The sequence below is a fragment of the Platichthys flesus genome, chromosome 23 (assembly GCF_949316205.1).
Source record: "Platichthys flesus chromosome 23, fPlaFle2.1, whole genome shotgun sequence".
Classification (NCBI taxonomy): Eukaryota; Metazoa; Chordata; class Actinopteri; order Pleuronectiformes; family Pleuronectidae; genus Platichthys; species Platichthys flesus.
Window position 1 is genome coordinate 1,939,393 of NC_084967.1, and position 112,830 is coordinate 2,052,222.

A 112,830-nucleotide genomic window follows, 5' to 3' on the forward strand; every position below is an offset into this window, starting at 1 on the left:
AAAGGACCCAGAGTTACTACTAATGTTAACACCCAGATTCTAATCACAGGGGAGCCAAGAGGAGCTTGACTCTCCTGAAAAGGACACAAGCTCAATGGATAGATGCATGACTGCACAGATGGATATGTCTGCACTTGCGTCCATGTGTCTGACCCTGCTCCCGTCCAGTGTGGAGTGGTGAAGTATCTGCCTCGTTCCTCACTGTTAGAACCAGGACAGTGACAAGGTTGAGCTTCAACTCTCCCTGAGGTCTCCCAGAGTTACTACTAATGTTACCACCCAGATTCTAATTACAGGGGAGCTAAGAGGAGCTTGACTCTCCTGAAAAGGACACATGCTCATCTGAAAGCCTTCCCTGAGACGTTCAGGGGGAGCTTGAAAAAACATTTCACTTTTCTGTCACAGATTATATTTTATTTTAGGTACATTAATCTTCCTGACCATCTGTCTCCACCTATTAACACAATTCTGTCTGTTCCCTCTGTGCTCATCCATGCGTGGCAGCGCTGCCCTCAAATCACTAGTCAGCTGACTTTCTCTTCACTGAGTTGGGGCGGGATATTTTAATGGACTGTTAAACAAAGCAGTGTTTTTACTCAGTAGTGTGGATATGTTTATGGATTCACTCAACAAACACAGTCAACAAAGAGTGATGACAACTATTTGCAAGTTTCTTCCTCTAGCAATGTGTTCTAACTTCCAGTCCCCCAGAGTCTGTGCTGCAGTAACAAAAGCTTGGACATAGTCACACCTGATGCAAGAGGTCCATCAAATTGACCCTCAGACCACTTTTCTTTCTTTCTTTCTTTCTTTCTTTTTTTGTGCCTGTCTGTCTAGTTTGAGGGGGTGCACTGGATGGGCTGTCAAAGTTCAACATGAAGCTGGATGAGTTACATCACCAACTACTTTTTATACTAGTTCAAACCAGGGGTTCAAATCAAATTATGTTACACAGTTGAGTTTTGTGGTTCAGAAGGACAGTTTGTGGAGGGGCATAGTTGCTGCTGTGGATCGGCTTGCACTGGACAAAGTGTGATTGTTGAAGTGTTACTTTTTTATCTAAATATCTGTGCAGTAATTTAATGTGGAACCCTATGATGTGCCACACAACCTACACCACGAAATCATTGCACATGCAGGGAAGTTTGCATCTCTGTCTGCGACGATCTACTGCCGTCACACAGCAGGACTGACAGACAGAAGGACTGACAGACAGGTGAATGCGGAATTAGTATGTTCATGAAACTCCCACCACAATGTAGATCAAACATGACCAGGACCTGATGACCCTGCTCTGTCTGTAGTCCAGCGCACTCTTACAGTAGCTCCGTCCAGGGGCGGACTGGCCATCGGGAATACCGGGGACATCCCCGGTGGGCCGATGGCCGAAAATATAAATCCAACGGCCCATCACTATGATGTACCGGCCCACGCCCATCATCGCATCAGCCCTACAATGGTTGAAACAGCGGCACAAGCGTAATTTTCTCCAAGAGCTATACCTATCTATTCGCACTGACTGCTTTTATACTGCTACTCGCAATCGGTCTTCACACTCATGGTGACTATTTTTCGATTTTTTTTTAAGTGTCTTTTAATATGTGTTTTACAGACTTCGGAAGTCCAAAGTAAGAAAAGATCTCCACCTTATTAATAAACACCTCTAAATTGGTTCTTACACAGCCGAAGTGTAGAGAATTTGGATTTGCATACATACACGCAACGCGGCACCCAGTTATACGCATGCGCACCGCCGTGTATTGAGTGGGCTGGTCTGACAGAAACTCCCGGGCCACTTTTTTCCCCCAGTCCGCCCCTGGCTCCGTCCCTAGTCACAGAGACGTCCCCTGCCGCCTGTGGAATGGATCCTCCCACTGCAAATTCTTCAAAGTGAGCCAGGCCAGGCCCCCTCGCTCATGTGACCAGGAACAACAGACGCTATTTCAGCGTGACCTCCAAACACTGCACAAGGCTGAAAGGACAATGGATAGATGCATGACTGCACATATGAATAAGTCTGGACTTGCGTCCATGTGTCTGTGCCTGCTCCTGTTCTGTGTGGAGCGGTGAAATCGCTGCCTCCTTCCTCACTGTTAGAACCAGGACAGTGACATGGTTGAGCTTCAACTCTCCCTGAGGTCTCTGCAGAAAAGAAACATACATTTCACTCAAAATCTCATATTTTATCCTGATTATATCATGTCAACTTTAAACTAGAGTCCAGTTGATAATCTAACATCTGCTTGGCTCATTTGACAAGGCTAGATCCCCAGACTGATCTAGGGACTCTGATCCTGAAAAGCTTCAACATTCCCAGGTTCACTGCATGTCATTCGGATTTGATCATATAATATAACCACTTGCAAATTATTTCACAATTTTTTTTACCATTTTCACAAGTTATGTGTGGGTCCAACAGCATATTTTTCAGTTTATTGTTGTCATTTAATTCTGTTTTTCTAAGATGATAAAGCACATGTTAAGCTCAGTGTCATTAATAACCTTTATAGATCAACTGATGTACGAGCTGGTCATCATGCCTATGACCATCACAACATAGGAAGGACTTGACCAGACTCAGTGTGCCACTGTGTGGATCTGAATCTGGATCTGGATCAGTCTTCTTAACTCATTGACAGGCTGTTCATGTTTATGGTTTCACTGATTTCCAAAGGAATAATTAATGGATATTGACGACAAAAATCAGGGGTATCTATTGGACTGAAATCAAAGAATGTGTGAAATTTGAAGCAGTTTGGCTGAATTAAGGGGACTGTGGTCAGTTGAATACCATTCTAGTTAAACATCTAGTTTAATACATTTAAATACTTGCCTTGGTTTACAACTGAGTACCAAACACACTAACTTTATATCAAATATCTTCTATATTCACTTTCAAAAGTACATAATTATATAACAATAGTAGCAAGATGGGTAATGATCAGCTGCTGTGACTAATTGTACTACAACTCAAATTGTTACAGCCAGATATCATAAGAGACTGTGTGAAAATCGTTGGTCTGGAGATATCAGCTCTGTGTAAAAGAGCCATTAACTGGAACTGACCTGTTGTGACAATTAGCAAGTTGCTCTTTGGAAGCAACTACAGAAGGAAATACTCTCCAAAACATCTGCGACTGCAACTCACACACATGATGGAAAAGTCAGATATAATACAGACTATCACACTACAACATTATTTGATCTACTTCATGTTTATTTCATGCCTTTTTAGTATTCCTTGGTTCAAAATGATAGAATTTTACACCTAGTGTTTATGTCCTCAGGGATCCATCCTGGAATGGATTCAGATGGCAAATATGTCGGAGAATGGAAATCTGTTTACCTCCAGCAAACATGTGGTTATTAGGGCCCGAGCACCTCTGGTGAGAGGCCCTATTGAAATTGAAAGGATTATTCTGAGAATTTTTAAACATGCTCAAAAAGTTGTAAAAGTTTGCAGTATATTAGAAAGTGGTGTAAATGTACGTATTCTGGAGTATTTGGAAATGGGCGTGGCAAAATGGCTCAACAGGGCCACCTTCGGAAAAGCCCCTCATTTAGCATTCACTGATCCTCACGAAAATGAGGATAGTTGTGTATCATGACAAGATGCACAAAAAAGCCTTAATGACCATTATGAAAAAATTAACAGGAAGCCCGCCATTTTGGTCATATTCCATATTTTTACTTTGATGTACTTCTCGTAGAGTTTTCACCATATCAACTTAAAATTTAGACAAGTGTCATCACAACAAAATGGAGATCAAAAGTTATTGAAAGATAAACTTTTCGTCACACCGTCTGACCATGGCATGGCGTCAAAGTTTGATGAAACGCCATAAAAACACGAGCTTCTCTATCTCAGACATATTTGGTCCAATCGACTCCAAACTACACATGTACGACAATAGTCGCGACCTGAAGACATCTACAAGATATTGTGACTTAAAATCACAGCGCCTCCTGGTGGCAGCAGGAAATGTCTTGTTTTTGGTACATTTTACACTTGGATGTATTTCTCCTCATCCACTTTGTGAAACCCTGTCAAACTGTGTCTAATGGGTCTCAAGACATTGATAATGTAGGCTTACGATTACTGTGACTTTTCATCATGCGAATTATTAATAGCGTGTCATCAAAGTTCAACTCGCCATGACACACAAAATTGCTGTAACTTCTGTGTTCATGGGTCAAGCTCCCTCAAACTACATGTGTGTATCAACAACCCACCCCTGAAGATATACAGATAGTTTTGAGGAATGGGCCTGTCAAAATAACTGACTAGCGCCCCCTAAAGAGCAGCCCCGGCATTATGATTGGTCTACATCTACAACAATCGATAGTGATAGTGTCTTTTCATGACAGAGAAATAAGTCTCTTGGACAGATATACTAAACCACACAGGAAGCCCGCCATTTTGGATTTGGTAGCCATTTTGGCCATATTCCACAATTTTACTTTGATGTACTTGTTGTAGAGCTTTCATCAGATCAACGTGAAATTTAGTTGAGGGTCATCACAACAAGATGGAGATGAAAAGTTATTAAAAGATTGATTTCCTGTCTCACGGTGTGACCTTGACGTGACGTCAAAGTTTGATTACACCCCATTAAAACATGAGCTTCTGTATCTTGGACATATTTGGTCCAATCCAGTCCAAACCAGACATGTAAGACAAGAGTCGCGACCTGATGACATCTACAAAGAAACCATGATTTAAAACGATAGCAGCATCTGCTGGCTACAGAAAGAGAAGCGCCTATCCTTGCTGCAGAGCTTAAAACGCACGCAAGGCAGAGATGTGCGCTTGGTCATCGATCGTTCTTTCTTCCCCGACCGCAAAAGACTTGAAATCGTCTGTGCTCGGGCCTGTTAGTGCTACAACGTAGCCCTAGTTTCAGCTTGTATTAGCCCAAGAGAAACTGTCTTCTAGTAATAATAAGCAGGTGGTAGATATGAGTACCTAAATTGCATTGAAAGGCCTTGAAATCTCTTACAATCAGGACTTTTATATACAATTTCCCTCTTTTTGTAATATATCAAATATGCTACTTGCTATAGCCACAAAACCCTTCATCGAGACGTTAATTTTTTTTTCAATTCTGTTTTTTTAAATATCAATTATTTGTATTATCTACCTACCTAAAAAATATGTTTCTGTAATTGTAGCTGATAAAATGTAAAAAAAAACACCTGTAGAATTTTTTACAGTCTCTCATTACAGAGGTTCCCAAATGTTTCTCCCTTGACCTTAAAATTAACAGTCCCAGAGACTTGTGCTCCCTTTATTAACACAGCTGGTTGAAGCACGTGGGGGTGAAGAACATCTGAAAGCTGATGACACTGTGCATAATGTGGGCAGCCGTGGCTCAGGGGGGAGAGAGGGTTGTCCACGGACCAGAGGGTCGGGGGTTTGGCAGCACCGCCGGTCTGCATTCCAAAATGTCTGAGCTCCAAATTGTTCCTAATGACTGTGCCAATGGTGAACGATAGAACATCACTGCATAGTGATGTTCACTGTATGAGTGAATGGGTGATTTCACAAGATAAGACTTGAGAAGTAATATATACATTTTTTTTTAAATCTTTTGTAAGAATTAAGACCAAAATATGTTTTTTCCACTAATCCACACTCACTAACACACACTCACAACCCCTTGTTTGGGAACATCTGTCTTGTGGTTGTCATTATATGATGCTGAATTTGAATTAAAAGCTAACTTTCACATGTTAAATTAATGTATCTTCCTGCTGTGATGAGGACCTGAAGATGGAGGCTGCTGCATGTTGTCGGCAGTGAAGCTTCAACATTAAACCACATCTACTCCAATGACACAGAGACAAGACCGAAGTCCTCTGCAAAAACATTCGCACCTTTATGATCAATTGAACAGGGACGACCTTTTTTCCGGAATAACAGTATAATCACAATTTTTAATATTATTACTTTTGCCTTCGTTATAACAATGCAATCAGATAAAAATTATTTTTTTTTTATCTGGAAAGAGAACACACTTTCCAAGGAGGAGAAACAATTTACTTTCTGAATAAATAGATAAATTAATAAATAAATATAATTCCCCTGAGTACTCCACTCTCCCCTAACAATTTAAATCAGTGGGAGTGAGGTTATTAGTACTAATAATACAATATTAATTCAGAGGCAGGACACTAGATAAGATCTCAATCGTCTGTCCCATCAGTGATCATTCTTCTTCGAGAGGGCTTAACATGAATATTTAAAACACATAAAAACCACATGATACTGACACATGTGTGTTAAAGCACATATAAAAGACACATACATGGGCTGTGTTAAAAAACAACTTAATGAATTTAAAACCATTTACAGGTAGTGCACATATTCCAAATTCTCTTTGTGAAATCATCAAATCTAATAATTGTGAAATAATACCCTGCTAAATCCGAGCATAGTGTTTTAGAAGTGAGTCATTCCACCTTAAAAATGAACAAAAATCCTGTTGAGAAACTATTAAAGCTGGAGGTTCAGGGGGTCACTGATGTGTGATGTGCCTCTCTACCGGGCCTGGACTTGGTGTGATGGAAACACGGTTTGTTGGATGGGATAATAAAGGCGGAAGTCTAACTATCCCTGATGGAGCCCACAATGTTCCCATCAGCAGTCAGATGTCCTCCAGGTGGAGCATTAAAACCGGCCGCAGCTGCTGTTCAAGTTGTGTGGAAGTCAGCAGCCACTGCAAATCCTACGGGCTGCCAGGACTGCACACCAACACAATGGAGCAAATCACCGGAGCCCCATATTTACAGGTTATCATTAAATGTGGAGATGTGCACATGGAGCTCTGGGAAAACTCTTTATCCCTCATAGTGCTGATGTTTTATTCAACGAGGCCGCAGTGACACTGTGATCTCACAGACAGGGAACACGTAAATGGACTCCATTTCCCATGACCTCTTGCAACCCTACCATGTAAGCAGGCGTTGCGTTGTTAGAGACGCATCCCTTTTCCGACAGAGGAAGCACTATTGTTGTCAATGTAAACTATTTCATGAGAAAACAAATGGATTGTATTGACAGAAGCGGTACATAGCAAACACAAACACGCACACACTTCCCTAGAGCTTGTGATATAATACAACATACTCAGAACATACTCCGGCTTTACACATTCAAATCAAAAATACAGAATTCAGCCAAATCTACATAAACCTGAGGTTTTACTATTTTTGAGAACATCACTACGTGCCTCATTCTCTCTCTTTTCGATAATTGATACACACACATTTTTAGAAGATTTCTATGACAAATTAGAAAGTACAGCAAAAATATTCTCAATGTATTGACGGATTTTGAGTATGGTAATATATATAAAACTAACATTGTGAAATTAGGTCAAATACAACAGGACATGCTACTGGCATCAGTATCCAGGTAAGTTCAGCATATTGAGTAAAATACCACTGGTTCATTTTGCTGATAACACTTTGATCAACTTGTAGTTTTATGTAAACAGACATTTGAATGCCAAATCTTTACTTCTCAGAAAACCCTTACTCTTTGCATCCCAGCTAAACGTTGACGGGGTTAGGGCTCCCTCTAGTGGTTAAAAATCCTCACTGGAAACGTCTTTAATCATTGACTGAAACGTTTTCATGTTTTTACTCTCATCTGCAACATTTTATTGTAATGTATTTTCCTATTATTTGCCTCAAATCTTTTTTTATTTGCAAAGCACCCTGTAGCTATTTGGAAAAGTGCTTTTTATAGATTATTATTAAGGTTCTTAATTCAACTATTGCCTCGTGTTCCCAAAGTCGGTAGCCACTTGGATTCTTAAAATGATTAAGAAGGGAGAGCACTCGCATGCCAAACCAACATAACCTCGGCCTCGGGAGACACGCTGGCCCTGGGGTGCAGCGCGAGACCCTAAGCACCTGTGGGGGGGTTTTGGGTGCCATGCAGTCGAATCTGGCTGAGGGGAGAGCGGGGTAATGTGGGACATTTTTTACATTTGCTCCCCTCTAGGCGAGCTAAAATGATATATCAGTAAAATGTACACATTTCCCATTAATTCAGGATGTTTTCTAGCAATCGAAATGATCAGAATGTCTTCAGGACAAAAGGCAGTGAAAATATGATTATTTTTAAAAAAGTGGTCTTGTGTCTCACTTACCAGAGCTTCGAGGCAAAGTGATCCACTTACTTTTTCCACTTTAAAACTACCATAACAACACATGTTGTAATAGTTAAAATCCTGAAAGCTAGATTGACAACAACACATTCCAAAACTAATATCGGACTAGTAACAAAATCATGGGGATTAGTCAATTAAGCAGATTTATGATTATTATGATTCATGTGATCTCTTGCACACACTAGCTTACCTGCACATTGTAGTACACATATGGTAATTTAATGTATTTACATTTAAAAAATCCCCTTACGTTACTCTTACTTTTATACTTTAAGTAGTTTTGAAACCAGTACTTTTATACTTTTACTTAAGTAAAAAGCTTGAGTTGATACTTCAACTTCTACAGAAATATTTTTAAACCCTAGTATCTATACTTCTACTTGAGTAATGAATTGGAATACTTTTGACACCTCTGTCAAACAGTATGTGCCCTGAAAATACCAATTTAGCTGAATCAGTTCTAAACTGGACCATATCAGGTCAAAAGTGACATGTTCCCCCACACGCATATCAAATCAGTTCCTGAGCTTTATAAAGCCTTTTGTGCCTATTTTCATTTTATTTTGTTTCATTCTATTTATTTTATACATGCTATTCACTTGCCTGTCTCCTGTCATCCTGCTTATTGTGTATGTATGTTTGTGTATACATGGATGTATATGTGTATGGTTATATATATATATATATATGTGTGTAAAGATATATATTGCAGTGCTCACTGTTAGTTTGGGGTGTGACTTTTTTGTTTTGTTGTCTGTTTTGTTTTTCTAATGTATGTACTCATAAAACGGTAATAATCCAATAAAGAAGAGTAAAAAAAAAAAAAAGGCAATGCAGAGCAGGTTGTAACCCAATATCACATAATTATGTAACATCAGAGACGTGCACAGATAGACCCCTAGTGGTGCTCAAGCATGGGACCTTTTGCCCTGGACGAGAAAAGTTCGGACGCTTCAGCACAGCGCAAAGCCTTAAATAACAGCTGGCTCCCATCCACTCCCATGTTAAAACTTTGTGCCGGTCACACCGGAGGCTGAAGCACCGCGAGGCAGCCTTGGCGCCTCGCGGTGCTTCAGCCTCCGGTGTGACCGGCACAAAGCCGTGCAGCGATCTACTGGATCAACGGGTGATATTATTAGCGCTGCCCGGCGGTTCAGCGTCGCTTCAGTGTCCGTTGTGAACAGCAAATTGCGGGGCGATAGGGATTAGCGCGGTGCTTTGGCGTCGCCTCCACGTTCTGTGTTCCTCTTTCAAAATGAATGCGCTGTTGATGTCTTCTAAAACAGACTCAATGGCAGCATCTACACATCTCAGCTCGCCAGCGGCAGGCATGTTTGTTGAAAACGAATTCAACCCAAGGGCACTTTGATGACGTGGTTGATTACGTTAACGTTGATCATCTGTCAATCATCGTATAAAGCCCGCCCTGACAATCTTATTGGCCCGGTCGGGCATAATTTTTCCTCAACGGAGCGACTCCAGACCGAACTGCCCGACCAAAAATGTTGTGGGCGGGGCTAAGTTCGTCTGGCATCCAGGCTACTATTATGTTGGATCAGGCCATCAACTAGTAAAACAAATGGGGAGAATCAGTAAGTTTTTATTTATTATTATTTTTAATTTTGTAAAAAATGTTGGCGATGGGGGTTTGAGCACCTGCCCCCAAAATATCTGTGCACGTGCCTGTGTCCCATAGTCTAAGTTCTTGGGCATCAGGAAGTTAGATCAAAAGGAGAGTAAAGGTCATGATCAAAGGAAAGAAAGAAATATTTAAATGGAGTTCGCTTTTGTTTCACAGACAATAAACCAAATAAAGAAGAACAATTATAATGTGTGAGTTTGGAATTGAGACAATCAGAAATTCTACTACAAGTGACACAATAATGGAGATACCTTCTGACAAACTATACTCCAAGCAGTCTTCTGCCAAATATGCCATTTGGAAAAGGAATAAGATAAAATCCAAACACGATGAATTAAATGATTGGAGGAAAGAGAGAGATAGCGACAAAGCAAAGGTTATAGACACGCTTGAGGGAGAAATTGAGGATCTCCAGAAGAAGCTGGAAGATGGAAGACGAAGGGAGGCAGACCTGGAGAAGAGCCTGAAGGAAAGCCAAAAAAGTGAGCGGGACAAAGCTGAATTAAGAGAAGCTTTATACCAAAAGAGCTTGCAACATGCAGTGACCAGACAAATGTTAGCTGACACCCATATTCAATACGGAGCGGCACTAGCTGAGGTTGAAAGAAGGAGGGATTCAGTGGTGGCACACATGCAAAGAACGATGGATGCATGCAGTACGATGGCGATTCAAACACAGAATGCATTCACAGAAATGAAAAAACAGGCAAAACGACTGGAGCATGTGGTGTTAAACCTCAAAAAGGAGCTCGTTCAGTTTGAGGAGGAGAAGCAGAGGGTCGTTGAGAACTTCAAAGACGAACTGTCCCAAAAGGACAAAGTTATTAAGAACGAAAAACAGGGGAGGAAGACTGATAAAGAGGATGCTGTCTTCGATAAAATGGAGCAGGATAAAATAATAACCGAGCAGGGTGAGCGGATCACAGACTTGGAGAACGACAAAGTGTCATTGAACCTTCTACTGATTTCTATCTCCAAGAAATGTTCGGTTCTCTCCAACAAAGTTGAGGAGATAGAGGTTGTAAAAGAGGGAATGAGAGCAGTGGGGTCTGAAATGGCTGCTGTACAGGAAACCAACTTTCTTCTTAAGTCGGGAGTGAATGCAATGAGGAGAAAGATCAAGCGACTGGAGATGGAAAGACAGACAGAAAAAGAAAAATTTAAGGAAATGCAAGAACATCTGACTGAGACCAAGCAACAAAACGTCACACTGACAGAAAATAAGAGACTTTTAATAAGTAAATTGAAGATGAGCGAGAAGGAGTTGAACAAGAAGCAGGAGGAGACCAGAATCCTAGGGACACGTATGATGCGTCTCAACGCGGATATAGAGTCTTGTGCCTGTGTTATCCATGACACCAAGAAATTAAAAACCGGGGTACTGAAAATGAAAGAACAATGCCCAAGTTATGATGAAGTGAGGGTGGGTGAGGAAACCAAAGAAGACTACCAGCATCGCATCTACTTTCTTAATAAAAAGTTGCATCTCAGTGAAACGCGCCATGAGAGTTCCATAAAGGAGGTGAAACATTTACAACATCAGCTGACGGAAGCACAGGAGCACGTGCACATGGTGAGGGTTCAATTCATCGGATTACTCAAGGAGAAAAAGTTGGAGGTAGAAAATTTGAACAAAGAACTAAAGAACAAAGCAAAACGTCCTCCAGTGACCAGAGATCCCCCAACCTGCCCAGTCGGGCCCAAATGAAGCAGACGAGTGCATAGGCTGCCAATCGTCCAGTGAAGCAGAGGCCGTCCCCCTGCTCGGAGGAGAAGCGGACAACCAAGAGTCTGCAGTCGTCCACAGATACTCCGCAGTTATGCATCAGGTCCATGATCCCTTAGGAGGATCAAGCCACCAAATGGTGGTTGATGTAGACCAGGGGTTCTCAAACTTTTGCATGCTGGGCCCCCCCAAAGCTGGTTAGGGGTAGTTGGGGTCATTTGCCAACACCTCGGCACACAAAACACACTGAGGACGTTGCTCAGTCGTGCCAGTGACGGTGAAACCAAACTGCAAATGGCTCTCGTCATATTTGCGAAGCTTTGGCTTCTTCGCAACCGGCTCATCAGTTGCCTGACTGTAACGATCAGAAACTTGTCCATAGTTTTGTTTGTTTGCTGATACAATGTGTGTGATGTTAATAAAGTTCTAATTGCAATGTCGTGGTCTTGTGAGTGTGTTTGTATGTGTGTCTGTGAGCGACTTGCACTGGAATAATGAATATGGCTGTGCTAGCCAATGGATGCTAACAAAACGAACAGTAAGATGCATTCATTTATCCCAAACAAATGCACAGACATGCAAAGGCACACTCATGCAGGAAGGGAAATTTAATCTCTGCTTTTGACCCATCTGGTGCAGGACACAAAGAGCAGTGAGCGACCATGTACAGCGCTTGGGGAGCAGATGTTGGGGGAGTAAGGTGCCTTGCTCAGGGGCACTAGACAGGGTAGGGAGACTCTTGGACTTTTGGACAGATCAATCCAGGTTCGTCTTTCGTTGTCTCTGTGGAGTCGAACCATAGACGAACCAGAGACCTTCTCAGCCCATAGTCCAAGTTTCTGCCACTAGACCACAATGTAAACAGGGACAGCACAGAATAGTATTCAAGTGCTGGTGTTTTATTTGTTGCAAACGCTCTGGATGATTGAAGATGTAAAGGTAGGTGTTAAGGAGAAAAGGGCTAGCTGCAGTTGGAAGAAGTTAGCTAGCTAGAAGGCTAGCGCTTGGGGCTATGAGTTTTCTAAACTTTAAGAAGACTGTTTATAAAGCAATGAATATCTGAATTATAGAGGAAACAAGAGCAATCGCCCAAACTCTGCAGGGTGTTGTCTCAGTGAGGGTGAGCGCTGACCATGCCTGCAGTTACTTTTCGACTCAAAGCGTACGTGCAACTCGCGTTCAAATGATAACACTCCTCTTTTGATTCGTGGATCAGGAACGAAACATTGTTTGATTTGATGTGTCAGTCCAGCCCCTAGCATTTCGCCCTTGAGGAAGCTTTCACAAACTAGTGACGGGTCGTCTGTCTTATTATTTTATTTTTTTGTCTGTGAAATTACGCACATTGCACACTTTTAGAACCACTGATGTAGACAGTTGTCTCCTGGGTAATCTCCACCTGCAGCCACTCCCCCTCTCTTTCTCTTTCTACCCTCTCTCTCTCTGCCCTAACATTTAGGTGTATGTTTATTTGTTGGTCTTTAGTTGTCTGGTTGTTTTTTTCTCTGTTTAGATTAGTTTGCTGAGTGAGTGCGTGAGTGTGTGAGTGAGTGGGCTAACAGGCAGCATGGCAGACTGAAGTGGCTCAGGTAGCCTCTGAAGCTCCGGAGAGTCCAGGGAGGAGGCCCCCCTGTAAATTAAGTCTCTGGCCATGATATCTATCCCACCGGGATAGAGGTTCTATCCAGGTGCATCCTGCAACATTTTAAGAGCCTGGATCTGGATTTTAGCCTGTTTTTAATGAGCAATGACAAGATAGTCTCACCATCTTTTCCTGGTTTTTAAACTCTGGAACCTTTTAAAAAAAGAGCAAAGTCTACAAGGGGACTCCCTGCAGTGGCTGCTGCAGGAGCCTGTCCTGTACAGGACCATTTTAGATCCCCCCCGCTGGGCAGAAGGCACCCTGTCCAGACTGCTGCAGGCTGCCGGTGTCTCTACGCTAGGCCAGGTGGTGGAGCTAGCCGGTCCTGAATTAGAAGAACCCACAGGGCTGGCCAACAAACTTGGCATCAGATCAGAACGAACAATGAAGAGGGTGCTTGACCACTGGAGAATAAGACTCGCAGATCAGGAGATCTCGCTTTAAAACTCTTTTAAAGATGGGTCCATTTCCTTTAATGTTGAGGACCCTTTTCCTGCCACTTTCCTGGCACTGGATTTAAAGGACTGTTCTTCACCTCTCGTGCAGCCGGCTCGCCCGGTCTCCCTGGAGGGAACTACCAGGAAGACTCTATACCGACTTCTGGTAAAAACAAACTCTTTACAAACCTTCACTGGGTAAGAGACACGGACACCTCCATTGGAGGTTGCTCCACGGAATCATGGCAGTGAACGCTTTTTTATCAATAATCAAGAACACAGTGGAAGACAAATGCCCATTTTTTGGTGTAAAGGAAACTCTCTTTTACTGTTTTTATGAGTATCACCGTCTCTCTGATTTGCTTCTGTTTTTACAAGTTGTTTTTACCAGTTTTAAAGAGGTTTTTAACAAGCAGGGTTTTATTTATGGTTTTAAATACATTCGCCAACAAAAGCACAAAAGCCAGCTTTTAAACTTTGTTTTAGGGCAGGCTAAGATGGCCGTGTATATAACCAGGAAGAGGAAGGTAGAGCAGAACGTCCACAATGAGTAGGTCCCTGTCTGTGTTAACATGATTAAATCCAGAATATTGGTTTGATTTTAGTTTTTATAAAGCAGCAGGTGACCTGGACTCTTTTAATGATCTGTGGTGTTTTGAAGATGTTTTATGTTCTGTGACAAATCGAGAACTTGTTTATGCTGATTAGAAGACCCCACAGGGCTGGCCAACAAACTTGACATCAGATCAGAACAAACAATGAAGAGGGTGCTTGACTGGTTTTTGTTGCAGGAGGTTAGACAAAGATTTATGCCTCTCTGATGCCAGAGAGGCATCAGAGAGGCATAAATCTTTGCTCCGCTGCTAAACACAACTGTTTCTCTGTAGCACTACGGCTAAAATCACCGGTCTGTAGTTAAACACTCGCACATATCAACCCTTCCTCTATCGTGCTTAGTGATTCTGTGTTCTGTCTGAGCTCACCCTCGTAGCTCTATAGCAGCGATGTCTTCTCTCTCTCCCTGTTGCTCCACTGCTCTCTCTTGCTCCGAGTGTCTAATGTTTACCTACTCCTCTGCCTCCCTTAACAGTAGTGGTACATGTAATAAATGTAGTGTGTTGATAGCGATGGAGGCTCGTCTTAGCGACTTAGAAGCTCGGCTCAGCAGCTTAGAAACTCCGTTAGCTGTAGTTAGCCGGCTCCCGCTAGCCGCGGAGCCACGTTGTTTAGCACGTAGCTTAGCCTTAACGAGCAGTCCCCAGACTAGTCCCGTGCAGCCGGGAGCCCAGGGCAGATGGGTGACGTTCCAGAGGGGGCATAGTGCTAGACTTAAAAAGCCCACGATTAAAGAGCCACCAGCTCACATTTCAAATAGATTCGCTCCTCTCAGCGAGGCACCCGCTGATAAACAAACTCTGATTATTGGCGACTCGGTTCTGAGAAACGTCAGGTTAGCAACACCAGCGACTATAGTTAATTGTATCCCAGGGGCCAGAGCCGGCAACATCGAATCTAAACTTAAGTTAATGGCTAAAACTAAAATAATTAAATACAATAAAATCGTAATTCACATCGGCAGCAACGACTCCCGGCTTCGTATGTCGGAGGTCACTAAATTGAATGTTGAGTCGTTGTGTGCTTTTGCTAAAACGGTGTCGGACACAGTAGTTTTCTCTGGCCCGCTCCCAACAGGTGATGACATGTTTAGCCGCATGTTGTCTTTTAACAGCTGGCTGTCGAGGTGGTGTCCTGTAAACTGCGTGGGCTTTATAGATAATTGGCTAACTTTTTTGAGAAAACCTGGTCTCGTTAGAGAGACGGCGTTCATCCCACCTGGGATGGAGCAGCTCTCTTATCTAGGAATATTACTAAGTCTATAACATGACAACCCATAGTTGGAACCAGGAACCAGAGCTGCAGTGCTAAACACTTCTCTGCGCTCCCTCTGGATCAGTAACAAAACCCCATAGAGATTGTGTCTGTTCACCGTCCGATTAAATTATTGAAATTAAACAATAACAGAGCGAGAACTCCATACAAAAATTTAATACAAATTAAAACAAACTCTGAAACAATACAGGAAACCCAGACTTTTAAATGTGGTCTTTTAAACATTAGATCACTGGCAAAAAAGGCTCTTTTAGTTAATGAAATAGTCTCCGATTACAACATAGATTTTCACAGGTTCCTAGAGAAATTGGGCGAGTAAGTGGAGTTGCTGCTATTTTTAACTGCAGTCTATCAATTATCTTTATGACCTTTTTCAATATCTTTATGACCTTTTTTAATGATAAAATTCAAACTATTAGAAATAAAATCAACCATCTCCTGCCCTCAATTGGCACTAATACCCTCCCAACAACAGAGATCTCAGAAACGGCTGAGAATCCTACCCATTACTTAGACAGCTTCTCTCTGATCACCCGTGATCAGTTTACCAAATTAATCTCAGGTTCTAAACCAACAACCTGTATCTTAGATCCCATTCCTACCAACTTACTTAAAGACATTCTGCCCCTAATTGATAGTTCGTTACTTAACATTATCAATCTGTCATTATCATCAGGTTATGTACCACAGTCTTTTAAAATAGCTGTCATCAAACCCCTACTCAAAAAACCCACCCTAGACCCAGAGGTTTTAGCCAATTACAGACCAATATCTAACCTCTCCTTCATTTCTAAAATCTTAGAAAAAGTGGTAGCCAATCAGCTGTGTGAGTTTCTCCAGGAAAATAATATATATGAAGACTTTCAATCGGGGTTTAGAGCCAATCACAGTACAGAGACAGCCTTGGCAAAAGTCACTAATGACCTTTTAATAGCCTCAGATCAGGGACTTGTGTCTGTCCTCGTTCTGTTAGATCTCAGTGCAGCATTCGACACAATTGACCATCAAATTTTATTACAAAGACTAAAACAGTTAATTAACATTAATGGAACCGGCCTTAACTGGTTTAAATCGTATTTTTCTGATCGCTCCCAATTTGTGCAAATTAATGATGAGTCATCTGTGCGCACCAAAGTTAATCATGGTGTTCCACAGGGCTCTGTGCTCGGCCCAATTTTATTCTCATTATATATGCTTCCACTAGGAAACATTATCAGGACACACTCGGTAAATTTCCACTGCTATGCGGATGACACCCAGTTATATTTGTCAATAAAACCTGAACAAAGTAATCAATTAACTAAACTTCGAACATGTCTCAAGGACATAAAAACCTGGATGACCCGCAATTTTCTCTTATTAAACTCAGACAAAACAGAGGTTATAATACTTGGCCCCAAACACCTTAGAGATGCATTATCTAATGATATAGCTGCGCTAGACGACATTGCCCTTGCTTCCAATGAAACAGTCAGGAACTTGGGAGTGATCTTCGATCCTGATTTATCCTTTAATAGTCACTTAAAACAAATTTCTAGGACCGCTTTTTTCCACTTGCGTAATATTTCAAAAATTAGACATGTCCTTTCACAAAAAGATGCAGAAAAACTAGTCCACGCCTTTGTTACATCGAGACTGGACTATTGTAATTCATTATTATCAGGCTCCAGCAGGAAGTCGTTAAAGACTCTACAGCTTGTCCAAAATGCTGCAGCACGTGTCCTGACGAGAACAAAGAGAAGAGAGCACATTTCTCCAATATTAGCATCGCTACACTGGCTTCCAGTTAAATCTAGAATAGAATTTAAAATTCTCCTCCTCACCTTCAAGGCCCTTAATAATATAGCGCCTTTATACCTTAAAGAGCTGTTAATACCTTATAAACCCACTAGAGCACTCCGCTCCCAGAATTCAAGCCTACTTGTCGTCCCTAAATTCTCTAAAAGTAGAGTAGGAGCCAGAGCTTTTAGCCATCAAGCCCCTCGGCTGTGGAATAATCTACCACTTTCAGTTCGGGAGGCAGTCACCATCTGTTCGTTTAAAAGTAGGCTCAAAACCTTTCTTTTTGATAAAGCTTATAGTTAGAGCTAATTAGTGCGCCAGAACGTTACTTGTTCTATTTTATGACACATGACACACGGAGCTTCTCTTTCCAGCTTCTCCTTCCTCTTCTCCATCCCTATCCCCCTTCCCCGGAATCCCTTTGCTTTATCACCCGCAGATCCAGGGCCTCTGTGGCCGCACCATGGATTACGGTTTGTGGATCGCGCACCGGGGGTCGCGGTGTTGGATCCAGTGTGGCGGATTCTGAGTCATGTGGGCTGATCGTGGTGCTGGTGGCGGACCCTGTGTCGCGTTGGCATTGGGCACGGGCGGTGGACCAGGACCGCAGTGGTGGCTTGTGATGGGTCCTCCTGGTGGGCGGCGGTGGACGGTGACTGAGGACTGAAGTGGCGTCTGGTCTGGATGGTGGATCGTGGTCTAGATGGTTGCTGAGCATGGACTGTGCTTCATCAATGCTGCTAGAGACTTTGATTATTGATGATGTTCTCCTGCACGTGGCATCTATTGCACTTCTGTCCGTCCTGGGAGAGGGATCCCTCACATGTGGCTCTCTCTGAGGTTTCTACATATTTTTACCCTGTTAAAAGGGTTTTTTGTAGTTTTTCCTTACTCTTGCTGAGGGTTAAGGACAGAGGATGTCACACCCTGTTAAAGCCCTATGAGATGAATTGTAATTTGTGAATATGGGCTATACAAATAAAATTTGATTGATTGATTGATGATCAATTAATCCTAAACCTAAACTCAGCTACAAATCATTTGAATGTCTGGTTCTTAGTCTTCCACGCCAATCCAGGAACCACCAACAGCCAATCATATTTGCCGTAGTTTACCGTGCTCCCAGGGCTTATACTGAATTTTTAAAGGAATTCCCTGAGTTTTTATCAAACTTAGTCCTAAAGACCGATAAAATTATCATTGTTGGTGACTTTAATATTCATGTTGATAATAATAAAGATTGCCTTTAATAAAGATTGAAATTTAACAGTACTTCCGCGCAATCCAGTTCTATCAGACCATAATTTAATAACCTTTGATTTTTCAATAACTGAATATATGCCACTAATAAAAAATTAATTTTCTAGATGTCTACCTGATAGTGCTGTAGCTAAATTTAAGGAAATAATCCCAATTACATTTAAACCCGTATTAGCAGTAGATATAAACAACAAATTCTTTAAAACCCTGAGCTCCATTGAGATCGACCACCTCGTCGATAGCTCTGCAGACTCATTACGATTAACATTAGACTCAATAGCGCCTCTAAAAAAGAAAAATGTCAAACATAGTAAATTAGCTCCGTGGTATAATTCCCAGACAAATGAGTTAAAACAATTATCAAGAAAACTAGAAAGGAAGTGGCGCTCCAGCAACAATGTTGAAAATCTAATAGACTGGAAGAATAGTGTTAAAGAACATAAAAAGGCTCTCCACAAAGCAAGAGCCGCCTACTATTCAAAACTAATAGAAGAGAATAAAAACAACCCCAGGTTTCTCTTCAGCACTGTAGCCAGGCTGACAGAGTCACACCTCCACCGAACCCAGTATTCCTCGATCCCTAAATAGCAATATCTTTATGACCTTTTTTAATGATAAAATTCAAACTATTAGAAATAAAATCAACCATCTCCTACCCTCAATTTGCACTAATACCCTCCCAACAACAGAGATCTCAGAAACGGCTTAGAATCCTACCCATTACTTAGACAGCTTCTCTCTGATCACCTGTGATCAGTTTACCAAATTAATCTCAGGTTCTAAACCAACAACCTGTATCTTAGATCCCTTTCCTACAAAATTACTTTAAGAAATTCTGCCCCTAATTGATAGTTCGTTACTTAACATTATCAATCTGTCGTCATCATCAGGTTATGTACCACAGTCTTTTAAAATAGCTGTCATCAAACCCCTACTCAAAAAACCCACCCTAGACCCAGAGGTTTTAGCCAATTAGAGGCCAATATCTAATCTCCCCTTCGTTTCTAAAATCTTAGAAAAGGTTGTTGCCAATCAGCTGTGTGAGTTTCTCCAGGAAAATAATATATATGAAGACTTTCAATCGGGGTTTAGAGGCAATCACAGTACAGAGACAGCCTTGGCAAAAGTCACTAATGACCTTTTAATAGCCTCAGATCAGGGACTTGTGTCTGTCCTCGTTCTGTTAGATCTCAGTGCAGCATTCGACACAATTGACCATCAAATTTTATTACAAAGACTCAAACAGTTTATTAACATTAATGGAACCGCCCTTAACTGGTTTAAATCGTATTTTTCTGATGGCTCCCAATTTGTGCAAATTAATGATGAGTCATCTGTGCGCACCAAAGTTAACCATGGTGTTCCACAGGGCTCTGTGCTCGGCCCAATTTTAATCTCATTATATATACTTCCACTAGGAAACATTATCAGGACACACTCAGTAAATTTCCACTGCTATGCAGATGACACCCAGTTATATTTGTCAATAAAACCTGAACAAAGTAATCAATTAACTAAACTTCGAACATGACTCAAGGACATAAAAACCTGGATGACCCGCAATTTTCTCTTATTAAACTCAGACAAAACAGAGGTTATAATACTTGGCCCCAAACACCTTAGAGATACATTATCTAATGATATAGCTCCGCTAGACGACATTGCCCTTGCTTCCAATGAAACAGTCAGGAACTTGGGAGTGATCTTCGATCCTGATTTATCCTTTAATAGTCACTTAAAACAAATTTCTAGGACCGCTTTTTTCCACTTGCGTAATATTTCAAAAATTAGACATGTCCTTTCACAAAAAGATGCAGAAAAACTAGTCCACGCCTTTTAACATCGGAGACTGGACTATTGTAATTCATTATTATCAGGCTCCAGCAGGAAGTCGTTAAAGACTCTACAGCTTGTCCAAAATGCCGCAGCACGTGTCCTGACAAGAACAAAAGAAGAGAGCACATTTCTCCAATATTAGCATCGCTACACTGGCTTCCAGTTAAATCTAGAATAGAATTTAAAATTCTCCTCCTAACCTTCAAGGCCCTTAATAAAATAGCGCCTTTTTACCTTAAAGAGCTGTTAGTACCTTATAAACCTGCTAGAGCACTCCGCTCCCAGAATTCAAGCCTACTTGTCGTCCCTAAATTCTCTAAAAGTAGAGTAGGAACCAGAGCTTTTAGCCATCAAGCCACTCGGCTGTGGAATAATCTACCACTTTCAGTTCGGGAGGCAGTCACCATGGACTGTGCTTGCAGCGGGACTGCTTGGCATGTCATGTTGGGGTTGTCCTTCGGGATGTCTACCCTCATCAAATGCTGCTAGAGACTTTGTTTATTGATGATGTTTTCCTACACGTGGCATCTATTGCACTTCTGTCCGTCCTGGGAGAGGGATCCCTCACATGTGTCTCTCTCTGAGGTTTCTATGTATTTTTACCAAGTTAAAAGGGTTTTTAGGACAGAGGATTTCAAAACATGTTAAACACCTATGAGACGAATTTTGATTTGTGAATATGGGCTATACGGATAAAATGATGAAATTGATTTGATGTGACTTTAAACGAATTTCGTATATCGATAAACTTTGATGTTTTTAACTCACATATCACATTACATGTTATTAATTTGAGTTGTCTACATCCATGTATTGTTTTTGTAATAAATCATTTTATAACTACTTCATGACTTCTACAAATTGTCTTTTTTTTAACTGAACTATGAATGGTGATTTTAAGCGAATTTTAAATAGATAAACTGTGATTGTTTTAACTTACATTTCAAATTACATATTATTAATTTCCTTAGTGTTGTCTACATCCATGTATTCTTTTTGTGATCCATCATGTTGTTATTACTACTTCGTAACATCCACAAATTGTCTTTTTTTCAATAGTTTTTGTGATTCGTTCTTTCTTGTTCTGATTTAAGTCTTGATTATCAGTCTGACGAACAAAGTGTGTCAGATGTGATGAAAGTGAAGACTGATACAGACTCCTGACTGAGTGTGAAGCCATTTCTGTGAATAATCATGATCACTGCTGTCGATACCTTCATCACTGAGTGTTGGTGGAGTCCTCATCTTCATCATCTTAGCTTTAACAAATGTGCACAAACACTAGACTCAGAATATAGCTGATTTCTTCGTAGAATATAAATCCAGCCTGAGCCTCATGGTCCAGAACATCGTGTTTTAATGGCGTGTAGTCAAACTTTGATACCACGCCACGGTCAAACCGTGTGACGAAAAATCAATCTTTAAGTAACTTTTTATCTTCATCTTGTTGTGATGACACTGATCTTAATTTGAAGTTGATCTGATGAAAGCCCTGGTACAAGTATATCAGAGTAAACATTTGGAATATGGCCAAAATGGCCACTAAATGCAGAATAGCAGGCTTCCTGTTGTGTTTTTCCTATTGCACCTACAGACTTTTTTGATTGTCTAGTCATGATACACCTGTGTATCGATATTTGTGAAGATCGGTCAATGTGACCTTGTTCTGGGGGTCTCTGGGCACCATTGAGCCATTTTGTGTTGCTTATTGAAAATTTCTCTAGAATACGTACATTTTCACCACTTTCTAACTTTCTGCAAATTTTGGTAAGAATTTTTACATGTTAAAGCCCTCAAAAAGCCAATTCATTTTCCTGAATAATAATAATAATCATTACAATTTCAATAGGGCCTCCCACTGTCAGTGCTCGGGCCCTAATAATAATTCTTTCAGAAATTCAACTACCAGTGATGCCATAATGGAGAAACCTTCTGACAAACTACACTCCAAGCAGTCTTCTGACAAATATGCCATTTGGAAGAGGGATAAGATAAAATCCAAACACAATGAATTAAATGATTGGAGGAAAGAGAGAGATAACGTCAAAGCAAAGGTTATAGACACGCTTGAGGGAGAAATTGAGGATCTCCAGAAGAAGCTGGAAGATGGCAGACGAAGGGAGGAGGACCTGGAGAAGAGCCTGAAGGAAAGCCAAAAAAGTGAGCAGGACAAAGATGAATTAAGAGAAGCTTTATACCAAAAGAGCTTAACACATGCAGTGACCAGACAAATGTTAGCTGACACCCATATTCAATACGGAGCGGCACTAGCTGAGGTTGACAGAGGGAGGGATTCAGTGGTCGCACACATGCAAAGAACGATGGATGCATGCAGGACGATGGCGATTCAAACACAGAATGCATTCACGGACATGAAAAAACAGGCAAAACCACTGGAGCATGTGGTGTTAAACCTCAAAAAGGAGCTTGTTCAGTTGGAGGAGGGGAAGCAGAGGGTCGTTGAGAACTTCAAAGACGAACTGTCCCAAAAAGGACAAAGTTATTGAGAACGAGAAACAGGGGAGGAAGACTGATAAAAAGGATGCTGTCTTCGATAAAATGGAGCAGGATAAAATAATAACCGAGCAGGGTGAGCGGATCACAGATTTGGAGAAGGACAAAGTGTCATTGAACCTTCTACTGATCTCTACCTCCAAGAAATGTTCGGTTCTCTCCAACAAAGTTGAGGAGATAGATGTTGTAAAAGAGGGAATGAGAGCAGTGGGGTCTGAAATGGCCGCTCTACAGGAAACCAACTTTCTTCTTAAGTCGGGAGTGAATGAAATGAGGAGAAAGATCAAGCGACTGGAAACGGAAAGACAGACAGAAAAAGAGAAATTTAAGGAAATGCAAGAAAATCTGACTGAGACCAAGCAACAAAACGTCACACTGACTAAAAATAAGAGACTTTTAATCAGTAAATAAAAGATGAGCGAGAAGGATTTGAACAAGAAGCAGGAGGAGACCAGAATCCTAGGGACACGTATGCTGCGTCTCAACACGGATGTAGAGTCTTGTGCCCAAGTTATCAGTGACCCCAAGAAAGTAAAAATTGGGGTACTGAAAATGAAACAACAATGCCCAAGTTATGATGAAGTGAGGGTGGGTGAGGAAACCAAAGAAGACTACCAGCATCGCATCTACTTTCTGAATAAAAAGTTGCATCTCAGTGAAACGCGCCATGAGAGTTCCATAAAGGAGGTGAGGCGTTTACAACATCAGCTGACGGAAGCACCGGAGCACGTGCACATGGTGAGGGTTCAATTCGTCGGATTACTCAAGGAGAAAAAGTTGGAGGTAGAAAATTTGAACAAAGAACTAAAGAACAAAGCAAAACGTCCTCCGGTGACAAAGAGATACCCCAACCTGCCAAGTCGGGCCCAAATGCAGCAGACGAGTGCATAGGCTGCCAATCGTCCAGAGAAGCAGAGGCCATCACCCTGCTCGGAGGACAAGCGGACAAGCAAGAGTCTGCAGTCGTCCACAGACGCTCCGCAGTTATCCATCAGGTCCATGATAGCTTGAGGATCAAGCGATGTAGACCAGGGGTTCTCAAAACTTTTGCATGCTGGGCCCCCCCCCAAAGCTGGTTAGGGGTAGTTGGGGTCATTTGCCAACACCTCGGCACACAAAACACACTGAGGACGTTGCTCAGTCGTGCCAGTGACGGTGAAACCAAACTGCAAATGGCTCTCGTCATATTTGCGAAGCTTTGGCTTCTTCACAACCGGCTCATCAGTTGCCTGACTGTTACGAATCAGAAACTTGTCCATAGTTGTGTTTGTTTGCTGATACAATGTGTGTGATGTTAATAAAGTTCTAATTGCAACCTCGTGGTCTTGTGAGTGTGTTTGTATGGGTGGCTGTGAGCGACTTGCACTGGAATAATGAATAAGGCTGTTCTAGGCAATGGTTCCTAACAAAACGAACAGTACACAATGTAGACAGGGACAGCACAGAATAGTATTCAAGTGCTGGTGTTTTTATTTGTTGCAAACACTCTGGATGATTGAAGATGTAAAGGTAGGTGTTACGGAGAAAAGGGCTAGCTGCAGTTGGAAGAAGTTAGCTAGCTAGAAGGCTAGCGCTTGGGGCTATGAGATTTATAAAAAAGACTGGGGAAAATTACTCCTTAGATTAGGCTACGAATATGCCTTCTTCAAGTTTAGAAGGTATTACTAAGGAAGGAGTGAGTCTTTAAAAAGACTGTTTATAAAGCAATGAATATCTGAATTATAGAGGAAACAAGAGCAATCGCACAAAGTCTGCAGGGTGTCGTCTAAGTGAGGGTGAGTGCTGACCATGCCTGCAGTTACTTTTATACTTGAAGCGTACGTGCAACTCGCGTTCAAATGATACCACTCCTCTTTTGATTTGTGGATCAGGAACGAAACAGTATTTGATTTGTTGTGTCAGTCCAGCCCCTAGCTTTTCGCCCTTGAGGGAGCTTTCACAAACCAGTGACAGGTCGTCTGTTTCTTTTTCTTTTTTCTTTGTCTGTGACATTGCGCACATTGCAAACTTTTAGAACCACTGATGTAGACAGTTGTCTCCTGGGTAATCTACAACTGCAGCCTCTCTATCTCTCTCTCTCTCTCTCTCTCTCTCTCTCTCTCTCTCTGTCTCTCTCTCTCTCTCTCTCGGCGTAGTGAGCTTGGAGCTGAGAGCTGTGTGTGAAAGTGAAAGTATTGTGGGTTTAAGACTCACTTTACTGAGCTCTATCATTTAAGTGTATGTTTATTTGTTGCTCTTTAGTTGTCTGTTTTTTTTTCTGTTTAGATTAGTTTGGTGACACCTTTTTTTTTTACATACAAAATCAATGCAAAAGCAGAAATAGATGTGAAATCTGCAGCCCTGGTTTTCGGTCAATCAGATGATATGATAGACGGGAAAAACATGACATGATGGATAAGATGTTTGCGTCGTTTTCTACCATCATTTCTGTTGAAATATGATGTCGCCAAAGTCAATAAGCACTGAGAATGAAACTCACTTGAATCTCGTTCTTGCACCGACCTGAGCTAGCAGGTGATCTGACCGGCCACAAGTCGTAGCAAACTGCAATTATTCAGGTACAGGTCCTGGAGGAAACTGTGAAGTTTCCAGAGCCTTGTGTGCCCCCACATGATCTAGTGGACCAAGAGGCAAATTGTGTGAGTGGAGCAGTGCAATTATTCGCTACATGCATTATGTAAACGCAACATAACCACTGCATGTATTTTTCCAGTGTAAGAATCATGGCAAACACGCAGGCGTGGAAGGTGCAGTAGATCTTGAGAACATGCAAGGCTGTCTTGGTTCGTCTCGGAAAATGTCCCAACCTTTCTCTCGGGCCTTGGCTAATGGGAGAGGCATTTTATTAACACTTTAACAAAAATAATTAACAAAGCAAATTACTTAACTGCGTAAATTGGTGCTACCAAGGCGTGAAGCACGGCCAGTATTGGAATCAGTTGAGTGAGATGTGCATAAGGGATGATATGTGAAAAAACAAGCCTGACGGCCTTTTTGAACCTGACAGAAAGCTTACAGCCTCCTGTTTTCCAACACGGTTCCAGCCTTTTTCATAACACACACGAGCAGTGAAAAAAAAGATAGTCACTGATCATACCTGATAGACAGGTCAACAATTGTCTGTGTTCTCCTCGCACAACCTTAAAATTGTACCCCGATGTGACAAACAAATAAGCCCTTCTTCTGGTTTTGAGAAGAAATGCAAAAAATAGTTTTGTTCTACAATGAGCAGTAAAAAAAGAAAAGCCATTCTTCAAAGTAGGCCTAGTCAAACAGCAGAGGTGTCAAGTAACGAAGTACAAATACTTTGTTACCTTACTTAAGTAGACATTTAGGCAAAGTGATCCACTTACTTTTACCACTTTAAAACTACCATAACAACACATGTTGTCATAGTTAAAATCCTGACAGCTAGATTGACAACCACACATTCCAAAACTAATATCGGACTAGTACCAGAATCATGGGGATTGGTCAATTAAGCAGATTTATGATTATTATGATTCATGTGATCTCTTGCACACCCTAGCTTATCTGCACATTGTAGTACACATATGGTACTTTAATGTATTTACATTAAAAAAATCCCCTTACGTTACTTTTACACTTAAGTAGTTTTGAAACCAGTACTTTTACTTTTACTTAAGTAAAAAGCTTGAGTTGATAGTTCAACTTCTACAGAAATATTTTTAAACCCTAGTATCTATACTTCTAGAGTAATGAATGGGAATACTTTTGACACCTCTGCGTGATAGTGACAAAATGTAAACTAACGATGAGAATTCCAAGGCATACAGTATACCTTAAATGACAAACCCAAGAATGCATGCTTATATTTTGAGCGTATTTCATATTTCTTAAACTCGCGTAAACAAAACTTGAAAATATTAATAACAAATTTCACTGACTTTTACAAACCTTTGGGGATTACATTTTTTCCATGACTTTTCCAGGCCCGGAAAAACACATTCCATTACTTTTCCAGGTTTTTCATGACCTTAGGAACCCTGAACTAAGTTCTGACCTTTTGAATTCAGTCTCAGAGGCCCAGTCACGCTTTATTTTGAGTTATGCATAGCGTTGGTGGACTTCAAAAGCTTTATTCTTGTCTTTGCATAACTGTAGTTTTTTAGTTTTCAATGAGGAAAGAGTAAAAAATAAATCTTGAAAGACATGTGTTTTTACAGAAGTAGGGTTGCAAAAGAACAGTGTAATTATTTAAATGTTGTAAAAACCACATAAATACATGGGAAAACAAATTCACCTTTTACTATCATGTACGAAGATAACTCTCAAACTGGCTCATTGAAAACTGTAAAAAGGCAAACAGAGATTTTTGACGCCATTTTATTTTATTAGAATAACCATATTTTCTAATGACAGAAACTGATTAAACCAGACAAGGGTTTCTACAGAGGAATATTTCCATGTTGGTAAGCGACAGCCCTCCACAATCTGCTTGTTTAAAATATACATGAGTAGCAGCTCTGTGCTCTGAGCAGAGCTGCACGAGCCGAGGACATAAATATAGAAAACTGCCATGTGCGCTTTGGAGTTCAGATGAGTCGTCGTCTGGAGGCTGAGGCTCAGTGGAGGAATGGAAGGAGGTGCTGTGTTTTTACTCTGTGAGGCCGAGCTTCTTCTTCAGGGACTCGGGCATCTCGGGGGGAGGGGGACGGGGCAGGCGGAAGTAGACCTTGACTGAGTCGTAGATGAACCACTGCAGTGCAGTCAGAGTACCGATCATGATGATACGGGCAACCAGACCCTTCCACACACCTAAACACAACAAACACACACGATTAGCTTCAGACTACTGGATGAGTTACACTAATCTGGGCCACTTTCATTTACATCAGCTCCTAATTATTCATTTAGAAATAATGTCATTCACATATGCAGAATGGGAAAAAACAAAACAATTCGTTGTGTGTATGTATGGAAACATTTACAGGAGAATAAAAACAGGAGCTCTGCAATGTTTAACATTCTTTTCAAGGTTGTACCAGCCCAGTTGGGACAATATGGATACAATGATCACAAATCCATCTCAACCACTACTCCAATTATTTAATTAAATTAACTGAATCCAGTCAATTGGCATAAGATTGATAGAGCAACTGATTTAATATTATTTCAATTAATCTAAACTAGATAACACTCAGATCACATAGCTCTGGAAAGGCCAAATCCTTCTTAATGTCTTATTTACTAAAAGTATTAATAAAATAAATCTCATTCCAATTTTGGAGAAAATGTTTTCGGCTTTTAGTAAGACTTGCCTTGATAGTCACTACACTGATCCATATACATACAGGTCAACAAAAGATGAGAATTAAAACACCTCAAAGTATATCCAGTGTTACTGTTGTAGTGGATCATTGTTGTTGATGTCTTTAAAACATTATTCAGAAAAGTTCCACAAAGCAAAGTCCTGTCAGCTGTGTCCGTCCACCAGACTTGCAGCACTGGAGGCTCCCTGTCTGTAGAGGACAGGGCTGCCAGTGATGCGGTTGGGCTGGGGGACAGGTAGACTGTTCTCACACGCCAATGACTCAAGCACCTCCAACTGTACAGCCAGAAAGCTGCTGAGGAGCACTGCTCAGAGAACAGAGCCCTCCAGAGGTGGATCTAAGGAACGTGTTGATCAAACCTTGCCTACTGCACTGTCCTGCTGAATTGTTACTTAGGAATGTAGATACACACCTTTGGGTCCAAGCTTCTTGAGGACCCCCATTGCAGTGCTGCCCGACTCCTTGTTCAGCACAGACACCACTGAGTCAGCAGGATGGGACACGATGGCACAGAACACACCGGCTGCACACGGAAGAGAGAACCATGTCAACGTTGGTCTCTACAACAATACTTTCTTATATTAAAATTGAAATATTGATGGCAACATTAAGCTTTGTTAGTAAGAAGCATTATTTGATTGATTTCAAGGTTTCAAAATGTGAGACTGCGTGCCTCTCCTCAGAAGAAGGGTGGGAAAGGCACATCCTTAAAATCTTTGTTCACTTAACTCAATTTCTGGATGCCTACGTAAACATGATTGTGATTAATCAGACTAAACAAATTAATACAGTGATCAGTATTTCCCACAGATTAATTACATTTTTGGCACAACAGGGGTGCACCTAGTACAGATTCTACGTAACTGGTATTTAGGCGAAAGAGTTAAAGATAAATTCTCGATATTAATGCCAGAACTGCAGCTGAAGCTATGATGTCTGTGTGGACGGTAAAAACTTTACTGGCTGTACCACACGCATGCAGTAGCACAATAATCCAGCAAATAGTGTGTTGAATAGCGCTGCACACAAAGTTACAGATCTTATTTTATAATGACGTATAAAATAATATTTTTCCTGATGAGTGCAGGACAAATTTAAATTTGGTTGGCTGCCACAGTCTAATTAATTAAAAGGCTGTAATACTCTTTGACAACACTTGATTGTGTTAAACACTGTTTGTCTTCTAGGTATAGTTGTTTATAATTCAGAAAAGTTAAATTCTACACAGACTACAGGAGGCAGACAGCTCGGGTGTTCTGTTACTTACCAATGTATCCAGCCACGAATGTGACGACCAGCTGTTCGGACTTGCTGCACTCACTGCGGGGCTTAGGAACAGCATACTTGTAGAGCAACTCCACAGTGCGCTCGAAGCAGGAAAACTTCATCATGGTGTAGGGAATCTGTCTCATCCACAGAGGCACCACACCCTTATAGAAACTGGAGTTACAGCAGAAATGTTACTTTAGAGTTGTTTCCAGTGACAGATTTCTGACCCAATAGTGACTTTAATTTAGTGGATGCAACTCTTGCTAGGCTATCTGCAACACTTTGTCCGTCCACCAGACTTGCAGCACTGGAGGCTCCCTGTCTGTAGAGGACAGGGTTGCCAGTGATGCAGTTGGGCTGGGGGACAGGTAGACTGTTCTCACACGCCAATGACTCAAGCACCTCCAACTGTACAGCCAGAAAGCTGCTGAGGAGCAATGCTCAGAGAACAGTGCCCTCCAGAGGTGGATCTAAGGAACGTGTTGTCATCAGAAATCTGTTTCTGTTCATTATTCAATCACAAATGCAGCCATTATAAAATACCTCTGATTGACAATGGAACTGAATCCTAAGGAAGTGTCGGAAGGCAGCACACTTACGCCCAGATCCCCTCCTCTCGGAACATCTTGGGAACGGCCTCTCTGAGGGTGTTAGCGAAGCCAGGCTGGGTCTGGATACGAACTTTTACAGCCTCCATGGGAGCCAGAGCGATGTCAGCAAAGAACTCTGCGCTGGCTGAGGCAGCCAGGTACAATGATGTCCTCCAAAGGTAGGTGTTCTCCTATTGGGTCACGCGACACAAATGGTCAGAACACATATAATGATGTTAACAGACAATAACTGTGGTAAAATAGATTTCTAGACAATGATAAGTCAGAGATGATCAACATGATAAACATCATCTATTTACCATCTTGATTTAAAACTGTTGTTTGCCGTTCTTGATTCAAAAATGTTGTCCCATCTATGTCATTTCCAGAATTATGTGACGAATCAATTTAAGATATATTTAAAATCAAGTAACACCGAATCTACCTAATTAGGCGGATTGAACCTTGTCCAAGACTTTTTTTGTCTCCAAAAACAAAATAAAGCTTTCGAGGACGGACATTAAAAAGGCAATTTGAATTTATGCCTTTATTTTTTTATGTTGCCTTTCAGAAAACCCAATGGTACTTCAATGTACTAATAAGGATATATTTCAAAAGGTTTTAGGCAATATAACTACTAAAAACATCTGATACTCTTAAAAAAAAAAAGTATTTATTTCGCAATGGTGCAGTAATTGTATTTTGAAGCGTTTCAACTAGTAACAATGTTTCTGCCTGCTCAGTAGGGACGGGAATCAGAAGGGACATCCCGATACTTAGGTGGAGATTTGATATTACAATTTCTTTTGGTTATTCCTTTTTTTATACTGGACCATGAAACAGTTGCATTATACCTTCAAATACAACAGTCAAATTCACGTGGAACTTTCCAAGTTTTAATTACTAAATATGAACATTAACTTTAACTGCACACAAACTGACAGATTAAGAAATGTATGCCACTTCAGAATGAATAAAAGTCACGGATTGATAAGATTGTGGATGCAACTCTTGCTAGGCTAGTTGTAAAACTTTGTCCGTCCACCAGACTTGCAGCACTGGAGGCTCCCTGTCTGTAGAGGACAGGGTTGCCAGTGATGCGGTTGGGCTGGGGGACAGGTAGACTGTTCTCACACGCCAATGACTCAAGCACCTCCAACTGTACAGCCAGAAAGCTGCTGAGGAGCACTGCTCAGAGAACAGTGCCCTCCAGAGGTGGATCTAAGGAACGTGTTTTCATCAGAAATAAATGTTCTATTAATCATTCAGTCACTAATGCAGCCATTGTAAAATACCTCTGACAATGGAACTTAGTCCTAAGGTAACTGAATCGACCCCCCATCCCTAATGTTCAGTGCCCATCTGTTCTGTGGCATGTTAACAAACACATGGGCTGATGAGTAAACAGTTGAACTTGTTCATGAGTCCCAACAGGTTTAATATCTTCAGACTTGCTCCAGGCTGCATGATGCCATCTTATACAGGCTTGTAACCAACCATCCTATCAAAAAACATTGAGACAACTTCATTCCATTTATGAAGATGTGTGGACTCACCTCTCCAATTTGCTCACTGTAGAAGATCTTAAACATTTCGTAAAAGCCAAACTTGCACAGGCCCTGCATGGAGTAGCCAATGAAGGTGGGGGCCCAGCCCTTTGCCAAGCCTCTGACACCATCTTCCTTCACTGTGATTGCGAAGCCTCGGCCAATGCTCTTGTATTTATCTGGGTCCACCTGAAGAGAAATACTGCAGTAAGCATTTGATATTTAAATCAAGGGCAGTTGTAGCGTGTGGTTTGGGCAACATTTATAAGTCCGTGGAAAGACTGTACTTATGTTTTTTGTTTTTTAGAAATTATGTAACACTCACTTGCCACAAAGATATTGTACTGGACGTGCCTTGTACATAAGTACATTTGTATCAACAGTCAATTAAAAAAATCAATATTGCGTTAATAATGTTGTTCAGTTAATAACTGCTGTAATCGGGTTTAATCCAAAACATTGTTTTATGTTGTGTAATATGTAGCGGGTATACACTTTTACAATGTGTGATGCTTATAATTTCTGAATCATCAAATTAATTCACAGCATACGAGAGGGGTTTGAGAAACTTGTACATATCGTCATCTCTGGGTAACTGAGATGTGTGACGAGCTGCTGACTGTTGCTACTGTGAGGTTCAGCTATCATACAAACCTGCAGACGGCACTTGACAAGATCGAGGGGCACAACTGCTGTGTGTGTTATACCGCAGCTCAGGATACCCCCAAACCCACACAGGGCATAGTACTTTGAGGAGCCAAATTCGCAGCTGTTTTCCTCTGTGGTAGAAGGGAGGGGGACACGCAACATGCAGGGTCACATGCGACACAAAACACAAATCATGACCAAACCAGAGCCACATAATGGAGAAGTTGTCACTGAGGATTTTTTGGATTCAGTGTCAGGACTCTTCCATTATAGATGGCTCTGCCACTAACATGCAACCATTTGTTATGATCACAACCCAAATTTTGAACAAAACTAAATCATTGCACACATGTGATTTCAGTATGAACTTTCAAGGACCACAGGGATGTTTCACATATTAGGCTATTCTCTACACCAAGTAAATTATTCCTCATCCGTTTCCAAGGAATACCACACGTTTCGATTTCTTAACCATTTTACATTAAGCAGCTGCTCCCATTTACTTGAGTAAAATAAGCAAGTTAACTTTCAACCTGCAACAGATAACACTTTATAATCAAGAGCTGCATAAATGATAAAAATCACTTATTAGTTTTCAAATGTTCATGATTTTAAATCATTGACTAAAAATGTAAAAGATCAATGTGGTCCTACATATCTATGATTTAAATTGATTCAGGAATCAACATAAGGATGACATATATGATTAATAGGCATAAGTATATCTATTTTTTGCATTAAAGCCACAAATTATTTAATCATCACAATAAAGTGATTCTAAGTCTTTAGAATCAGTATCTACTAAACATTCTTACCTGACATTACTTTGTGCATCAGTCAGTGTATTAATGAACAATAAGTCTGACATCAGGCAGTCCTGCCATACAGACCACCCATATGGCGTCAAATAGCTAAGTAAACATTTGGGACGTGCTCTCACTCAGGTCTGACTCTCTTGACCTTCACGAGTCCTCTACTATGAGTGAGGGCAGGCGAAGGGTGGGGGGTTGAGAAGGCGGGCAGTAACCATTGAACACACAGGAACACTGGTGCAAAATCATGCAACCATGTTATGATCACTCCAAAACATCAAACAATCATGGGAATCAATACACCATGACCAAAATGATTTCACAACGGGGCTAGTTTATTTTCTTTTCATGCAAATCGGTGCATTCAAAAAAAAGACAAACGGTTATGGATAGGCGGGGTGTGACATTTAAAAAATGGCTTTGAACCATGGAGACAGACCTGCAATCTGCATTTGACCAGATCAAGGGGAACGACTGCTGTGTGTGTGGTTCCACAGCTCAGAATCCCACCAAAGCCACACAGGACCAAATACTTCTGAGAGCCGAACTCACAACTGTCGCCCTCTGAAGAGACACAGGTAGGATTTGAAACAGTATGTGAAATTTGTTTTATATTCACTGGATGTATAACTGGCTTAGAGTTAAAAGAATTATACCGGATGTTCGAATGCCTTCAAGCCAACTACATGTCAAACCAAAAGTTGTAATAGGGAGACACCTTATGTTCCCATTCTTGGCCTTATGCAACAGTTAGTGGTTTAACCCACCTTAGAGCAACTGTTTGCAGTCAGTTTACAAAGCTCTATAACACCTCACTAGTATAACCAAACTTGATTCACTGCAGAGTAACTAAAGCAAACCACTACTGTTGAGAATTCCACACTTATAACCAATTGGAAGGAAGTGCATTTGGAAATAGGTAGATGTGCTTTCATCCACAAACTATGGATTATTGGCACTTGACTTAAATAAAATAAAAGCATGTTGACATCTCCCAAACAAGTGGTTGATCATAGACTGTCCAGCAGCATGGGGGTGAAGAAGTATTGTTGGGCAACTTATCAACTGTTACCTTTTCAACTTTTAAATCAGAATTGCACATTTTGGATACTAGGCACCATAGTAAATGTGAGTATTGATTTAAAACATGTCAGAAGTATTTCAAGCTAGGACAGTTTGTTCTTGGTCACCACTGGGCAGCTAATAAGCCGTTGGGTAGTATGCAGTTATACAACGTAATTACTGATTCAATAAAATAGTATTTATTCCGCTTAAAAACATGAGCTGTCAAACAAATAACCGACTTTTACCGCAGCGCAAGGGCACCACATCGCTTTGTCCTTCCTTGTCCTCCACAGGACTGTGCGTAGTGAAGGCCTAGAAGATGAACGTCTCTAAAGTCAAATTGCTCTTTTTTAATAGCGATTAAAAAGCCCTAGTGACTCGATGCAATGCATACATGTCAATTACCAAAATAAGAATGTCTTGATAGTAAATTACACAATGTGGGTGGGTCTCAGGCGGCCGAGGCTCGACAGCTACGCTAATGTGGCTAACTTTGGCACTGTAGCCTGCCTGTGAACATGTATGCCGGGGTTACCGTCTGCGGTGGCGGCCGCTGCCAGTCTGCGGGTCGTCTGTCCATGGAGGCTCTCGCGGGGCTCCTCCACTTTCTGGAGATTGAACAGGGGGGCGCTGAACGGGTTGCCCCGGGCAAGCTGCGTCAAAGCGGTCGGGTACATGGTGGTGGTAGTCCTACCTGCTGGCGGAGCTGAGGTGCAGTGAGCAACTAGTTAGCCGTGAGATAGCTTTGGCAGCCTGGCCACCCCCACCAACTCACACACACACACACAAACACCTGAACTTGGGATGCGATGTCACGTGCCTATGCTAGTCCAGTGTCCGAATGACCGTGAACAGGAATTGCTAACTTATTGAGTGAATGCTAGGCTACTTTGACAATAATGCAACACAATAACAAGTCACCTCAATTCCTCAAGTCATGTGTAAGCGCAAAGTTAATGCATTAAAGTGATTCCCTACACATTCATGTAGCATTTGTCTTGTTATTCTCCTATGCCAATCCTAAAATGCTATGCTAGGTTGCATGCTAAGCTAGCTTGGCTGCCTCAAGGTGGAACGTCTTTTCTGCACAGAATAACGTAACGTCGCGGGAAACTAAACTGGTCCATGGAACTCACGGCCGCAAAAAAACATAATCTTCATGAACGAATCGTCGTGTAATATCCCATGCATGCTATTTTCATTGATTAATGGAACTCACTCTGCTCGTGTCTTAAGATGGCGCCTCCGCTTCGCTGTGACCGGCCGCTCAGAGACCGGATGACCTACCGGTAAATAGGTTTGTCCTTTCGTGACGTCAACGGGAAGTGTGGGCGAGTCTGTGCATTCCTCCCCTCCGTGGATAGCCGCCGAGGGGCTGTCAGTCAACGCCTCCCGTCCAATCACATACCGAGTTGGGGAGAGCGTGGCCTAGGGGATAGAGTGGGTGCTCTGCAACAAGAAGGTTGCTGGTTCGAATCCCACTCTTTCCCATCTGCATGCCTAAGTGTCCTTGGCAAGATACTGAACCCCTAAATGGCCCCTCATAAATGTTGAGTGTTCTAAAAATGTATGTCGCTTTGGACAAAATGACATGTAATGTAATGTGATACATTAAGGCGGGGCTTGTTGGGTACTTGGGAGGGCATTCGGAGAAAGTCAAACTGCATCGAAATCCAGTTTGACTTTCTCCCTCAAATAAATGAATGAATGTGTGAGTGTCAGCAGTCAATAGGGACGTGTGTGTGCGCGTGAAAAAGAATGACAAACAGTGAGTGGAGCATTAGGTGGACTAAGCCGTGTCTATTACTATCTCGACTTATGCGGCTGAGAGCGAAGCCCCCCCTTAAGAGATGATCACACACGTCACTATATTCCTGATATTCCTGAAAACGGACATACGCCACACACATTGCACAAAGATGGCCCATGCATTCAGATCAATTATTCCACTGTCGATCAGACCAGCCATCTTATTTTTATAATATCTCTTTCAACCAGGCCTTCGTAATGCTTTATTTTATCTATCTCCTTGCATTCAGTTGTTCAAACCCTGCATTTATTTTCAGTTTCATAAAAGTTCTACATTTTTTGTTATTACTTAGGGGTTTAAGTTAGAATCTATTGCACTGTTAAAAAACTGCTCAAATTGCACATATAAACTGTTAACATTGCAGCTTTGTGTCAGTGCAATAATGAGGTGGAGAGTGAGCTCAAGTCACCGTCTGTATTTGGCAGTGATCCGTACATGTAAGGCAGTGGGGTAGAAACTATTTGTGTAGAACATTTCATGTTTATGGTGGGGTGGGTCTTTAACCAAGTTGGCTGCTCTGCTGAGGCAACAGGAGGTGAAAAGAGTTATCTCGCAAAAGTGATCTCGTAATGTCACAGGAAGTGTAAAAAGTTATTTATTTTTAAATGGATTCCTCCCTGACCCATACTACATCGTTACGACCCTTAAGTTTAAACTTGATATTCCCTTTTGCTAAAGCCTATAATTAGGGCTGGGTCAGGTGAGTCCTCAACCATCCCTTAGTTATGCTGCTATAGGTCTACACTGCTGGGGGATCTCCCATTTCCAACTGAGCCCTCTCCCTTTCTCTGTGCCCTAACATTCAGTTTTTTTGTTTTTTACTAAATCTTACTGTCTTTTTCCTCCAATAGTTTCTCTTTGTAGGTATCTCTGAGTCCAGAGCTGCAGTATAACAACTATTTTTATCAACAATACTTCAATTATTATATGAATTGCTGCTGCCATCATTAATAACATCTTAACCCTCTTGTTTTCATTATAACTAGTCAGAGGTGAAACCTGATGGTGCACGTATTCCTGGTCTCTCCCTCATCTCTCTCTTTTCCACTGATTTTTCCTTCACCCCAACCGGTCGAGACAGACGGCCGCCCACATCTAGTCTGGTTCTGTTATAGCTTTCTTCATGTTAAGGAGAGAGTTTTTTCTCTCCACAGTCGCAAAAGTGCTGCTAATTCTGAGTTTTGTTTTTGTGTAGTCTTACTTGGTAACCTTAACAAGACCTTGATCTTTACACGGATATTCACCATCTAGTCCTATATTTTAAAAACTACCAACAAACGGGGGTGAAAACACATCTTTGGTGGAGATAGTAACCTATGAGCATGGCTCCATATAACTACAGACATGTGACAAATGTCCTTTACAATATATTAACAGACAAAGTGTCACTACTTCCCCAATTGAAGGTCGTACAAAGAGTCCATTGCAAGAACCGCTTGCTTACGAATAACAAGCTCTTTCAGGCACACAAACCACTAAATAGTTTATTGAATAGATGTTTAATATTTGTGACAGTGAATACATAATTAAGTAGAATACACTGGGACATTCAATTTTATTATAAGAGAACATTAACAAAATATTGGCGTAATGTTTGAGAAGATTTAGAAGTATTTGGGTTACAATAACAAGCCTCCCTCTCTCATTATCAAAGATGTCAAGTACAAAACATTACAAGTTCAGATTCCATCTTCAAGGCTTTTGATGACTAAAGGAGAAAAAAGCCCAGGCAAGGAGTGAAAAAAGTATCTCACACATTCAGTACTTACTCTCACACACACACGCGCACTGCAAATCTGAAATAAAACAAGGCAATAAAAAGTGAGTCCATGTATCTTTGTGATGCCTACTATGTTTGTGTCTCTCAAAGTTGACTGGCGGCTGGCTTTGTTGTAACCTCAAGGACAGTGAGGTCGAGGGGTCACGGGGTTGGACCAAAAATAACAACTGCAGATGCTTTACTGTCTTTTCACATGTCATGGAGATCCTTGGAAACTTCTCTGAAACTGTAGTCCCTTCTCATGAAGGAAAACAAAGAAAGAAACTACGACACAGGGATGATGTCCGAGGTAATTTCACTGCACCTGGGAACAAAATGGCTAAAATGCAGATTCACGCTTTAAAAAAAAAAAAGAAAGAGGAAAAAACACCGGAGCAGACGGGCCTCTCTTTCCCATCGGACAATGTGCTCTCTATTCTATGCCACCACTGGCCACTTCTTTGTCAGAGGCTAAAAAAGGGGCGATCCTGTTGGTCTCCATGGCCTGGTAAACCAAGAACAGGAAGGCAGCCACGACGGCCAGCAGGAACAGCTTAATCCACAGGGACATGCCAGAGCGCACTGCTTTGGTCTGACCGGCAGGGGGAGCTGCAGACAGAAGCCTGGCAGAAGAGGGGGAGGTGGTGGAGGGGGGCAGGCTGGTGACTCTGTTGACAGTGCGGCTCTCTGTGTAGGAGGATGAGCTTGTGGTCTTGGTGATTTTAGGTGAGTAGAGGCCATTTTCGTCATTCCACAGGTCACTGGGCTTCACTGGGCGACCGGCAGCTCCACGGATGGGTCGCCTACAGGTGGCGCTGCAAGAATCAAATAGAGAGGATTGAGATTTTAGAATAATCGTACAAGAACAAGAAATGCAAGAACATTTTAACCCTAAATGACTCCATCATTTGTTCTTAAGCTGGGTTTGTACGAACATCCATACGTGATGAATGCCACCTGTACATATGTCAGGATGCACGGGGATAGTAAATGAGCATGTTCAGCGTCCAAAATATAACAAGGCTAAAATTCCTGGCCCATATGTCAGAAAAGTCATTGATATGGATGGAATAAAATACATGCAATGATAGTTTGTTCTGGCATGTGTTCTGCTGGATTAGGCAATGGATGCATTGCATTATGATACAATATGCAGCAGGTTAAAATAATTTGACAAGCCATCTCTGGCGTGTAGGACGTCCACCTGATCATTACATTAAATGCACTCTGCCATGGTACGAGTGCATTTATCATGCTAGCTGTATCCTGTCTTCATGGGATAGACTAGAGGTGTCATGAGGCAGAGAGTTTACGCACAACATCAGTCATCTGGAGAATATGGTGAATTTCAGGTAAAAGATCACAAAATATATTACATTGCCACAATTGAATCGTGCTGGCCATCGTTTTATAACACAAAGCAGATGTGCCCCTCCAGTGCCATTGCAACATTTAGCAGGTACAATACTATAATTAATTTATTATCAAGTCGAACTGTAGTGATGTATTATTTTCTTTTATATATTTGTAATTGCTTCAAACAAATGAAAACATGATTTGAAAAAATGTTTGTATAACAGATCCATTTATTGTGACTCCTACAACTGGTCTGGAACACCCGTAAATTCTGTTCATACCTGTAAGAAAACTGTACCGTGTAAGAAAGAAGCTCCAACTGTCTGAAATGCACTTGTTCACACAGACTTACCACAACCAAACAGAGTTGTAAACTTGATGGACTGGTAAGTAAATTTACAGTTTTGGTTCAGTTGTACTGCACCATCAGCGGCAGCGCTATATGTAAACCTCTTTGTTTCACTTGTTTAGATAAATGCTATACAAATAAGGTTATTGTTATATACTTTCTAGCCCCAGAGATAAGGAGCAGGTCCTGCTGAGCATGACTGACCTCATGATATCATGTGATAAGCATTGATTGGGTAAAAATAGGTGTGCAGTATTGTATGGGATAGTTACAACCCGAGTTATTTTTAAAGATATTCAAACTGAGCCAAATTTTGGCACTCTTTACTATTATGTGGACTTCAGCTCATGTTTCTTCAATTCAATTGTAACAATTTTACGGGGTGTAATGGAAAAATAAATAACAACTAGCAGCTGACAGCAGTGTTAATTTCGTAGACGTTAACAACCTTTTTTCCATGACGAAGACGAGATGAAGACGTAGCGAAAACGAATTTTGGAAAAATAAAAACTATGACTAAATCTATTTTAACTTTCATCGATCATCGTCAACTCGTATCAGGCCGTCATGAAGTATCAGGAGCGGGCGAGTGTGTGTGTGTGTGTGTGTGCGTGCGTGCGCGCCCCAGATAGCGCACCGGTCCTGAGGCTCTGCCCCCCGCCCCGCTCACTCGCTCAGCGACACAGTGAGATCAGACCTTGCTCATATTTTATTTTCAAATTTAAAACTAAATGTATATTTTAAGCTATTAGTGTGCAGCTACATGTTTTTATTTATTTCAAAATAGGGTACTTCATATTTCATACATTTACCAAAAATATTGGGAGGACTCAAATAGCCCTACAAAGTTCTGTGTTTAATTTATTTCAAAGTAGGCCTAAATTTGCCTGTGTATTTTCTTCTCATAAGTGTTCGGTATTTTCCTGTGTTGTATCAGGTACGAATAGCAATAAAATGTCAAGAGTTTTCTTTGTCGTTCTATAATTTGGTTAATGCAACAAACTATAGTTTAGTATAGTATAACTTTATATTAAACTTTATTAGCTTTGTTATCAAACATGTTTTGCGGCTACAGACAAATTTTATTTGGGGGAAGAGGGGGCAAAATTACTCTTTTGAAAGTAAAGGTTGCCGTCGTCCCCTGTTACAGACTTATGCTGGTAGGGATATTTAATGGACAACTTAAGTACTGCAATCTAGACTATTATGCAGTTGTAGACACAACACAGGGTCCCTGCTGGGCCTGAGAATGGAATATAAGACTAAAATGTTATTTGTTTTCGTCATCTAAAACTAGACTAAAACTAAGAAGGATAAAAATGACTAAATATGACTAAAACTTATATGCATTTTCGTCAAACGACTAAGACTAAATCAAAAATAGCTGCCAAAATTAACACTGGCTGACAGTTAGCCTGGTAGCTCGGCCTATTAGACGGCTGGCCTCTGCAAGTGAACATGTTAGCTGTTAGTTCACAGCAACGGCATGAATACTTCCTGCCAGAGACTAGCTATTTGCTTCAGAGTAAAAGGAACAGTGTTGATTCAGTTAAGTAGAACAGTATGTAAATGTTATATTACAGCAGTTTACTTAACTTTACTACATAAGAACTTTATTGATGTGGCTGATGACTGACTGACGTAAAAAATAAATAAGAATCAGTTACTTACTTGATTCCTGTTGGACTGTTGAAGTCACTGGGGAACAGCTCCTTCAGAACAACCTTTTCCTCCACTTTAGGGTTTTGGTCGCTGGCTGTGATTTTCTCCACCTACACAAAAAAAATATGAGCGTTAATTAAAGTGCAAGAGGCAATGATTCATGACGGCATCTCTCTTCTGGTTGTAAACAACTCATTATGGATTCATATGAAAAAGGAAAATAACCCCGTAACTTCACTACAGTCGCCCGCAGGTGCATGTCTGGACCAGCAACCCCTTGTCTGATGATACACCATTCTCACCATGTGCTCCCTTCACATGAAAGGGCCAGGCCAACCACCATGTTTACTACTGAACCACGTGAAACAGAGCAGGGTCACTCTCATGCAACAATCTACCTGTCTCACTAACACATCGTCTGACAGTGTGGATTTGTAGTTGTGTGTCCTCACAGGGCTGCATGTGGACGGGAAGCTGGAGATTTTCTGCTGCCTCCTTTTATGCAGCTGGATGTCTGGAGGGCCATACTCCTTCTGATCACAAACAACGTGAGGGACTGTGTGTCAAAGATGTCCAACCAAACCAACCATGTGTTCAGCTGTTACACAACTGTCCCCGCAAAAGTCCCCCAACAGCTGCACTCAGTCAACCGAACAATTGGCCAATTCATCAGAGGAACTATACATTATGAGCTATAGAATGGGGGAGGTTTTGCGCCTTGTGTTTCAACAGAGACAACGTAGCATTCAGAGGGATAGAAAAACAGAGAAAAGCAGTCAACAAACGTATGAGTAGAGCTATACCCCTGCTGCAGACACACCGCTGACTTTAAATCCAGTCTGGTCCGACACAGTCCAGGGGGACTCCTGACTCTTAATGGGGGAGATGTTACACATGGGGCTAAAGTTCCCTTTGTTGACAGAGGTGAAGTGAACCAGAGGAAACGACGGGTTGGCAGCTGGTCGTCGACTGCGTTCTTCAGGCCGACTCTTCGACTTCAACACAACAGATGAGATAATTAGATATACATGTTCGGAACTACTAAGAATTAAAGACAAAAGGTAGAATACACTACACATATAAATGTTACTGTATGTAACCTAGACACGGGATACCAATGTCCTAATGCTGGTTCAGTAATTGGCCCTGGGTCCTGATGGACCAACGAAGCTCAAGAATAACCAGGATTCCGACTTAAATCTCATACCCTGTTGACATTACCAACTATTTTCAATTGTTCGTCTCACATGATACTTAAATCTTAATTACTACACTGACCTGAAATTACCATCTCTCCTGAAGGTGCTGACTCCTGTAAATTATGAGGAGGCCGAAACACATTTCAAAACTTTTAGTGGAAAAACTGTCAAGTACAGCCATTTGTTGACTGCTTATCCATATTTTAATTAGCTTTTTTGAGGCTACATCATGAACTGTATATAAAAGATGGACATGACAACTCCTAAAATGTAGGCCTGATTATCTTTTTTGTCTCCTGTCGCTACCTGTAGTATAAGTCATAAACCACACCTTCATGTTAACTGGTTGGTACATGGATTAAACTAAGAAGTAAAAATACATGTTACATGCATTGTTCTCAAAGTTTATTTCTATCAATTTAGGGTAGTTCTTCACACACAGATGCATGTCCAAGTGTTCATTTCTCTGGTAAGTTTGGTTGAAAATCTTTATCTGATGATATAAAAATTGGTTAAAACATCATGACTGGCTAACAAGAGTATTGTTGGCAACCTAAATACCACTCAATGATCAATGCTGAGCAGACTCTGGCTCCAAATGATGTCAAAAGCGCTTTAAATGGCAGCACCTCTACCCAGGATATTTTTGCCCAACAGGGAGAAGTGGAAATACGTAATCTCTTTATATACAGTCTATGGAACACAACTGAAATCCCATCAGAAATGAGCAAGTGTGACCTGGATGGTGGCGATGGTTCCCTGGAGCTCTGCAGTCCTGAACTGGGTTTTGGGTAACCACTACTTTAATGAGTTTGGGGTGTTGTCCGCAATATGGGACAGAGTGATACACAGTCAGCCACAACGGGTAAATGAAATCAACACAAACATTTCAATAAATGGCACCGTGACTATGAAGAAAATGAAATGTGACCCATTTGTCAGCATCAGCCCCGGTGATAAACAGATTTGACCTACACCGGCCCACCACTAAATGCAGTTTGAGACAAGACGACAAGTGTGAGTGTATCCCTGAAGGGGGAAGCCCTCATCTTCTGAGCAGATGAGTAGATACAGACCAGTGAGATCATGCAGATATCAGTGATAGTACAAACAGCCTGTCACAGCCCAGAGCTACCTTTACACGAATGGACGAGGCCGAGGGAGTTTCAGCCTGGGCAGGACTCTCAGGGTTGTCGTGAACTTTCCTGTTATACTCTAAATAGACAGGTTCTCTCAGAACAGGCCTGATATCCTCAGGCACTATCTGCTGGGACACAAGAGACCAGGAGTAAAAGCTGACAAGTCAGACAGAAGAGGTGCAAAGATGAATAACCAAAGATGAGCTTGAGAAATCCAAGTGGGACTGTCATCTTGTCGTTGAGGGGGATATTTGATTAAAAAAACAAGAGAAAATAATATTTTAGTCAGATTGAAAACGATTCATAGTCGGGCCAAAACATGCGATTTGTCTCAGTAGGACGGTAATTAAAGCTGATATCATTCAAGGAGATAGTAAGCAGATAGCAAGTGTCAAAACTGTTACATTGGCTTCACACAATATTCAGAAACAATGACTGTGTACATTTGTTTGTGTTTTACGATTGTGTTTTAAATGATAAATGTATATATTTAAATTATTTTTGGTTGGAGGGTCAACGTCTTTCCAACAACATAGAATTATATGTTGCACCATTGCTGCCGAAAGGACGAGATCGCGGGTACAAGCGGCCGAGATGAGTTTTCTCAGAAGGGTGGCTGGCGTCTCCCTTAGGGATAGGGTGAGAAGCTCAGCCATCCGTGAGGAACTCGGATTAGAGCCGCTGCTCCTTTACTTAGAAAGGAGTCAGCTGAGGTGGTTCGGGCATCTGGTAAGGATGCCTACTGGGCGCCTTCCTTGGGAGGTGTTTCAGGCACGTCCAGTGGGGAGGAGACCTCGGGGAAGACCCAGGACTAGGTGGAGAGATTATATCTCAACACTGGCCTGGGAACGCCTTGGGATCCCCCCGTCAGAGTTGGTCAATGTGGCCCGGGAAAGGGAAGTCTGGGGCCCCCTGCTTGAGCTGCTCCCCCCGCGACCCGACCCCGGATAAGCGGACGAAAATGAGATGATGAGATGAGACCATTGCTGCCGGGTTCATTCCTGGCGTCAACACATCAGGAGTTTTTGAGCCCCGAAACTGAGACACTTGGAAATACTGGAAAATAAATTCCCTTACTTGTTACAATTGCTGTTCTTTGTTTAAAGTTCTTTCTGCAAATAAGCAACCAACTGCTGAGACCACAATTATACTGATGTGATATGAATTTTTAAGTGTGCTCCTTGGGACAGATTATTTTTGTTATGGATTCAAATTCCTTGTCTGGGAAGATAGTTTTGCTTTAACTGGAAGATATATTAATCTGAACGTAGCCTTAGGGACAACTCTGCATGTCCATTAGTGGCCCAACCAGAGCCACAACATTAAAACACACACAGCTCCTCCTCCACAGCCCATGTCAGATTATTGGCAGCAGCCGACCAGTTGTCATGTGCTCTCGTTACTTGAGGCCTCAGCTCAACAGGTGAACATTCACCATGTGAACAGCAGGTGGAGCTGCTCACTGTCACAATCTGACACTGTTGGATAACACCCATCACATGCTGAAGATCAAGCCTTCACACTGCTAGAGGCCATTTGCACTATTTGATAATAATTAAAAACAAATGTCAAAGGCGGAATGGTAAAACAAGGGAAATAAGTAAAGGGCAAATTTCTCAAGCATCCAATATCCAGATTTTGGTGATTACAATAACACCTGTATGGAAAGACAGACAACAAATATCAGAGGAAAAGCAAAAGAACAGCTGGGGTTAAAGAACCGCCAGCAGAGCTGGAGGGATGCGGAGAAAAGTCAGCGGGAAGTCCACACACTGCTGACTGTATGCTTCAAACTCCAAAGCATTCAGCATGTGCATGTCAGCAGCTAATCCACATCATGTGCTTCGAGTTTGACATGCACCGAGCAGCAAGGATACACTGCATCTACAGGCTAACACTGAGCTGGGTGTGACTCCACTCCAATAAAAAGAAAAAACAGCTTCCTTTGGTCGGTTTGGGAGGAAACTGGATAATCAAACCCAGCTTCTGTCTATACCATCTGCTTCTCTCTGGTCACACAAATCTGGGGTTGGGGACAGTGTAAAAACTGCCTGAGAAGGTGAAACGTTTAGTTTCTTTCCAAAATTAGACTCTTGCTTGGAAATATCATGCTAAAATTCACAAATGTGGATAATTTAGTGTTTTATCACACAGAACCCATCAGACTACTCTTAAAACCTGACTGCCCACATTGCAAGCATAGTCAGGTGTGTTTGCTATCAAAGATGCTATTGACTATGAGAGAGCGAGAGAGAGAGAGAGAGTGAATGAGAGAGCTGCAAACCATAAACAGCTGTTTTTATGCACCTCCCCCTGCTTTCAAAGACTGTGGACATCACCCGATTGTAACTGCTAACAGTCAACATTTAAGATGAACAAGAAACTATTAGAAGGTGTGAGATTCCAGGCATCTCAGAATTGATAGATTTTAGCGAACCCATTATTAAAGCAGGAATGCTCCTTAGTCACTCATTCAGATCTGTAAGCTATGTCAGCAGCTCAGGAACTACACCAACAGCAGAAAAAAGAAATCTTAAATACAGATATTAGCAATGATCAAAACAAATTCTTATCACTAAAAATATCAGCAGAAATTAGTTCTCCCAAGCCACTGTTACGTTCCCACATAGAGGGTGACTGAACTGATGAGCGGACTTTTCACTGTGACTAAAGGACAATAAAATATGAAGAATGAGGTTGACTCACTGCCAAGTCGTTTCTTACCGTTTGATGCTGGCTGCTACGGGTGCGGGTAGTGATGGGCAACTTCCCTCGGCTCCTCACTGGTCTCTCGACCACTGGTGGAGCTGGTTCAGGCTCTGCCACTGGTTCTGGTTCTGGTTGTGGCTCAGGTTCTGGTTCAGCGGTCCCCTCTGAAAAAACACATTGTCGTCATACACCATCATTAAACGGATCACATAGGTGACATGTACATGTTTTAGTGATGGAGTGTAAATTATGACCGCAGACACTCTACAGTTACTGTATTGTCAGCCCATTTTTATGCAAATATCATTTTATGGACCTCCATATTTACAAGCTGCTAGACACGGCTTGACTTTGGATAAATAAGCTTGTGATGTAAACAGTTTTAAAATCACTCTACAGGGTTTTTCCTGGCCGGAAATTAGGCAGGAGTGGTACTGAGATAAGTAAAATCGTTCATAGTTTCACGCTTTGATTCATTAATTCAACTGATCCTGACTTCGCTCGCGTTCCCTCTTGCCTGCTGACAAACTAGAGGCAGCCGCATCATAATTCTCTATGTAGGAAAAACCCTGCTCTATCCCTTAAAGTTTGGAAAATAAGAAGCTCTTTCATGCATAAAACCTTCACTATCAAAAAGTGTATTATCCTCACACCCACAGCAGTATATCTTCATAATTTAGACAATTGGTATTTTCAGCGTCTACAAGTTGGTCTTCATGGTGGACTGAGATCTAACAAAACCATTGAAACCCAGGACAACCTTTCAGATACAGTTAATGGTTGTCAGTGTACAGTAAATGCAGGTGTCGTTGCCAGATGACATAAGCTAATCCCCTATACAATCAGAATAATACAGATTTCCCACAACAGGAATGTTAAAGAGTGATTGTTAAGTGGAAACACTATGAACAGTCTGTTTTCTTGAAATACCATCCCTAGTTCTTACCATCCTCCTTGTCACTGTAGAGGTCGGCTTCAGAGTGGCCATTGTGGTTAACTTGTATCTCGGCGAGGACCAGCTCAGGCAGTGGTGGCTGTGCGGGGCCATTGTCCAGGAGCTTCTGCAGTTTCTTCTCGTACAGTTTACGGGTGGATGCTGGGGGAGAACAGTCCATAAAAGTAAATTGCACACTGTACTCTTGTGTTTAATGCGATGACAGATCTGTAAAGACTCTGATAAAGACTCAGGAACAGCAATGTTGGTGAGGCAATCCTCATCCTTATGAATGTTTCTGATTAAGCTTAGATGGTCAGGGTTGTAATTCAGGCCAATTCATTGGCATCTCTCAAATTCTTAAAGAAATGTTGAGGTTCACATCTATGTTTAATCAACAAGTCCACCTAACATTGGGATTCTGTCTGTTATAGATTTTAATTGACAAGTCAGCTACATTCTACATTCGTGTCTATTAGAAGGTTCCCATTTTACTCACAATTGTTGTAAATGCAAAGATGAGGAGCAAAGCAATTCAAAATTCATTTCTGGGCGACAGTTCGGATTAAATTTATGAACACACCCACAATAATCAGCGAACTAATAGTTACTTTAAATTATTATCATTTTGTTAAATCTGTGTGTTTGTCCAGAATGCTTAGAGCCGATTGTGTGTTTTCTGTGGTTCCAGTAACTGTCTGACCAGTAAGGGTCAGACAAAGCTCTCTTGTGTAGCATTAATTAAAATTATAATTAAATGTATTGATTTCTTCAGTACACAGAATAGAAGTGACATCATAGCTCTTCTATGCTGCAGAATGTATCCTCAGGTTTCAGTAATGAACATTACTTATTTGCATTGTTCATGATGAATTATATTTATAGATGATACTGTCTGTGTTACTGTTAAAGTGATGTTGCACACTAACGCGGTCAGTTGTTGACTACCGCAGGATTGAGCTCATTACCGCCATCACCGCATATTTTTATTGTTACCAAGTTAAAGTTGTGTGTGTGTCTGTTTGTGTGAGACACTGTGTGAGACAAGCCGGGCCCACGGTGGCCATTTTGTGTGTGCATAGTGGGTAGTCAAGTTTGTGTGTGTGTCGATGGTGCTAAAGTGACTCCAAAGGAACTCACTATAGTTTTTGATGCTAGGTTATCTAGCTCATGGCTAGATATCTAGCTCATAGCTAGATAACCTTGATAACTTAGCAGTGGCAAGCTAATAGGTATGTCGTGTGTGTGTATGTTCGTAGGGGTGAGGGGAAGGGCTTCCGTCTTGACTCCGTCTCCCAGCACTGAATTCAAGGCATTTTTTGAATTTCCAGTGAAGCTCATTTCAGACATGGCCTACAGAGTTCAGCCAGTGTCTGTCTTTCAGGAGGTTTTCTGCACAGACATTTTCACAACAGCTACAAATCCTCCTCAATATGTGAGAGGTGGATCAACCTGGTGCAGCAGGCAGAGGCAGGAACTGACGCATTAACTCTGCTGCGTTGATCACGTGATTTTGTTTACAGCACCCCGAAATCGGCTCTTATCACCATTCGGCCGCTGTGAATACAGTGGGGGATCCCGTGCTGTGTTCACACATCGACATCCCCTTGATTTCGACAGACTGTATAAAAGGAGGTCACGCAGTCTGTAGAAACTGTAGAGTGTCACACATGCACTGCCTCTGGAGAATATACAGGGTAACTGCGGACTCCAGCGCATGACTGAAAGCAGCCCGATAAACACGTCAATCGAAACGTAGTTTACATTTTAAACTAACGGAGCAACACATTCTAGGGGATTCGCCTCAGGTCAAACGTGGGATGGTGTTAGCCTACATGTCAAAGCCACTTGTGAATATCATCACCTGTGTGGAGTGTGTAGCACCAGCACACCACATCTCCCTCTGTGTGTGTGTGTGTGTGTGTGTGTGTGTGTGTGTGTGTGTGTGTTTTTGCAGGGGCAGAGGTCATCTCAGCATTCACTCACATGTGCCCCTGCTGCCATTTCTGCTAACGTGCGCACTCACCCACAATTGGCCCCACAACCACTCCCTGCTCGATCAGCGAGTCTCTCAGGCCGTCGTCGGTCAGCACGGTCACGTCCAGCTCATCTGGCTGCACCTTGTCAGTCTTCCTGGTGGCTTTCTGTGGGAGGACAACAGAGCAGCCCAGTCAGATATAGATGATGAACAAAACTCATCACAGTCAGGTCGGACACTGCCATAGATTTCTTTTTGCCTTTGGGCGATGTAAAAAGCAAATAGTGACAGTAAAATATCAGCCGATGGGCATCTGTGTTTCTGGGTGTGGGTTGTTTATTCAGTGACTGCTAAGACACCACTATATCAACATACGGTACCATGACTCAATTTGTGCACTTCCTTATAATACTAGCAGGGCTAAAAATGCAGGCTTGGAGTTTTTCGAGTGGAGGGAGAGGCCAAAAATAAGGAAAGAGTAAAGACTCAAACTCAATTGCTTTTCAGTTCACATATTTCTTTGTCACAGCATATCCATCTTGTGTCTTAAGCACATTCATTTCATTCTCTCCCTCAAAAGGACAACCGTGTTTGTCAAACTACCATAAGCTGCAATTTACACATGACACTGCTCTCAAATGACCATAACCCGTTTTAAACATGCAAGATTGGTGCAGAGCGGCAGAAAATAACACAGCTGTTTCATGTTGTGCAGGTTGTACTGACAGATTTGTGGATGCACATTTGAAATGCACACAAACCCATGCGACTGGGTAAAGCAGTTTTTAAACTGAATAGAGCTAGAGAGAAAGTAGCGCTTTGGAAGCAGAGATTCCAGGGGTTTCATAGTAAACAACTGGCGGCCCCTCACACACCAGCCCACAGGAAATTACACTGTTTGAAGCCAGCTAACTTTAAATCAAGCCCTGTGTCTCCTTCCTCACAGCTGAACAAGGCTCTGTCTCAGAGTGACTCAGGTTTCCTTGCAAGAACTGCTTTCCTTGAGCATGCTAAGAGTATAGAAGTTACACATGCTGCAATGTTTTCAATCACATCATTTTCAAATAACAATTGAGGAACTGAGCAGAAATAAAGTGTGTTCAGTGTACAGAGCCTCTAGCTGATCACTTGATATAAACGAGAGCAAAAGTGGACACGGACAGCAGGGCAGTAAGTGGACACACATGATTCTGTACATCACTGGGTTTAAGTTAGGGCAGGACATTAGCACTGATCTCCTGGTTTAATTCGGTCCCAGAGGATCAGGCAACACATAAGTTGAGCCTCTCAAAATTTGTCCTGGGAACGTCAATGTATCCTTCAACAAGTGCACAACAAGTTCTTCCCGAGTAACAATGTGCAGTTGAATCAACTGTTGACACATTACCTATAGTTACAAAAACTTTTTCCCCTGCTGAATTCAAAAACTTCAAATGCATATAATTTATGCCTAAATGTGAAATAAAGTTACACAGGAATGATTATGTGCATTTAAAAATAATTATGCTTCAGCAACGCAGGGACAGTCAATGGCTCAATTCAGACGTTCGCTGTAGTCAGTGTGAACACAGACGGGACAGAGGCTGAAATGTGAGGAATGCGTGGTGCTGCCATGGTTCACGGCGTGTAACAAACGTGAGGGACGCACATACAGAGAGGTTATCTCGCTCTGTCTGGCTCTCAGTGGGCCTTGAGCAGGGATTGGATGTGAGCCAGAGCGTTTCATAATCATAGCAGCCTGGGCTGCACAGACCGGGAAAGGAGGAGGGGAAAAAGGAGGGAAAAACAGTCTGTACTCCCTCCACTGCAGACCACACCCTGGCCTTTAAAGGAATAACTGAGCTGTGAGCTCACACACTCTTTCGAGTAAACTCACTACCAACACAGTCATTCTTTCCTTTACAATTCCTCACTGCAGCGTGGCTGGTAGTAGTAGTTTGAGGGAAAGACATGCCAGGACCTGTGGCTGCGTGATGCAACTAACTGTCTGGATGAGTAACACACTACAATATGTGTGTGGTTAGTCATAATGTACTCTGCTTAGATTAACCACAAGTGTTTACAGTACAGGTGTCACACATTCTTCATTCTTTACAGCCATTTATTTTAAATCTCATCAGCACCATATCGAAAAGAGAAAAACCTCAGGCATGAAAGACACAAAGTATTTGAACCTTGAACCATGAAAAAAAAATATATGAAAAAGGCTAACGATTTCAAAAATGTCAGGAATGACCTGCAACTCCTGCCAGCAGCCTATAATCACTCTGGCATGTGAGCATCGTGTTTCACAAGATAAACAACCAAAACCGTACAATACTACAGTAGCACAGATAACAAAGGACAAAATAATGACACACGGTGCGTCTTTCCACAGCCCCTGACTTTTTGCCACACACACACGCACGGAGCATAAAAAAAAGTCTTCCTCAATGAAGAAACCAAATCCAACAAGATAGACGCCACAGCTGCACTGAAGCTACTTACTGGGTTGTGTCTTTCAAATGTTCACTTCACTAGGTAAACTCCACACTAAAACACACTCCTTTTGTTTGTAATCCATCAAATGTTTTCTTAAACTGAGGACAGGCTAATCCAATTGACTTCAGGCAACAAATTTGTTTATCATTTTTTCTATCTCTGCAAAGGAAGACTCAGGCTACGGCTGTATTTGGTACTTTGCAAAACACGTCACTTCTATTGTTACACCTGGCAGCCACAAAACTTAAACTGATATTTTGAATACACTGCTTATATCATTTTTGTTTGAATTCCCGGGTTTGTGTTGTCTGAACAGAAGCCACACAAGGTTCAGGAATTGATAGACACACACTTAGGCTCCCTTTCCACTGGTCAAAAACCCAGGGAAGGGATGCGATTGGCATTCAATCCCATGGTTGAAGGACTCTGCGCAGGTTTTTAAATTCCCCGTCTCCAATCAGAAGTTAAGAAAATTCTGAACCTTTTCTGGCCCACTGAACTTCTGAGGGTTGCTGTAAAATTAGCCATGAAGATTTGTGTACTCAGTTATTTTTTTAAATCTTAGAAAAACAGAAATGGTTTTTATTCATGTCATCCAAGATACAACACTGGCAAGACAGCGAGGTAAGATAGCGTCTCATTTTCTGGTGTGTTTGCAACTTTGAACACGACTCAGTAGGGGGAAGAAGACAGAATGGCCAACTGCTCGAAGTGAGTGAATTTTTTTATAATAAAATGATTTATACCTGTTAATTTGAACAGACTGCAGATTAGACAATCTGATTCCTGTTTGCATTGACACGCACATTACCAGTGATCATGATCGGTCATTTTTTTTTTTTTTTTGGAGCAGGTCGTCAAAAGTCGAAACACATGAACAGTGTGTTGTAGAATATCTGCTGATCATTGGTCAACTTTTCAGTGAAGAAAGTGTTGAGGAATCCTCTGATACTTATGCTGAAATATTTATTGAAACTTGGCCACAACTGTGCATGATGTCATCTCATATTCTGATGTAATTTCCTGTGGTAACACTTTTAACCCCTATTGAGGATTTAGACTATTGGTTTGCCACTTCCTAAACCAGTATATTTTCTACTTCTGACAGTATTGCGTACGCAGTCTCATATCTATGGTGTCAAGGGAGTGAAGACTTTGACCTTGGCCATGCTCTCGCAGTTCCCCAAACACAAAAGATAAGCTGCACTACGTCTCATTGAGCGGCGACAGCGTCTCTGAATATACCATAACACAGTGCACATCTCATCAGAAAGAGTAAAGCCTCTGGATGCAAGTACAGTTAGAGTAGAGAGAGCTTTTTTCTTTGTAGTGTGACTTTGTGTTGCAGGTAGTTGGACACATCAATTGGTTCCATAATACTGTACAACAACACTTTAATAAAAACGTTTACATCCTTTTGTCTACTCATGTAGGAAGCCTTGAAATGTCTAAAGAAGCTTTGTTAACTTGCAGCATATCAAGTCATTTTGTTATCATAGAGTAGGAAAATACACAGGCTTACTCTCTTATTGCACTTGTCACAGCTTTAGTTTTGCTTCAAAGGATGTGACATTTGACGGCTGGTTAGACCTTGGAGCTGACATGAAGGACAACATTAGGTACAATCACACAGCCACCCACTTTCCCTGAGCTCCACAACAGGTGTTTCCTTCCCATTATTTTACCTTTACCTCAGTTCTTCTATGCTTTTTTCTGCTCATGAACAGATCAAACTTTCTCACCCGGAGGCCAGTTGTTCCCTGCCCCTGGTTCAGTCTGCCATCTTAACTGTTCATGGGACCAGATGCATCAGGATCTGGTTAACTTCTGCTAAACTATTTCCCTGAGGAAACCTTGCGCACAGCATACAGATGGTCAGTGAGGTGGTGGGTTGTTACTTGTTGCTACAACACTTTGTGGCTTTGGAAACACGTTATATCTGCTGTGAACCCAGGCTGACTAAAGTAGCTGTCCTCTAATAAGGATGTTAATGGTGGAGGTAGTGTTCCTTTGAAAAGACATTTGATGTAGATCTAAATAAGTAGCCTCATTTTGGGCCTTAGTGGAGGTATGTACCCCTAAGAACCATTCTAGTTCACTTTAGGTTATAGCCAGTAAAACATATGTATAAATTAGCATCTTGCATCTAATATTTTAAGGCTGGTTGAGTGTGACAGTGAGGAAAGCTTTCTTTAAAAGAATAGTCAACACAGTAGACGCTAAGAGTTTTACTTCACAAGTCATAGCAAAGTAATTTATGACATCTTCAACGACAACGGTCAAATATTAGCTAGTTCTATATTAGGGCTGAACGATTAATTGCATTTGCGATAAAATCGAGATTTGATAAAACGCGATTTTCTAAACAGAGCGTGCGGGATTAAAGCGTGCGAAAAATCGCAATTACATTATTTTCCCAAATCGTTCAGCCCTATTCTAGATCAAATATGGCCGTTTTCTGTCAGTACGCTTAAAAGGCAGACTGAAAGAGAAGAAGGGCCGGTCTTTAACAACCATGGCCAAACTTTTTGCAACTAAATAAGTAAGTCAATACAATGCGTTATATCACAGTTGGCGATGGTTTTCTTTGAACTGAACTTTGATTTATCATATCAATGAAAAAAGCTTATCAACTTTACATTTTTTTAACCAAAATCTTCAATATTGGAAAATGTCGTTCGAATTGACCTCATTTCGTTTGGGAAGTGCACGCGCCCCTGAGGAGGCTATCGGGGGACATTTAGGCTAAACACATGGTGTTAATTAGGCTGGTTTGCGTTGAATATGACTGGCGGGCTTGAAGACGCTATGATGACACCACACGAGCAGTATGGAGCGATGTTGCGTTTTTTTTTTCTTCTGTTTTATAACGTCTGAAGAAGGGGTGGTGATTGCCTTCAATTGTATTGCTCTTTAAGCAAACCCTCTTACGGAATCTCTGTCATATCATATGCTTCACAGTTGAAAGATTCAACGGTGCGTTGATGAAACCACATACACACAGGCGCGCACACACACACACCTGCCTAATCAACTGGTGAGACTTGTTTGCCAAGTGATAAACAATAAACATCACACTATCCCTTATTAAATTATCAACATCATAGAACTCATGAAAGATTGATTGTCTCTCACCATCCACACCTCAACACAGACAAATAGCTGCTCCTGCTTAAAGTAAACAGTGAGGCTACCTTAACCTGACCAGTGGGTACTGTGCAAGAAATCAACAACTGAGCAAAGACTGTGACAAAAGGACAAAGCACACAAATGGTGCACATAGCTTCTTCAAACCAAGCAGCAGTAAATGAATGAGACAAACACACACATGTCAACCCCCACATGTAATTTCTCATTCACCACCTTTGTTTTGCTCACGCCCTTCACTCAGTCAACGTGCACAAACAAGAACAGACTTGTACTGCTGCACACCTGTTTGAGTCGACATCTCATTCAACAATGAGGAACAGGTGAAGATGCATAGTTCACATTATCGAAAAAGTGCGTGGGTTAAACCTGCATTAAATCCAGCCTATGGTGACAGCTTAATGACAAATAAATGATACCACACTGAAGAAAACGTATCAATAGTAAATGCTCTGTCTTTATATAGTTTCTCAAGTTTGATCTACTCATCCAAACGCTCTGCAGATCAAGCCACATTCACATACTGCCACCAGATACATTAGGGAAAATTTGGGGTTTAGTATCTTGCACAGGGACCCTCAAGCATGTTGACTGGAGGAGCTTGGGATTGAACCACCATCCCATAAAGGATGACCTCCTGAGCCACTGCTGCCCCCAATAAAAGATGCAATCTAATGAAAGCAAATTACGCATTGAATTAACACGTAAATCAACAAAAATAACTGAATCACATAAATAAGATTGAAATATTTGGAACAGTAACCATCATTTTAAACACTGACCCAAGGTTTCTCTGTGATGACCATTTCAAAATGTGTTTAATCAAGTTAAACAAAGAAACTTAAAGGATCTTAACTGCAAACTAAATTTGCTCTCTGTTGTATGACTATTTAAATCCTTTGGTCTAGTATGATATAATGAAACAGATTAGCTCATTAAGATTATGTGGAACCAACTGTGGTTGCAGTTCAGAAAGTCAGCTGCGGTAAGAAGTCGCGGTTCAGGGGGAAATCCTTGCTCCTGTTTTTGAGGGCTCTGAAGAATGCAGGCAGTCATTGGCTGGAGTGGGATTACGGTCTTTAAAACAACCGAGGAATGCTGGGAAAGTGACACCCCGCGCCCAACACTGAAACTTCAAACTATCTCAAAGCACTCCTCTGAAACAGAAAAGTCATTCATTCAATCAATAACAACAGGCTCCAATCAGATTATTAACATTATCTGAGCGTGGGCGGAATTTCAGTTCATGTAACGACAGGTAAAGCTGAGTTTCTATTGGTCCACTCAAAACACAGACTGATTAAATTATCACACCAAAGAGTGAAGGAGTACCAGGTGAGGGACACCCCACCCGGTTTACCCTGCAGGCTCAAAGATAAACCTGTTCCGATTAGTGCATACATATGGCTGCTGTTGAACTGTTGTTACCAACAACAATGGTAGCGATGCCACAGCATGTTAGAGCTGTAGTAAAGTTTGAGGCTATTTTTGGGGGGGGGGGGCTCCAACTTGTGAATCTGGTCGGTGGCTCTAATCAGATTCTGCCACAGTTTCACTCATGAGTCTTTAATTCAGAGCAATGAATGTAGAAAATCAAGTGGCCATCAGGGGGCCAGAACAAGCCCCAAGTTATTAGCAAGCTATGCACTGGACAAAACGATCAGTGACCAGCTCTGTCCAGAGCTTGGGTACAGGAAGCAGCAGAAACTTTTTAGGGTGTGGACCTGAGAAGAAAAAAAACGTGGAGGGCGATGGGAGTGTGTGGTAACTGCAGGCGGCACCGTTCACACCGAGGGGGATAGTTGATGTATTGATTTGTGGAGTTTAATTTGCAGGTTAATAAAACATTGTAGCTTTAAGCGTATGCAAACGTCTGACACAATCACCGATTATTATTTTTGAAAGTTTAATTTCCCGTTACCAACGAGTAATCGATTAAAATGAAAGTAATCACTTGTTAAAGAGATGCAGCCGGAAGTAACTGAGTTTGTATTCGTAGTAAAACACACAACGCTTGTGCTCTGCATACAACTATTTCAACGTGTTTGAGTCCCTAGACACAAACTTTCACCACGATGCCTCCTCGTGCTGTGCGAGTTTCTGCACAGAAAAACACGGACTTAACGCTAATGAGAAACTCACTCTGCCGGACGAGCGACTTCTGCTGTAGACCACGGGCGGCGGCAGCTCCTCGTCGCTGGAGAAAGCGTCCCAAGTCGTGTCCACGACATGTTTCTCGTTCTGGGCGGTGAGATTCCTCAGGTACAGCTGCACGTACACGTCCTTGGTGGGGTTGCCGCTCGGCAGCTCCACGCTGTTGGCCATCAGCTCGCTCTTCAGCTTGTCCTTGGTGAGCACAGACGGGTCCTCCAGGTACACCGGCATGTCAGCGCGCAGATGGAGGGACGGAGGTCTGGCGGCGTGGGGACGTTAGCTAGCTAACACCGGGGAGCGAGAGTGGAGGTTAAGGCTCAACGACTAACTAGCGCCTCTTGCTGGACTCGGCTCGTAAAGAAACTAATCTCTGCAGAGACTGTTTCAAAGAACAAACTAAATGAGGAACAACAACTAAAAGCAGTGTGGGCGTCTCTTCCTCCTGCGGCGGAGCAGACCGGGGGCAGAAATGAAAGCGAAGCTCGGTGGCTCTGTTTGTGTTGAAGAAAGACGAATGTGGACACTCATGGGGATGACTTGGCCGGAAGTGGCTCCCTGTAGAAACCGGCTCCTATTGGCCAGCCGTTGATAGAAAATGGTTACTCATTGGTGGAACAGATATGCTAGCTACTATCGAATACGAACTGCAGGTCACGTGTTTATGACATCACATTCAGCCAAAATTGGTGTGCACGATGTCCCCACCATATTTGTTTATATTATTATAGATTCTTTGTAATTGTATATACTATATAGTATCTGTTTACATTTCCTATTTGATTATATATACTGTATATTATGTTTACATTTTAATATATTATAGATCGTTTACATTATATAGAGTATATATTATGTTTACATTTACTATGTAGTTTATATTATCATTCATTGTATCAAATATCTATAAATTTGTATATTATCAGTTTCCATTTCCTATATGTTGGGTTGTCGGTTTTATATTATCATCCATATTATACTTGTGTATATTATCTATTGTATTTTCTGTGTACATTTCCTATATCATCCATATTATACAGTATCTCTATATTTTCCATTTTATATAAAATGTTTTCAGGTTTAAATTATCCATATTCTGTTTACTTCCATATTATCTCTGTATATTACCTATTATATATTATCACTATCAGTTTGTATTTGCTTATGTGAAATCCTGACATTGTAGATATATTAAAATTTACTAGTTACATTAGTCTATGTGCTTTGTTAATTTCCACCATTTGTACTGGCTTGTGCGTATATATTAAAGATTTTCATAAAACAACACCAAGTCCACTTTGCTCAAGCATTACTTACAAATAAAACAGTAATGCACTGGTTTATTTCATTATTGGACACAAATGAAGACAGAACCCAAAACGTGGAAAAAAAATTCAATGACATTTTATCCCTTTCCACTTTGTCACTAAACATTCTCTTTATTTGGACACTAAATATTATATTCTCAATCAGTACAACAGCAGCAAATACTCAAAGCAAGGTTTTCAAAAAAATGAAAGCACCTTTTAGCACACTCAGTGCATCTATCGCCAGTCTTTTGTAAGTATGAACCGAAATCAAAGGCCTTGGTCAAGCTCATCAATTACTTTAATTTGGAACCAAATCGATCTTAAATCATGTGGTTTGGGGGGAATTAAGGGTTTGAGGGTAAAGAGAAGTAAAAAATATGTTTAGATGGACAAAACTGGGCTGACCAGAGAGAAGGCAGGCAGCGATGAACGAGAGACATTCACAGATCTACTGCTTTACTCTCGAACCCATACTATCCATATGACTGCATAAAATCAGTGCTTGTGTGTTTGTGTGCGAGAGATGGCTGGTCTGACAGACAGGGCAGTCATGATATCCACATCAGTTCCTGATGGATGGAGATGTTCTAGACTCTGCTCCTCGCTGGGGCCTGATAGAACACGCTGGAACACCTCTCGGTTCGTCTCCTTTCCTTTTCTCTTCTCATCCCGTTTCCAAACGTTACTGCTTGTTCCTCAAGCTTTGATCTCAGGGACTTGTGGACACAGCAGCTCAGAGTTCTCTGCCCCAAGTTCCTCTGAGGGGAACACAACAGAATGAATTAGGAAAAAATTCATTGGATCACAAACGTCTTCATGGAAGTTCATTGTATATTCATTACTTATTGACATTTTAAAAACAGCAACAGGTTATGTGTTGGACTCTCGCAGAAACACACTTATCTCCTGATTGGACACACGAATTTGAGTTTATCCATCATGAGGACGTAGATTCTGAGGCTCAGGAGAAGCTTTAAGTCAGAGAAGAAAACTTAATCTTACAGCAGAACTCCGCTGTTTAATCAACAATGACTGGAGCTACATAATTGACTTTGGTCTCATCAGATCAGATGATGATTAATTTAACATGCTTCAGTGGTGGCTTGTTGTATTAAGTTTGTCGGCTTTTATTAGGGTTACCATACTTTGAATGAATTTGTGCTACTGTCTTTTTACTTAATATTGATTTGCGAATGCCTTGTATCCTTGTCCTTTCAAGTCCTTATATATAAGTCTCATCATATGCTGTTGTCCTCAGTTACACGTGGCTTTCCTCGCACTTGGGTCCGTCCTGGGTGAGGGATCCCAGACATGCGAGTCCCTGAGATTTCTACATTTTGTCCCCTTAAGTTTTTTTGGTAGTTTTACTTACTCTTGGTTACAGGATTTCTCACCTTGTTAAGCCCTATGAGACTTGTTGTGTTTTGTGAATATGCGCTACACAAATAACCTTTTATTGATAGACCAATATCATGCAATTTTGTTGTAAGCATTAAGTGTGAGAATGAATCAAAGGCCCCATTCAGAGCTGGTGTTTACATCCGCCTCAAGTGATACAATCACAAGTGGACAGCTCTGAGTACATCAGGTCACACCTGGTAATACAAGTGTTTCAAATGACCACTTTTCATCAGATTTCACTTCCCATCTCTGTATGTAAACCAAATATTGTTTTTATCGAATCTGACTGTTACTGACAAGTGACAGAAAAAGCTGGTGACGACCTGCTAAGTGAATAAAATGGACTGTATTTAGATCTACTATCAAAAATAAATAGTCTCGATTACAACTCAAAGCACTGTACAGTATGCCATTCTAAAAGGGGAAATTTGGGGTTCAGCATCTTGCCCAAGGTCACTTCGGCATGCAGATGGGGAACACTGGGTTCGAACTGCCGACCTTCTGATTGGAGGACGGCCACTCTACCCCTCAGCCAACCCACGTTTAGTAATAATAGTAGACAGAATAAAAGAAAGAAAGTGAAAAAAAAAACGTAGAGTTCATTATGAAACTGTGGCGAACATTAGGCGAGTAGGTGGTTCTTCAATGTGGCCCATGACACAGTGCTGCTCACAAAAGAATGTGACCACATGCATCTCAAACCACCTCTGACTGTGGTCTGAGTGATAAGATCTCCATTGTGTCCTCAATGAATCTAGTGTGTGTCCACTCCTTTACTTAGCAGGTCTGAACTAGACCGTAACCTGTCCCCCTTACCACTTGACACCTGTTTGAAGCTGTTTTTAGGCAAGACCTGTGGAGGATCTCTAGAGAACTGGGCCCTGAGGGTGATTCTCTGCTAAGACACATTCACAATAGCAACAAATTCTCTACAGGCTTCAGGTGAAGGTTGGCGCATGGAGGCAGGACGATAAGTATTCATTTCACTGAGGAGATCACCAGAGTTTGTTACCAGCTTAATGACACTGACACTCTTATCAACATAAACTCTCTTGACATCTTCAACTATGTCTTCTACATGCGTGGCTCCACTTTTTACACAGATATTTGTTTTCGTTAAATGTTTTGGTCTGTCACGTGTTAAAAGCCCTACTCACTGGCTGTTCATCCAGCAGAGGGTCTCCTGTTCGGTTCTCTAACATCAGCTCCTTCAGATTTTCTGCAGACTATATACTAGGGGGTCAGGCAGAGAAAGTCCACAGAAACTCCCAAAGCTCTCACTCTGACATTTTCGTTTGCACATACGCCTCCTCCAGGGAGATTTCGGAGCATCTCTGAAGTTCAGTGCGCGTCGAAAGCAACTTGAGTGGTATAGTTCGAGAGTCTCTCCTGTTGATCAATTGCCCTTAAATCAGCCCAAGAGCTTGTATCAAGTTTTATTTTACAACTTCCAGCAGTTTACTCGTTTCTATAACATTAGTTTTTTCAATGAGAAAATTCCATTTTCATGTTTCTTTGGTAACCAATAGAACAGCACATAAAATGCCCTCTCAACAACCTTTACTCAAAACTCTGTAATGACAGAGTTAAAAGTGTATTTTATATTTTAGTACATTTGCAAAGATTTCATAATTATGCTTCACTTTGCCATTAGAGGGTATTGATGAGGGAGTAAGAAATGTATTTATATTAATGAAGGTTAAAAAAAAGGTGGTTTCTATTTATATCAATGTGCTATTTTTTAGTATCACTAATATTTCTCCCTTATAAAAAAACAATACAGTCCTAATGTCTCAGATTGTGGGAGCAGCAGAGAGGACTGTACATAAATCAGTGCTTATAGGAGGAGCATTACCAGGGAGGACACACTTCCACAAGCCGTAGGTTTTCCCCACTGCCGTCTGCCACAGTCGAAGAGTCCCGTCTTCAGAGCCACTAGCATACAGCTCACCATCTGGACTGAACCGCACACAATGGACTGGACCAAAGTGACCCTTATAGGACTCTGCAGACAGGTGAAAGAGAGGGTTTACAGATCTGCTTTTCCTTAAGGTTACGTGCACTTTTTATTCTCCCTTACCTATGTTGACATGAGACTTTTTAATTACCTCAGCCACCGTTATGTTTTCTCCTGTCTATATGTACTTACTGAACACATTTCCACAAAACTTGGAGGAAGAATAAGACATTTCATCACTTTCTTTAACATTGCTAGATTTTTGATCAGGGAAAATATTGAATATTTAGCGTACTGAATTTGAGCTAGATTGAATTTAAGGGGACTGTCTCTTTGTATCTGTCCAGGAATATATTGTAAAAAAAATTCTTTGGATATAGATTTTTTAAGTTCAACCCTACACACTAAAAGCAAGACAAATTCCTGGCCCTTGAGTTGTAGATTGTATGTTCTCTCCCAGTGCCTACCTGCCCAATAAAAAATCATTAGTGTATAATTTCTGAAATTATACAATATGTCCCCATCAATTGCTCTAACCAGCAAACAATTCCTCTTTATAGCAGGTATCCTGCCTCAGCAACAGAGCTACCACTTTTCACAGTCCTGAGTGAGACCATACACGATGATCCAGCGTCTTGAGAAAAAGCTTTGCGCCTCACCCAGTTCTTCCTGAGAGCTGTAGTCAAATTTGTAGAGCTTGAAGTCTTCTCCAGCGGCAACAAAGAACTCCTTGTCTGGGTGGAGGGAGGCTGAGTTAATGGAAGCTGAGGCCTCCACATTCTTGATTGGGTCCAGGCTGGAATATGTTAACACATTATAAAAAAGTTAGATAAAAAGTAATATCCCGGAGGTCAGAGAAATCAAATGTACATTTCCTGTTGGATGAAATCTTATGGTCTAGGATATCCAAAGTCACCTAAGGGCATTGTAGAAAGCGATTGTCTTTCCGTAAGTAATCACGACGATCTCTCCATCCGCCATGTATTCCATGCTGCTCACAGATGAGTCAAACGTCAATGTTTTCACCACCTCCATGGAAGTCCTGTCCCAGAGCCTGGACACACAAGCAACACATAAATATATATATTTATATAGGATTGGGTATAATTCAGTACCCGAGCCTACAAATAAGTAACTTGCTAGACAACCAAATGTCTCTGTGACAGCACAAAGGAGAGTCGCAGTAAGTAGTGGTTCAGGTTTATCACGCAAAGTCACATGTTGACATTGATGCACAGACTGTTCAAGTTAAACCACAAGGAGCCACTTCACTGACCTAACGGTTTTGTCATCAGCAGCTGAGAGGATCTGCTTGTCGTCATTACACCACAAAGCCTTCTTTATTGCTGACGTGTGACCTGCAATCTCCTGTGGTGCTGAAAGACATCAAGTTTCCATAGTCAGGTACATGAGAAAAAAATGTCACAACACAGAAGTCGGGGCTTGACTGGGTCTCACAAGCCACTGATTTAAATGACAGCTATTTCCAGTAGAGGGCAGTGCTGCACTGACTAAAGCAGGATTGAAAGGAAGTGAATACGAAAAACGAAGTTTGATGAATCCCCAGAATACAGTAAATTCTTCATTTACCCACATGTACGTTAAAATAAAAAAGTTTCCTCTACGACACATTCACTGACCTTCTTCAGGGCAGCTGAGATCATAAATCCGCAATAGCTTGTCATTTCCTGCCGTAAGCAGATTGTTGCTGTCCTGAGGAACAGATGGCACAAATGTAGAAAGACAACATCAGTTTGAAAAATATACTATTAATATCCTTGCATGCATAGGACGTGAAGCCATATGCCCCGGGGTCATGCCCAAGACAAATAAAACATGGATGCTCAAAGCACACAAGCGTTTGTGATCAGTTTTACATCATTAAATTACTAATCAGACCATCTGATCTGTGTGGTGTACCTGTGGTGTCAGTATGAAGCTTCTACTATGTGTTATCTTCAAATGATCATGTTCCAAGGGTTCCATAAAAATTTGATACATTAAATAAATAAGATCTTTCATAAAAACACATTTGTGACTAGTTAACTAGTCAATAGGGAAATTTATATTTAGGAACATCTCTTCCTCAAATTGTTAAAAAGTTTCCTTACTAGGATTAAATAATAAAAAATTCAACATAATGATGACATAATGACCCAAATGACTGGTACCATTGGTGCAAGGACATATAAAGCATAGAAGATATGTACAGGAATAATATTCATTAAGAACAACTGTCGGAGCACTTACCTTAGTGAAGTTGACAGACTTGACAATGTGTTTGTGTGCCAGTGTGAGGACCTCGTCTCCACTCACTGCATCCCACACCTTTCTGAAAAGTCAAGAGGCCATTAGTTAACTGACAAGAGTATGTGGCATGAGAATATTATGTTACTGGGGACAATGGCCAAATGCTCCAATCAAACACCTATGCCACCACAGCACGAAAGCCATCCAATAACCAATGACCAAAACCCTGACACTAATATCACTAACAGTTTGTTGGGCAGATGTGTCATTACATTGTAAGTCCATGCACCAAAAAGCTTGGTGGTCTAGTGGTAGAAACTTGGACTATGGGGAGAAAAGGTCTCTGGTTCGTCTCCACGGAGAGACAACAAAAGACAAACCTGGATTGATCTGTCCAAAAATCCAAGAGAATCCTCCCTACCCTGTCTAGTGCCCCTGAGCAAGGCACCTTACTCCCCCAACATCTGCTCCCCGGGCGATGTACATGGCTGCTCACTGCTCTGTGTGTCCTGCACCAGATGGATTAAATGCAGAGGATACATTTACCTACCATTGCATGAGTGTGCATGTGTTTGGTATAAATAAACAAATCTTAATTGAGGGTTGCAATTATGACTCATAAGCTTATAATAGTAAGTTATTGGTTTAACCACCACTGTGGTTATTTGAAAAATACAGGGAGACTGGACACAATAGTTGAAAATATGATTTTTTTTTTACATTGTAAATAAAAGGTTTCTGGTCACTATTTAAAGATGTACTGAGATAAAGTTGCCCGCTGGACTTTCAAAGGGGTATGGCTGCTTAGCCAGAAGCCTGCACTTGCGGAAAGTTTTTTTATGAATGTGGAAATGTGAAGCTCAGATTGAGTCAGATGCACAAAACACATTTAACGACATTTCATATTTTTGTCGGACAACAATCCTTGACATCGGACCAGCGCAACAACAGAGAGCTTTTTAAGGTGAAGAGGCTTTAGCCCTGTTCAGACCTGGTATTCATACATCCTGAGAGACCTGATCATTTGGGTACGTTCAGACTTGCACTGCGCTGACCACAGAGAATAAACAGGGAGGATACACTGGTGTCTGTTGGTTAAAGACTTCAGGCAGGGAGTGATTTGACTGAATTTTCTACAAAATTGTAAATATGACCGACTTCATGTGTATGAGTAATCAATTTTCAACCCATCCAATATGGGCTCAATGGGTGTAAAGGGCAGTATCTCTCACAAAATTAATTCTATGTTATTCTAAACTCAAATTAATGCTGTGACTGAAGCTCAGAGCCTGTAGAATAGAAGAAATGTGTAGGTGTCCAAATACTTCTTGCATTGATTCTCTAGCATGACTCAATTATTCTTTACTGTAACGTCTGCTTTGTTGAACATTAACCAGATTTGTCATCCAAGAAAACTTGAATTAAGTCCTTGCATAACTGAATACACACTTCAGACATGCACTGAACTCAGGATATCCTCCCAAATTTATCCAGAGGGGCAGTTAAAGTCTGAAATAGGTAATATAAAATGACGCTGAGGACATTATTAACATGTGACGGATGCAAAGCTGTGCCCCCCCCCCCAAAAAAAAAAAAGTATCTCAGAATGAAAAAAGGTGCCGTACACATAGGAGATTCTATCAACATGTAAAGGTAACAAAATTCGCGAACTTTTGGAGATAAGGGCTTCGTTTGATATAATAAAAAACTGGTGGTATTGATACACAACGTCATGCCTCCTGCATGGATGAAGTCCAGACCCTATTGTCTGCATTTTACCCAGAGTTGATGTCGGAAAGCAGCTTAATACCCACATTTTTATTAGACTGACAATGAGTGACTGGGTTTAATTTATCATCGTTTCCTGAGGAGGACATCGCGTTATGACATCCGGACAACAATCAAACGATCGTCGATCATCTATTTATGGAAGATTTCCAATTCTTTAGATTACCAATAAATCATGGTGGACTAAGGAAGGAAAGGCGAGAGAAATGAAACACTTAGGGTCATCTCGCAACAGCCTACGTTAGCATGCACAAAAAAAATTGCTTGAGATAGAGAGACAATATAGATAGGGACTTTCGAGACACATAACGGTTCTCCACTCACGCTGTGAAGTCAGCGGCAGCGGTGGCAGCTTTGGTGGCGTCTGTGTTCAGTGTGGCTCCCCAGACTGCGCCCTTGTGACCCAGAAACGTTCCGATCCAGTCCCCTGTGTCTCCATTGCGCAACATGGGTTTGCCATCTGATGGGGAGAGAAAGCAGTGAGGAAACAGATGTTAGATCTCCGGGACAGTGGAGCAGAGGATGACACACAGACCTGCTGGTGCTGCTGTCAGGGCGTCTGGTGGACAAGCCTCTATTGGACTGAGTCACTCTGAGGAAGGCTGGTGTCACTACAGCTCCCATGGAGCTCATCTCTGGGAAAAGCCCGTTTAAGTAATCGTTTTAATATAAGGAGTTAGCATAACCATCAACCTTACAGACGTCCAGATCAACTGGGTCTCAGGAACCAGACAGGAGCCAGATAGTGGTACTCAGCTGTCGGCCTGGATTTACGACTTCACCTGTCTCGTGTTAATAGAACGTTGTAGTCCTGTGTGTCCTCACCTTTACAGGCGCTGATGAGGAAATAGCCAGTGGAAGCGATTCCACTGAAGGCCAAGTCTACCACAGGCCGGGTGTGACCTGAGCAGGTGAGCGGAGTCTGCCTCATCGCCATGGTCCAGCAGCCGGGCAGGAGACGGTTTGAGCACGGAGAGGAGACGGGAGAAGGCTAGCGGCTAACTGGCTAGCTGGATAGGCTAGCGGGGAGCTCGGAGAAAGGCACTAGCTAGCGGGTATCTTGCTGAGGGGGTTCTCCTTTCGCCGGCGGCTGAGTGGACGGTGAATGCCTGAGAATGGACTCCGCGGGGTTGTCGGTGTAAATGTCACGTCTCCGTCCCAGAGAAAGAAATGCTTTCGTGCTAATAGCTACAACATTGCAACTATCTAGCAACGTGCAACGCGGCGCAGCTCCCACACAGACATGTAGCCGCTGTTCCGCTAGCGACAACCAGAGCCGCACTTCCGGGGAGAGACGCTTCACAATAAAAGCGTCAGCCTCTCAGGCGTGACGGCTGCTGACTGGCTGGAGGACCAGCGGTCAAAATTAGATTCAATAAAGACACAACAAAGTATATAATCATGTGGATAGATATGATAAAACTGCAGTATAATCCAGAATTTGTTAATAATTAGTTGGTTGAGCGTTATTTCTAAATCGTAGGAACATATCAATATAAAAGAGTAAATTATAGAATACAGCACAAAATGTGCAATGAACACACCCTCACACAGACACACACACACACACGCCGAATCTGTTTCTGCTAAGATATCTTTCTTTTTGCATGTGACACTCTCTCAACACTTGTTTGACACACTACTTCTATATTACAGTATAATCTTTATTTTTAAATACGGTCTATGAGCAAATTCGCATATGTTACAAGCATATATAAGGACTCAAATAGCAAGAGACTTTTGTTCCACGACTTCAAGAAACAAGATGAATAACGTGTGTCCTTCAGTGTTGTCTCAGTCAAGAAGGGCAGAGCATGAATGGTTGGGGCATTGCTTCGTTACGATGGTTCTGAATGCATCTGCCACCTGAAGCTTTCTAGGTTTTGCACCACCAGTGTACCGTACAGTATGGAACACTGTAGGCTCTAACAAGTGTTATTTCAACTTCCTCTGCACACATAGAGTATATGCATGCGAACATGTTGTCTTGTGCTCACAGTTTACAGCACTGATGCCGCGGCTCATTATCATCATCGCATAAATCTTTCCTAATGATGAGACCCAGACAGTTCACTTTGTTCGCTACTCGGTCAGCCACAGGGAAAACTTAATTTCTCATCCTCCTCGCTTCTCACAATCATGACAACACTATTTTTGGACATGGGTTTATTGTAATAAATCAAAATCAAAGGGCGGCTGTGGCTGAGGGGGTGGAGTGGTCGTCCTCCAACCTGAAGGTCAGCATTTCGATCCCCAGTCTGACCCATCTGCATGCCTATGTGTCCTTGGGCAAGATGCTGAACCCTGAATGGCCCCCCATAGAATAACAAAGTGCTGCGAATAGATACACTGTATGAATGTGTGTGTGAATGGGTGAATGTAATACTGTACTGTAAAGCACTTTGAGTGGTCATCAAGACTAGAAAAACGCTATATAAATACAAAACCATTTGCCATTTAATAGTGCATACCATAACATAGCTTAAGCAATTGGTGTAAACCAGCACTTAAAGGAGAAAAGACACTAAATCATTAGTATACAACTGATTGTTAATAGGATGATAGACAACTATTGTTGTCGGTGGTTATTTAAAAAAGCTGTTTAATTTAAATATTTATCAAGGGACTAGTTACAATTTAACTGGTTCAAAATGTAGTTTTTTTTTATTTTATTTTGAAGAAATGCCATTGACTTCTTCATGGGCCTCATGTGAGGATAAACCAAACGCATCTACTTCATACTCTGCCTCCTGCAGGACATTAAAAGATTTATCTGTAATGTCTGTGGCACCCATAGATTGTGCCACCGGGTCCTGTTGGAGGCAAATTATAAAGTTTGATTGAATTGACAGACCTGAAATAAAAGTGAAAAATGTGGCTTTGTAGCTGGTAAGCACTAAGCTGAAATAACGGGAAAATAATAAAAGATATATTTAGAGGTATGATGATTTTATTAATGATAGTAGAACAAGATAATAAATCTACTACATCTACTACTTATAATAATACTAATAATGATGAGATCTGGATTCTGCAGCTGTGGAGTAAGAACTGCATGGACAAAAAAGATCATTCACAAATCCTTGGATTTTACTGTCATCTAACTTGGTCAAAATACATTGAATCTATCTTTTGTTTGTCTTCTTATTGTATCTCACATTTTGTATCTTTATTTATGCTGTTTTAGCAGGTAAAACACACAGGAGTAGTCACACCATGATCAAAATAACGTTTGTTAAGCAAAATATACATTACAGGTGTAATCTTCCCAAAATCTGGCTTCAAGCACAGAACACAATTGATAACTAAATGTTAATTGTGAGTGAGGAAGATGAGCTAATTGTGACTTCGAATTGCATTTTAATTTTTATTTGATTAATAATTGGAAAAAGTACATGTGGAAATGTAAATTGCAGCATCTCACACACAAAATCCTTATTTCTTCTCAAATGCGCACAGTGAACATCAGCCATCCAAAACACCCCAGCCTTAAGGTGCAAAGATGTGAGGCAACCTTTTAAAGTTTCTAATCAATCAATGGGAACTTTAAAACATAAACATGACAAATGTTTGCTGACAGGAAGAGAAATCGCTGCGTAAAGGTGGAGACAAAAGGATGGGTGTGATCTCCAGATGGCGCTTACAGGTCCTGTTATGGTGTTGGAGTGAGGCAGGGCTGTGTCCCACTCTCTGAGGAGCCGAGCACTGAGAAGCTGCTGCAGGATGACAGGCAGCGGGGAGTGTGCCTTGCTTCACGGCTGCCGGTAGAGATGGCGCCCTGATGCCGGTGAATAAGCAGAAAAACAGAGCAGAGGGAGGGACAAGGGATGCGGGCAGCGGATGATGAGGAGCTGCATCACTCAGAGCATCACATGGCAGGAGATGATGACAGCGGTCTGTGGATATTTACGGATGATTATTGTTCTTTTGTACATAGTTTATTTTTTTACATGAGATCTGAAGCAGTGTGAAGTGTGATCCCTGAGAGGGGAGGCGCTGGGGGTTTGTTGTCTGCCTCGTTTCTCCCTCCACTGGGGCTGTCTGCTCGTCCGACGCAGGGAGGAGAGGGCAGGGCGGGGAGGGAGACGGGGCGATGGCTGCGGGAGGAGCGGGATGCGGCGACACGGTGGAGGAGTGCCGGGTCGAAGTGGAGCGCCTGACCCGGGAGCTGGCGGAGGCCAACCGCGAGAAGGTCCGGGCGGCGGAGTGCGGGCTGGTGGTGCTGGAGGAGAACCAGAGGCTGAAGCAGCAGTACGCCGACCTGGAGGCCGAGCAGGAGGCGCTGAGGCTGGAGCTGGAGCAGCTGCAGGAGGTGGGCTCAGCAGGGGTATGATGAAGTAAATGTTAGTTAAGATACAATAGAAGTGGGATCATGTTATCACTGATGCACCGGACGAACCATTTGTTACTGTAGTTTTCAGCGATAGGCACCGTTATCACACTTTATATGAAGATAATTCATGACGTGATAATAAAGTAAAGTGTAATTTGACCCAGCGGCTGCACCAACACCTGCTGGACAGCTAACAATAGAAAGGCCTATAGCTCATACCATGCAGACTTAAAGCAATTGAGATATGTAGGCTAACTTTAAGTTTATACCTAATATAATATGCTTATTCCGTGTTTATGGAAGTACAACGACAGGAAAATTGCCATATTGCTCATACACCTTTAGCCTATAATGTTTGTTTTTGTTCTGGTCTGGTCACTTGTATCTTGTTATATACATCTTTTGTTTGTATCTTTTATTTAATTATGTAATATATATATTCATAATAATGTATAAAGTAGCTTGAAAGGTAGTAAGATAGGCTAGTAACTTAACCCACTATGTTGAATAAGATGCAAGTCATAATTGTGACAACAGGAAATGACTAACATCGATGTCTTGAAGACAGTCCACGGGTTAAATGTTTTAAAACCTTTAATATTTCACTTTATTTTGTCCTCAATTGGTACATATTAAATGAATATACAATAAACTAACTAAAAGGAAGGGAAGGTTCTGTCAACACAGAATTAACTAATTGGGGCTGCAGACAAAACAAAGTTTATTTGTTATTTCAAGAATTAAGATTGAATAAAGTCTGTCTGCATATTAGGGTGGAAACATAAATACACATGCTTAGTTTTTTATAACAGAACAACAGATACATTTAAAATAAATACATGCCAAATAGGGCAGGAAGTAAATTTAAATTTTAAGTTTAGAATTATTCACATTTTATTTATACTAACACATAGATACATATGATGTTAATGTGGACAAACCTCTGTTTAATGAGAAAAATGCAGTCAGAGAGAAGATTTGTCAAGTCATTGACCACTGTACAATACTCAGAGTATCAATATGTACGTAATCTAACCAGAACATACACAGTACCTTAGGTTTCCCCTGGGTCCCCTGCTGGACACGCAATCCAAATTCTCAGTCAGAATTCATTATCTGTATTCAATAACCTTAATTATTTTTTAGCTACTTTTGGACAGCACAACAAGCTGTAAATGTAATTCTTATCGCCTTATAAATTCACTGAAGTTAAAGTTAAAGAACATGATTATTTCTGCTAGGCATATAGTGTACAATGGTTTAATTCACCTCATGGAAGAGAGAAGGTTTATGAGCTTGGAGATTTTGAGCCACAAAAATACAAAAACAATGAGCTTAAGGAGGCCAAACAGCTTCGTAGAGGTAAGGGGAACCACAGAATTGCTCATCATTTTCTACAGAAGTCTGTGTTATCATCACACAGAGTAATCTCATCCATTGTGTAGGTATTTTGTAAGTGACTCTTGATTCTATCTATAGAGTATTCGTAGCAACTGTGAGTTACTTTATGCCACAGGCTGGTATTAACTGCTGTAGAAACACCTAACTATTTTGCACCAGATGCACCACAACATTTTTGCAAAGGCTTGCCAGAATGTTATGTCATTGGTCGAGACTAGAGATCAATCAATCTTTTCATAGAATGAACGTAACACAAAGAGTTTTATTACTGTAGAATGAAAAAAACATGTAGGGAGACCAGAAGGATAATTAAATCATAAATTAGTGTCTCTGTGTTAGATGAATATTGTATGCTTAGTTAAGTTTTTGTGTGAGTGACAAAACTGGACTCTGAATCAAAGATGATTGGGATTTCACTTATTGACTTGGGTTAAGTGGCAGGGCTTCTTTCTGAGCTTTAGAACCTGATTTCACTTTGGTCCTAGTTGAGTTGTGTACACAATTCTCCGCCATCCATAACTCAATATCAGAAATATGGCTATAAAGGCCATTTATTGCCCCTGGTTCATCCAGAGAATCTGCAGTGTAAAGCTTTGTATCATCAACATAGCCTTGGCAATTAGAGGTTAAAAAAGGATTCAAAAGTATAGGACCAACAATTGAACCCTGAGGAACACGTCAAGTCATTGTATAGCTTTTAGATGAACATTCAGCAATTCTTACAAAGGTTGGTAAGTCAAGACTTGAACCATATAAAAACAGTCCCAGTGACAGGCTGTGCACAGTGTCTCTAAAAGAATGGAGTGGTCTGCTCTATGAAAGGCTGTGCTTAAATCAATTAGTAAGCTACTATCACAGTTGTTAGTCTCGTCTTCGCCATATTGGACCTGAGATTGTGTATGTTTAAAAAATACTGTGTTGATAAACTCATTTAACTGCTTCTCTAAAATAATACATGAAATATACAATACAATCTAAACTACTTCTCTTCAAAAGTGGTTAACTATGATGGACTTAAGATCATTAGCGAAGACACTTATCTTAATAGATATAACCATCTTAATAGCGGATACCAAGAGCTGGGGGGCCTACTGAGGGAGTTAAGGCCGGAGTTTTGTTGTATAGTGCAAAGCAGCAAGAGGCAGGTGCTAGATGGTCAGAGAAAGATAGCTGGTCATCAAACGTGACGATGCAGTTTCTTGAAACCTTGGTTGGGTTAGAGATGGAAAGGCAATTCTACTGTTGATAATGTTTCCCACCATTTCACCCCTTTGGGCGTCCCTGTGTGGAGGGGATGGGGGCTAAGGGGGTTTATCCTTGCTATGACAGACTGGAGAAATGCCTAGAAAGATATGTTTTAAATCAAGAAAAGATTTTTCCCAAGATAAACATATTGGAGAACAGATAGCAGGGTTCTCTGTATCAAAGGCTGCCCTCAGGTCTTCTGTCAGCAGGTACTTTTAAACACACAATGAAATGGATCAAGGAGGGGCTTCTCTGAGAGGAACACTGAGACCTGTTTGAGAGTCACACTATTGCTAACATTGGAGAAGAATAAAAATATGACAACTGGTTGTTCCAACTTATTTAGGGTCTATCATGAAAATCGAAAAAAACGAAACACATATCTTATCTGGTTTTGTTGTTTATGTAGTTCTGCATTGTTTTCTGGACCACCTGCCTCTACTGAGTCGGATAATAAATTTAAGCTAATGAGACTGTAATGCCTGACAAGGGATCAACAATTTTTTCTGATCGATATGCATCAGAGAGTAACACTATTACTATGTATAGTAATGTATGGAAACACTAATATACTAGACTGGAGTTGGACTCACAAGCTGACTGTGCAGTTACATCCTGAAGGTCAGTGTGTGTGTGTGTGGCATAGAGAAAGCAGGCTGATGCAGTACCACTCCATACATATGATGTGTCAACAGTAAATTTTCAACTACGGTTACATTGTTATTGACGGCAGTGGTCTAGTGGAGTAAATAACAGACAGAGACGTGAAGTGCTGCAATGTTGGGAACCTCCCAGCCTGGGCAATGCAGGTTTGGGTATAATGGGTCTAGAAACAGAAACACAAGCACATTTAACACAGACTATAGGGTTTAAAAAAATCTGTCTGAACAGTTGGTTTGTTTATATCTGTGAGCAGATGGTGAGAAAATCTATTCGGTGGGCGCATTGTTTTTTTTTGGGGGGGGGGGGGGGGGGTGTTGAGTCTGAAGCCAGACTCAACAAAAACAACATAACACACAATTCAGAAAGATGGTTTAGGTCTTGCATCCTCGTCATTGTCTACCGTACCTCCTTGCCGACATTTCTAAACAGGTGAAGCTATAAAACACTGCATTCAGTTAGTCTGTTGTTCTGTTTCTCATAACTATAAATGAGGAGCCCTGGGTGTAAGCTCGTCCTCATCACCTGCTGCTGAATCTGTTAATTGAGTATGTCCGGACCAAGCTCCTTTAGCCTCTTTTTTCTTGTTGTGGTGTTTTTGTAAAGAAATTTGATCGGATTAGCCGGAGTTCCCCTGAAGCCGGTCAGCTCACAGCAGAAGCACCTCAGTGACGTCAGACTTACTTGAGGCGTCGAACAATCACATTAGAAAAAAAAACTAAAAGTTTCTACAGGTAAAGTAGTTTACCTGTAAATACAAGTGGGAGTGTCTGGGGCACAGAGAGCGATTGATTATTCAGTTGATTATTTTAAGATCAGTTAATAGTTTTGCTTGCAAAAATGTGAAAATTATGTGGATTATCGCCATGGTATGGAGGCCCTTATTTGTGCTCGACCAATTACAAGTCAGTCTAAACCTTTTTTTTTTTGCTACAAATAATAAATTAAAATCCATGCTTACTTGAGCATGGGCTTTACTTTTGGGAGCTGTCATGTCGACCATCTTTGTATACAGGTTATGATTTTAATAAATGTGTGTGGTTTGGTAGCATTTAGCAACTTGCGTCGACAAGTAACACCATTGGGATCTTATCTGGTTTGTGTCCTTAGCTCCACCTCCTTGCCAATAGTTGTATTTCCTCGCTCCCATGACTTGTGTTACCTGTCTCTGTGACTTTGGACTGTTGTCGCTTCTCTCTACTCTTTTCTCATTATGGGACTCCGGATGGAGAATTCAATGCAAGGGGAGCTTTAGAGGGAGAATTTAGTCTCGCACAAGATCCCCCATGACGCTTCATCATTTCCACTATTCTTCTTCTCTTTCAGTAATCTCAGTGACACAGAATGCATCCATCTGTCTCCATTCCATTCCCGCTAACTCAATAACTCTCATTTCAGCCCCATTGGATTGCTATTGATCCTCTTTGTCACAGGGCATGCAGTCTGGAGAAAATGGTTATGTGGATGTGTGAGGGCTAATACCTCACCAAATTAGCTTATTATTAGTTTCTCTGAAAGACAAATGCCACTGAGCTTTAGCTATTACAGACGCTATAAAACTGGTGCAGTGAACGATCACTGTTTAAAGGTAGTTTCTGTTGCTTTCCAACCACTCATATATCCTGCATTAACATTAACTGAAAGTCATTTAGCAAGTCCCCACAGACATCTTTCTTTCTTTCAGCTGACACACAAGGTTTTTCCACAAAGCGCAAGGTAACTGAAGCCTCTAAAGCTGTCAATATTTTGCAATAACATAATATAGATTTTTATGCAAAGCATAAGTGGATGCCAGCCTTGTTCCAGCTGCCTGATAGATTTACATTATATGCAGTAGAACCCACTCAAAGTGATAACAGCTAAATCGTTGCTCATTGAAACCCGTGTTTTAAACTGGGCGACTGCAGCGCTACTGAAATGAATGACAGTATTAGTGCTGCTGTAAGTCTAAAAATACTTGCCCATAATGCTTGCCTCATCTCTTTTGGTATAATGTACATGGCTGCACATGTGGCATTTATCATGGTCGATATTTACACCAGTTCTTTTCTGGAGTTGTATTGGTCCTGGATGATCAGAGTGAGGCCAGTTTCTATGCATTATAATGTGCTGCCTGAAGACTGTGGCCTGAAGTTAATATTGGAGCTAGGTTCTCATCATAAGCGTTCTCATTTTTCACACTGTGTTCACTTATTTTTTCTTTCAAACACCGAATTTGTTTCTCATTGTTGTTGGACCTACTTCACATTCCTTCACCTCCTGTACCTATGGTTTCCTCTTTCCTGCACAATCCACTTCCTAATATTTTAACTTTAAGAATATGTTAAATATTCAAATAGATTTTTATTTCAGCAGTCAGTTGTTCCCACTGGATCCACTTGCATCTCATTAGTTAAAGCACTGATGGGATAACATGAATACAGACCTTGGAGAAGGTTGAGAGACAAGGAACTTTAACAAGCCTGACCATTCGGTCTGGCCGACAGTTCAAATCAATCAAATTTTATTTGAATGGCCCTTATTCACAAATCATAATTTGTCTTATATGGCTTAACAAGGTGTGTCCTCCTATGTCCTTAAGATAGATAGATAGATAGATAGATAGATAGATTACTTTATTCATCCCGAAGGGAAATTAAGTCGTCATATCAGCCGGTACATTTGAATACAATAAAATACAATACAATAGAATAAAATAAAAAATATTGAGGTAGAAAGAATAAAAACAGAACCACAAGATAAATAGGTAAATAAGGTGCAGTGGCAAGATGATTGTAATAGTACTGATGATATGCTGGTAATGTTATTGGTAGACAGTATATCAAAATAGTACAGTATATATGGTATATAATATAACATAATATGAATTTATATATGATAGTAATTATACCAATATAATAGCAGTATATAGTAATATTGGCAGCAACAGTATATATAATAATAATAGTAAATATAGTATATATAATAATAATGATAACATGTACACATGTATAAATATGTGTATATAGACTTATATATACAAATAATATACAAAGAGTATGATATAATATGATATGATATATAGTAGAGGTATAAATATAAGTATTTGACTATACAATAGATAATATAATATACTATGAGTGTAAGAATATGTAGTGTGCAAAAGACAATATTATTGTATAAAATGATATATAGTATCAATATGGTTTATATTAACACATATCACATATGATGTGAAGTAAGTGTTCCAGTATATGGAGCTGAGTGTTGTACAGGGTACACAGTGCAAGGAGACAGGTATATTTAGTGCAGTTCTGTGATGCTGGCTCTGACAGAGGTAGATGAGTTGAACAGTACAGTCTCATTGCGGTTCCCTCAACAAGAGTAAGGTAGAACTACCAAAAAATAACATCGGTTACAACATTGATTTTATGAAAACGTTTTTAACATAATGGTGATGTGTGTTAATGTTTAAAGTGTTTATACGTAGGAGAATGTCTGTTAGAGATGAAGGGATGTAGAATATGTGTGTGGGCATATTGTATGTCAATCAGTCTTGCTCAAATCATAGTCCATGATCAGATGCCAGCACGATCACGATCCACCACCACTATCCAGAACCAGTTACTCTGATTTGCGACCCACCGTCATGTTTAATGGTACAGGATCACAATCTACCATCCACCATCACGATCCACGATGGGGCCGCAGCGGCGATCCTGGATCTGCAAACGATAAAGCAAAAGGACTCTGGGGAAGAAATCGTGTCAGTAACATGTTGATGAGACATTATGGTGATAAAAAGGGAAGAGATATAAGGGAAGCTCCATGTGTCATGTTTCCCCCGTCAATCAGGGAGTTGTTTTAATGTCTGGGATTTGCATTTGAAAAAATAAATAAAAATAAGTGAGTAAAAAGGAATTTCTCTTGATGAACAGCTGAAACTGTACAGTGCAGGTCAGCTCTGAGCACAGCACAGTGACAAGTGCAAATCTAAAGTTATATAAATAGTTTTTTTATAAATGATTTACTGTTGTAGACTTTCTACACTCGACGGAAACATAACTATTTCATGGACGACATGCAAGCTCCTTAAGCACCATTCACTTGATTTACTGTCTGTGTCTGCTTTCAATTCTTGAAAGCAACCTTTTCATTCAGTCTAATGGATTTGTGACCAAAGCTAGAGGCGTTCACTGTGGAAAGGATTGTTTGGATGTATTAATTTGAAGATAAGTTAAATTATCTTTTTTTCAACCCCCTTCTTAAAACGTAAATGAAAACGCAAGCTCTGTCACAGTCACAGTTCATGCAGTCGATGGCTCAATTCACAAAGAAGTAAATATCAGTAATGATGTCGCTAATGAAGTTCTGTATTCACTCATTTTGGGTTCCTCTCTACAAGGGAGGTTTCACTTTACAAAAAGTTATGAATATGGAGGAGTGTAAATAGAGGAATAGTAATAAATATGATTTTTTTGATAAATGTTTATGGGGTAATAAAAAAAGAAATATCAAATATATAATTTACAGATGAAATATTACTCCATCGATAATTGTTCAAATTACAATGCCAACATTAAACCAAAATTAAAAAATACCTTAATGGATTTAAAATCAAATTGAAATAAAAATATATTAGAAAATTCAGAAAAAAGAGAAATGAATAACAATTTCAGATGTGCATTTCCATTTCCTGTTGCATTTCCTTTTCAAATTCTGAATTACACTGCAGTATTTATTTCCATTAATAGTTAAATTAATTATGGTTGAAATGGGTTGTATTTGTTCTTTCAAGTGGATTTATTAAGTGCAACGTGATAAACGAATCAGTGCCATCTCCCATTCCCTTTAAAAAACAGTGTGAGGTTGCACCCTGGTGGATTGACATTAAAAGGGCAGATTTGCCAGGAAGTAAGTTATACCACTACACAGCAGGAGGGAACCTCAAGCAGCTCCACTACTGGGCTGTAAAAGAGCTAGCTGCAGCTCGCTAATAATTAGCTCGACAGGAGTCCATCATGCTGATTTGTACAGCGGTGCTGATTTTTACCAGGCTCAGCTCAGGTGTGCTACACAAAGCAGCCGATTATCCAAGTGTCTTTGTAGTTTTTACCTAATCACACCAACATGGACGTTATTTCATTTGGAAATGCCAGACATTGCAGGAGAGATGGGGTACACCCTGCTGGCAGGTCATTTTATTTTGAGTATATCCAAAGCTGGCCATGCGCAACAAGCTGTAAATCATAGTAAAGTAAAATAAACCGAGTGGTTAGTCTGTGAGTTGGTTAGGTTTAGATACAAAGTGAGTTGGATTGCGTTGTGCAGCTCGATGTGGACCATGCATACCACAGGGTCGACCAAGATAACAAATCTAGTTAAAGGTTCTCCTGCGCTGGAGTCACTGCCTACTCCATGTTAGTTAATGGAAAAACTGGAGTTAGTGGAGTCGAATTATTTCAAATTGTGGTGACTGTTGTATTTTGTCCCAACCTTCGGAACAGCAATGTGAATTCTATTTGAATGTGTCCTGTGGCACCGATTTGGAGGGTCCCAGTTTGTTGATCTCTGGCCACTATGAGAGCTTGTTGTCAAAAGCTCATAATAGCCCATTTCAGACTGATAATTCTAATTTCCCCATCCAGCGCCCATGTGGTTGTTTGTTCAGCAAGTGCACTATGGGCCAAATGTGCTTTGATGTTAAAGTAAGTTGTGGTAAGATGTATCGTGAGGCAGTGGAGATGATTGCATTGTTGATGAACAAAAAAACTGAAGTGTTGCAGTACTATGCCCCACATAGGCAAGAGCAGAATGAGCTTAAACGCTGCTTGTTACACACACATGACCTACAAGCACAATAATCCATGCTCACGATATCAATCCATAAGCAACTGACTTTTAAAGGGAATGGGAATTGGCTTAAGGGAATTTGGGCATTTCTTAAACATGCTTTCTCCACATGCTTACATTGTTAAAATAGAGACCAGTGGGTTGTTCCATGTCAATTTGGGAGGGGATGTGTTTGTGGGTGGGACCAGAGATGAAGAGAGATGATGAGAGTGCATCAGAGCAGCCCGTCAAGGCTAAAAACAGAACATGACAGAGCGAGCCCCCTGGGACGCTGTGTCACTCATCTGTGATGGCATACAGCTGAAGTGACGCCTCCCTCCATGGCGAGTTGTTACCAGACACTGACTCCAAGTCAGTTCTGCGCCTTCCTCTCTGTCCAGGGTGTAGGATGTAACGAGCCTATGGATCCTGTCCTGTGCTGATACTGGGGGAAAAAAATCCACGATGGCAGCAGAAACGAGTGACTGGAAAGTAATTATGAGTCAAGGTGAAGGCTTGATGTGATTAAAAAAAACTGTTGACGGAGTCAGACAGGGTTGATTTGACTACATGGTCAGTTTTGATGCTGTGGTTTGTAGCTGTATGCTATTGTGTTATGTAAGTTGTACCGAGTATATTGTCCACCTCATGCATGTCTGGCCTCTACAACTGTGTCAGTAGTTATGAATGTGACACAGCCACATGCTCAGAAGCACTTAAGAGCAGACTGGATTCTGAAAGATGCATGTTTGTGTCTGCCTGCACGGCCATAAATGCGCACATACACACACACGCACACACACACACACACACACACACACACACACACACACACACACACACACACACACACACACAAAGAAGTGATTAATTATTTATTTAAGAATGAGGTCATGGTGTTTTCTGAGGAGCTCTAGTCTTCAGTGTTTCCAGACTATGAGTTAAGGTTTTTCAAACTGAGGCAGGATCAGTGATTAAATGGTGGGTTGATGACTTATCTGACTCCACCAGATAATTGTCAGGTTTGAAAAATCTTTTAGTACAGCTTCTTTTTTGAAGGCGGTATATGGTTTATTACCTGTCTGGGCTCTTAGGTTTGTAGTTGTGACCTTTCTGCCACATTGTACTCACTAAGTGAATGAGACCTGGAGACATCCATCCATCCATTTTCTTCTGCTTATCCAAAGTTTCTGGTTTCAGTGGCTGCATGTTGTTCCAGATGTCCTCTCCCCAGTTCCACTTTCCATCTCTTCTTTGAGGAAACTGAGACGTTCTAAGGACAGATGGGATATACAATCCCCCCTGATTTCTGGGACTACCCCTGGATCTTTTCCCAGTTCGACGTACCTGAAAGGATTCTCAACTGCATCCTTTCGATGCACCACTTTCACCATCTTATTGTTACAACAATGCCAAATTATGGAAACACAAAAATGCAGGTTCATCAAACTAATATGGAAGAGAAAACAAAAGTGAACAGTAAAATGATTAACCAACAGAACAAAGTAACATTGTAAAAACAGATCAGACAATTGAAACAACTCCTTAAAACAGTTTAAACAAATGCTAAAGACTTATCGCACGACTGTTTCATAAGACTAAATGAGTATGAGCATAAAGCAAAGCAGCAACAAAGCTGATAGATGTAACACCATAGAAAACAATTATGGAAGAATAATTTTAGATGCACAAAAGGGGTCATCTAGTCTTAACAGGCCTGTTTGGAATGGGACATTTCCTGGGTCTGTATTGTTGGTTGCACTTTGTTAAACAGTAGAAGTGACTTGCAGAAATGGAGCCTCAGCTAGAGTGGTTGCGGACTTGGTGAGAACGTGCTAGAATCAGTCCGCAGAGCCCTGAACTGGAGAATCAGTTGTAGTAACCTAACACCAAAGAAAAGCACTGTCTCTGTACAGAAAGAGGCATGGAGATGCTCTTCCCTGGTCTATACTAATGCCAGCTTATGTGTAAGGTATGAATTCCTTTCTCTTTGTCTTTCCTCCTCTCTCTGCTGCTCTCTGTGTGTTTTTTCTCTCGGTCTAAGATTAAAGAGGAGACTGTGCTCCCACGACTGCAGGGTTTGCATCGATCCATGTGTCTTAGAGCTGTTCCCACAGATAACAGCTAATGTGTGGAGAGTGAGAGAGAGATAGGGCGGTGAGACAGATCCTTTCCTACAAAGGAAAGCAATAAATTGTATATTTTCTTCAGGGCTCACTGAGAGATTGTATAATAAAAGCATGTGTTAATTGAGGTGGCACTATATGCACTATCCTTATTTTCATCTCTGCATTTCGAAAATCCGAAACCGAGTAGGTGTTGTCGTATCTCACGGCTTGAGAGCCGATAACACCAGCAAAGTTGTGAATATCTGTGCATGGTTGGTTCTGAAAGATAAAAGCAAACGTCAGTGACTATTTGAGACAAGAGCGTTCTGGCAGAGACCAGTTACATATCTCCATACACAGATTGGGACACATAGACGTATAATGTCACATGTCCAGTCAGGTACAGTTTCCAAAGTGCTTGCTCATTGTGGGAACTGTTGGGTTTCCCTCTTCATGTTTTCTGACCTCAATTTGGGGAGCAGTCATGTCATTCATCTTTATATACAGTCTATAAAACAAACTGTGAAAGTCACAGAGGACGCCAATTATCTTTTAAATACAGCCTGCGCTCTTCACATCAAACAACAGTAGGCTTCAAGTTGTCGCTGTTGACTGAACTCAAGGGGAACGCATTGCATTTTTACACCAGCGACGTCAGTTGTTTCTGTGTTATCTCCGCTTCTGGTGGTAGCCATAATGTCTTGAATGTGAGCGCACAGAAGGTCGCAAAGGTCAGGGGACGCGTGCTGTCTGCCTGTCAGACTCGCTACATGAAGGGCCATGAATAAATGTGTGTGTGTGTAAGTTTGTGGGTTTACGTGTCTGTGTGTGTGTAAGTGTGTGTGTGTGTGTCCAGCCGACCTCTACGTGAGTAAGTATGTGAGTAAACACAGACTGGCTGCCAGTATTTTGAATCAAGGACAGTTTACTGTCAATTACAGTGCACACACTCTCACAAACACACACACACACAAACACACCCATACGCACACACAAACACACACACACACACACACACGCACACACACATGCGAACACAGACACACACACACATACAGATGCCTCGATCTAGTTTATAGTAAAGTCAGCTACCTGGCAGTGATATTTTGCACATGATGCCTATCACAACAGAATGCAGGCAAACATATTTCCATCAACTCTGTCAAATTAAAAGTTGGTATTCTTGCTGAAACAAATCTGGAATCTGGAATTTGATGGTTTAATATCTCAGACTGGCTGCAGCCACATAAAAAATCTCTCTGTGAAAGAAATCATGGAAGTGTAAGTGACTCATCAAATCATGTAAACTCTTGGTCCTATAACATCAAGGTCATGTAGCCTACAGTTAGCACAGTCACAGTGGCACATAGTAAAGTAGACACTCTACGTTAAATATGTAATATGTGAGGGTATAAAATATGTAAGTGCTTTGAATCGTCATCAAGACTATAAAGTGATATAGAAATGCAGACAATTTACCATGTACATATGGTGACCTCTTTGTTATGACAGCTCACTCCAAACTTGACTTCACCGCTGCACCTTTAACCCACTCTGGCATCATCCCACAGCATCACTAAGCCTAGGGACAGTTTCATGGGAAAATCTTCAGTCTGCCTGCATTAGTATGCTGGCAGAGCAGCCGACTGAAGACACAGGGGATGGAGATAGACTGAGAGGAATGAGTGAGGGTGGAGTGAAAGAGGGAGGGGAAATAGAGCGAGACAAAGGTTTGGGACATGATGAAAATGTCTTTTTGTGGCTCTTTTAGAATAAGAATTCCTATCCTGTGAGCCCAGTGTCTCCCGTCACAGGGAACTACTTGGACGCTGTTCTGCCTCTCTGGCTCTGTTTGTCTGTCCCTGTCTTCTCTCTCTCCGTCAGCGTTTTTTGCTGGTCCTTGTCTCTTTCAGTCTGAGACAGGATGAAGTCAGAGTTGGCAGTGAAGCACAATGTCAACTAACTAGGAAACTGGTCTCAGAGCGGCAGTAGAGGCAAACAGCAGATCAACATATCTCTACTGGCCAGTTCAAACTTTTAAACTTTTAAATAAATATGCAGTTATCCAATGGTGTCACAGATTTAAAGACTTCACCCAGCGAGATAGGATGTCAGGCCTGAGGCAGAGAACAAGACCAAATTGAGCATCTCATGCTGCATACTTCAGTCAGACATGTAATTTATATTTATAGTATGTCCATTTTGGGAGAGGGATCCCTCACATACGTATATCTATGTTTTTCCTTAAAGGTGTTGCACCCTCTGAAACCCAATCAGACTAATTGTGATTTGTGGATACAATTTGATTGATTGATTGATGACAAATTATTGGATAAGCTGTGAAATGTATCTCTAATCTTATTGTTTCCAAAAGTGAATGTGTTAAAGCACAATATGACATAATATATCTTCTTCCTTTTTGAATCATATAAGCTTTACGTTGTGTCTATAGTCCTATTGGATGCAGAGATAACAGGAAAAATATGTTTCGGACTCACTTATCGTACGACATCATATGTTTGGGCATCATTTTCTGACCAATATAAACGTTAGCTTGTCTCTCTATTGCAGAGTCAAGTTAGAAAATGGAGATACCTTCATAAGTAATAATCCCTCATCTCACCAGAGAAGCTAGGGGTGACCTTATTTCAAGTGGTTCATTTGGGTGACACAACTCAGTTTCATTTGTTAAATTATCTAAAAAAGCAAAAAATTAAAAACCTCTTGCAATATCTTTGACTATGACCTCTGGTCCCAGAGCTAAAGATGTACATTGAGATTGATTACAGAACGTTACACTTTTCACCTGAGGATCGAATTTGCTTCGAGAGACTGATTCGCCTCACAGATTAGCGAAAAATTAACCACTGTAATTTATAGAAACTCTTTAAATGAGAGTGAGAGGGAGCAGAGGTGGTGAAGCGAGCCAGAGAACAAATGAAGAAATGGAGCGTTAGCGAAAACAAAGCAGCAGTGCATATGAGACAAAATGTTCCTTTTCTGATTGTTTCTCTGCAGTAACTTTCTAAAGTGCAAATACACACGGTCATACCTTCGCACTATCCTGCAGGATGGTTTTTCAGACTTTGTGTTGATGTAGCCAGAGGTCCTGCTCCCTCCTGTCCTCTCTGCTGTTCATAAACGTGGGAGAAGTTTGCCCACAAGGCTTTCCGCCAGTCTGCAGGAAATTAAGCCTTCACCTCTCATGGCCCAGTGTCAGGGCCTATAACAGTCGCCAAGGAGCTAATATCTTACATTTAGATTATTTTTCCAGAACAAAATTGTGTAAATAGCTGTTTGATGACAGGATTTATTCTATGTAGCATCTTGTCTATCTCTCTAGCCACGTTCCTGTGGTGCATCCTCTCTATCTGATGTACAGCAGTTGAATGGGTGTGTCAGTTGTAGGTCATTCTGTTATTGTTGTCTGTAATGGGCTGACATGGATGAGGTGTGCACCAATATAATGTCAAATCAAATCACCCTATTTCCTGCTGTGGTTTAAATGCTCCCAGCTTGATGTTTATGGTTGCCATCAAATGAAATCTTTTTTTATGTCCATCATAGCTGAGATCACAAATGGAGACTTTCGGCTGACAAGTTGAGCCGATTGAAAACAACATGAAAGCTTGAAAGGCAGAAAATGACTGCCATTTAAAAAGAGGACTTCCTTTTCTATTTGTAGCTCATCCATATAAGTTATTGGACACAACAAATCATCTCTGAGTATACCTAATGTATATATACACATTAATGTGCTCTGGGTAGCTGTTCCAGGTTTGCTGGGGAAGGCCTCTGGCTAATGTATGTATATATATACAATGTACCCAATGCAACCGTTTTTGGGGTTTGGTCTCCAGTACTTCCTAATATCTGTCTCTTAACTGCTGATTGTTCCACTATGTTGTCACCAGTCAGTCTCTCAATATTGTCTGTCTCTTTACATGGTTCTGATGCAGATATAGCAGAGCTTCCTGAGTGAAACCTGCTCCCTGCTGCTGCTGATGAGAATCCTGACAGTGAACCAAAACAGTAAAATTGCATAGAAGTTTTGTTCTCTAAAGCTGCTTTCAGACATGCACTGACGTCCAGCCTTCTAATCCATGCACATCCTCTGGAGGTCATGTCTGAAAACCACTTTGGTTGTTATAGTCGACAGAGGATAAAAGACAAAGGGGATTTGACCATTACGGTGAAAACCCAAATAAAACTAAACTTTTAGTTTTAGGTATGTACTGTAAATGCAGCAACATTTAACAAAAGTAAACAATTATTTTGAACAGAATCTGAGTTGAATACTTCTCTATACATTTATTCCAGCAAAACCTGAAACCCTGAAGATGAGGTAAACACACATCACCACTGTAACCAGCATATTCACTTCAGTCCACCTCCTGACTTCAATATCTGTAAAATGTCTCCGTGATTTTTGCCACGAGAGTATCCAGCTATATATGGACAAAATACATAGAGTAATTTTTGCAGAATCAGGGTTTATTACCCAGTTGGTTTACAAAATTTGCTGTGGGGTATTTATTCAAGTAAATATACAAATAGAAATCAGTAGGAAATATAAAAGTATGATAACCACTAGAAAATGGATGTGCAATATGTTGCAATCACTAGAAAGTGATTATGCAATATAAACGATAGATATTTAATATTTGAAGTACAGTATGATCCGTATGTTCATGGAAAGTGTGACAGTGACAGGTGGGGACATTGGTGCAGTGCAGTGCAGTGATGGGGTCCAGGGCCTTGTTGATAAGGCCAACAGCAGTCGGGATTGGGTTGAGTTGGCAGTGAAGGTTCATTAATCCCGTAAGTAAGCTCACCTCAGAGTGCGCAGCGATTCATGCATCGATGAACAGAAGGACAGAGAACAGCCCTGGTTCTCCGACCTCTGGACAGTGAAAAAGATGACAACTCTCCACTAAGACCCAGGGGAAATCAACACATAGAGGGAACAAAGCAGGATGATATAGTTTGAAAGTAGCAAAGACTGTAGGAAAAGCTAAACATAAGAAAGGGAAACAATAGATCACAAGCAGCAACCAAAAGTCCTAAAAACTAAAGTAATGGAAACCAAGTCAGATTCATGATTAAGCTCAAAGGAGTGAAGAGGAAGCTAAGAGCAGACCAGTGGGCTCACATGGAAGAAGATGCAGCCAGAAGAGCAGAGCAACTTTGTTCCAGCGTTTAAGCCACGTAATGTCGCAGGAGTTAAATACTGTACATGTCCGATTTATTTAAACAGACATGAAAAATGTCTGTTTGTACAGATTTGTTTCCCACCAAATATCAAATATATTTATCTTAAAATCAGCAAACTAATCTGAATAATAAATGAATGGATGTCAAGATGCTCATTTCACTCATTTATCCGGCCCACTTTCTTTGCCTCATTATCTTTGAGTGGAATATTTTGTTAGCTGATTTCTGTTCAGCACTTACTGACTCTCAGAGCTTTCATATCTTATGATGGCCACATAATGGAATTTGTAAGATAAAAGGATTTCATCAGTGTGACAAAAATAATTCATAGTATATCACTAAGCGTATAATTATGTTTTGACCTGACAGAAAAAAAACATGTTTTCAGTGGCAGGCACTTTATTTATTTGTCAAATAAAACATTTTCTTTTCAACATTGAACTTTAGCATTTTTTTCTTTTGCCCTTTAGAGAAAGTTTCTTATCATGGCTTTATGAATGAATCACCTGATCATGTTGGAGAACTCACTCGTTCCTCTCCTGCCTCCTTCCAGGCCTTTGGCCATGCCTACTCCACCCAGCGTAAGGTGGCCGAGGATGGGGAGAACAACGAGGAGACGCTGCTGCAGGAGTCTGCCACCAAGGAGGCCTACTACGTGGGCCGCATCCTGGAGCTGCAGTCCGAGCTGAAGCGCAGCCGGACCGCTGCCTCCAACGCTCAGGCTGACAACGAGCATCTGAGCACCCTGCTGCAGGAGCTCAGGGAGGTACTGTACAGCAGCAAATACATAATATCATCAAAGTGTGTTCTTTCATGGAAACAAAAGGAAGTGGCTCAAAGGTATTTAGCTGACTGCATGGTTTCCTATGGAAGAACACTATCTTTCTATGGAAACTCCACCACTTTGGTGTTTAATTCAGTAGTTTTCTTGCGTTGGCCATGTGCAGCTTCAGCTCTCGTCTTGTCTCCGCAGAGTAATGAAATGTTGGAGCTGCAGCGCAGCCGCATGAGGGAGGAGATCAGGGAGTACAAGCTCCGAGATGCGCGGCTGCTCCAGGACTACACTGAGCTGGAGGAGGAGAACATCTCTCTGCAGAAGCTGGTGTCAACCCTCAAACAGAACCAGGTACAGATGATTCAGACACATGGACAGAAGACAATAGTCCAGTGGTTCAGTGGTGGAACATGAGTTCTTGCTTTTTTAAGTCCCTTACATTATATGCAGATACACTGACAATGTAAATCATAATGACTCAGTGCTACTCCTGTGACACAATCATGCAGTTCTGTCTGAGGGACGACACTTCATTCAAACATCAACACCTCAATCTGACGCAGCTCTTCCACACACATTAAATCATTGATTAGTCAATTGAAAGAAAATGAAGTATGCAGACCTCTTCATACACAGTTAATAATGTTGTAGATCTTTGCTGCCTACACTCAAAACCTGGGATGAAAACATGATTTGAAAAATAACTATTTTAAACCACTGTATTTTGATAGATATTAATAATTTTGACTGTAGTTGAATGGAGACCTTCTGTCTATTTTGATTGGCGAAAAAATGAGGTTGAAAGATTAACAGAACAATCAAGAAAATAATTGGCTGACTAGTCAATAATGAAAACAGACATTTGTTGCAGCACTACACTGATCTTTGCATGTATGGAAGCGAGATGCAGTTGTTTCATTTTACACTCAATATTAGTTTTTTTCCAATTTCTCAAATTACAGGTGGAGTATGAAGGCCTGAAGCACGAGATTAAGGTCTTGGAGGAGGAGACTGAACTCCTCAACAGCCAGCTGCAGGACGCGCTGCGTTTGAAGGACATCTCTGATACGCAGCTGGAGGAGTCTCTGGAGTCCCTGAAGAGTGAGCGAGAGCAGAAGAACCACCTGCGCAGGGAGCTGGTGCACCACCTCAGCATGTGTGACGTGGCCTTCACCGGCAGTGCCCACCTGACGTTCATCTCGGCCCCGCCGAGTGGCACCGCAACCCCGACAACTCTGCTGTCCCCAAACGCAGAGGAGCCAACAAGGTGGATATTGCCCACACGCATGTGGAAACTAACAAAAACTAATTACTATAATCCTCTACTTGGTGTGAGGGAAACAAAGTTCACTTTAATGACACGCTCTAATCTGCTGTGACAGATGTAATGGCCACCTTCAGGGCGGGACCGCAGCAGGGACCGCGGCAGCGCTGGGGGCCAGGCCTAACGGAGAGTGCAGAGGGCCGGGTCGCAAAGCTGAGGGAGTGACGACGTCGGACCTCTACAGTGAGATGAACCTGACAGAGATCCAGAAGCTCAAGCAGCACATAATGGCCGTGAGTCTGTTTTCTGATCAGTCCTGCAGAATGGAAGTTCGGATTACAGTGTGAAAGAAAAACAACACACCAATACCGACGGTGGTGACACTGATATTTCCGGAGTTTTTAATTTATTTTTAGCTTCTGCTGGGTTCATTTACAAGCAGCTGTCTTCTCCTAAAGAAAAAAAGAAGCTTTTGAATAATGTATTATAAAACCATGCTGACACACAGTATCCCCACTGCGTAAAGCACCCTGCCTCTCATCCTCCCCCCTCCTCTCTTCCTGTCTCTCAGTCCTTCCTGTTTTCCTTCCCAACACCTTTCTCTCACACCATCAGAAAATCTCAGGGTTTTTCCCAGAACATTTAACAGTTAGTTTGTGAATTAGTCAATCAAATCATGTTTACGTCAACACAGAGCTGTGTATGATTTTAATGTGAACATCCATGTGTGTGTGTGTATGTTTTTGTGTGTCTGTGTGTGTGTGTGCTGTCTGCGGCCTCTCCATGGGGCTGGGCTGCAGAAGAGCTTATTTATATCTCTGCTGTGACACACTACACTATCGACCACTCTCTGGTGGATGTGTTTTCACTGCAGCTTCTCCTGATGTCCTGGCTACTTATGTTTGTGTTAGTGAATCACCTTTTTTGTGCAATAGTACTGTTTCTTCACACCCAGGAGGACATGGACTGCTTACTCTTTAACATGCAATGTAAACCTGAGAGCATCAGACTGGTTCCAGTGGTTGGGCGAGATCTGATGAGTCATGCAGGAGGTTAGGATAGTTCTAGTTAATCCATGAACTGAGCACAACCTATTTGGTGTAGACCCGGTCCCAGCAGTAGATCGTCCCTATCTATTTACTTTTATCTGAAACTTGGAATATTGCCTTTCAAAACAAGAGATTACTCTATGTTTAAAGATGATGATTTGTCCACCTTATTTGGCTGTTAATTGAGGGTTGCCAATTTAACATGAAGTCTAAATTTGATTTGTTGTATGATATGTTTATTTGAAGAAGATATGAAACATATGAGATCATACAAAATACAAGTATCTGTCCCATAATGTTTCCCCCCTAAGGTTGAACGTGAGAAGGTAGCACTGATGGCGAGTCTGGAGGAATCCCAGACCCAGCTCCAACACACCCAGGGGGCCCTGACGGAGCAGTATGAAAAGACCCTCCGTCTTAGCCAGAAGGTCACCGCCCTCCGCCGTCTGCATCGCAGGGCCAAGCTCAACCAGGAAGCCCAGAGCAGTGTGACCTCTCAGCTGAACCCTGAGAACCTCAGCAGAGATGATGAAGAGGCTGAAGGAGAAGGGGACATAGAGGACTATAAGAGTGAGACACTGAACAAAAGTCAGTTATTTTCCTACCAAACGCCGGGTCTGGAGATCCTGCAGTGCAAGTATCGTGTTGCTGTGACTGAGGTGGTGGAACTAAAGGCGGAGCTGAAGGTCTTCAGAGAGAGACTGGCACAGTGTGGGGAGGGAGGAGGGGAGAGGCCGAATCGAAGCAGCCAGCACCAGAAGCTGGAGCGGCAGGTCGCTTCGTTGGAGAAGAGCTGCCGGGAGGGACGCGAGAAGGTAACCCTGACAGACTGAGACAGTCTGTGTCTGAATGAGATATCGATACCAGAGATGAATGATTTCTTCTTCTGTCCTCATTTCTCAGATTTCTAGTCTGGAGTCGGAGTTGCAGGCAGCTCAGTCAGGAGCCAGTGAGAGCCGGGGGGCACTGAACGCAGCCCAGGATGAGCTGGTGACGCTGAGTGAGGAGCTTGCACAGCTCTACCATCACGTCTGTCTGTGCAACAACGAGACGCCCAACCGTGTCATGCTGGACTACTACAGGTCTGTCTGCTGGGTTAGATCACAGTGACTGAGGACATATTAGTTCACAGATGAAATCTAAATTTAGTCCAAACTATATACAACAATTCCTGGTCACAACTGAGAATATTCACTTACACAATTTCGTTGGGTTATGTCATTTTAGATTTTCTGACTGTATAATGACTGTACTCACATTCTTATTTGGGAATGAAAATGAATGCAGTTGTCTGACCTTGCTTAAAATTGCCTGAGGAAACCCCCACACCACTTCTATTGAGTCAGCTTGAAGGCTTTTGCAAAAATTGATAAAAAGCCACTAGAACCTCCTGGAGGTGGACAGCTTTGTCCACCTCTTGAGTCCACCAACAGTACTCGCAACTTTCTTTCTACATCAATAAACACCCATAAGCACAAATTCCATGGTATTCATAGTCCACCCTTACGTCAAATTGAATTTTTGAGTTTATGTCTGTCTGGTAACTGCCACCCAATCCATTATGAGATATTCCTCCAAAGCCAAGGCTACTAGCAACAGAATATCCTCACTTTGTCTAAAGCTGATTTATAGAAATCTTACATGGTGACCCACGTGGCCTCTGTTCGTGTGTGCATTTGATTGATTCATCCTGTAGGTGCTTTATGATTTTGATAATGGAGTTACTGAGAAATTTGTAGGAAGACCTCATCGTCGACCTCTCAAAATATCTTTGCCGGCTTCCACTAGCAGGGTAAAAGCACTTGAGAGCATTTCACCACAGCGGAAACCTGGTTAGTCTTACAACAGGAAGAGACAGTCTCAAAAGTGCTTATCTTCGGCAGACACCATGAACACATTAGTTGATCTTATTCATTCTGTTTGTTCTTATAGACAAGGCAGAGGACTGAGGGGCGTCGCTGCCAGTCTCAAAGCCATGTCCTTGGACAACAGCAAGGTTCTTCTCACACCACGCCTCGCAAGGCGGCTGGCCGCTGTTGCATCTGCAACCTCGAATCCCGGGGAGTCGAGGAGTCCCTCGGAGTCTCCATCCAAAGAGCTCCTGTGTAGAGAGGGTGGAGGGGAGGAGAAGGAAGGTCTCCAAGTCCCATCTGAGCAGAACCCGCGAGCCTGCACACCTCCTACCCGCTCACCCAGTATCAGTGCCTCTTCATCGTCATCGTCATCATCATCGCCTGCGCTGGAGCCGGCCAGTGAGCTGCGCAAGGAGCCAATGAACATCTACAACCTCAACGCCATCATCAGAGACCAGGTAGAACACAGTGCTGGCGTTGGTGTTGCTGGAACTCCCTTTGTCCTTCCTTTACTCTCTTCTCTATAACTTTTGTGTCCACTATTTTGCTTGAGTTTCAGAATCACCTTCAGCTACTTCAAATGCGACATTCCTTCTTTTTGATTTTTCTTTCCCCTTCCCTCCGGATTCCTTATCCTACCTGTTTCTCCTAACTTTCCCCCGTCTTACCTCTCCCTCGACACCCCTAGAAAACTAACAACCCTTTTTCAGTCCTTCCTACTCTCCTTTTCATCCATCACTGCCGACTTCTATTTGCCCACAGATTAAACCCCTCCCTTTGGCCAAATTCATCCCCAAACGTAGCCACGTTATATCCTCTTAACTCTTCTCCTGTTAACCTCGTTTCCCATCCTCACCTCCTCTTCTCCCCCAGGTGAAGCACCTCCAGCAGGCCGTTGACCAGTCTCTGCAGCTGTCCAGACAGAGAGCTGCAGCCAGGGAACTGGCCCCTCTGATGGACAAGGACAAGGAGAGCTGCATGGAGGAGATCCTGAAGCTCAAGTCTTTGCTGAGCACCAAGAGAGAGCAGATAGCCACCCTCAGACTGGTGTTGAAGGCTAACAAGCAGGTGAGGGAACAGTCGCTAGAGGTCTTAGAAGTGGAGAGCTGAATTATGTGCCTGCAGTTTGCTGGTAGCTCTGTCCAGGTGTCTATCACGTCAATTGATCATCCATCCCTCTATCCCTCCACCCATCCATCCATCCATCCAACCATTCACACCATTATTTATTACTAGTTTCATATTACAAGCTATAGACAAATAATGTCGCAAATTTGAACTGAAGCTGTTGGTGATTCAATGTTTTTTGTTTGATTGGTTGTGAGTAATGTCAGTGAATTCCAGTCTTTACTTGGAGCTGACTTTGACGCATTGTTGTACATTTATTACCAAACCAGATATTTGCACAGACATTTTAATGGGTAACGGCTTTACACAAAAAAAACTGCCAGCTGGCTTTGGATTTCAAACAGTTTATGCTCCAAGTTTTTATTGGTCTACACTTTCCTAAGACATATAACCCAATAAGGTTGATTGAAGGACTCACTGGGCTGTGCCAAACCTATCCCCCATTGCAATTACTTTATATTTCCTGTTTTATATGTTTTCTACCCTTGAGCATGTGTGGATTCAAAGTCGAGACCAGAGCTAAATTTATCCACTGAGAAAATGTCAACCACAACACTTTCAATGATGTGGATATAACCTACATTCTTGTAAATGAGTCCTGTCATCCATATATTACTGTAGTTTCAGTTGAAGAGTAGGTGTCAGTGTTGCCAAATCACGTGCAACAAATAAGCAAACGCAGCTTAAAAAACAAGCCAAGTATTGAAATATTTATTGTACATATACGTGTTAAAATACGATGAACTATATCATGTTTATGTTTTTATTATCCGACCAGATCTTCACTTTCATCCCTGAAAACTGGTCATATCCATTCTTGAAGTTATTTTTCCTTCTTCCAATTTTTGTTGTATTGTTTTCCATACTTTGACCAGTTTGTTGGCGCCATTGTTCGTTAAAATCAGGGTGACGCTGTCGCTGGGCGGTTCAAATCCCACTCTTCCCCATCTGCATGCCGTAGTGTCCTTGGCAAGATACTGAACCTCTAAATGGCCCCTCATAAATGTTGAGTGTAATAATTGTAAGTCGCTTTGGACAAAAGCGTCAGCCACATGACATGTCATAATAATAAATAAGTAATAACAAAAAACTGATTTGAAAATTGCCCCAGGAGCCCCTTTGCTTTTTTTCAAAATTAAGATCTGCAAGTACACATTTAAATTAATTCAAGAAATGGTTTTTCAACAGTGCATTCAAATATTTAAAGTAATTTCTGGAAAAAAATGAAAGAAAAACACATTATAAAACAATTTTTGAAATGTGTGATGTGTGTTCTTCCAGACAGCAGAAGGGGCTCTTGCCAACCTTAAAGGTAAGTATGAGGCCGAGAAGTCCATGGTGACCTCCACCATGATGAAGTTGAGGAACGAGTTGAAGGCGCTGAAGGAGGATGCTGCTACTTTCTCCTCTCTGCGAGCCCTGTTCGCAACCAGGTCAGAGACCAGCTATAAGAAAAAAAGTTTACTCCCAATGCTACTCCCATTCTTAGATTCAAGACTGATGACTACATTCACTACACTCCCAATGTGAACAGTGTTGGTTGCAGCCACAGAGCAGTTTCTATTAGGCATGTTTTCAAGTAGGGTCCTCTATTCTATTTGCTGTATTTTGGGGTTTCCACAGACAAAAACAGGTCTAAGACTAAAGATTGGATGTCTTATATAAGTGGTATTATTTGGCCAGAAATGTAACCCAAAAACTATAGTTACCCTGAATCTATAAGATCTGTCTGTTATGCATGTTTTTGACCTTCTCTGCCCCCACGTGTTAAAAAGGACAATCAATTTTGCCTCAATAATGTTGTAATATCAAAGCATCTGTGATAAGTTGGTTACATTGTCTCCCGAACTAACAGTCCACAAACTTTCTTAACCCCTTTTGCCTGAATTAATTTCAAATTATATGAAAAAATATTATTTGTGTTTTTGACTGTCATACAGATGCAAAATTAAGTGGAGATTGTTAATTTCAATATAGCATTTACAGTCGATATACAATTATTGTATGACGCAAATTAGCGGCATAACCTTAATTTAACACATTTTCCAGTCTCTGGTATATAGATTGATATTTCTTTTGATTGAAATTGAATAACAACATATGTTTCTGTACAATCATTGCTGTTCCATCATCACAGTATTTAAAATACAGCTTAATACCTCAAAATAACTTTGCTGCACAGTCCCAAGGGGTTAGTATGCATTTTCCACTCCGACCACTAGATGGCGGCAGAGCGCTTCCAATATCTTCCTTAGTATGTGTAGTATTTGCACCATCAGGCACAATCGTCGCTTCGGCGGCATTAAGACCGGAATGGGGTTTGAGGCAAATTCGCGACATTCATCGTTAAGGGGTTAATGAGGTTGACAGTATAGAGATAAGCTTATTGACTCGCATTAGATAAAGATGTTCTCAGGTCTGTTTCTTGGCTGGACACAGTGATTCCCGTGATTCAATCTCTCTTTCAATTTGTCCCCTCTTCGACCTCCTGATTACTCTCATCAGGTGTGACGAGTATGTGATCCAACTGGATGAGATGCAGAGACAGTTGGCTGCCGCCGAGGATGAGAAGAAGACTCTGAACTCCCTCCTCCGAATGGCCATCCAGCAGAAACTGGCCCTCACCCAGCGCCTGGAGGATTTAGCTTTCGATCAAGAGCAGACCCACCGCACCCGTGGGGGAAGGCTGACCCGTGGGAGGACCAGCACCCCCAAAGTAAGTCCCCCATCCTCGACTTCGGCCTCCAACCTAGCCCAAGGCTTTACTTCATCCTTTGGCCCTGGCAGCCTCCTCGCTTCCGGCCTTAATAGTTCTTCGTCAATTGTTCCTGATGATTCCACTTTGTCTTTTTGTCAGTCCATGATCAGTGCAGCTCTGGCTTCACCTCTTACCTCCCCTACCTCACACATACCTCCTCGCAGTCCATCATCAGCAATGATCAGCTCACTGGCTGGTCTTGTAGCATCAGAGACCCCCCCATTCCTTGAGGCCCCCTCTTCTACCTCGACACGGACCCCACCCTCAACCCCTCTAAGGCTGGCTTCCTCCCAGTGGACCCTGGGGGTGCGAACTGTTGTGGTCGACTCCCAAAGTTTCAATGTCAACATCTCCCCTACTCTGCCCCGTGGCTTAGGCTCTACAGTCTCGAGGCACTACACCTCAGACACATACACCTCTCCCCCGTCTACCACCACCACCAGGCCCACCCCGTTAGGATCTGCCCCCTCATCTCCATATCGTTCCCCTCTTGTTGGTCTCAGGCGCTCCACATGGAGCCCCACTCCCCGAACTCGACCCCTCACTAGCCTGACTCGCTCTTCTGCCCAATACTCTCATTCTTCGCCCTCCCCTTACTCCCCTTCTTCCTCCCACAGCTACTCCCCTTCCTATTACAGCTCCTCCTCTGCTTTCATGCCCTCTAGCCCCTATCTCACCTCTAGCACCTCCACCTCCCACAGCCACTCTAGCCACTACACACCCCTGTACCCCAGATACAACAGTTCTTACCGGCCCCGGCATTGACCCCCTACTCTGAATCCTTTATACTATATGCCTTTTTCAGCCTTTATTGACACCGAAAACTCCCATCATTCCTCTCTTTTCTTCACCTGAGAGGTTGGGGGCTCACAGAGAGGAGGACAGAGTGGTTTCCTGTTTGCCAGTCCCTGTTTTCCTGTGCCTAAGCCTTGGCCAATGGGTTCTGAATGTTCTGTGACTTTGCTCAGGGATTTGACATAAGGAGCACAAGCGCCTTCCTTTTATTCTGAGACTGCTGATTGGTCCACAGGAGGGCGTCAAAAGAGACTTTTTAATTGGAGTTTTTAGTGTTCAGGTTCTTCAGGTTGAGACAACACATGCATGGTGAGACACAGAGACATTCAGACATTGAATGGACATTTGGAGGACACTTTCATAGCTTCCAATGAGGGCCATGACACCACACTGTCCTTGAAATTCAGTGTATACTGTTTTGTACTTGGATGCATAAACGTTTAGTATGACTCCAATTAGGTAGGTTGCACAAAGTGTTTATACTTGTTCTGACAGGTCACACTCACAGGTGGGGAGAGAAGTGAATGGTACAAATGGAGATAACAACAAACACTTACTGAAAGTCTTGACATTATGGCATTCATAGTATTATATTATGTGGCAGTTGAAGATGTGTGGAATCTAAAAAGGATAGCCTACAGCTTTTATACCCCTCACATAATCGCTGCGATCAAGTTAACGCTGTTGTCGGGTTATTGTTTTTTAAAGTTAGAGAGGAATCAGTTTTTCCCAAAGTCCAGTATTGGAAGGGTATGGCGGCCAGGTGTGAATCATTGTTCGGCCTCCCAACATTGTGCACCGACTCCTTCAAGGTTTCAATTTAATAATCCCACACAGACTCACACACACCCCTGTATGATGAAAGAGCTGCGGGAAAGGAGTGATGAGCCAGTCACTGGTATTCACCGGGTACTCTGCCAAAGTGAGCACTACTTTCCAACAGGAATCCGTCAGTGCATCTCAATGACTGTTCTTCATTTCCTGGTCTTTCAATGGTTGTCACATCATCAGCTTCAATTCTAGCAGTTTTTGTCCATCTATAGCACCACCCAGTGGTTTGTTCTTATATAGCCATGTACTCAGCTATGCATGCTCACGTTTGGATGCTCTTATACCGCAGACTTCCTCCCCCTTCCATAAGAAAAAAGTACCTGATGGAGGTGCAGGCTGTATAAAGAGGAAGGATGTTGGAGAGCACTCAAACATGGCATATGACCAGTGTAGGATCAGCTGAATCCCATTGTCTAGTCATTGTACAAGGGAAGATATATTACTTGGAGTTAGCTCTGGGGTGTGTCGCAGTAGTCTACGCCTCAAGAACATTAACTAACTATCAAATTACTAAAAAAAAAGTTGTTTCACATACAGCTGGGTTGCACAGTTAGAGGGAGGCCATTTTTTCATTGGTCAAAATTGAAAGTATGAAATATCAGTAAGTTTAAAAATTACACCTTGCATATTTAATTTCCAAAACTTATAAAACAAGTAGATTCTTAGCTTAACAGATCTTTCATACAAATTGTAACTGAGGCGATCAAAGACTATTCTGACACACCATCGTGTCTGACTTCTGTTAAACCATTACACTAACAATGTAGCACCCTCTCGTGCCTCTGAGGCCATCTGCAGAGGTTTGTCAAGCAACATGGTACTGCACCAAACTCAGGAAATGTGAAACACTTCATCCGACCCCGAATGAATAACAAATCAAACCAGAGCGTCTACAAGCATCATGTCATCATGTTTGCAGGGGTTGCAGACCTCCCAGGTTAGACTGCACCTAAGATTAGAGCAAGGTTTATAAGAAATATGCTTGTTTTACATCTTACCCAGCGTCACATGAGAAGACTGATATCAGTTTCATCTGGGTGTTCAGTTTACAGATAACTCTCGGATCTGGAATTTTTTTTAAATTGAGTTATATTTCTATAGCAGTTTGGTAATTCCCTTAAATTTGGTTTGTACAGCGCCAAATCACAACAGACATTATCTTAAGGCACTTTACATAGCAAGGTAGAGACTCTACAACATTATAGAGAAACCATCAGTGTCCACACAAGCAAGCACCTTGGAAACTGAACAAATTAAGTGGAGGAAAACTCCCTGCAGAACCAGAGTCGTTGTGGGCTACCATTTGCCTTGACTGGTTGGGGAGGTCAGGCAAGAGAGGAAAGGTCGTGGAAAAGAGGGGAGGAGGAGAGAGAGAGAGACAAGGAAAACTGACCATCCGTCTTATTAAGCTGTCAGACTGATATACTTTTATAATCTAAATGATAATAGGGATATTTAATAATAATAATAATAATAATAATAATAAAATTAACAGTTTGACCCTAAATGAAAGCAGTCCCTCTATAAAAACCTCTAACACGTTAGTACGTCTGTACCAGACTCACAGCTGATATTGTTCTTCTCATTTGATCTGAGTTGACAGCAAAGTTGCAACCACTGCAGCATACATGATACCGTATTCCCTGTGTCTGTGTGTGCCTTACAGTATATACGTATATACTGTACCTTCACAGTGTAGCCCAGCTTAATATCAGATACCTGCTCTGGCTGTTTGTCTTTAACCTGGACACAAAACCTTTTTATGTGCTTTCATTTCACCTCCACCTCAGTTTAGAAATACATATGTCTTTTCTGTCTTTGTTTTGAGCGTGTGAGGTGGATAATGACTCTGCTTTGTCAGACAGTCTAATCTTATAACTGTCAGAAGATATTGTTGGTGAGGGCGCTGCTGTCCAAATACTTCCCCATATGTCCCCTTCTATTTTTCTCCAATGTATACTTTACTTTTTCCACCTATACAACATACCACCACTGGTCTTCTTTGTTTCCTTACCTGTTAATTCTGTCGATCTCTTTTGTCTTTTGATAATTTTGCACCATTAGGCCTATGACACATGTTTTTTTAATATGCAACATGGGACAACACTTATTTCACAGGCACCTTTATTTTGGAGATTAATGATTGCCTGCTTTGGAAAGTCTATACCATGATGGGCTTAATTGTTTTTCTACCTAAACCCACTGAGGCTCTGTGTCTGCATTCTGATTTCAAGGTGCAATTGTTAGGAGCGGTCATTTGCACATTTGCTGTATGCTACTGTTTGAACAATGATTTCGTTATCGTACCTTTTGAAAGTATGAGCATAAAAATGTTTCAGATGCACTCAGTGTCAGAGTAAATCCTTCCCTCTACTGATTTCCCTACACAGTCAGCAGGAAAGATGCATCCTCTGCAGCCTGACAGTCGTGTATCAATTGAATTAGATGCTGTACTTCCTCAAATAAAATGCAGGAGTCAATTCTTATCCCAAAAACTAAAAGCCAGAGGAGAGATAAACTCCTGATATCTGTCAATTATTGTTCAGACCAGTTATATCCACTTCACTTTCCAACAAAAGCCAGATGGGATTTAGGATGACAGATACTCGACCTGCATATGTTTCACAATTAAAAAGCCCATTGAAGGTTCAGTTCATAGTATTTAGTGACGACATCTCGTGGTGAAGCTGTGTATTAACTATATGATCAATTTGCCCTCACCCTTTAGAAGAACCTACCATGAAAGGTCCTCTTTAGAGCCAGCATTTGGTTTATTATTTCTACCGTAGAAACACAATGGTGCAACACGGTGGAGTCGGTGTAAGAGGACATAAATATGTTGATATAAAGGGGTTATAAAAAAGTACCAAAACCACAATGGTTCTTAATTTTAGTTCATTTATCGTTTTCTATACCTGCCAATAAATCCACCTAAATCCTCCAGAGGGGACCTTGAACAAATTTCTGTCCATTGACACACAAGAGGGCTTTACATTTGGAATAGATACAGGAAGGTTTGATTATAAAATAACATGAACATTAACTTGATTAATTAATTGAACTTATAGGTAATCAAAGCCTCTCTCAAATAGAAGCTGTGTATCCTATACAGTGGAGCTACTATTTGAGGAAGTACACTCATCAGAAGGAAATGTGCATTAGTTCCTGGAAAGGACAACACTGGTCTTCCTGGGTTTTTCACAGTTTAGTACTGATCATGTTTTTACTCCTGGCCAATCTCCTGGTTTACCGCAGCAAGAAAAACTAACATGCAGTTACTTCAAACTGTCACGTCCTCTACTGTAACTGCCACACTTCATGACATATTTCTGCATCTCTGTGTCCTGGGAGTGTTCAAGTCAGTGAGCAACAGTGTTTATAAAAATAACAATCCATTTCTGTGGGTTTTATATGTTCTCAAACTAACCATTCATAAATTGGGGCGTAGTAGTCGGATCATGTAGAATATTTGTAAGAGACCATTGTCAATCAAGGTAACTAGTGTTTTTTTTTTTACTTTACTTGCACAACCCATTCTGTAATATTATATTTTGATGTGGGAAGTGGCAAAAGGCCGTTCTTTCGATTCCAGTCTCCGCCGTACTGGGTACCAAAGTGTCCTTAGAAAAGATGTCTAAATAGTGTAATCCATAATGATGACTGATAACACACCCTCAGACGGTTTGTTTGGGATCAATGTTTTATTAATAAAAAGAAGAAGGTAAATGGATTGAGTTTTAAAAACCCATATCTTTAGTGTCTATTATCATTGTCAGCAGGAATATCATTCAAATGAAGGAACACAAGGATCTGGTGCGGGTGCAATCTTTGTGTCAGCTGAAGTCAAAGAAGGAAGCCAGTGTGATCTCCTCTCTGTGATACCCCCACTCTGTCCAAACAGACACACACTCACACACACACTCATACATACCATGTCCCTGCTAAATAACAACAACTAGTCATCTTAATTTAAACCAGCAATAAGAAGTAAAAGGTTGACTGGCTCTCAGGTCCCATCCAGAGGAAAAGGTTTCATGGCTGCAGTTTGACTGGTGCACTAATTGAGAATATAGGGCGAGATGGTGAATATCCCTTGTGCATTTGAAGGTCTGCTTCAAATGTGTGCTTCAAATTTAGGTTCCAAATTACCAGTAGATGACAGCAGGTGTTAGTGGCCACCAGCGGATGTTAGGGACATAACTGTGCTCCTTAGCGCCATCAAGTGTGTCAGTGAACTTTGTCAGTCCTGGCTGTGACAAGTCCTGTGACATCAGGAGGAAAGGTGTGGACAACAGGGATCACTGTATGATGGTGTGATAAGAATAATGAATTATAAGGAACTAGCAGTTATGCTGACATGTAGTTTGAATGAAGGAAACCCTGAATATGAGATGTGAATGGTCATCAGAAATTTGTGTAACAATAGCTGTAGCACTGACTTCAGGACTTTCATAACTGTATGTCATCATTGCTGCTGCATTGATTCTCCCCATCATTGGCAGGAAGGAGGAATTGTTACATCCCAGAAAATGTAGCTGAAGAAGGGAGGAACAAATTGAATAATTTAAAAACCAGGGAAGGAAAAGAGAGATGTGATACGATGTGATGAGCAGGTGGACCCATGAAGCAGGAGACACAGGTTCAGCTGCAAAAATATCTTTTAATTACAAAACACAGGAAAAGGCAGCTCCAACAGGAAAGGGAACACAGAGTCAAAATAACAAAGTTCAAATAATCAATATAAAGAAAAACAATAGGAAATTACGCAGGGCTGGAACACACAACTGGTGTGAAACAAGACAAACTGCCGAAGAGAACCAAAATTATATACACAAGGAAGGCAGGGATGATTGAATGCAAGTGAAACACATGAGGAACAGATTCAAGTGATCACAAGGGCAGGAAATAGAACCAAGCCAGGAAATAAAGCTAAAGAATGAAATTAAAACAGGAAATGAACAGAGAACAAATCCAAACACAATGGAATCAAGGCCATTGTCCACAAAACAAGATCAAGAATTTGTTTACAATTCGACAGAAAACAACAACAGTAGAAAACAAGCCTCTCATGGGAGAATTCACCAATTACATCAAACAGTAATGATCACCTACCAATTGCACACTACACAAACTCAGGAATATGTGCACCCACACACACACACACACAAACAAAAATGCCCCTTGACCTTACCTTAACCTAAACCTAATTCAAACTCTAACCATAAAAACCAAGTCTTAACCCCCAAACAATTGATCGACGAATTTATCAATGAAAACTCGGTCGCCCAGTACAACATCACACAGGCTTTCTTCTACTCTTGCCCACGAGGACAAGAGTGCCTGATTGGTCGCTGCGTAATTGGCCTATGTGCGGTGGAGGGCGGTGCAGGGCGGAGCATGGCGGTGCTCCCGGAGGAATCCCCTGGAGGTGCGAAGGGTGGAGGAGTGCTTCACCCCTGGGGAAATAAGAGAGACTCACAAGGGAAACGCAGAGGGACGTAACACAGACAAACACACACACACACAGCACCACAGCCGTTAGACCCTAAGAGTGTTACCATTGGTTTATTAGGAACAGCAGCCTGGAAAACCTGCAGTCTGAAGATGTTGAGGTTTAACCGGTATGAACTGCTCTCCATGTCACGTGTTGAATTGTTAAGAGCTACAATCCCATTGTAGAGATAATGGCTGAATGAATATTTTCTTGGCATGAAAACCATTCAGCTGATTTCACACATCTAAACTTGAGAAAGAGTCAAATTCAGCATGAACACAATTGGAGATTTAAAGCGTGATCTCTCCTGGAGTTAATACAACGGTGTCTCTGTTATTGCTACTGATGAGGGGGTCAGGTGCTGAGGCCTTCATGTTCTCCATCCGGACAAGCCTTTATTATCTGAAGTGTGTAAAACCTCTGACATATTGATGCATGTCCCTCTAACAGTGTGAGTCTCTTGCAGATCGTCAGTAGCCTTCTGCCACAGTGCCGCTCCTCCTTCCCTCCACACAGCTGAGGGTGGGAGCCTCCTCTGCTCTGTTGACAGGTAATAGCAGCAGCACAGTCACAACCACCCCCAACAGCAACCAGCTCCTGGGACCAGGGGTTTGAATCTGTCTCTCCAGTGGAGGTGAAAGGGAATCTATTGGCAGAAATTTAGTATAAAATAATAATGTTTTCACTAGTGTGTTATCATCTAAATAGTATAAATTGTAGTTTTCTTTACCTTAGAATGGGGACTTTATATTTAAATACTTCATATTTACATCTGGAGTGGGTCCGCTCTATGGAGGCCGCCATGGTTTTTACAGTAGCCCAGACTGGACAAACTAAACACCTTTTGTATTTTAGAATTGTTTAAGGCTACCACAGGTTCTCTTTCATATTTGGAAGGGGAGGGTGAGGTGAGGGGTATTAAGCTGCATGATGTAGCTTCACCACTAAATTGTACACACTGCACCTTATATGCAGAGTCATTTTTTTCTAAATTTATTGAACTTTTTGAACCAAATTTGAGGCAATTTTTTGGTTGTGGCAGGTCTGGGTGCACCTGGCTGCTACTAAGCCTCCACTAAGTTCTCATAACTTTGGGGTGCATTAGGGAGATAGTTTAGAATGAAGTTTACGTTCTTAAAATGAAGGCGCGAGAAGGATTCAATCCAAAAAACTAATTAAACTAAGGGGCAGGCACAGCAGGACATGAATAGGCGGAAATCAAACTGTTCAGGGAAAACAAAGCAGGATCAGGAATACAAGCAGACATATGAAGACGACCCGACAATAGCAGGAAGTAGAGGGGGATCAGAACTACAGAATAAAACAGGAAACACTGAACAAAACAGATAACCAGGACAAATGTTCTTTATGTTTTTAAGATGATGGGCAGAAGCAATAGATAATACCCTTACATTAGATTTGTGCCCTCTCAATCATGGTGAAAACCCTTTCTGTAAGTGTTTGTTATTTGCATTTGGTATTTTGGTTCCACCAGAGCCTGTTTTCCTGTAAGCATGGAATATAGTTATTAAGGGCACCACGAGCAGTTAGTAGCTGCAACACTAGCCAGATTTACAGTTGGATCCTCCTGGTCCTCCTTCAGATGGGTCAGATATCGCTATTACACTCCCTGTAATAAGAATAAAGGTACATTTCATTTTCAAATTTTTATTTAAATTAAATGCCAATTGCTGGTTCAATGGCATCTCCATAGACAGGCTATGACAGAGTCTGCACAGGAAATTAAAACAAAGATCATGTACAGGTGGAGTTGGCTAACCTAATCATAGTGTGAATGGGTGAATGGCAAAATAACTGTCCTGTAAAGCAGTTTGAGGGGTCATCAACATTAGAAAAGTGCTATATAAATACAGACCAGTTGCCATTACAGTTACATTAATGATAATGTAACAGCCTGTTCTGAAATGAACCACAGCCCCATTAAAGGCCATTAAAATGACCCAATTTTACAATCAATCAATCAAATTTTATTTGTACAGCCCATATTCATGAATCACAATTTGTGTCATAGGGCTTTAACAAGGTGTGACATCCTCCGGCCTTAAAGGGATAGTACACTGAAAAATGAGGGATCCCTCTCCCAGGACAGACAGAAGTGCAATAGATGTCACGTGTAACTGAGAACATCAGCAAAATTTGTGTATTTACAACATTGATTTGAAGAAAATGTTTTTAAAATAATGGAAAGTGTGTCAATGTTTTAAAGTATTTATACATAAGAGAATGTCTGATAGAAATTAAGGGAGCATAGACAATTGAAATGGAGGAGTTATTGTCAGTAATGGTAGAATATGTGGGCATATTGTCTATCAAGCAGTTTTGTTGTAATCATAGTCCGCGATCATTTTAGTCAGTAAGTATTGAATACGAATACAGACACAGACAGATACTGAGGCGGCTGTGGCTGAGGGGTAGAGTGGTCGTCCTCCAATCTGAAGGTCGGTGGTTCAAACCCCGGTTTGACCCATCTGCATGCCGAAGTGTCCTTGGGCAAGATGGTGAACCCCGAATGGCCCCCCATAGAATAACAAAGTGCTGCGAATAGATGCATTGTATGAATGTGTGTGTGAATGTCAAACTGTACTGCAAAGCGCTTTGAGTGGTCATCAAGACTAGAAAAGCGCTATATAAATACAATACTATTTACCATTACACTAAACTCCTTTAGTTCAAATAGTAGCTGCAGCAGGTAGTAGAAGTGCCACCAGAAGTTCCACAACCACAAGAACTGCCGTTACCTGAGCTGGTCCACACTGCATTTGTTCCAGTATTTGTGATAAAAACCTTCATATCTATTGATTCTATGCAGTTTAGTTCTCTACCCAAATGGCGATAATTGATTGATTGATCTAGTACAGGTATTGGGACTTTTCTCAGAAATGAGATTGACCCACACAGCTCAATTTTAACATTTAAAAATATCACTGAAACTGGTTCATATTGAGAAGTCAATCACATAGTCACATCTGAGTGTTTGGAGAGTGTTCACAGAAAGTTGTTTATCACAGAGGTTTTATTTATAAGACCATGCAATCTTTGTTAGAGCTGCTGACCATAACAGTACATCAGAGGCTCACTTGAACATGAATACAACCGTGTTTTTGTCACGACAAGTATTATTGCATTTACTATCAAGTAATGCAGTAACCTCAGAAGAACATGCTATTTCTATTTGCACATGTTCAACCAAGATGATAGTGGCTCAACGCTGACCTCTCCATCCTGTTCCCAGCAGCAGTTTGTTGATGCTCTTGGATCACCGACTTAGTCCACTCTGCAGACGCCCGCCGCCAGTGCCTCCTGTCCTGGTTTTCCTCCGTCCTCCCTGTGACCCGCCCACCACACTTTGTTCAGGGGGACCTCGGACTGACCCACAATGCCTCTACAGCGAGTGCCCGGCTCACACTTGACAGCAATACTGTGACACTTGCTACTTCCAGCCGAGCCACATACAGACCAGAGCCACATGTACCTATTTATCTGTGCATTTACTCTTTTTGTGTGGCTCATTGTGTTATGTGTGTCCCGACATGTGTATTACAAACATATGACACCATACAGGTGTGTGCAGCTATACAAGTTTTAGCTTTGGGTGCTTTCCAACCTCCATATAAACCATTACACTGTATTTATTTGTGTGTCACACTGATTCTGACTCTTCACCTCTAAAAGAAGATAAGCACAAAGTGAATTGATGTAAAGCTGTGTGTGCATGTGTGAGTGTGTGTGTTTTTTCATGCATCATGTCAAACGCTGCTGACACTGCAGTAATAATCAACATGTCCCCTTTGTTCAGCTGCCGGAGGTTGGATGTGACTTGGTGCAGTCACGGAGTCAAACCCGGAACCCTGGATATACCTGTCGCTATGAGGTGGAGTCTGGGAAGAAAAATCATGGGTCGGGTTTGAACATGACTCGACGTCAGCTGTTTAGAAATCTCAAACTCCAGCCAGTGTTATTTTCTTTCAATCTCTGCTCTTACTCTGACAAAGTTTTGCACAGGGCTGATGGACACACACTGCACAGCACTGGACTGCAGGACAATGGGGTCACATCAAGTTCACCTTCGTAATCCCACATTCCACTTTGCCTGCGAGGGTCCAGGTGAAGGCTTGAACACTACCTGAAGTCACAAAAAAGAATGTCCAGGATTTAATGATACTGAGATTAACCATGAGCATTATTGTAATATATCTTTGCTTCCTGCCTTTCCAATGAAAAATAAACCACACATACTCACATTTGCTTTTGTTGTTCTCCACCCGCTGTGTCCATAGACATGCACATAATGTGGGATTTCCGCCACAGACTTGAATTCAAAGCCTTGGTTTTGGATTTACTCTGATTCCTTTCAGCAAAGGTGACAAGGTCTGAGTGGGGCTGGGGTGGGAGCAGGCAGCAGAATGGTGACTGGATAAATTAATTCAACTCAACCAAGATGTGTTCATTGGTCCTGGATGTCTTTGGTTAGGAGAAGTTTATAGGAAATGATTTGGACTGAATTTTGTGTAGATGTGTCTACGAACCACAGAGTAATACGTATTATAATGTTTCCTCTGTCCCACTCTCAGCTGTTTCAGTAGCTCTCACTACTTGTGGGTTTTATCATTTCTACCACTAGAGGGCGCACATGCATAAGGATGAATTACTCATTACACCAGATGTAAGGCAGTATCCAATCCTCTAACCAGAGGTGGAGAAATTCATATCAGACTGTTCATTACATTACATGTCATTTGGCTGACGCTTTTGTCCAAAGCGACTTACAACTAGTACACTCAACATTTATGAGGGGCCAATTAGGGGTTCAGTATCTTGCCAAGGACACTTCGGCACTCTAACCGCTAGGCCACACCGCCTAGTAGACTAGACTTGAGTAAAAGTGCAAATAAAATGACAATTAAATTAAATCCACTTTTCAACTAAACTAAAACCAAGTACTTGTTTAAAATATACTGACACATTCAAAACAGTATAAGTAAAAATAGTAATAAATAACTATTTATTTTAAAGAATATAAAATGCAATGTGATCGTTTAACACAATGCATTGTGTAAATGTAGTGGTGGAGAAACTACAGGTATTTGCAGATATATGTAGTGGTGTAAAGGTGAAAAGTAAATATGAGAAATATACTGATTACTGAAACACATTAGCAAAGTAGATGTACTTCCACAACAAGCTATAATGGTTTGAAATCTGAGAATAACATCACTTTGGGTTTATCTTTGACTTTAGGGTCAGAAATCTGACTCTCCACTCTCCCCTGACTAAAAAATGCATTCATCACCAAAGCGAAACAAATAAAGAGTTATAAGATGATTCCCTGCCCTCTGCAGCTGACCCCTCCCAACATTACTCCCCACTCGAGCTTTGAAGAAATTCTGGAATGAATGAAGATGAAAATGAAATCATTGAATATACTGCTCTTATATTTTATATTATATATTAGTAAAATACATCCAGCATGAGCTGCAGATGTACGAGGGGCTATACAAACACGACTCATTCTAGGCCTCTCACATACACACATTGATTCTACTCAGCTCAGACCACTGAGGCGTCACATTAACTTTAGATAAAGTTTGGAATGAGGACTGTGGATTCTTCCCCTGTCTCGTTCACCGGAGCTAAAGATAAGAGGGAATCTTTAACGGGCAGAATGAACAGGAGGAGCAGTCACAGCACGCAGAAACCACTTCAGTGTTTCCATGTATTTGAACTCTTAAAAGCATTCAGCTACATCTCAAATGTCCTCACTATTCTAGAATATGAGGAACCAACAGCAGGGAGACAAAGAAACTGCACGGCTCAGCCCTCCTCTGGTATGGATGCCTCTCTGAGGTGCAGGGGTGTGATTGTGTGTTTTTGTGTGTGTTTGAGTGTGTTTGTTTGTGCCAATTAAAGTCAAGTAAAGAATGAGTGTAATAACAGCTGCAGCTTCTTGTTTATATGTAAACATTGTCGTAAAAAAGAACAAGAAGCTGAAGACTGAGCAGTCTTCAGCTTCTCTTTGCATCTGGAGAGGTCTGTTTCTATGGTAACTGAGCATGTGCCCCGGCAAATACAGTTGAATGAATCACTGAGGTCATGAATGAAATTGATCTCCTGATATTTATCCTAATGTTTTTTGGTGACCTCAACCTTCTCTGCTGACAGAACCTTCCGAATATCAAATTTCTAAATGTGTCTTAGATATGCTGTTTGCTGTCTGTCTGCATGCCCACTACATGTTGATCATGTTTTCAACATAACCCCAGACATATAATTATTCATAAGGAATTTATAGTATATAATTTGCAGTTTGGAAATAAAATTGTTGATGGTTTATTTGTATGGCTGTGGGAGACAGTTTTCAAATGTGCTGTGGTGACTTGAGTGTCAGAAAATGTGGATTGAAGCAGCAGAACATAGTCAGACATTTGTGTCTAGACTGCGACTTCATCACCTCACCAGATATGATTACACGGCTATAATGGGGAGTGGTGAGCAAATGTCTTTGATCCCCCTGAGCCCACAGGTGGATGGTGAGGGGGTGGAGGGGCTGAATCGACTGACGCAGGGCACACAGGGGGCATTGAAAAGCAAAGAGAGAGATGGGCAATCTTTGCAGCTAAAATAGACCACTTCACTTCATTTAATGTGGGTCCAAGTGCACATTTGAAATTCCCTTAAGGTGTTTCTGATCTGTTGCATTCACAAGACCAAAATCATGTTTTGTCAGGTCATGGGGAATTTTACTTTTGAGCTATGATCCCCAAATTCTAACCAGGTCATCCGTCAGTCAAAGTGACTGTTTGTAACAAATTTCGAGAAACTCCCACAAGACGTTCAGTAGAAATCATGTTCACAGCTAGATAAAAAAACAACAGATACAGTCAGATAGGCTTTGTCTAATGGAAATGACGCTGATGATGTCACTCAATTTAATCAGGATCAAAGCCTCCAAATTGCAGGTGTGAATTTGAAAAGAATAAGGAGGCATGTTGCAATATAGCAAACATAGGATCCAGAATTTTTTTATGTTGCATACTAAAGAAAATGTTGTAACCATCCTAGCATGTAACCAGCCTCCCAACTAAAAAAAACATTAACCAGTGGGGAATGAAAATGCAAGTAAGGCGGCTTCCTGGTGGTGAAATACAAATGTTCCGTGTGTTCATATTGAGAACCAGGTCTCAACATTTCAAAGACAAAGACAAGCTGCCTCTGCACACTGACAGCTGTTCATAACAAGTAACTGGATTAAAAAAAACAACATCAAAGCATTTGCTTAATAACCCACGTCATAATAATCACTCACACACTCCCCAGTTGTTGTGAAGAAGTGGTGGCCCTGTGCTCTGTGCACGTAGAAGGAATTGTTTGGCTTGGTGTTAAGCTGTGTGCATGTCGGAGCTGGCTGTGTTATCGGTGGGGAGACGCCTGCAGATAGTGATTGATTGCTTCACTCGGCCCGCTCCAGACAATCTCCATTAGAGTTCTACGTGAGGAGATTGCACTCAGCCCCTTTAGGGAGACAGCACCCAACGTCACCCTGTCGGCGCCCCACCATCCTCTGTCACGGCCGTCTGTGAATAGTCGTCAGGTGAGAGGCGGTGAGGGCGGTGATGACCTGCTGCTGCTGCTCTCAGAGCTGCTGATGTCTTCTATTCATCCTCCAGCTCTCTGCTCCCCTCCGGTTCTCTCATAGCTCAGAGAGCAACTTGATTTCTCTTAAAACTGAGGGTTTGTTCTGTTTCCCTGAGAATGTTCCCCCTCCCTCCTCTCCTCTGCAGAATGATTTCAGTGGCTGATTCTTTACAGCCGCTCCACAGCCTTTAAGAGAACAAAAAAATAGTAAAAAATGAGTAAAAATTTCCTGACGGGAAGTTTCAGGAGTCAGGGAACTCACTCTTGTAAAAGATTTAAATTTACACGACGTCCTTTGAGAGTTATTCTAATTATTGAGCACATCTATCAGTCTAACCTCTTTAATGTAATGGCTGGCTCTCTGGTGAGGTGTCTGATGTCAGATGGTAATGATGATGATGACTGATATCATTACTACTTTTAGATAGAATTGAGCAGCCAGGCAAAGTGGCAAAAATGGATATAAATAAGAACGCTCTGTTGGTGTAATTTCTCATACGACACAACAGAGCTTTATGAAAGGAGATGGTGCAGCCAGCTAATAGGACTGATCCCATTCAGGACTTTGTGTACTGTCAAAGCTCTGGAGTGTCAACGAGAGCTGGTATCACTGTGCAGATAGCGAAAGGAGATGACGCTGAATTGGAGACATGGCTTGGACGGGGACTGTCAGAGAATGTCATACAGCTGTGGTTTGTCATTAAACTATAATTGACAAAGAGTTTAATGATATTTATATGCACTTTCGAGTCTTACAATCACTCAATGCACTTAACAGTACAAGTCAAATTCATCCATTCACACACTTTCAAAAAGTGCTCCTACATGCAACGCTTTTACTATCACACACTATTCATAGACTGTTGGCAAAGCTGTCAGGACCCTTTGGAATGCAGACTGGAGGAGGATAGAGACCTCTGACCTTCTGGGTATAGGGCAGCCCTCTCTACCTCCTTAACCACAGCCTATCCTCTCCTCAGCCTATACCGTTTCCAGACCCTGTTTCTCCGCCAAGGATGTTCATCAGCATTTGTTTTTCTGTCTGATATTTAGCAAGATTTGACAAAAATTACTGGATGGATTCACTTTGTGGAAGGATGGAAGAACCCATTGAATATAAATAGTTAATATAGGCTTTTTATTTTCACTTTATTTAACATAGCAAGATTTGAACAATTTATCTGATTTCTCAGATAAAAGAGTGCAAAAAAGAGAATAATTCATGGATCTTGCTGAAAAAAGGGCATGTTTATTTATGAGGGTGTGTGATTCGGTGCAGATTCAAATGAAAACTGGATAGAGAGAATTTAAATGTGGTGTAATGAGGGGGCTGGTCTTGGCGGAGGTATGAACTCCACTGAGTGTCATCATAGTTTTCTATTAATGCTGTAATGAAAGTGCCGCTACACAACCAGCGGGTAAACAAACGACAACACGACCTGACACTTTATCACTGTTATATATTATTTAGATTTTTACGTACGTTAAACATTGTGCTAAAATACAGGAAGCCCAATAAGCAGCAGAATAGAATCATGGAGCCCCTCCGAGATAGATTTTATCTTCAGTATATGTCCACTGGTATTGCTAATAGAATAACAAACATGAAATCAACACAACATCATCACTTTACAGCTGCAATATGAGCCAATACACACCAAAGCATCAAGAACTGAGCAGCATGAGCCTCGTGAATTTGGGATTTGTTTAAGTGTTTCATGTTTGCAGGTAAAATATTTTGCTTTGATTTGCCTCATATTTAATTCAAGACATGCTGAGAAAACTCTCAGAGGCCTGAAATATGACCACTAGGTGTCAGTGTGGACCCATGATTCAATGTCAGACCGCTCTACCTCCAGAGAACATAAAGACTAACGAGCAGTTTCTCGTCCAAGACTGGAATATCATTCACTGCAGCATGTAAAACAGAATATCAATCACACGCTGCCATATATGCGAGACATTTACAAAGTATTTCTATGTAAATGTCTCCCTGTAAGTGAGTTCACGAGGAATAAGAAAGAAGCAAGGACAGAGTCACAATGAAGGGACCAATTGATATACATTTTTTTTCTTGGTCCTGAATGTGCATTTTTCTTGAATTAAAATTTGGTTGTGTGATTAAATGAGGATGTGATGGTGTTTGATCTCTTAAGAAAGTTCCAGTGTAAGACATTTTATTGACTTTGGTCCAATCGCTGGTGTTTGTGTTTGTGTGTGTCTGTGTGTGTGTAAGGCTGAGAGTGCTGCAGCCACCAGGGACACCACTGTATTAAACATCATGTCGGGCTTCAGTCCTGATCATTCTCATGATTTGAATTTGATAACTAAGACAATCAATATGAAAACAAAAAGGTTCATAGGTCGTAATTTTACTGGTTACAATTATTTTCTCTATTGAATCAGCTTTGTCTGACCTGGAGATTTGTTTCCAACCTGTCATCATCTGACTGTTTGTGTTTCTTGACCTATTCAACTTCACTTTACCTAAATACTTGTGTCCTGCATCTCAGTAGTTACCATGTGGTTTCATACGGTTTTCAAATGTTATTAACTATAAGTTAATTAAGACCTGCGTGTAAACTGGAGGCTGTGGGTGAATTGTGTGTATTTTAAATTTGACCTGAGAAGATGATCGATGCAGAACAAAGACCAGTGGAATTCTTTGTTTCAGTCAACCAGTAAAAGATCTGTGTTGCCACGATGACGACTTACCTTTGGACAAACTGTTGCTATTATTCTGAAGCCTTGGCTTTCTCTTCAGTGTGAAAGGTTAAATTGAGGAAACACAGCGACAGGAGCAGCTCCACCCTTTAAAATCTCACCTTTCAGTAGGAGAAGTCACAGCACATCAATGTGAGGCCAACCTCCTCCAATCCCCTGAATTTATTATGTAAAAGTCAGCTAAAATTCATGCATTAAATTTCAAACCGCGGCCCCTCTA

The 112,830-nt window shown here is 41.5% G+C and overlaps 5 protein-coding genes and 3 non-coding genes across 16 annotated transcripts; 2 read left to right on the forward strand and 6 right to left on the reverse strand.

The window, feature by feature from the left end:
* The first annotated feature begins 10,063 nt into the window (after positions 1–10,063).
* Positions 10,064–11,530, forward strand: LOC133949151 (myosin heavy chain, clone 203-like). Its single transcript, XM_062383347.1, has one exon. It carries the CDS (start codon positions 10,064–10,066, stop codon positions 11,528–11,530), a length of 1,467 nt encoding a protein of 488 aa, XP_062239331.1.
* Positions 11,531–27,240: 15,710 nt separating this feature from the next.
* On the reverse strand, positions 27,241–35,499 carry slc25a3a (solute carrier family 25 member 3a). Of its 2 annotated transcripts, none has more exons than XM_062382396.1 (8): positions 35,354–35,499; positions 34,670–34,840; positions 32,264–32,388; positions 31,619–31,798; positions 30,072–30,253; positions 29,471–29,643; positions 28,616–28,726; positions 27,241–27,688 (listed from the first exon to the last, which is right to left on the reverse strand). In XM_062382396.1, the coding sequence occupies exons 2-8, from the start codon at positions 34,809–34,811 to the stop codon at positions 27,528–27,530; spliced, it is 1,074 nt and encodes a 357-aa protein (XP_062238380.1). In that variant the 5' UTR covers positions 34,812–34,840; positions 35,354–35,499; the 3' UTR covers positions 27,241–27,527. The 2 variants fall into 2 exon arrangements, with proteins under 2 accessions (XP_062238380.1, XP_062238381.1); XM_062382397.1 differs by lacking the exon at positions 32,264–32,388 and adding an exon at positions 33,509–33,633.
* Positions 28,352–28,554, reverse strand: LOC133949228 (small nucleolar RNA SNORA53). Its single transcript, XR_009920150.1, has one exon. It is a non-coding gene; the product is annotated as a small nucleolar RNA SNORA53 (small nucleolar RNA).
* On the reverse strand, positions 29,754–29,956 carry LOC133949227 (small nucleolar RNA SNORA53). The gene has a single exon (XR_009920149.1). It is a non-coding gene; the product is annotated as a small nucleolar RNA SNORA53 (small nucleolar RNA).
* LOC133949225 (small nucleolar RNA SNORA53) lies at positions 31,095–31,297 on the reverse strand. Its single transcript, XR_009920148.1, has one exon. It is a non-coding gene; the product is annotated as a small nucleolar RNA SNORA53 (small nucleolar RNA).
* Positions 35,500–37,482: 1,983 nt separating the features above from the next.
* On the reverse strand, positions 37,483–57,355 carry tmpoa (thymopoietin a). 8 transcript variants are annotated; one of them, XM_062382388.1, is made up of 9 exons: positions 56,800–57,355; positions 49,078–49,195; positions 47,064–47,213; positions 46,133–46,281; positions 43,405–43,533; positions 41,874–42,065; positions 41,523–41,603; positions 41,080–41,180; positions 37,483–38,518 (listed from the first exon to the last, which is right to left on the reverse strand). In XM_062382388.1, exons 1-9 carry the CDS (start codon positions 57,040–57,042, stop codon positions 38,137–38,139), a joined length of 1,545 nt encoding a protein of 514 aa, XP_062238372.1. In that variant the 5' UTR covers positions 57,043–57,355; the 3' UTR covers positions 37,483–38,136. The 8 variants fall into 8 exon arrangements, with proteins under 8 accessions (XP_062238372.1, XP_062238371.1, XP_062238374.1 ...); XM_062382387.1 differs by having other exon boundaries at positions 41,469–41,603; XM_062382390.1 differs by lacking the exon at positions 41,874–42,065.
* Positions 57,356–58,100: 745 nt separating this feature from the next.
* On the reverse strand, positions 58,101–66,786 carry strap (serine/threonine kinase receptor associated protein). The gene is made up of 9 exons (XM_062383038.1): positions 66,340–66,786; positions 65,839–65,974; positions 63,727–63,808; positions 63,117–63,189; positions 62,753–62,852; positions 62,393–62,530; positions 62,136–62,272; positions 61,375–61,524; positions 58,101–58,876 (listed from the first exon to the last, which is right to left on the reverse strand). Exons 1-9 carry the CDS (start codon positions 66,449–66,451, stop codon positions 58,815–58,817), a joined length of 990 nt encoding a protein of 329 aa, XP_062239022.1. The 5' UTR covers positions 66,452–66,786; the 3' UTR covers positions 58,101–58,814.
* Positions 66,787–69,607: 2,821 nt separating this feature from the next.
* LOC133949144 (protein bicaudal D homolog 1-like) lies at positions 69,608–99,072 on the forward strand. Its single transcript, XM_062383340.1, has 11 exons — positions 69,608–69,826; positions 86,840–87,052; positions 87,260–87,412; positions 88,024–88,328; positions 88,444–88,618; positions 89,686–90,189; positions 90,278–90,456; positions 91,307–91,685; positions 92,101–92,295; positions 93,637–93,788; positions 94,861–99,072. Exons 1-11 carry the CDS (start codon positions 69,608–69,610, stop codon positions 95,876–95,878), a joined length of 3,492 nt encoding a protein of 1,163 aa, XP_062239324.1. The 3' UTR covers positions 95,879–99,072.
* Positions 99,073–112,830: the final 13,758 nt, after the last annotated feature.

Bases quoted from the DNA above. Each gene is read 5' to 3' on its own strand.
- LOC133949144 (XM_062383340.1), top strand. From the start codon at position 69,608: ATGGCTGCGGGAGGAGCGGGATGCGGCGACACGGTGGAGGAGTGCCGG. The intron at 87,413-88,023 runs GTACAGATGATT...CTCAAATTACAG, and splicing joins CAACCCTCAAACAGAACCAG to GTGGAGTATGAAGGCCTGAA. The intron at 88,619-89,685 runs GTGAGTCTGTTT...TTCCCCCCTAAG, and splicing joins TCAAGCAGCACATAATGGCC to GTTGAACGTGAGAAGGTAGC.
- tmpoa (XM_062382387.1), bottom strand. From the start codon at position 57,042: ATGCCGGTGTACCTGGAGGACCCGTCTGTGCTCACCAAGGACAAGCTG. The intron at 46,282-47,063 runs GTAAGAACTAGG...GTGTTTTTTCAG, and splicing joins CTACAGTGACAAGGAGGATG to AGGGGACCGCTGAACCAGAA. The intron at 43,534-46,132 runs GTAAGAAACGAC...GTGTCCCAGCAG, and splicing joins GTAGCAGCCAGCATCAAACG to ATAGTGCCTGAGGATATCAG.
- slc25a3a (XM_062382396.1), bottom strand. From the start codon at position 34,811: ATGTACCCGACCGCTTTGACGCAGCTTGCCCGGGGCAACCCGTTCAGC. The intron at 32,389-34,669 runs GTAACCCCGGCA...CTTCTACCACAG, and splicing joins AGCGGCCGCCACCGCAGACG to AGGAAAACAGCTGCGAATTT. The intron at 31,799-32,263 runs GTTTGTATGATA...ATTTCTCTTCAG, and splicing joins TTGTCAAGTGCCGTCTGCAG to GTGGACCCAGATAAATACAA.
- strap (XM_062383038.1), bottom strand. From the start codon at position 66,451: ATGGCGATGAGGCAGACTCCGCTCACCTGCTCAGGTCACACCCGGCCT. The intron at 65,975-66,339 runs GTGAGGACACAC...TCTCCCCATCAG, and splicing joins CCTCATCAGCGCCTGTAAAG to ATGGCAAACCCATGTTGCGC. The intron at 58,877-61,374 runs GTAATGCTCCTC...TGTTCCCCTCAG, and splicing joins GTGGAAGTGTGTCCTCCCTG to AGGAACTTGGGGCAGAGAAC.
- LOC133949151 (XM_062383347.1), top strand. From the start codon at position 10,064: ATGGAGATACCTTCTGACAAACTATACTCCAAGCAGTCTTCTGCCAAA.